This window comes from Arachis hypogaea, chromosome 14 (genome assembly GCF_003086295.3).
Source record: "Arachis hypogaea cultivar Tifrunner chromosome 14, arahy.Tifrunner.gnm2.J5K5, whole genome shotgun sequence".
Taxonomy (NCBI): Eukaryota; Viridiplantae; Streptophyta; class Magnoliopsida; order Fabales; family Fabaceae; genus Arachis; species Arachis hypogaea.
In genome coordinates, this window is record NC_092049.1 from 93446413 (window position 1) to 93590591 (window position 144179).

Sequence of the window (144179 nt, forward strand, 5' to 3'; positions counted from 1 at the left end):
ATCCATAACCCATGAAGCATCCGGTATCCCAATCACACGCCGAAGCGCCTCATAATCAAAAGTCATGGTATGGATGGCTATCTCAGCCTGATGATGGGCACACAGGTCATGCGGAATGTGTCGGCAATGTAATGCCTCCCCAATGGCGGTCTCGGTGACCATAATCTCTCTACCCCGCACCTGAACTGAATCCAAGGTCGGACGGAAGAAGTTGCAGTAGAATTCCTTTACCCAAGATATATTTATGTCACCCAAATCCCGGTCAACAAAGTCAATACCTAACTCAAGGATCCGACTGGTAATGCGCCGTCTCACATCATTAGGTAGGAGCAACTTCTTCTCAATATTTAGCTTCGTTGTTCGATATCTAGAGAACCAAAGCTCACAGTAGAGATTGGGGAATTTGTCCGGATTGGTAGAAGGCAATTGCTGATTCTCTTTATCCTCGTCATGCAATGGATTCTTAGCATAGTTCTTGTAGATGGAAGGAATGGAGGGGGTAGAGTGTTTTCTCTTCTTAGAGGCGGTGGCTATGGCTTTGCCTTTATCCGACATCCTGAAAAATATGATAGAATATATAAAATATTTAGCATGTAACAAAGAAGGCATGTTCAGGATACAATTATCAAAGAGCAATCATGATGTTGCGCTGAATATGTAAAAGTGAACAGGTAAGCATAAGTGAATGAACCAAGACTGTAATCTTCATTAAAGGCAACATCTCATATTCAAAAGGCAATAATATCATCATATTTTTGAAAGAATTGTTAAAGAGGGTTAAAGGTGAGTGGAAGTGAAACGGTTAAGGGATTAGTAAGTTAGAAAAGTGGATTAGTGATATGATGATATATAGGCTCAATTTGAACGAGAAGTTGCGGTTCATGTTCACAATGATTGTGCAAATCCGGGAAGTCAAAAAGGAAACGGAAATGTGCCCAAAACTGAAATAAAGATCAAGATGAAACTAATTTCCTTGAAAATCGGACAGCATTCCGGCTTAAAATTGGACGTTCCCGGATAGCAAAATAGCACAATTAGCACAAAAATTGACATCAATCACGCACAATTAGCACAGCAGCAAACCGATACTATTTGGCAACACATATTGCATGGAATATCAAACCAAAACCAACATACCGTACTCAAGGAAGCAAGCAGCAGATATGCACATACGGAGCAATTATCAGGCCTAGAATCCTCTATCCAGCCCTAGCTACCTAGCAGCAATTATATCTATCTAACCTAACATACAAAATTCGAATTTAGCTAACTAACATGCAATTCTAGGGACTAACATAAGAGATAACAGAAATGGAGCAGGAACCTGGGAGCCGGGAAAAACTGAGAATGGAACGGGAATTCGGGAGTAGGGCCACAGAATCAGAAATTGCGCCGCCGTCAACGGTGGCGGTTATGGCAGAGGAGCGGCGGCGGAGATGGAATGGGTGGGTGAGAAACTGAGGGGAAGAGGGAGAGGAGGTCAGAGGGAGAGAGGACGGGTGGGTGGTGGTGAGAAGGGAAAAGGGAGTGAATGGATGAGAGAGAGAGGATTTATGGTGAACGGTGGTGGTCGGCGTCCGTTACTGCTGCTGCGACGGTAGTTGGGGGAGAGAAGAAGAAGAAGATGGAGGTTGGGGAAATGGGGTGCGCGACTGCGCAGTGTGCATCGCGTGCTAGGGTTATCCCTATTTTTGAATCGGCGCGCGCGCGCACCTTGCGCGTCCGCGTCCATTGAAAAAAAACGTGGGCCCTACGCGTGCGCGTACAACGCGCTTAAACGGGGGTGAGCAAAATAGGGAAGGACGCGTGCGTGTACCGTGCGCGCACGCGTGCATGGAGTTGGGCTAGGGGCTTAGAGTTGGCCCAACTCAGGCCTAACTCTCTGGAGAATGGCCTGGGAGTCGCGCCACTAGATTTGCGCGCACGCAGCAAGTACGCGTCCGCGTGCATTGAGGGGAATGGAGATCCACGCGTGAGCGTGCAATGCGCGCTAACGTGGGGTGGCATATTAGGCAGGAGCGCGTGCGCGTATCTTGCGCGCACACGTACATGAGATTGGGCCTGAGGCTTAGAATGGGCTTGAGGCACGCCCAACTCTTTGGTCCGTGGCCCTGGGTGATGCTAATACGCATCGACGCGCACGCGCACTGGGCGCGTTCGCGTGAGCTGCTTGATCTTATTGGATGGGTGCGGAGGCGTGAAGTGCGCCAACGCGTGAACAGCGAGGGGTGCGGACGCGTACAGCGTGCGTTCGCGCGAGTGGAGTTGAGCTGGGGGCTTAAAAGAGGCCCAGATCCAGCGCAACTCGCTGGAAATTGGCCCAGAAGTTCTAGCAGCGAGTCGACGTGTACGCGGCAGATGCGCGTACGCATGCGTTTCCCTATAGCTTTATAGGCGCGCACGCGTGTGGTGCGCATCAGCGTGGAATGAATTGCGCTCGAGGCACAAGGCTGGCCTAAGAGAGGCCCAACTCTCTGGAAAATGGGTGATGATGTGTCCTCTCAGGGGCGCGTGCACGTACGCTGTGCGCGCGCGTCCCCCCTCCCCCTTTTTTTTTTTTTTAAGCAGAAAAATTATGCCCAGGAGCTCCCTAGACTACTTACAGCTCTTTATTCAATCAACCATCACACAATTTGCAAAAATGCAATTTGACATTATTCATCTACTACGAAACACAACATACATGTGACTAGGCTAACAATTGAGTTGTACAAACAAAGTATGTGAAACATCTACCTACAATGGTAACTCAATTCACTTATTAGGCAAATTTAAAAGAGAATGGAAAGAGTTTACCATGGTGGGGTGTCTCCCACCTAGCACTTTTAGTTTAAGTCCTTAAGTTGGACATTTTGAGATGCTTATTGTCATAGTGGCTTATGTTTGTACTCATCCTTGAATCTCCAAGGATCTTTGCTCCTCAATTGGTTGACAGAATTTCCAACCCTTTTCATCAAGCTCGGGCAAAGTTCTACCCAGGATATGAGTTCCCATAGTTGGTCTTCACGTAGCGAACCGGGATCCCATATCTTGTCTTCACACCCATCCGTTAGTTGAGTTTCATGGTTTTGTCGGATGAGCGGTTGACATAAAGGTGATTGACACAGAGAATTCTCTTTACTCCACCAATGCTTCCTCCTAGATCCATATAAAGCAATCCTTGTCCCAACATCATCCCTATACCTTGAGGCCTTGGCCTTGATAAGCTTAACACCTATTTTCCAACCACTACACAACTCGTTTTTACGTTTAATTCCACAAAGAGTTCTAAGTTGACCATCATTTTCAAGCAAACCATATTCAAGCGAGAAAGTAAAGCTTATGGATAAGAATTTTACCCACTTGAAAGTTGTATTGGATGGTAATTTGGGGAGAGAGGCTTCCCCACACTTAGACCATGCAAAGTCTACTTCCTTGTGCTCTTCTTTGTGTATTTCCACCTCTTTGCGAGCTTCCTTGATTCCAACCTTTTCCCTTTTATCACATAGCTTGGTGTTGTCTTCAAGAACTTTGATTTCTTGCCTAATGGGAGGTGATTCAATTTTGGATAGGAACTCATTGATGAATAAATCCATTTCTTGGTCAACCTCTTCATATTCTTCAATTTCGATATACACCATGCTAATGGTATCCTCTTGGTAGCTCTCTTTCTCATTGCTCACCAAGGGTATGGGAGGTTGTGCACACTCTTTTATACTTTCAACTCCATGTCCAATGGGAGAGGATTCCATTGTAGAGATCAATTCATCTATGATTGAATCCATTTCTTGATAAACCCCTTCCAAGTCTCCAACGATGATATGTCTTGGAGATTGTGCACCTTCTTCAACTTCAATATCAAGCTCCTTGGAAGAGTGCTCCATGAGACTACATTCCCTTGGACTTTCAACATCTCCTAAATCTTCAACCACCTCTTCCTTTTCTTCAATGATCATAGGCTCCTCCAATTGTTCCAACACAAAATTTGACTTCTCCTTTTTCACCGAATTTTCCAATCTCTCCTTCATGCTTTGCTCTTCTTTTGACTTTTCCCATGTGGTCGCGGAAGTACCTTGAGTACTCAAGCATTGGTGGGCTAAAGTGTGCACCACCTTGGTCAAATTGGTCACGAATTCAAGTGTATCCCGTTTCATGGCCTCTTGTCCTTGAAGTAACAAAGTGAGAGAATCGTCTATTGGGGCTTGTGGTGGGTAGGAAGGTTCGTTGTTTTGGAGAGAGAGTTCATAATAGGAAGGTGGTTCTTTTTGGTAAGGTTGTGGAGATTGTGTGTATTGAGGTGGTTCTTGGTAGTGATCTTGATATGGTTGTGGTGATTTTAGAGGTTCTTGCTCATAATGGCCATAAAAATATGGTATGGATGATTGGTTATATGATGGATATGGATCATAGGGTGGTGCTTGGTGATGAGAGGCTTGTGAGAATGGTTGAGGGTCATGTTGAGGATGAGATTCATAGGCATATGGTGGCGGTGCTTGGAAGTCACAAGATGATTCACCATAGCCATTGGATTGGTATGCATCATAGAATGGCTCTTCTTCATAGTGCATTGGTGGAGGTTGTTGCCATGAAGATTGATCATATGCATATGGCTCCTCCCACCTTTGGTCATCCCATTCTTGATACACATCTTCATTATAGTCCTCATTTCCTACAACATGTTGATAACCAAACTCATAGCCAAGGTGAGAATTCATGATAGCAAGAAGAAAATGATAACAAAATCAAATAAGAAACAAGAAAATTAAATCCTAAAACTAGCAAGAGCTAACACAAGCAAACATATTCACACTATTCACATATGTACAATAACCAATAACATAACACCATTGCAATCCCCGGCAACGGCGCCATTTTGACGAATGGATTTTTGATGGTATAGAATTTCACAAATGAATTCTCGTTGCAAGTATAGTTTCTAAACCAATCAAAAATCCTTTCATACAAAAGATTGTTTGTCACAAGTAACAAACCCCTAATTTTATAAACCGAAGTATTCAAACCTCGGGTCGTTCTCCCTAGGAATTACAATGAAGTGTCTTGTTATTGGTTATGGATTGTATTTTGGGGTTTTGGGAGAAGAGACATGAAATGTAAATGACAATGAAAATAAACTAACAACTAAAAAGCACTTGGCAAGGTTGTGAGAATTAGAAGTCCTATCCTAGTTATCCTCCTCGATTGTGACCACAATTGTCCATTGCTACCACTTATTTAACCTCTATTAATGGAGGAAAGTCAAGTGGATGAATCAACTTGATTCCACAAGTCCTAGCCAACTCCCAAGGGAAAGACTAGCTTTAGTGGTATCTAAATCAATTAGCAACTTCTAATTATCAATCAACAAAGACATTAGATAACTCAAGCGTCACTAATTACTCTACCATAGCCAAGAGGAACAAAATCTATACTAAAATCCAACCAAGCATTTCATCAAACACTTGGAAGGCATAAAAGAAAAGCAAAGTAAATTGATAACAAAAATAGAATCTAACAACAATTATGGCAATGAATTAACAACAACAATCAAAAGGAACACAATTATTATGAATTACCTCTAATTGAATTGAAAGAAAATAGAAGGAGCAAAAGTAGATCTACAACAAAACATAAGAACAACATAAAGAAAATTACAACGAAAGAGTAGAAGAAAATTGAATGTAGCAACAAAGAATTGAGAGATAGAAGTGGAAGTAAGCAAGGATTAAAACCTAGATCTAAGAACTAAACCTAATCCTAATCCTAATTCTAGAGAGAAGTGAGAGCTTCTCTCTCTAAAACTCTAAACTAGAAGTGATTGGTCAAAAATTGATGTTATGTCTTATGTGATGGTGTGTTGTGTTCCCCTTAATCCTTCATCCTTTTATTCCTTTCCCTTAGCAATTTGGCGCCAAAAATGGGTTCAAAAACCCTCTCAAATCGCCAGGCACGTGTTGCATTAATGAGGTCATGTGCCATCATCGGCGCGTGCGCGCATGGTACGCGTGCGCGTCCTTGGCTAGTTCTGCGATGTGTGCGCGAGCGCCTTGTGCGCGTGCGCGTGCATGGCTGACTTTGCTTCTTTGACTTTTTATGCTTCTCTCCACTTGTATGCTTCCTTCCTTGCTTCCTTTGATCCATGCCTAGCCTATTTCAATCCTGGAATTACTAGCAAACACATCAAGGCATCTTATGGAATCAAAGAAGAACTAGAATTCATCAAAATAAGGCTTAGAAAGCATGTTTTTACACTTAAGCACAAATATGGGAGAGATAACAAAATCATGCTAATTCCTAGGCTAAATGTGATAAAAGGTTATCAAAATACTCTAAATTCAATGCAAAATAAACCGTCAAATTGGGGTTTGTCATGATGCCATGAGGGGTATCATACAAAGCGGAATTGATCGTCGTGTTCCGATGAATCTTATTCTAGAGAGCTACCAGCCAGTTGATGAGGGCAATGATGACTTCCTAGTTGACCATCCACATGGGGATGAGGTTGCGGATGAGGATGAGGATGAGGACGACAATGAGAATGAGGCGGATGGTGAGGATGAGGATGATGCATCTGATGGTCCGGATGATGATTCAGCGCCTACTACAGGTAAAACAATTTGTTGGTCATTGATTATTTGACTTGATTATTGATTATTCGAGTTGATTATTGAATTATTGATTATTCGAACATGGTTATTGATTATTGATTATCTGAGTTGTTTGTTGAATTAGTTGGTTATTGATTATTTGAGTTGATTAGTTGATTTGATTAGTTGGTTATCGAATGTTTTCATAGGTACAACCACTAGCGAAAAAGGAAAATGATACAACCTTAGAGCTGACCCCCTCAGCGGAGCGCTAGTCGGTATACTCCATCCGCTTTTAAGAAGGTTGCAAAGAAATGCAAGAAATTAGTCAAAGATGTAAAATGGGCGATGAGAAAATGATGTTGGACTTACTTATGTATCTTGTCGTGGACTTATTTATATAGCATGTGTTGGACTTATTTATGTATCATGTCTTGGACTTATTTATCGAACTGGTTCAATTTAGTAGAATGTTTGAGATTTGGAAATGGTTGAGAACAAGTTTGAGAAATGTTTGGATGGGACCCGAATAGGGTGGCAAAGTCCGAGTTTTAGAGGAGATGCTGCCGAAATTTTATAAAATTGAAAGTTTTAGAGGAGATGCTGCCGATTTGGGTGCTCTACAATTTTTTTGAATGCAGCCCTCAAATCGGTAGGTCCGATTTCCTTGGGCAAAATATAAAAACCCTCTGCATGCTACAAATCGCATGGTCCGACTTCCATGCATGCAACATCACCACGCACAAATCGGACGGTCCGATTTGTGCCCCCTCACCCCTGCAAGAAATCGGACCGTCCGATTTTTCTCCGTCAGCTAACCGCCGTCACACACTTGTTAAACACCTCTGAGCTCCATAAACGGGCGTTACACCAAACCTTGGATCATATCCGAAAAAATTAGCCAGTAAACTACCGATTCCACTTTTAAATTATCAAAACAAATGATTAAAATGACTTCAATTTTTGTTAATGATAAAAATATTTCTCAAATATTACAAAAATATCCAACTATAAAAAAAAAGTCTATTATGTTAATGGAATTAGTTGAGTTGTTATTCTATTAAGGTAGTGTTTGATGGAGAGATAGAGACAGAAAGACTGAGACTGAGAGATAGAGACTAAGAGACAGAGATTGAAATAAATCTCAATATTCTGTTTGATGCAAAATGGGAGACAGAAATCAAAACAAGAATGAAACTCTAATTTAATTTGCACAAAGGGTAAAATTAGAATTAATTAATTGAAATGAGGGTATTTTAGGTATAAAATGTTATTAAAGTTTTAGTCTCCATCTCTAAAAATTTTAGTCCTATGTGTCCCTATTTTTTGGAGTTACTGAAATACTGAAACTTTGGAGACAAAGATAGAACTTTGAACCAACAAACATGATACTGAGTCTCAGTTTCTCAATCTCTGTCTCAGTACCATCTCCTCTTTTTTTTTCTCCCTTACTCGCCAAAGCAACTGCAATAAGAACAAATAACATTTTAGTCATTGCCTCCCTCTCTCAAGCCTCTCTCTCTTTATTTCCTTCTCCTCGATTCGGCAACGGTGACGGCAACAACAATGACCTTATTCGTCGCCAACGTTATCTTATTTAGCCACTTCTCCTTCTTCGATTCTTCTCTCTTGTGGCCTTTCTTTCTCCTTCTTATTCTGCTTCTTTCTCTCTTTATTCATCTTTTTTCGCAACAATGATACTGGAGGTGATGTTGTTCTCTTTTTCTATTTTATTTTTGTTGGATTTTTTGTTTTTTTTCTATTGTGTTCTTTTGTTCTCTTTCATGGAGTGTTATAACTGAATATAAGAGTAAAATAAAAAAATTAAAATTTTAAAATTGTCAATGAATTAAAAATTTGTTTGCCATCTCAATTAATTCTGTTAATGAAATATTTTTTTTATGGTTAGATATTTTTGTAGTGTTTTTTTATATTTAAGAGGTATTTTTATTGTTGATAAAAATGAAAGTATTTTTATCAGTGTTCTGAAATTCAAGAATCGAATTAATAATTTAGTCATTTGAATTTTATAGTATAAATAAGTTGATTTTAACTTTTATTATTATGTATCTAAATAGTGTAGTTGATGATTATATATACGTAGATATTTTTAGATGTTTAAAATTTAAATAAATCTGATCTAATTTAATAAAATTAAATATGATTTAAATTAGTTATTAATTTATTATATATTTAGATATCTAAAATTTAAATTAAATATAATATCATCTGCAAAATAAAATCTAAATTTAAATCATAGCTCGTCTAAATTTATTTTTTTTTAGTGGAGTGCAACATCCCAATAAAATAAAATAAAATACATTAAAGACAATCACGCATTGTAACTTTTCCTTCTTATTAGCACCATAAGATCAAAACCTCTTCTAAAAATTTTTTTAAATATCTTCGCATTTTTTAGATAAGACTATATTTAACCGTAAAGTTTGGAACAACTTATAAAATAAAAAGTAATATAATTTATTATGATTTGGATTGTATAGTTTTGATTTTGATTTTTTAATTTTATTCAAATATTATAATTTGTATGGTATCAATTTATTTTTTTAATATAATAATTCTACCCAAATGGTTGTGATTTAGATTAAATTATGAGTAAATAATTATTTTTTATCATGAAAGATTTAGTTGTTGATAAATTTATTTATAAAAAAATAAAATTGATATTGTACCCATAAAAAATAGATTTCGAATGACAAATCTATCCAAATTTTAAAAAATTATTCAAAATTTTTAAATTACCCCTTCTTGACCTAACCTAATCTCACTTAATCTAAACTCTTAATTATAATTCTAATCTTTAATCTTTATCACACCCCCTATCCTTAACCTTTCACTACTCCACCTCCTCCACCTGCAACCACCACGGCAAAGACAAAGAAAATATTCAGCTCCAATTAAATTTAAAAGAAAATTGTTCAGCCACAAATGGATTCGGTTTTAGAAAAATTTCAATTTTTAACTTCAATTTAAATTAACTATTTCTCTCAAAATCACAAATTTAACCCCAATTTTATTTAATCATCTTTATACAAGCACAATTTCAGGGTGGAGAATTCTTCAGGCACGACGCCTTCAAAAAGCGCCCTCACAACTGTTCCTTCACTAGCGAGAGTGATAAACACCCAAACATAAAGCTAAGTTATCCTTCAGCTTCTGGATTTTTCTTGTCAAGGCAGAAGTAGATCGTCCACTGATGCAAAAAGCGTCGCTCACGGTGTGTATATTTTTCAATTTCTAAACACTTTCGCTAAAGAGAAACTTTGGATAATGAACTTTTGCAAGCCATTCAGCAGCGTCTATGTTACTGGCTGCGAGTTTGTCGAAGATATTAATGTCATTGCCAACTTCTCTGACACCGTTGAAGTTTTATACATGGTGGTTGATTGTTTGTTCTCTATTATTAGAGTCGCAGCTTCATGCGATATAAAATGACATTGGAGAACAAATTTAGTTTAATCTAAAATTGAATTGAAATTGAAATGGAAATGAAAACAAAAGGCAGATAGATTTGGAGAATATGAGAAATTTGAAATTTAAATTCTAATTTTTACTTTTATTTAATTTAATTTTTTTATTAGATTACGAGAGATAATTTAAAAATTTTGAATAATTTTTTAAGATTTGGATTGATTTGTCAATCAGAGTATTTTTTTTATGAGTACAATATCATTTCATTTTTTATGAATAGATTTATCAGCGATTAAATCTTTCATGGTCAAAAATAATTATTTAGTCTTAATTATTTATGTTTTATCTGAATTTTAAAAGTTTTGTAATTCCAAAATTTTAAATTATTATTTTCCTTCTAAAAAATTTAATCTGAATCAATATGAATTGATACAATAGTCATCAATAAAATTTAAAATTTGGATTGAATTTTCACAATCAATCACAATTAAAAAGTTGAGAATCAACTTTTTCAGTAATAGTAGGCTGCAACTTCCTAAAAAAATAATAAATTATTATTTTAGTCCTTAATATTTAGGTTAAATTTTAATTTACCCTCTAATATTTTAAAATTCTATTTTAGTCCAAAAATTTTTTAAATTAATTTAATGTTGTTCTACCTTTAAGTTTGATAAGAATAATTAACGGAGTGAGTCTCAAAACCTTCTTGTAACACTTCCTCTTTTCATTCTCTTTTTCGTATAAAATCTCAAATCCCAGCAATCAATCATCAACGCTCTAAAATCTAAGAAAAATAATTTATGATGGATATCAATGGCTTAGAAAAAGGGGGTTGAATTTAGGCCTTTTTTTTTTAATTTTGCTTGAGTAATCTTAGAACTGGATAAAATTTTTGAATTTTGTATAGTTACCTCGGGTGAAAGATAGGAGATGTTTTTATTTTGTCTCTAGTTAAAGGATGAGTCAGAATAAAATTGAGTGCAAGGTGTATAGTTGTGAAGTCTAGCTAGATAGAATAAGTAGGAGATTATTTTATTTTGTCTCCTAAAGTATAAAACCAGAAAATGAGAAGAGAAAGAGAAGTGACACATCCATATATCTTGGTTCAGCTACTCATGTAATGTAGCCTACATCTAGTCTCTATCACAACAATGATGAAATTTCACTATCTTTAAACAAGATTACATTCACCAACTTCTACCCAAGCCAGATTTGAGTAGAAACTCACCCACTTGTAAGGAAATTCTCTTAAGATCATCAAAATAAAACAGAAATACATACAAAATATTTCTAAAATAAACATTGATTTTTTTCAAGTCTAACTCTCTCTCCCTTTTTTCACTCAATGGTTCTTTCTTACATTCTTCCCTGTAGTGTCTTTTACCAAAGTTTGAACCTTGACTTGAACATGTTTGACTTCTTCTTTCCCAATATCAGCAGCAGTAGCGGCGTCACAGAAGAGAGATGGGTAGTAGAAACAGTGATTTAACAGTACATGCATCTATACCTTCCATCTTCTCTTTCATTCTTTTTCATATTACTTCTTGAATCTGAGCCCTTTATTTGTGCTTTGACTCAAACTAACTTTTCTGATAATTGATTTCTTACAAAACTCCATAACCTCCAATTTTTTGAGCATTTCGATTCGGTGTATGTATAAAGAAGGTTTTTTCACAAGTTTCAATGTTGCACAAAGATAAAAAGATTTCTTCTGATGAGATTTCGGATGAGATCTTTACTTTTAGCCTTAACTTCTTTAACTTTCTACTTCTTTGATTGAAATTAGTAACCTACTTTTTGTACTTTGATTTAAACTTAATAAGAGCTTCTTCTGTTTTTTATTTTACTTCTATGATTTCACGTGAGTGATGAAAAAGAGAGAAGAGAGAGTTTGATTCGGTGATGTGATGGAATAGTTCAAATAAAAGTGGAGTTCTATTCTTTAGTCAGCAACTAACTGTAGTGTATAGAATTGGATCACCAAATAAGAGAATGGATTTGGAGGTCATGGGCTTAATTCATCAATTGTGGCCTGAAGCATTCTTTTGTTTCTGAAGAGAATTTAGGTTTAATTACTCTGTTGGTCCCTATAGTTTTGCGAAATTTTCAATTAGGTCCCTATACTTTTTTTCCTTTTAATTGGGTCCCTATACCTATTTTTTTTTCAATTAGGTCCCTATCGTGACCAAACAGTTAGATTTAACGGAATATTCCATTCCTAAATTAAAGATTCTCTAACTTTTTGTGAAATCCCTATTTCTCTTTCACTCAGATTTTCTGAAATACAAATTTACCCTCCCACACTTAGAAGAAAACTGTTCGTTCTCTTCTCCCAAACTTAGAGAAAAAACTCATTCACATTTGTTGGTTGTCCACTCCCTCAGCTGCTGAGATCAACTCCACTGGAATATTGTTGGAGGGTTTCGTGTCTCTGATGTCATTGCCGTCGTCGTAGGTGTTGGTGTTGCCTCTAGGTAAGACAACGCTTAACCTTTCAGTCGTTGAAGGGTTTTTCTTTTTTTCTCCTGGGAAAATTTGCCACATTGTTTATTAGAGCTTCCTTTTGTTTCTGAAAATGTTTGAAGAGGGATTTATGAAATTTTTTTTGTATGCAGTTATGGGTGATTCGGATTTCACTATCGAAATACACCATGGTGGCAAATTTGTTGACAATGGACAATGATTAGAGTATTTAGGAGGAATGGTTGTGGAGGATTTACATTTTGACGTTGATGAATGGTCATTGCAAGAGATTGTCAGTCAGCTAAAGCAACTAGGGTATAAGGGTTTCGCCAGGGTATGGTACAAGGAACCTGGGATAGATTTGAAGTTAGATCTTAGAGAGATGAAGTCCGATGGGGATGCGATGAGAATGGCTAGGTCACTGATGTCAAGTTCCTGCAAACATTGCGAGGTATATGTTGTCGATGGAGCCAGAGAAAGTAACGGAATTGAAATCACTTCAAGTGATGCTGATTATGTGCCAGAGGAAGGTGAAGACAGTGGCACTGGGTTGATAGAGGTTGAAGTGGATGCTGAGTCAGAGCCTTCTACTGAAGAAGAGGTATTTGACGATAATGCTGATGATGGTGACCATGAGGATCACTTTGGGTTTGAGGTGGAGGATAATGATCCAAAATCAAATGTATTTGGGGAATTTACTGGCCCACTAAATGATGAGGGAACTGCAGCAGCTAGAACAACTGGAGGTGATGAAGGTTTAAGGGAGGGTGATGAGCAAGTTGGGGGCATATCTGATGAATATGAGACTGATGATATAGACAGTTATGAGGGAGACTCTGATGATATGATAAAAAAGAGGAGGTTTTCTAAATACAATAAGGCAGAGATGAACAGAGAGTATGAATTTCAAGTGGGGCTGGAATTTAAATCACTTAGTCAATTCAAAGAGGCTGTTAAGGAGCATGCCCTATTGAATGGTAGGGACATTAGGTTTCGAAAAAATGATAAAGTGAGGTGTAGAGTTGTTTGCAAAGGAAGAAAGGGAAAGTGCAAGTGGATTTGTTTTGCAAGTAAGGTTGGGGGTTCTGACTGTTTCAGGATCAATACTTTGAATGGAAAGCATACATGTGGAAAGAACTATAGCGGAAGACTTGCATCAAGTAGTTGGATCTCAAAGAAGATTGCCAACAACATCAGTAGAGGCGAGGAGATGAAGCTTGCGAAAGTTATTCAGACTATCCAAGACAAATACATGGCCAATATCAGTGTTGGTAAGGTTTACTGGGCAAGGAGGAAGGCAAGAGAAGAGGTACATAGGCAGCCAATCCAACAGTATGCTAAGCTAAGGGATTACTGTGCAGAGATACTTAGGGCAAATCCAAGATTTAGTCTGAGCATATTGGTTGATAGGCCTTCTCTTACGCACCAGCCCCGATTTATGAGAATGTACATGTGCCTTGATGTAGTCAAGAAAGGCTTTTAGTATGTTTTTAGTAGGATCTAGTTACTTTTAGGGATGTTTTTATTAGTTTTTATGTTAAATTCACATTTCTAGACTTTACTATGAGTTTGTGTGTTTTTCTGTGATTTCAGGTATACGCTGCAGTCTGGAGTTAAACGCCAGAAACACGTCACGAACCAGAGTTGAACGCCAGAAACATGTTACAAACTGGCGTTCAACTCCAAGAATGACCTCTACACGTGTAAACTTCAAGCTCAGCCCAAGCACACACCAAGTGGGCCCCAGAAGTGGATTTATGCATCAATTACTTACTTCTGTAAACTCTAGTAACTAGTTTAGTATAAATAGGACTTTTTACTATTGTATTTACATCTTGGATCCTGGATTGTATTTTTGATCCTGTGATCACATTTTGGGGGCTGGCCTCTCGGCCATGCCTGAACCTTTCACTTATGTATTTTCAACGGTAGAGTTTCTGCACTCCATAGATTAAGGTATGGAGCTCTGCTGTTCCTCATGATTTAATGCAAAGTACTACTGTTTTTCTATTCAATTCAACTTATTCCGCTTCTAAGATATCCATTCGTTCCCAAGAACATGATGAATGTGATGATTATGTGATGCTCATCATCATTCTCACTCATGAACGCGTGCCTGACAAACACTTTCGTTCTACATGCAAACAAGCTAGAAGGAATATCTCTTAGATATCTAATACAGGGGACTGAGTCCGAGTTATTAGTATCTTCGTGGTATAAGTTAGAACCCATGGATGGCCATTCCTGAGATCCAGAAAGTCTAAACCTTGTCTGTGGTATTCCGAGTAGGATCTGGGAAGGGATGGCTGTGACGAACTTCAAACTCGCGAGTGCTGGACGTAGTGACAGACGCAAAAGGAGGGTGAATCCTATTCCAGTATGATCGAGAACCTCAGATGATTAGCCGTGCCGTGACAGAGCATTTAGACCTTTTTCACAAGAGGATGGGATGTAGCCATTGACAACGGTGATGCCCTTACATAAAGCTTGCCATGGAAAGGAGTAGGACTGATTGGATGAAGACAACAGGAAAGCAGAAGTTCAGAAGAATGAAAGCATCTCCATACGCTTATCTGAAATTCCCACCAATGAATTACATAAGTATTTCTATCTTTATTTTCTATTTATTTATTATTTATTTTCGAAAACTCCATAATCAATTACTATCCGCCTGACTGAGATTTACAAGATGACCATAGCTTGCTTCATACCAACAATCTCCGTGGGATCGACCCTTACTCACGTAAGGTTTTATTACTTGGACGACCCAGTGCACTTGCTGGTTAGTTGTGCGAAGTTGTGAAGTTATGTGTGGACCATGGTATTGTGCACCAGTTATTGGCGCCATTGCCAGGGAGAGAACGAATAACAAATTTTACAACCTCAGAGTAACAATTTCGCATACCAAGTTTTTGGTGCCGTTGTCGGGGATTGTTTGAGTTTGGACAACTGACGGTTCATCATGTTGCTCAGATTAGGTAACTTTCTTTTCGTTTTATTTTCAAAAACCAAAAAAAAAAATATAATATATTTTTTTTAAGTAATGTTCTTCAGAATTTTTAAGAATGAATTCTAGTGTTTCATGAAGCACGTTGAAGCCTGGCTGGCTATAAAGCCATGTCTAAATTTATTTGGACTGGGGCTTCCAACCCAACATTATCAAGAGCAAGCTAGTTGTTGCTAATCCACCTGATGCTGTTCCTGATCCACCTGATCTAGGGGTGCACAAGACCCGATCCGGCCCGAAGACCTGGACCGGACCCGATGACTTCGGGGCTAATTTGACCCGGCTTCGTTATGGCCCAGTCAGACCCGAAGTTTCAATAGATGGCCCGGTTATTTATTAAATCGGGTTCGGGCCAAGCCTCGGGTCACCCGGCCCCAGCCCGTTGGACCCGTGTAGTTGTTTGCTACTTAATATTTTGTTGTTATTGGTTGGTATGACGCTATAAATTATTATTATTATGTTAATCTTGTGTTGGTTGTTAACTTTGTTTTAATTATCTTTTGAACTTTGAATGTTTAATGTGTAATTGATATAATTATTATTATGAAACTTTAAATTATTATTATTAGATTCTAAATTATTATTATGCGAATATTGCATTGTTCTGGAATAATTATTTTTCAAAATTTAGAGGTTCAAAAGATTTAGAATCTAATTTTTGGTGATGTCGTGATAAAGTTGATCAAGACCCGGGCTTCACCCGGTCTAGACCCGGCTTAAGTGTGGCTCGAAAGTAACATGATTTCATCGGGTCTAGGGTCGGGTAAGGGTCTCATAAATAGACCCGGTCATTATTTAGGATCGGGTTCGGGTCACGGCGAACCCGGCTTCACCCGGCCCCGTGTGCACCCCTAACCTGATTTACATGCTGAAGCTTGGCTGGCCATTGGCCATGTCTAGTGTTTTGGACCGGAGCTTTCACAAAAGCTTGGCTGGCTAGTGAGCCATGTCTAATTCCTGGACTGAAGCTTTAGACTAAGAATGCAAGATTCCTGGAATTCATATTAAAAATTTTGGAATCCTTATTTTTCTTTTTCAAATTAATTTTCGAAAAATATAAAAAAATTTAGAAAATAAAAAAAATCAAAAATATTTCATGTTCTTGTTTGAGTCTTGAGTCAAATTGTAAGTTTGGTGTCAATTGCATACTCATTTTGCATTTTTCGAAAATACATGCATTCATAGTGTTCTTCATAATCTTCAAGTTGTTCTTGGTAAATCTTCTTGTTTGATCTTGATGTTTTCTTGTTTTGTGTCTATTCTTATTTTTCATGTGCATTTTTGCATTCATAGTGTCTGAATATGAAAGATTTCTAAGTTTGGTGTCTTGCATGTTTTCTTTGCATATAAAATTTTCAAAAATAATTTCTTGATGTTCATCATGATCTTCAACGTGTTCTTGGTGTTCATCTTGACATTCATAGCATTCTTGCATGCATTCATTGTTTTGATCCATAACTTTCATGCATTGAGTCCTTTCCATGTTTTTCTCTTTCATCATTAGAAATTCAAAAATAAAAAAAATATATTTCCCTTTTTCACTCATAAATTTCGAAAATTTGAGTTGACTTTTTCAAAACTTTTTAAAACTTAGTTGTTTCTTATGAGTCAAATCAAATTTTCAATTTAAAAAATCTTATCTTTTTCAAATCTTTTTCAAAAATCATATCTTTTCTATTTTTTATTAATTTTCGAAAATTTCAAAAATCTTTTTCAAAATATTTTCAAAATATTTTTCTTATTTTTATATCATATTTTCGAAAATCACATCATCAATTAATGTTTTGATTCAAAAATTTCGAGTTTGTTACTTACTGGTTAAGAAAGATTCAAACTTTAAATTCTAGAATCATATCTTGTGATTTCTTGTGAATCAAGTCATTAATTATGATTTTAAAAATCAAATCTTTTTCAAAATAATTCTAATCATATCTTCCTATCATATCTTTTTTTAAATCTTATCTTTTTCAAAAAATTGATTTTCAAATATCTTTTCTAACTTCTTATCTTCTTATCTTTTCAAAATTGATTTTCAAATCTTTTTCAACTAACTAATTGACTTTTTGTTTGTTTCTTATCTTTTTCAAAACTACCTAACTAACTCTCTCTCTCTAATTTTCGAAAATCTCTTTCCTCTTTTTCAAAAAATCTTTTTAATTAACTAATTGTTTCAATTTTTAATTTTAATTTGATTTCATTCCTAATTTTCGAAAATCACTAACCCCTTTTCAAAATTTTATTTTCGAAAATCCTCTTTCTCTCTCATCTCCTTCTATTTATTTATTCATCTACTAACACTTCATCTCACCCAAATTCGAACCCCCTCTTCCATCTGTGTTCGAATTTTCTCTTCTTCCCTTCTTTACATTACATTCTTTTCTTCTTCTACTCACACAGGGGAACCTCTATACCTGGATAAAAAGGATCTCTATTATTATTATTTTTCTGTTCCCTCTTTTTCATATGAGCAGGAGCAAGGACAAGAACATTCTTGTTGAAGCAGATCCTGAACCTGAAAGGACTCTGAAGAGGAAACTAAGAGAAGGTAAAATACAACAATCCAGAGATAACCTTACAGAAATTTTCGAACAGGAAGAGGAGATGGCAGCCGAAAATAATAATAATGCAAGGAGGATGCTTGGTGACTTTACTGAACCTAATTCCAATTTACATGGAAGAAGCATCTCCATCCCAGCCATTGGAGCAAACAATTTTGAGCTTAAACCTCAACTAGTTTCTCTGATGCAACAAAACTGCAAGTTTCATGGACTTCCATTTGAAGATCCTTTTCAGTTCTTAACTGAATTCTTGCAGATCTGTGATACTGTTAAGACTAATGGAGTAGATCCTGAAGTCTACAGGCTCATGCTTTTCCCGTTTGCTGTAAGAGACAGAGCTAGAATATGGTTGGATTCTCAACCTAAAGATAGCCTGAACTCTTGGGATAAGTTGGTCACGGCTTTCTTAGCCAAGTTCTTTCCTCCTCAAAAGCTGAGTAAGCTTAGAGTGGATGTTCAAACCTTCAGACAGAAAGAAGGTGAATCCCTCTATGAAGCTTGGGAGAGATACAAGCAACTGACCAAAAAGTGTCCTTCTAACATGCTTTCAGAATGGACCATCCTGGATATATTCTATGATGGTCTGTCTGAATTAGCTAAGATGTCATTGGATACTTCTGCAGGTGGATCCATTCACCTAAAGAAAACGCCTGCAGAAGCTCAAGAACTCATTGACATGGTTGCTAATAACCAGTTCATGTACACTTCTGAGAGGAATCCTATGAGTAATGGGACGCCTCAGAAGAAGGGAGTTCTTAAAATTGATACTCTGAATGCCATATTGGCCCAGAATAAAATATTGACTCAACAAGTCAATATGATTTCTCAGAGTCTGAATGGAATGCAAGCTGCATCCAACAGTACTCAAGAGGCATCTTCTGAAGAAGAAGCTTATGATCCTGAAAACCCTGCAATAGCAGAGGTGAATTACATGGGTGAACCATATGGAAACACCTATAATCCCTCATGGAGAAATCACCCAAATCTCTCATGGAAGGATCAACAAAAGCCTCAACAAGGCTTTAATAATGGTGGAAGAAACAGGTTTAACAATAGTAAACCTTTTCCATCATCCACTCAGCAACAGACAGAGAATTCTGAGCAGAATCCATCTAGCTTAGCAAATTTAGTCTCTGATCTATCTAAGGTCACTGTGAGTTTCATGAATGAAACAAGGTCATCCATTAGAAATTTGGAGGCACAAGTGGGCCAGCTGAGTAAGAAGATCACTGAAACCCCTCCTAGTACTCTCCCAAGTAATACAGAAGAAAATCCAAAAAGAGAGTGCAAGGCCATTGACATAGTCAACACGGCCGAACCTAGAGAGGAAGGGGAGGACGTGAATCCCAAGGAGGAAACCTCCTGGGACGTCCATTGATCAATAAGGAGTTTCCCTCTGAGGAACCAAAGAAATCCGAGACTCATCTAGAGACCATAGAGATTCCATTGAACCTCCTTATGCCATTCATGAGTTCTGATGAGTATTCTTCTTCTGAAGAGAATGAGGATGTCACTGAAGAAAAAGTTGCCAAGTTCCTTGGTGCAATCATGAAGCTGAATGGCAATTTATTTGGTAAAGAGACTTGGGGAGATGAACCTCCCCTGTTCACCAATGAACTAAATGCATTGGATCGACTGAGATTGCCTCAGAAGAAACAGGATCCTGGAAAGTTCCTAATACCTTGCACCATAGGCACCATGACCTTTGAGAAGGCTCTATGTGACCTTGGGTCAGGAATAAACCTCATGCCACTCTCTGTAATGGAGAAACTAGAAATCTTTGAGGTACAAGCTGCTAAAATCTCGATAGAGATGGCAGACAATTCCAGAAAACAGGCTTATGGACAAGTAGAGGACATATTAGTAAAGGTTGAAGGCCTTTACATCCCTGCTGATTTCATAATCCTAGATACTGGGAAGGATGAGGATGAATCCATCATCCTTGGAAGACCCTTCCTAGCCACAGCAAGAGCTGTGATTGATGTTAACAGAGGTGAACTAGTCCTTCAATTGAATGAGGACTCCCTTGAGTTTAAAACTCAAGGACATCCTTCTGTAAACATAGAAAAGAGGCACAGTAAGCTTCTCTCAAAACAGAGTCAACCAGAGCCCCCACAGTCAAACTCTAAGTTTGGTATTGGGAGGCCACAAATAAACTCTAAGTTTGGTGTTGAACTCCCATATCCAAACTCTAAGTTTGGTGTTGGGAAGTCTCAACAATGCTCTGAACATCTGTGAGGCTCCATGAGAGCCCACTGTCAAACTATTGACATTAAAGAAGCGCTTGTTGGGAGGCAACCCAATTTTTATTTATCTAATTTTAATTTATTTTTATTGTTATTTCATGTTTTATTAGGTTCATGATTATGTGGAGTCACAAAATAAATATAAAAATTGAAAACGGAATCAAAAACAGCAGAAGAAAAATCACACCTTGGAGGAGGATCTTACTGGCGTTTAAATGCCAGTAAAGAGCATCTGGCTGGCGTTCAACGCCAGAACAGAGCATGGATCTGGCGTTGAATGCCAGAAATAAGCAGCATCCTGGCGTTCAGACGCCAGAAATGCACACTAAGGAAGAGCTGGCGCTGAACGCCAGAAACAAGCATCTGGCTGGCGTTCAACGCCAGAAACATGCTACATCTGGGCGTTGAACGCCCAGAACAAGCATCAGTTCGGCATTTAAATGCCAGAATTGCATGCAAAGGCATTTTACATGCCTAATTTATGCAGGGATGTAAATCCTTGACACCTCAAGATCTGTGGACCTCACAAGATCATCTCAGGATCTGTGGACCCCACAGGATCCCTGGTGCACGAAATTGTGATCATCAATGGCGCCATCAACATGGTATGCACAATTGTAATCTCAACTTTTTATCACAACTTCGCACAACTAACCAGCAAGTGCACTGGGTCGTCCAAGTAATAAACTTTACGTGAGTAAGGGTCGATCCCACGGAGATTGTTGGTATGAAGCAAGCTATGGTCATCTTGTAAATCTCAGTTAGGCGGATTCAAATGATTATGGATGATGAATGATTAAAAGATAAATAAAACATAAAATAAAGATAGAGATACTTATGTAATTCATTGGTGAGAATTTCAGATAAGCGTATGAAGATGCTTTGTCCCTCCCGTCTCTCTGCTTTCCTACTGTCTTCATCCAATCCTTCTTACTCCTTTCCATGGCAAGCTGTATGTTGGGCATCACCGTTGTCAGTGGCTACAATCCCGTCCTCTCAGTGAAAATGTTCAACGCACTCTGTCACAGCACGGCTATTCATCTGTCGGTTCTCGATCATGTCGTAATAGAATCCAGTGATTCTTTTGCGTCTGTCACTAACGCCCCACAATCACGAGTTTGAAGCTCGTCACAGCCATTCAATCCTTAAATCCTACTCAGAATACCACAGATAAGGTTTAGACCTTCCAGATTCTCAAGAATGCCGCCATCAATTCTAGCTTATACCACGAAGATTCTGATTAAGGAATCCAAGAGATAAACACTCAATCGAAGGTAGAACGGAGGTGGTTGTCAGGCACACGTTCATAGGTGAGAATGATGATGAGTGTCACGGATCATCACATTCATCAAGTTGAAGAACAAGTAATATCTTAGAACAAGAACAAGCTGAGTTGAATAGAAGAACAATAGTAATTGCATTGATACTCGAGGTACAGCAGAGCTCCACACCTTAATCTATGGTGTGTAGAAACTCCACCGTTGAAAATACATAAGAACATGGTCTAGGCATGGCCATGAGGCCAGCCCCAAAACGTGATCTAAGGTAGCATAGAACTACTCAAAGATTAGACTCCAAATACAATAGCAAAAGGTCCTATTTATAGAGAACTAGTAGCTTAGGGTTTACAAAAATGAGTAAATGACGTAAATATCCACTTCCGGGTCCACTTGGTGTGTGCTTGGGCTGAGCATTGAAGCATTTTCGTGTAGAGACTTTTTCTGGAGTTAAACGCCAGCTTTTGTGCCAGTTTGGGCGTTTAACTCCCACTTTGGTGCTAGTTCCGGCGTTTAACGCTGGGAATTCTGATGCTGACTTTGAACACCAGTTTGGGCCATCAAATCTTGGGCAAAGTATGGACTATTATATATTGCTGGAAAGCTCTGGATGTCTACTTTCTAACGCAATTAAGAGCGCACCAATTGGGCTTCTGTAGCTCCAGAAATTCAACTTCGAGTGCAGGGAGGTCAGAATCCAACAGCATCTGCAGTCCTTTTCAGACTCTGAATCAGATTTTTGCTCAGGTCCCTCAATTTCAGCCAGAAAATACCTGAAATCACAGAAAAACACACAAACTCATAGTAAAGTCCAGAAAAGTGAATTTTAAATAAAAACTAATAAAAATATAATAAAAACTAACTAAAACATGCTAAAAACATACTAAAAATAATGCCAAAAAGCGTATAAATTATCCGCTCATCACAACACCAAACTTAAATTGTTGCTTGTCCCCAAGCAACTGGAAATAAAATAGGATAAAAAGAAGAGAATATACAATGAATTCCAAAAACATCTATGAAGATCAGTATTAATTAGATGAGCAGGGCTTTTAGCTTTTTGCTTCTGAACAGTTTTGGCATCTCACTTTATCCTTTGAAGTTCAGAATGATTGGCATCTATAGGAACTCAGAATCCAGATAGTGTTACTGACTCTCCTAGTTAAGTGTGTTGATTCTTGAACACAGCTACTTTATGAGTCTTGGCCGTGGCCCTAAGCACTTTGTTTTCCAGTATTACCACCGGATACATAAATGCCACAGACACATAACTGGGTGAACCTTTTTAGATTGTGACTCAGCTTTGCTAAAGTCCCTAATTAGAGGTGTCCAGGGTTCTTAAGCACACTCTTCTTTTTGCTTTGGACCTCGACTTTAACCGCTCAGTCTCAAGTTTTCACTTGACACCTTCACGCCACAAGCACATGGTTAGGGACAGCTTGTTTTAGCCGCTTAGGCCAGGATTTTATTCCTGTGGGCCCTCCTATCCACTGATGCTCAAAGCCTTGGATCCTTTTTATCACCCTTGCCTTTTGGTTTAAAGGGGTATTGGCTTTTTCTCTCTTTTTTTTTGCATATATCTTTTTTTTCTGCAAGCTTTTCACTGCTTTTTCTTGCTTCAAGAATCAATTTTATGATTTTTCAGATCATCAGATAACATTTCTCCTTTTCCTTTCATTCTTTCAAGAGCCAACAATTTTAACATTCATAAACAATCAAATTCAAAAATATGCACTGTTCAAGCATTCATTCAGAAAAATAATAGCATTGCCACCACATCAAGATAATTAAACTATTTTAAAATTTGAAATTCATGCACTTTTTTTTCTTTTTCAATTAAAAACATTTTTCATTTAAGAAAGGTGATGGATTCATAGGACACTCATAGCTTTAAGGCATAGATACTAAGACACTAATGATTATAAGACACAAACATAGATAAACATAAGCATAAAAAATTCGAAAAACAGGAAAGTAAAGAACAAGGAGATTAAAGAACGGGTCCACCTTAGTGATGGCGGCTTGTTCTTCCTCTTGAAGATCTTATGGAGTTCTTGAGCTCCTCAATGTCTCTTCCTTGCCTTTGTTGCTCCTCTCTCATGATTCTTTGATCTTCTCTAATTTCATGGAGGAGGATGGAATGTTCTTGGTGCTCCACCCTTAGTTGTCCCATGTTGGAACTCAATTCTCCTAGGGAGGTGTTGATTTGCTCCCAATAGTTTTGTGGGAGAAAGTGGTTTGAATTTGGATGGTGAGGTAGGTGGGGTTTTATGAAGGATGGATGTGAGTGATGAAGAGAATGGTGGGATTTGATAGGTGAGGGGTTTTTGGGGAAGAGGTATTGAGGTGATTGGTGAATGGGTGAAGAAGAGAGAGAGTGGTGGGGTAGGTGGGGATCCTGTGGGGTCCACAGATCCTGAGGTGTCAAGGATAGCTCATCTCTGCACCGAGTGGCGTGCAAAAATGCCCTTTCTGCCAATTCTGGCGTTAAACGCCGGGCTGCTGCCCATTCCTGGCATTAAACGCCAATCTGGTGCCCCTTTCTGGCGTTAAACGCCCAGAATGGTGCCAGACTGGGCGTTAAACGCCCATTTACTGCCCTTACTGGCGTTTAAATGCCAGCAAGCTTTTTCTATAGGGTGTGCTGTTTTTTTCTCTGTTTTTCATTCTGTTTTTGCTTTTTCAATTATTTTTGTGACTTCACATGATCATCAACCTACAGAAAACATAAAATAACAATGAAAAATAGATAGATATAACATTGGGTTGCCTCCCAACAAGCGCTTCTTTAATGTCAGTAGCTTGACAGTGGGCTCTTATGGAGCCTCACAGATGTTCAGAGCAATGTTGGAACCTCCCAACACCAAACTTAGAGTTTGAATGTGGGGGTTCAACACCAAACTTAGAGTTTGACTGTGGGGGCTCTGTTTGACTCTGTTTTGAGAGAAGCTCTTCATGCTTTCTCTCCATGGTTACAGAGGGATATCCTTGAGCCTTAAACACAAGGGATTCTTCATTCACTTGAATGATCAATTCTCCTCTGTCAACATCAATCACAGCCTTTGCTGTGGCTAGGAAGGGTCTGCCAAGGATGATGGATTCATCCATGCACTTCCCAGTCTCTAGGACTATGAAATCAGCAGGGATGTAGTGGTCTCCAACCTTTACCAAGACATCCTCTACAAGTCTATAAGCTTGTTTTCTTGAATTGTCTGCCATCTCTAGTGAGATTCTTGCAGCTTGTACCTCAAGGATCCCTAGCTTCTCCATTACAGAGAGAGGCATGAGGTTTACACTTGACCCTAGGTCACACAGAGCCTTCTCAAAGGTCATGGTGTCTATGGTACAAGGTATTGAGAACTTCCCCGGATCCTGTCTCTTTTGAGGTAATCTCTGCCTAGTCAAGTCATCCAGTTCTTTGGTGAGCAAAGGGGGTTCATCCTCCCAAGTCTCATTACCAAATAACTTGTCATTTAGCTTCATGATTGCTCCAAGGTACTTAGAAACTTGCTCTTCAGTGACATCTTCATCTTCTTCAGAGGAGGAATACTCATCAAAGCTCATGAATGGCAGAAGTAAATCCAATGGAATCTCTATGGTCTCAGTGTGAGCCTCAGATTCCCATGGTTCCTCATTAGGGAACTCATTGGAGGCCAGTGGACGTCCATTGAGGTCTTCCTCAGTGGCGATCACTGCCTCTTCCTCCTCTCTAAATTCGGCCATGTTGATTGTATTTATGGCCTTGCACTCTCCTTTTGGGTTCTCTTCTGTATTGCTTGGAAGAGTACTAGGAGGGAGTTCAGTAACTTTCTTGCTCAGCTGACCCACTTGTGCTTCCAAATTTTTAATGGAGGACCTTGTTTCAGTCATGAAACTCTGAGTGGTTTTAATTAGATCAGAGACCATGGTTGCTAAGTCAGCGTGGTTCTGCTTAGAATTCTCTGTCTGCTGTTGAGAAGATGATGGAAAAGGCTTGCCATTGCTAAACCTGTTTCTTCCACCATTGTTGTTGTTGAAGCCTTGTTGAGGCCTCTGTTGGTCCTTCCATGAGAGATTTGGATGGTTTCTCCATGAAGGATTGTAGGTGTTTCCATAGGGTTCACCCATGTAATTCACCTCTTCCATTGATGGGTTCTCAGGATCATAGGCTTCTTCTTCAGATGAAGCGTCCTTAGTACTGCCTGGTGCAGCTTGCATTCCAGACAGACTTTGAGAAATCATATTGACTTGCTGAATCAATATTTTGTTCTGAGCCAATATGGCATTCAGAGTATCAATCTAAAGAACTCCTTTCTTCTGACTTGTCCCATTATTCACAGGATTCCTCTCAGAAGTGTACATGAATTGGTTATTTGCAACCATTTCAATGAGTTCCTGAGCTTCTGCAGGCGTCTTCTTCAGATGAAGAGATCCTCCAGCAGAGCTGTCCAATGACATCTTGGACAGTTCAGACAGACCATCATAGAAGATACCTATGATGCTCCATTCAGAAAGCATGTCAGAAGGACACTATCTGATCAATTGTTTGTATCTTTCCCAAGCTTCATAGAGGGATTCACCTTCCTTCTGTCTGAAGGTTTGGACTTCCACTCTAAGCTTACTCAATTTTTAAGGTGGAAAGAACTTTGCCAAGAAGGCATTGACTAGCTTTTCCCAAGAGTTCAGGCTTTCCTTAGGTTGTGAATCCAACCATATCCTAGCTCTGTCTCTTACAGCAAAAGGGAATAGCATAAGTCTATAGACCTCAGGGTCAACCCCATTAGTCTTGACAGTGTCACAGATTTGCAAGAATTCAACTAAGAACTGATGAGGATCTTCCAATGGAAGTCCATGAAACTTGCAATTCTGTTGCATTAGAGAAACTAATTGAGGCTTAAGCTCAAAGTTGTTTGCTCCAATGGCAGGGATTGAGATGCTTCTCCCGTAGAAATCAGGAGTAGGTGCAGTAAAGTCACCAAGCACCTTTCTTGCATTGTTGGCATTGTTGTTTTCGGCTGCCATGGTTTCTTCTTCCTTGAAGAGCTCTGTTAGGCCCTCTAAAGAGAATTCTTCTTCAGCTTCTCTTAGCTTTCTCTTCAAGGTCCTTTCAGGTTCAGGATCAGCTTGAACAAGTATGCCTTTATCTTTGTTCCTGCTCATATGAAAGAGAAGAGAACAAGAAAGTAGGGAATCCTCTATGTCACAGTATAGAGATTCCTTGAGGTGTCAGAGGAAAAGAAGAATAGAAGGAGGAGGTGGAGAAGAGGGAATTCGAACTTATCAAGAGGGATAGAGTTCGAATTGCACCTTGATGAGGAGTCTTAGTCCTTTAAATAGAAGGATGTGAAAAGAGGGGAAGAATTTTCGAAAATTAATTAAAAGATTTTAAAAAGAAATTTGAAAATTTGATTCAGATTTTCGAAAACTAAGATTGGGAAAGAAATAAAGTGATTTTTGAAAAAGATTTTGAAATTAGAAAAAAATATGATTGAAAAAATTAATTTTGAAAAAGATGTGATTGAAAAGATATGTTTGAAAAGATATGATTGAAAATCAATTTAGAAAAAGAAATTTTTTAAAATTAAAGTTGATTACTTGACTATCAAGAAATTAAAAGATATGATTCTAAAATTTAAAATTTGATCCTTTCTTAATAGGCAAGTAACAACTTGAAAATTTTTGAAGTAAATCTTGAATTGAAGGAAGGATTTTTGAAAATGGTAAAAATAAATATAAAATGGAAAGAAATTAATTTTGAAAGAGATATGATTGAAAAGATATGATTTGAAAAAGATTTGATTTTGAAAAAAAATGAAAACTTGAAAAAAAATGTGAATTAAAAACAAAATCTTTCCTCTAGTGTCATCCTGGTGTTAAACGCCCAGAATGGTGCCCATTCTGGCGTTTAACGCCCAAATCTCTACCTTTTTGGGCGTTAAACACCCAGCTAGGTACCCTGGCTGGCGTTTAAACGCCAGTTTTCCTTCTTCACTGGGCGTTTTGAACGCCCAGCTTTTTCTGTTTGATTCCTCTACTGAATGTTCTGAATCTTCAATTCTCTGTATTATTGACTTGAAAAGACATAGTTTTGAAAAATATTTTTGAATTTTTTGATGATGAGAAACAATAAAAATGCAACTAAGATCAAATAAACAATGCATGCAGGACACCAAACTTAAAAATTTTCATATAGGAGACACTAACAAATTGAGAATGCATATGAGAAACAACAAAATACACTAAACAAGAGAATTTAAAGATCAGAGCAAGGAAATCATCAAGAACAACTTGAAGATAAATGAAGACACAAGCATGTAATTTTCGAAAAATGCAAGAAAAATAGAAACATGCAATTGACACCAAATTTAAAAATTAATACTAGACTCAAACAAGAAACATAAAATATTTTTGGTTTTTTTTTGGTTTTATAAATTTTTTGTGATTTTCGAGAATTATATAGAGAAGAAAATAAAGAGAATCAAAACTTTTAATAAGAATTCCAGGAATGATTGCAATGCTAGTCTAAGACTCCGGTCCAGGAATTAGACATGGCTTACTAGCCAGCCAAGCTTTCAATGAAAGCTCCGGTCCAAAACACTAGACATGGCCAATGGCCAGCCAAACTTTAGCAGATCATTGCTTTCAACAGCAAAATTGATAGAAATCAACAAGCTCTTGTGATGATAAGTTGAAACCTCGGTCCAAAAGATTAGACATGGCTTCTCAGCCAGCCAGACTTCAACAAATCATCATGAAACTCTAGAATTCATTCTTAAAAACTCTGAGGAACAAAATAGAAAATCTTTTTGTATTTTTGAAATTTTTTTTCGAAAAATAAAAAGGAAAAGTACCTAATCTAAGTAACAAGATGAACCGTCAGTTGTCCAAACTCGAACAATCCCCGGCAACGGCGCCAAAAACTTGGTGCACAAAATTGTGATCATCAATGGCGCCATCAACATGGTACGCACAATTGTAATCTCAACTCTTTATCACAACTTCGCACAACTAACCAGCAAGTGCACTGGGTCGTCCAAGTAATAAACCTTACGTGAGTAAGGGTCGATCCCACGGAGATTGTTGGTATGAAGCAAGCTATGGTCATCTTGTAAATCTCAGTCAGGCGGATTCAAATGATTATGGATGATGAATGATTAAAAGATAAATAAAACATAAAATAAAGATAGAGATACTTATGTAATTCATTGGTGAGAATTTCAGATAAGCGTATGAAGATGCTTTGTCCCTCCCGTCTCTCTGCTTTCCTACTGTCTTCATCCAATCCTTCATACTCCTTTCCATGGCAAGCTGTATGTTGGGCATCACCGTTGTCAGTGGCTACAATCCCGTCCTCTCAGTGAAAATGTTCAACGCACTCTGTCACAACACGGCTATTCATCTGTCGGTTCTTGATCATGTCGGAATAGAATCCAGTGATTCTTTTGCGTCTGTCACTAACGCCCCACAATCACAAGTTTGAAGCTCGTCACAGTCATTCAATCCTTGAATCCTACTCAGAATATCACAGACAAGGTTTAGACCTTCCAGATTCTCAAGAATGCCGCCATCAATTCTAGCTTATACCACGAAGATTCTGATTAAGGAATCCAAGAGATAAACACTCAATCGAAGGTAGAACGGAGGTGGTTGTCAGGCATACGTTCATAGGTGAGAATGATGATGAGTGTCACAGATCATCACATTCATCAAGTTGAAGAACAAGTGATATCTTAGAACAAGAACAAGCTGAATTGAATAGAAGAACAATAGTAATTGCATTGATACTCGAGGTACAACAGAGCTCCACACCTTAATCTATGGTGTGTAGAAACTCCACCGTTGAAAATACATAAGAACATGGTCTAGGCATGGCCATGAGGCCAGCCCCAAAACGTGATCTAAGGTAGCATAGAACTACTCAAAGATTAGACTCCAAATACAATAGCAAAAGGTCCTATTTATAGAGAACTAGTAGCTTAGGGTTTACAAAAATGAGTAAATGACGTAAATATCCACTTCTGGGTCCACTTGGTGTGTGCTTGGGCTGAGCATTGAAGCATTTTCGTGTAGAGACTTTTCCGGAGTTAAACGCCAGCTTTTGTGCCAGTTTGGGCGTTTAACTCCCACTTTGGTGCCAGTTCCGGCGTTTAACGCTGGGAATTCTGATGCTGACTTTGAATGCCGGTTTGGGCCATCAAATCTTAGGCAAAGTATGGACTATTATATATTTCTGGAAAGCCCTGGATGTCTACTTTCCAACGCAATTGAGAGCGCACCAATTGGGCTTCTGTAGCTTCAGAAAATCCACTTCGAGTGCAGGGAGGTCAGAATCCAACAGCATCTGCAGTCCTTTTCAGTCTCTGAATCAGATTTTTGCTCAGGTCCCTCAATTTCATCCAGAAAATACCTGAAATCACAAAAAAATACACAAAATCATAGTAAAGTCTAGAAAAGTGAATTTTAAATAAAAACTAATAAAAATATAATAAAAACTAACTAAAACATGCTAAAAACATACTAAAAACAATGCCAAAAAGCGTATAAATTATCCGCTCATCAATCCCCACCTTCCCTCCTCATAATCCTAGTTTTTTCCACATCTTCTTCTTCATCTATTCTTTCTTCTTTTGCTCGAGGGCGAGCAACATTCTAAGTTTGGTGTGGTAAAAGCATAGCTTTTTTTTAAGGGAAGACAAAAGCTTCCATCAAGGGTCTATAACTCAGTGGTATAACATTTGACTGCAAATCAAGAGATCCCTGAGATACCTCAGGGGATACATTTTCCCCCACACAATTATTGGGAGCAACTAAGGGTGGAACATCAAGAGCACTCCATCATCCTCCATGAAATTAGAGAAGATCAAAAAGCAATGAGGGAGGAGCAACAAAGACAAGGAAGAGACATAGAAGAGCTCAAGGACATCATTGGTTCCTCAAGAAGGAAACGCCACCATCACTAAGGTGGACTCATTCCTTGTTCTTAAATTTTCTGTTTTTCGTTTTCTTTATGTTAAGTGCTTATCTATGTTTGTGTCTTCATTACATGATCATTAGTATTTAGTAACCATGTCTTAAAGTTATGAATGTCCTATGAATCCATCACCTCTCTTAAATGAAAACTGTTTTAATTCAAAAGAACAAGAAGTACATAAGTTTCGAATTTATCCTTGAACTTAGTTTAAGTATATTGATGTGGTGACAATACTTTTTGTTTTCTGAATGAATGCTTGAACAGTGCATATGTCTTTTGAAGTTGTTGTTTTAGAATGTTAAATATGTTGGCTCTTGAAAGAATGATGACAATGAGACATGTTATTTGATAATCTGAAAAATCATAAAAATGATTCTTGAAGCAGGAAAAAGCAGTGAATACAAAAGCTTGCAGGAAAAAAAAAGAAAAAAAAAGTGAAAGCAAGCAGAAAAAGCCAAAAGCTCTTAAAACCAAAAGGCAAGAGCAAAAAGCCAATAACCCTTAAAACCAAAAGGCAAGGGTAATAAAAAGGATCCCAAGGCTTTGAGCATCAGTGGATAGGAGGGCCTAAAGGAATAAAATCCTGGCCTAAGCGGCTAAACCAAGCTGTCCCTAACCATGTGCTTGTGGCGTGAAGGTGTCAAGTGAAAACTTGAGACTGAGCGGTTAAAGTTAAGGTCCAAAGCAAAGACAGAGTGTGCTTAAGAACCCTGGACACCTCTAATTGGGGACTTTAGCAAAACTGAGTCACAATCTGAAAAGGTTCACCCAATTATGTGTCTGTGGCATTTATGTATCCGGTGGTAATACTGGGAAACAAAGTGCTTAGGGCCACGGCCAAGACTCATAAAGTAGCTGTGTTCAAGAATCAACATACTGAACTAGGAGAATCAATAACACTATCTGAACTCTAAGTTCCTATAGATGCCAATCATTCTGAACTTCAATGGATAAAGTGAGATGCCAAAACTATTCAAGAGGCAAAAAGCTACAAGTCCCGCTCATCTGATTGGAGCTATGTTTCATTGATAGTTTGGAATTTATAGTATATTCTCTTCTTTTTATCCTATTTGATTTTTATTTGCTTGGGAACAAGCAACAATTTAAGTTTGGTGTTGTGATGAGCGGATAATTTATACGCTTTTTGGCATTGTTTTTAGTAGGATCTTGTTACTTTTATGGATGTTTTTATTAGTTTTTATGTTAAATTCACATTTTTGGACTTTACTATGAGTTTGTGTGTTTTTGTGTGATTTCAGGTATTTTCTGGCTGAAATTGAGGGACTTGAGCAAAAATCAGATTCAGAGGTTGAAGAAGGACTGCTGATGCTGTTGGATTCTGACCTCCCTGCACTCAAAGTGGATTTTCTGGAGCTACAGAACTCAAAATGGCGCGCTTCCAATTGCGTTGAAAAGTAGACATCCAGGGCTTTCTAGCAATATATAATAGTCTATACTTTGGTCGAGTTTAGACAACGCAAAAGGACGTTGAATGCCAGTTCTACGCTGCAGTCTGGAGTTAAACGCCAGAAACACGTCACGAACCAGAGTTGAACGCCAGAAACACGTTACAAACTGGCGTTCAACTCCAAGAATGACCTCTACACGTGTAAACTTCAAGCTCAGCCCAAGCACACACCAAGTGGGCCCCGGAAGTGGATTTATGCATCAATTACTTACTTCTGTAAACCCTAGTAACTAGTTTAGTATAAATAGGACTTTTTACTATTGTATTTACATCTTGGATCCTGGATTGTATTTTTGATCCTGTGATCACGTTTTGGAGGCTGGCCTCTCAGCCATGCCTGGACCTTTCACTTATGTATTTTCAACGGTAGAGTTTCTGCACTCCATAGATTAAGGTGTAGAGCTCTGTTGTTCCTCATGATTTAATGCAAAGTACTACTGTTTTTCTATTCAATTCAACTTATTCCACTTCTAAGATATCCATTCGTTCCCAAGAACATGATGAATGTGATGATTATGTGACGCTCATCATCATTCTCACTCATGAACGCGTGCCTGACAAACACTTCCGTTCTACATGCAAACAAGCTAGAAGGAATATCTCTTAGATATCTAATACAGGGGACCGAGTCCGAGTTATTAGTATCTTCGTGGTATAAGTTAGAACCCATGGATGGCCATTCCTGAGATCCAGAAAGTCTAAACCTTGTCTGTGGTATTCCGAGTAGGATTTGGGAAGGGATGGCTGTGACGAACTTCAAACTCGCGAGTGCTGGGCATAGTGACAGACGCAAAAGGAGGGTGAATCCTATTCCAGTATGATCGAGAACTTTAGATGATTAGCCGTGCCGTGACAGAGCATTTGGACCTTTTTCACAAGAGGATGGGATGTAGCCATTGACAACGGTGATGCCCTTACATAAAGCTTGCCATGGAAAGGAGTAGGACTGATTGGATGAAGACAGCAGGAAAGCAGAAGTTCAGAAGAACGAAAGCATCTCCATACGCTTATCTGAAATTCCCACCAATGAATTACATAAGTATTTTTATCTTTATTTTCTATTTATTTATTATTTATTTTCGAAAACTCTATAATCAATTATTATCCTCCTGACTGAGATTTACAAGATGACCATTGCTTGCTTCATACCAACAATCTCCGTGGGATCGACCCTTACTCATGTAAGGTTTTATTACTTGGACGACCCAGTGCACTTGCTGGTTAGTTGTGCGAAGTTGTGAAGTTATGTGTGGACCATGGTATTGTGCACCAGTTATTGGCGTCATTGCCAGGGAGAGAACGAACAACAAATTTTACAACCTTAGAGTAACAATTTCGCATACCACAGACCTATTATTGGCGTGGATGGTTGTCACTTGAAGGGCAACCATGGACAGCAGCTGCTAGTTGCTATTGGCAGAGATCCGAATAACAATTACTTTCTGATTGTCGTAGCTGCAGTAGAGGCAGAGACTAAGGACAACTGGGGGTGGTTCCTGGAGATGCTGTTAAATGACATTGGAGAATCAAGAAAATGGGTTTTCATGAGTGACCAACAAAAGGTATCACAAATGGATTAATTAAGTTGTTTGCACTTAATTTTTTTCCAATTAATTTGATTTGAATATAAATCTACTATGTATATGATCATATATGCAACTGGAGGCTTGTGAATATTAATCTGATGTATATATGATCATATATGCAATTGCTTTGTTTGTGAATATAAATCTGATATGTATATGATCATATATGCATTGGAGGCTTGTGAATATTAATCTGATATATATATGATCGTATATGCAATTGAATTGTTTGTAAATATTAATCTGCTTCAAAATTTGCTATGTTTGTGAACATTAATCTGCTATGTTTAGATGCTACATTAATATGTTACATGGGTATATTGTCTTCTGCACTGAAACTATAAATCAGGGGCTGATGTAAGTGTTTCAAGAGGCATCACCAACACTAGAGCATAGGCTTTGTTTGAGGTATTTATATCCCAACTGTAAAAAAGTATATGGGGGTGGTACTGTACTAAGGGATCTCATTCTATCTATTGCCAAAGCTACCTATGTGGAAGAATGGGAAAGAAGGATGAATCACCTAAAGGAGATCAACAGAGACTGTTATGACAAGTTGTTTACTTTGGATCCAAAATTGTGGACAAAGAGTCACTTCACATTTCTGGCCAAGAGTGACATGCTGATGAATAACATCTCAGAGGCATTCAATGGAAGAATCCTAGAGGCAAGAAACAAGCCAATTCTGACTATATTTGAATGGATTAGGTGCTACTTGATGACAATGTTTGTAGAGAAAAAGAAGAAGGCAGAGAAGTATAAGGGCTCTGTTTTGTCAAAACCCAAGAAACGGCTAGATATCATTGCGGTTAGAGCCATGGAGTGGCAAGCTAAATGGGCAGGAGACCTCAAGTTTGAAGTCCACCATAAGAATAGGATGATCATGAAAAGGTTTGTGATCGATTTGATGGCTGGAAGGTGTAGTTGTAGGTTATGGGGCTTATGTGGTATGCCCTGTCCACATGCTTGCTGTGCTATCTTTGAGAAGGGTGACAACCCGGAAGATTATTGTAGTAACTATTACAGCAAGGCAGCATACCTTGCTACATATGGGCAGTCAATATCACTAATCAATGGAGAAAACATGTGGCCAAAGATACAATGTGATACCATCATCCCTCCAATTTTCAGAGTTAAACCAGGAAGGTGATGAGCGGATAATTTATACGCTTTTTGGCATTATTTTTAGTATGTTTTTAGTAGAATCTAGTTACTTTTAGGGATGTTTTCATTAGTTTTTATGTTAAATTCACATTTCTGGACTTTACTATGAGTTTGTGTGTTTTTCTGTGATTTCAGGTATTTTCTGGCTGAAATTGAGGGACTTGAGCAAAAATCAGATTCAGAGATTGAAGAAGGACTGCTGATGCTGTTGGATTCTGACCTCCCTGCACTCAAAGTGAATTTTCTGGAGCTACAGAACTCAAAATGGCGCGCTTCTAATTGTTTTGAAAAGTAGACATCCAGGGCTTTCCAGAAATATATAATAGTTCATACTTTGGCCGAGTTTAGATGACGCAAAAGGGCGTTGAACGCCAGTTCTACGCTGCAGTCTGGAGTTAAACGCCAGAAACACGTTACGAACCAGAGTTGAACGCCAAAAATACGTTACAACTTGGCATTCAACTCCAAAAGTAGCCTCTGCACGTGGAAAGCTAAAGCTCAGCCCAAGCACACACCAAGTGGGCCCCGGAAGTGGATTTATGCATCAATTACTTACTTCTGTAAACCCTAGTAGCTAGTTTAGTATAAATAGGACTTTTTACTATTGTATTAGACATCCTGGATTGTATTTTTGATCCTGTGATCACGTTTTGGGGGCTGGCCATTCGGCCATGCCTGAACCTTTCACTTATGTATTTTCAACGGTAGAGTTTCTACACTCCATAGATTAAGGTGTGGAGCTCTGCTGTTCCTCATGAATTAATGCAAAGTACTACTGTTTTCTATTCAATTCAACTTATTCTACTTCTAAGATATCCATTTGCACCCAAGAACATGATGAAGGTGATGATTATGTGACGCTCATCATCATTCTCACTTATGAACGCGTGCTTGAGAAACACTTCCGTTCTACATGCAACCAAGCTAGAATGAGTATCTCTTAGATATCTAATACAGGGGACCGAGTCCGAGTTATTAGTATCTTCGTGGTATAAGTTAGAACCCATGGATGGCCATTCCTGAGATCCGGAAAGTCTAAACCTTGTCTGTGGTATTCCGAGTAGGATCTGGGAAGGGATGGCTGTGACGAACTTCAAGCTCGCGAGTGCTGGGCGTAGTGACAGACGCAAAAGGATAGTAAATCCTATTCCTGTATGATCGAGAACCTCCAGATGATTAGCCATGCCGTGACAGAGCATTTGGACCATTTTCACAGAGAGAATGGGATGTAGCCATTGACAACGGTGATGCCCTTACAGAAAGCTTGCCATGGAAAGGAGTTGGACTGATTGGATGAAGACAGCAGGAAAGCAGAAGTTCAGAAGAACGAAGGCATCTCTATACGCTTATCTGAAATTCTCACCAATGAATTACATAAGTATTTCTATCTTTATTTTCTATTTATTTATTATAATTCGAAAACTCCATAACCATTTGATATCCGCCTGACTGAGATTTACAAGGTGACCATAGCTTGCTTCATACCAACAATCTCCGTGGGATCGACCCTTACTCACGTAAGGTTTTATTACTTGGACGACCCAGTGCACTTGCTGGTTAGTTGTGCGAAGTTGTGAAGTTATGCTTGGACCATGGTATTGTGCACCAGTTATTGGCGCCATTGCCAGGGAGAGAACGAACAACAAATTTTACAACCTCAGAGTAACAATTTCGCATTACCAAGTTTTTGGCGCCGTTGCCGGGATTGTTCGAGTTTGGACAACTGACGGTTCATCTTGTTGCTCAGATTGGGTAATTTTCTTCTTATTTTATTTTCAAAAAGTGTTCAAAATTTTTTCAAAAATACTTTCCTCTTTTTCGTTTTTCCCAAAAAAAATATTTTCAAATATATATATATATATATATATATATATATATATATATATATATTTTCTTCAGAATTTTTAAGAATGAATTCTAGAGTTTCATGAAGCATGTGAAGCCTAGCTGGCTGCAAAGCCATGTCTAATTCTTTTGGATAGGGGCTTCCAACCATCAGCATAGAGGCAAGTTAATTTGAATATCAGCTGTTGCATGCCTGATTTATATCCTAAAGCTGACTGGTTATTAAGCCATGTCCAACCCTTTGATTGGAGCTTTGGGCTAATATTGAAAGATTCCTGGAATTCTTCTTAAAATTTTTCGAATCCTTATTTTTCTTTTTCAAATTAATTTTTGAAAAATCCAAAAAAATTTATAAAATCATAAAAATAAAAAATATTTTGTGTTTCTTGTTTGAGTCTTGAGTCAATTTTTAAGTTTGGTGTCAATTGCATTTTTTTCTAAAAATTTTATGCATTTTTCGAAAAATTCATGCATTCATAGTGTTCTTCATGATCTTCAAGTTGTTCCTGACCAGTCTTCTTGTTTGATCTTGATGTTTTCTTGTTTTGTGTCTTTTCTTGTTTTTCATGTGCATTTTTGCATTCATAGTGTCTGAACATGAAAGATTTCTAAGTTTGGTGTCTTGCATGTTTTCTTTGCATTGAAAATTTTTCAAAAATATGTTCTTGATGTTCATCATGATCTTCAAAGTGTTCTTGGTATTCATCTTGACATTCATAGCATTCTTGCATGCATTCATTGTTTTGATCCATAACTTTCATGCATTGAGTCTTTTTCATGTTTTTCTCTTTCATCATTGAAAATTCAAAAATAAAAAAAATATCTTTCCCTTTTTCACTCATAAATTTTGAAAATTTGAAGCAAAGCAACCTAGAGCATATATTAACAAGAAACCCACCTCAAAAGGAGGAAATTCAGTTTCACCATTTAAGTTAAATGCTGAAATTTCAGTCAACAATCTCAACAGAGACGGAATATCACAATAATAAACCAACAATGCGAGAACATAATTATACCAATTAGAACGCAAGGAAAACCTTTGAGCCTTTGTGTTTTGTAGCAATAAGCCAAATTCTATAGAAGCAAAGTCCCATAAAAACGAAATTGGAGGTTGAAATTACTAGAGTATTGATTGCACATGACGTATAGAAACCAAAGGTGCTATCAACTGCTTTGGCCCAAACACTGTTTGGTTCAGGCTTGCAGTACCAAACGAATGGCCGTGCATTTTTTCTCTTTCTTTACGAGTTCTTCGACGACGGCAAGGTGTGCCGGCAAAGTTCGCGTCTCCTCTCTTTCTCGCGAGCTCTTTCTTCCTTTGGTTTTAATTTCCGATGGTGACAGTGGCTCCAAACCTCACTGGCGCCGTCCCCCCTTTCCCTGTCTTCCTTTTCTTCCTTTTTCTTCCCTTTCCCTCCTCCTTCTTCTTCCCTCCCCTCGCGATCCCCTTTCTCCTCTCCTTTCTCTTTTTTTTCTTTTTTCCATTTTTTTATTTATAATTTGTTTGGTTAGAGATAATTTGGTAATAAAAATTAAAATTTTGGTAAAATAGATGATTTTAAAACTAAGTTAAACCTTAGAAACGTTTAAAAAAAAAGTTGGAAACAAAAAAATTTCGGCCTATACCTTAGAGACCAAAATTGTACTTAACCTAAAATTTATTCTTGGCATAAAAATGATGTATTTTGAAAAATTAAGAGTACATTAAATTAGATAAATTATTATAGATAAATAAATGATAGGTACTAAGTACATTAAGTTAATCAGAGTACTTGACACAAAATGTTGATGATCGGCGTTCTGGGTATATTTGTGACATTTTCTAATGAGATTGTCATATTAGTTAGACCACTTGATGTATCAACTTACTTTTTTAGTCTAATACTCTCTCGGTAACTTGCACGTCTTGTGGCCAGGTTGCTGCCTCTATTCTTCGCTCATGTTTTGTCTTTGTCGCCTAGCATAGTCTTGCGAAATCAGTTGGCGACTTCTGTGTGAATCTTTCATTGATATACTTGTCACTGTAATTAACCAAAACATTCATATAAGCATAGTTTTATATTTTTGTTTAACAACGGAAAGCAAATAAAAATAGGTTTTACATTATATTTATGTGAAATGAGAAGAAGAGAAGATGAATAAAAGAATAAGAAAGTTTTTTTATGCTGTAGTAACAGTAATGTGAGATGAGAGATACTAAAGTAGAAAAGATATAATTATAGAAGTTTCATGAACGAGAATGTATGACGTAAGAGAGAAGATGAGGGAGTGGAAGTATAAAAGTTCGTTGAAAATGAATGTATGTGATAAAAAAGAAGATACAGTGAAAGTTTCTTAACGTAGAATAAGTGAGATATAGTGAAAAAAATTATTACGAAAGACAAAATTGGAAAAATTTTGGACATCAAAATTATTTTGCTATTCTATATTGTTATAGATAAAAAATCCTAAAATTCTTTCACGTTGAAATATTTTATTTGGTGCTGATGAAAAAATTAGGATGAATACCTATTCTGGTCCATGATCATTTTTTCGAATGATTTCGAAGCCTTCGACAAAAAAATATTCTTTTTCGCCCTTGATATTTAATTTCGTGGGATTGATTAATCCTTATGTTAATAATCTCTTTTTAAAACATATTTATGTGACACGTTAATTATTAATATATCCTCTATTTAATTTTTGTAGGTAAAAATAATTTAAAAATTACTAATATTTTTTAGTTTTACATCATAAATTTAGTTAATCTATTTAAAAAAAGTAAAAAAATATAAAAAATAAACGATATTGACAATTATCTTTTAAAAATAACGAGATATCCAACAAAAAAATTTTACCAATCTTAATTAATTTTTAGTAAATAAATTAATAATTTAACATATTATGTAGACTTATTTTATTAATATAAAAATATTAATAAAATAATTAATCAATTTCATAAAAATAAAATTAAGCCTTTAGGTTTTTTCTCAAAAAAAATTAAAGCGATTTAGCTTTCTCCTAAAAGAAAAGAAAGAGCTTGGTATAGTCAAGAACTGCTTTCTGGCTTTCTGGCTTTGATCATCGTTTTTGTTCTCCTTCTTCATATCTGCCTCTTCCCCTCTTTTTCAACATGCGTCACACTCGCCGCTTATTCTGTCACGTGCCTGCAGCGTAAAGGGAGGGAAGCGACCACTTGAGTGTAGGGCTTGTCGTTGTTGATGAAGGTATGTATTACAATTTTGAGGTTAGAGCTCAGTTCCATTACCAACTCTGATTTCAATTCCTTGACTTACATTGATTACAAATAGGGACTTAATTAGTTTAATAAGAATTACTGGGGTTCGCAAACGCCGTGTCCGGGCGAGTTTAGTAATGATAAAAAAATACACGAAGATTTGGCTTTTTTTTTTTTAAGTAATGACAAAAACATATTGAAAAAGAAAAATTCTTGGAGGCAGCAATTTTTAGAATTTTGGCTATCACTTGACCACCACAAACATTAAATTATTTTTAACAAATAAATTTTACTAATTCATGTGTTCAACCTCAGAAAAATGTGGGTGCAAACGGTATTAGTTCATGTAGGCAAACTCTGATAAATATAGTGCAAATTTTATGCTTTTTGTGTGCGAAACTCCTGTCAATATAGGTGCAAATTATTACTGGTTAAGTACTGGCAAAAAATGATAATATTTGCTGGCCATGTGGCATAGCTCATTAAATAATAATAATTGCTTTTTTCATTGCTAGAGAATGGAGCATGGATACATTCTTGCATTGCCTGCCCCGAAACAGAAAGAAGATGTGATTAGTGAGGTGAAGTCCAATTGGAAGAAGAGAGTAGTGGATTCCAAGGTGACGACACCAGTTGAAGATTACATCCAAAGGAGTGGCAATGAAATTGGAACTGGAGAGACCAAACCCAAAAGAGAGTTTGAATCAGCCACATGGATAAGTGCAATTCCAAAGTATGGAGAGGAAGTTGCAACAGGAAGCAGAAAAGCCAACCGGAAGAGATCCACTAAGAAGAATGCGTTGGTGGAAGATAGCATGGTTCTTCCTCTCTTTCAAAGCAATAATGAGAATGTTGATGCTGATTTAATAGATTATGACACTGAGGTTGGATCCATTGCATTGCCAGATTCGGGTATAAGCTTCCTTAAGGATAAGCCGCTACAGGAGATTGGAAGTGAATTTGAAGCTGGAAATGTTAAATTTGAGAAGAAAAAAAGGAAGAGAGCTGGTGACGGGAAGATGCAAGATAGTGGGAATGATGCTGAAGAGGCCGATGCTAAGAAAGCAAGACCACTTGCTACTTTTAGATACGTCTCCCCATACTTTCATAATGATGGTGGGAAGAAGATTAAACAACTGGGATTTGAAAGTTGTGATGATTCTGTTGCTCTGACTGCAACTTCTAGAGACTTCCCTGAAAATGAACAGCGAGAAAGTGGAAAAGATGTTGCAAACATTGCAGTTAGGCCCAAAGGGAGGAGAAAGCCCAAGTATGAAGAAATTTCCAAGGAGCATTCTGAGGTTCGAAGGGTTTCTCCATACTTTCAGAATAATAATATGAAGAAAACAGTTTATGAGGAAGTGGCTGACAAGAAACATGATTTTCAGCTTGTCCCTTCAGTGGGTACCCATGGAGACATCTTACAAGACAATTTGGGTGATAATGAAGATATACTTGTAAATAGCATGATCAAATCGAAGAAGCATGAGCCTGTGGAGGAGCATCAAATTCAAAGGGTGTCCCCTTTCTTTCAAATTAACAGTGAGAAGCTTGATTCCAAATCACATTGGCATGACTGTGAGACTAGATCTGTTTCTTTAATATACACCAATGGGTGCTTCCTTGAAGCTAATTTGACTCAGAATGGAAAGATTAAATCCAAAAAGAAGCAAACAGGCACCGCAGATAAGCTGCATGAGAACAGAAGCGCTGCTGAAACAAGTGGTGTTTCACCAAAGACGAAAATGTTTGATCAGGAAATTATAGCCCATGATGCTGTTATACCTGTTTTCCCTTGTTCAAATAAAGATGGGGTTGCAATTAAATCTAGGAAGAGGAGAAAGGCTGTGAATCAGCGAACTGATGTTGAACAGGATGAGATCCGGAAGGTTTCTCCTTACTTTCTTAAATACAATGAGAAGAAGACTGTTAGTGTAGAATCACTTGACCACGAAGGTAAATTTGATTCTGTTGCTTCAGGTGCTTGTGGAGTCATTATAGAAGACAATGAACATATTGCAAAAAGGATCAAACCCAAAGTGAAGAAACCTTCTAAGAAGCACACTATGTTTCAGCATGCTCATACTAGAAAGGTTTCCCCTTTCTTTCAAAGTGGCAATGAGTGGAAGGCTGATGATGAATCATGTTATAGTGGTGAGATTGGATTTATTGCTTTGTCAGGTTCTGGTGGAAGCTTCCCCAAAGATATGCTGCTGGAGGATCTAAATGGAAAGATTAAATCCAAAGAGAAGAAGAAAACCATTGCAGATAAGCTGCAAGAGAATGGAAATAAGATCGAAATTAGTAATATCAATTATAAGAAGAAAGTACCCAAGGTTAGGAAAATTTTAGTCAATGGTGCTGTTAGATATGTCTCCCCATATTTTCATAATGCTAGTGGGAAGAAGAATAATGTTAAAACCTTGAATGATGAAGGCAAGTCTGAAGTTATTGCTTTACATACCTCTCAAAACATAATGGATGATATATCGCAGGAAACTCATAACATGAGGAAGCATAAACAACGGGGCAAACATGAAAGCCATCTGGGTTCTGTTGCCTTAACTGCTGCTTCTGGAAACTTATTTGAGGCTGGACTACAAGAAAGTAAAAATGAAGTTGGAACAGTTAAAATTCTCCCCAAGAAGAGAAAAAGTAAAAGACCAAAAGCATTGCAAGATGCAGATATAAAGGTTTCCCCTTACTTTCAGAACCAGTGGTTAGTAGGATGTGAACAAGTTGACAAGGCTAAGAAAGGGCGGAAAAAGTGTAACATAATTAATAAGCAACTTTCAGCTGAAGAGAAGAAGGATGAGGCATACAAAAAAAGAACTCCTGATAATACATGGAAACCACCACGTTCGCCCTTCAATCTCCTTCAAGAACCTCATGCTTATGATCCTTGGAGGGTGTTGGTTATATGCATGCTTTTGAACCGTACTACTGGTGGACAGGTACATTCTTATAATTTTCTACTTATATAATACCAGGTGGAGGCTCTGATTCTTTGCATTATTACTTCCCTAATTAGTCCCTATTGTTTGTGAATGTATAAATATTTTCCTTGGCATATATTTGGTGTGAAGCTTATGATCTTCATAGGGGAACTTCCCTCTCAAACATGTTGAGATATTTTTTTGGTTGCTTTGCTTGGCTTTTGTATAGGGAAACTCTTATTCCCAATTTTGTATCATCCTTCTCCTCATCCTAATGAATATTCTTTACACAAAAAAAAAAAAAAAAAAAAGATTCCTTGGCATAAATCGAGCTATTGCGCTTTTTCATAATAGCAAGAATATATATGTAGGAAGAAGTCTGTTTTTCAATCACATACTCCTTGCAGTGGTTTTTAGCCATGCCATTTGTTGCTATGCTTTAAGGGCGGTATAAATTTGGGCCTAACTATTAGAGCTAAGAGAAGTAGATATTCTTTTGAGAGATACTAAAAAGTATGTTTATAAACATGTAAACAGTCTTAAGTGAAAACATTAAATACAGGAGCTTGAAAGTTGCAATATCTATACCCAGATGGGAAGAACATAAGGTGCGATTGTCTTGAGTTCTTGAGTAGAGGTGGATTTCAAAGTGGTTTCTCTCCCTCTCTCTTCTTTCAGACTGTAAGAACCTGATACCACAGCAAACAGACTAGATAGAAGTAGCAGAACATGAGAATCAGAGTGTATAAGATTTAAGTATTAGAGAAGAGAGTAGAAGAGAGAATGAAGGAACAGAGGAGCTGGAAGGTTTCATGGCGGTACCATTCCATTTTATGTGAGTGTATTAATGTAAGTAAGAAATGCAGACAAATAGAGAACAAGGTAGCATTAGAATGGCTTCCACTCTCTTAGAGTCCTCTCTTAAATACATTGTCGATTCTCTCCCCTATAACCAAATTCACCCCTCATCCATGCTCTTCCCATTAACTTTTACAGCTGTCCTATTTGTCGCAACAGCTGGTTCCTCTCTGTTTTCGCCCACAACTCTCTTTTCTTCCAAATTAACTCTGTCTTCATTTGGGTGTTTAATGCAGACATTCATCATGATGGAAGTTCTCTCTTTAGTCCGTAAAAGAGAAACTTAAATATGTCACTCAATTTGGAAAAGAGAGGACTATCTTTGTATGTGTCTATCACTCAATTTGGAAGGGAGAGGACTTTGTATGTGTCTATCTTTTAATCTGATGTGTCCACCAAAGTGTTGGCATCATGTTCGGACCCCAAATATTAGTATTGGTAGTAATTCCCATTTGCAAGTTGCAACTAATGTTCTCCCATTTGAGAGTATTTTACTGTTAGGAACCTGTTAGAAAGAGAAGTAAGTGGACTGGTGTCAAAGGGGCCTTAATTGTAATTAAGTGTAAGTTGGGATGGGTATTGTAACTAACTGGAGAGAGAATGTTTAGCTTTCAAGGGAAGGTGGATGACTGTATAGGTAAGGGGAGAGATATTGAGGGGGAATATCTTAGATTTCGAATTGGAACTCTTTAATACCTAGCAACTTTTTATTCTAGAGTAATACAAACACACAGATGCTTCCATTTTCTTCTTCATCTGATACTAGGTTCTTATCACACAGATGAGATTAAATCATAAACTAGTGAGCATAGATCACCAAAAGAAGTTTTTAAATAATAACTACGAACATTACTGGCATATTTATTCATTTGTCCTTTTTGTTCATGCACTCGGTTAATGTGTGGGTTCTAGAAAATAGATGGAATAGTTTTTGTTTTTGGCTTTCCAAACTGTTTATTTAGGTATATTACCCATTAATTCTTGGAAAAGAATGCTGTATTCAATATGAGATTGAAATGAGATATAACCAGTTGCTGTTTTATTCTCTCCAGTTCTTGTGCTAAGTGGTAGAATTGTCTCTTCCAATGGACATCTAAGGATGACTTAATGGTTTTAGTTCTTATTAATGCTGATGTAATTAATTGTACTCTTAGTTCTTTCTCCTTTTTTGTCAACATTAGTGATATGCTCCAGCTTTGGAATCTTATGCCTATTACAAGAGAAATACTTTGTCTCCATGATATATTATTGTAAATATATCAAATTTAGGGATATGTATTGTTTTGGTCCCTAAAGTTTGGGGTCAAAATCAAAATCGTCTTTAATCTTTTTTCTAATTCAAATTCTAATTCAAAATCGTCTTCAATGTTGCATTTCGAATTAAAATCATCCTTTTAACAATTTTCAGACAAAAATGCCCTCTTCTTTGTTCTAACTCCAATCTGATCATCTACTACCACCCTTACCATCACCAATACCAACGCCCCTTTACTCCACCACATACCAGCACTCAAATTCAAGAACACAGCAACAATATAGCATTCAAATTCAAACATCTATCTATTTCATCCATTATCAACAACAGCACAACATCCAAATTCAAGAACAACATAATCTATTGCAACCTAATCTTTTAAATTTAACAACAACAACAACAACACAGCAGTCATTTTTTTTTGAAAGAAAGAAAGAAAGAAAAAATTAGTAGAGAGAGAGACAAGAGAGAGAGAGTGACGGAGGACGAAGAAGAAGAAGAAGAAGGAGAAATGGAGAGTTGGGCAGTGGCGGTGATGGAATCCGCTGCCACTGCCACTGGTTGGGTCACTAGAAAGAGCTGCTGAAATCGCCGTTACCACTGCTGCTGAAATCGTCGTGGTCGTTGCTGGTTCTCCGAAATCGCTGTCGAAAAAGGGAAGAAGAGGAAACCACTGCTGCTGAAATCATCATGGTCGTTGCTCTGGTTCTCCAAAATTACTGTTGAAAAGGGAAGAAGAGGAAATCTAGAACCACAGCCGCCGCTGCTCTTGCTCTCTCTCTCTGATTGCTGCGTCAATGGCAACGGCGACAATCAATTCCACCGGCACCGTCCCTTCTCCTCCACTCTTCTTCTTCCTCCTCCTCCTCCTCATCCTCCTCCTCCTCCTCCTCCTCCTCTTCTCATTCACGCTCTCTTCTTCTCTCTTCTTTTCTTTTCTTCTGATTTCTGAATGTATGTGAGTGAGAAGAACATTAGAAGAAGAAAGAATGGGTGATGGAGATGGTGATAGGGTTAGTGAGGTAATGGTAAAATAGTCAAAAGGATGATTTTAAAAATAATTTTAACATTGAGGACGATTTTGAATTAAAAAAACAACAAACCCCAAACCTTAGGGACTAAAACGGTACTTATTCCTCAAATTTATTATATGGCTTCAGTTTGTTTCAAAGTTTGGCGAAATCTTCTTAGTAATAATGTGCTAAAGCTTTAAATACTCTGTTTAGCAAATATCCTTGATTTCCTGTACACCAGAGCTATAATTTATAATAAGTAATGCACTTTGTATCTTTGTCCAAACATTTCATTCATAAGGCCTGCTTAATCTTTAGCTGATGCGTATTAGATGTGGTTCTGGTGTCTTTGAAAATTGTTTTCCTAAATTATGTTTACTGCCATATAGAATTACATTTAATCATATTGGACCATGTAAAAAGTTGATGTAATCATGTATTATTTTGCACATTGCAGGCAGGACCGGTTATATTGGACCTGTTCAATTTATGTCCGGATGCAAAATCTTGCACTCAAGTTGAGCAAGAGAAAATAGAAGAAATAATAAAGAGCCTAGGTCTCCAAAAGAAAAGGTCAAGAATGTTACAGCGCTTTTCTGAGGAGTACTTGAATGGAAATTGGACTCATGTAACTCAATTGCATGGGGTTGGAAAGTAAGTGGGCACATCTTGTTTATTCAGGTAGTGCATCCCATTATTCTTCCCTTTTGTTGATATTGGTTCTCTTTCAATCAGGTACGCAGCTGATGCTTATGCTATATTTTGTACGGGAAAGTGGGATCGAGTAACGCCCACTGATCACATGTTAAACCATTATTGGGAGTTCCTTCATGAAACCCATGGGATGGGATATGATAAGGAGCTTGATGTAATGAAAATACCGGGAGAGAATGTAATTTCTAACATGTGAATCACTCGTGAAAATACCACATTAAGGTATACCTGCTCCAGTTGTGTTATTGTTAATAACAAAAGTCATTATCTTCTATTCCTGTTTTATCCCTTCCCCCCTGTTTTTTTTTTTAAGTAAATGTTTGGTTTTAGTATATCATCAATTGCAAATGCGTCCCCCGCCCTCTCTCCCCCAAGAACTTGGAAACGTAATAACTTATGATATAGTATGTGTTTGGATTGATACATAAAATTGATTTTGCAAATTTTATTTTGATTAAAAGTAAGTTGGTATTAACATAATTTATGTTTAAAAATTTTTATATTAAAATGAATTGTAGTAAACTAAATATTGTGCTTATTTGGATGAGTTTCTATGAAAAAAATTTTTTCAAGTGATTTTTTAAAGAGATCTTTTAGAAAAATAAAAGTAATTTTATGTTTGGATATCTCATAAAAAAATATTTTTTTATTTAATAATTATATTTGAATACAATAATATAAAAATATATTTTTTCTTATTTATTTGTTAAAAATATTTTTTAAATAAAAAATATAAATTGTAGCTTTAAAAACGTTTTTTTAATTTTTATTACTAAAATTTTGTTAAACATACTAAAAAATAAAAATAAAATATTTTTCTTTGAAAAAATATCTTTTTCTAGCCGTTAATAATACTCAAATAAGTTCGTTATTTGGATTATATTGTTCAAAATTATTTTTGAATAAATTACTGAAAATGATATGAATTTAAATAGTTATTTTATAGTATCGTATTATTTTAGAGTAATTCACCAAATTAGTTTCTTAAAATTTTTAAAATTGAACACTTTAGTCATTCAGGTTTTAAAATACATAAAACAGTCTTCAACATTTATTTTTATTGGATAATATTTGGATTGACTTTTTTGAGTAAAAAAGTACTTTTCTTAAAAAATAAATTATTTTTATTTAATTTAAAACATATTTGGATACGTTTTTTAAAAAAAAATACTTTTATTAAAAAAAGTGACTTATTTATTTTTTCTAAAAATTAACAATACCTTGCTTTTAAAAAAGCAGAAGTAAAAGACATTTTTGATACTTTAAATTTTTTTAAAAAGCCTATCTAAATGTAAAATAATTTTTGTCTATTAAATTTTTTTTAAAAGATAAAAAATTAAATACCATTTTTTAAAAGCCTATCTAAATATGAAATAATTTTTGTCTGATAATTTTTTTTAAAAGAAAAAAATTAAGTACTTTTTTTCAAAAGCTAATCCAAATTGACCCTAAGTCGTACACGTAGTCTTTAAGTATTTATGTGTACGAGTTGGACAAATCAATTTCCAAAATAATACAATAGATTTGAATATCAAACGTAAAAAAGAAAAAAAGACGGCAAAAATGAAAATTCAAACATTCCACTGTATAATAATACATTGTAACTCATCAAAAAATATAGCTGGAATGTATGATTAATTGATGATTTACATAAACAAATTGCAACAAATAATACATGAACACATACCTATTGTAATGAATACATGACTAAAATTATGAAACATTCAATGAGTGTTTGTCTACAATTATCATAAAGTGATTTTTTCAACATTTACTACATAAATATGCTAATATGCACATATATCAAATTCATAGTATTTTAATAAAAAGTTAATCTATTCATTCATTGCTTTCTGTAAAATCAAAACCAAGAATTAAATTTAAAGATTTAAGACTAACTTCTCTTATAACAGAAATAATTTAAAATATAAATAAGCGAATTTAAAATATCTCCAGAAGAGAGCTAATTCACAAATAGCGACTATCCTTATAATACAAGATCAATACTAATTATTCTCTCTAAATTACTAAGCAAAATAGTAACCCAAACCTCATCCAAAGAGCTGAAGATGTCAGCTATAAATAGTAACTTTGGACATTAAGCACAGTCTCCTTTTTACTTCCTTCGGAATCCTTTTCTCAAGATCCTGAAAAATTATGAATAGCATAATTGATCAGAAATTCGAAATTCAAAAAATCAATAATAATAGTTCACTGATCTGATCAAATTTAGCCAAAATTATTTAAAAATAAAATATATTAAAAAGATATAGCTGAAGAAGAAAGTTTGTAAAATGATAAAGCCAACAAACTTTTTTATTGTTATGCTTGGAAAAGACACTCTCATCCACCCACCTATTTTCCTTCTCAAAAACAATTTAATGACATATTTGAGAACTTAAAAACTCAACTTTTCTTCAAAATTATAAACATGAATTCATATAACATGAGACAAAAACAAAAACAAAATAAACAAAAAAGAGTTCTAAATATGAAATAAATCCAATTACAAAAATAGAAAAAAAATCATGAATTTGAGAGAGAAGAATGTACTCAGAAATTTATAGGAGTATAAGGGAAACTTTTCGAATATACCAAACACTAATATAGCTGAGAATCCATTGCGTGCTCTCTCCCTGTGAGCTACACCGTGTTACTCCAATACTTTCTAAGAGTTGGGGTAATCAAATACTCCAAAGTCCAAATTAAACAATCGACACTAAATTGCATAATCACAAAGTAAATTTTAATTGTAGGGTGCGCCACAATGCCCTGCACCACCATCACGACGACGGATTGAAAAAATTAAGAAACGGGATGAACAACTAAAAAGCTTCGGTGAACAATAAAATTAAGTAATTATAAATAAGTAAGAGTAATACATATGATGCATGATAGTTAAATTTAAAATTTGAAAATTAATAAAAAAAATTGAAAAATAAATAAAAAGGACATTAATTAAAATAAGGAAGAGAATACAACACATTATTGGTAATGAAAGAGAATAAGTGGAGGAGTTGTGCGAAGACATTACAAACATTGAAACTAATATTACTTCCTCATAATCCAATATTGATGCAGAAGAGAGCACCATAATCCATATATGATACAATTCTGCACAGAGAGCACCATAATCAATGTAACTCTCAAGCTTTCTCTTTTAAGACACGTGAGATTTTCATTATTAATAATTTCGTATTAGATTTAACTATTTATTATTATTATTAGACTAATTATCATCTATACTCATGAAAGTTGAAAACATTGACATATCTATCTGTAAAAGATGGAAATTATCATTTATACGCATAAAAAATTAGATTTTGCAAGTAAAATTATTCAAACTCTAAATAATTAAATAAAATTTCTAAACTACCATTGGTGAGTCTCATCCTCTTCAATTCTTCATCTATAGCTCTTTTCCTGTGTCACAACTTACTCGTAGCTAAAACATTTTACCCCAATTTGTTTTTCAATCATTCACTCGGATGAAAGAGAAAAATGGAAAGAGGAGAGGGAAGGAAGAGGCGAAGCGGAAAGCCACTACTGCCATTGTAAGACCCATAAAAATTATAAAAGGATTAATTGGATAATTAATCATTAAATTAAAATAGTTAAACGCGCTCGGATGGGTCAAAAATTAAAACTTAGAAATTTAAAATTGTAACGATGATATTTGAATTTGGAGAATTTTTTCAAGTGAAAAAATATAATTTTCTGTGAAAAAATGCGTAAAAATGCATACTGGTATTTTAGTCGGCAGTATTGGCTTAAGTTTGTATATTTAGAATAAAAATCCAAACTATTATTTTAATGATTTTGACCCGAGATAGGGCCAATGGTAAAAACCACAACGGGCGCACAAAATAAACCATTCTCCCCCATTTCTTTGAGAGATACACGGTTAAAGAAGAGAGAAGAAAACACAAAGCCCTAACTCCACAAACTTCAATCTTCCATAAATTTTGATCCAGGGTTTCGATTGCCGTACCGTTTGTGACCAAAATTTTGGTAAGCATCTCCCTCACCAAACTGTAGTTTCATTTTTCCATGAGAATCATATTTTTGGCTTGTGTGTTCATGAAACTTGGTAATTCTTGTATTTAAGGGAGCTCTAGTTTGAGTTCTAGTTAGGTTTCATTACCAATTTTAGTGGGTAAAGATTCGCTACTATTTCCATGTGTTCATAAAGTTTTATGAAGTCCTAGAGATTGAGTATTGTGTTATATGAAAATAGTGTAGATTGGTATAGAGGCATTAAGTTGATCATTGGTGGTGCTTGAGTTTGGTGAAGGTGAATTTAGAGCTTTAATTTGGTGAAATTCAAGAATTGAGAATTTGATCTTAGCTTTCTAGAGGAACGGTTTAAGTTTCATTAAACTACCATGTAATGTGATATGAAATCCTAGGTTAGATGCCTCTAGAAATAAGCTTGAATTGTGTAATTGGACGTAATTGATATGTTGAAATTGATACATTGTTAGATTTGATTTTGGTTGGTGATTGTGTGTTTATGAATTATGAGTTGAGTTGATAAATTTTAGGTTAGAGGCCGTGAAAGGTAAGTTTAGTAAGATGATGAAATGCATTGAATGTTTATGCATGATATTGAGGTATGAAAATGATGATTTAGAGTAGTAACATGTAAATTAAGTAGGCTTGAACTTGGTTGATAATAAATGAGTGAATTGGAATAGTTGGGAGGTATTATATTGATGTAGAAAACTGATGTGAAATTAACCAAGACCTCTGATAAAAAATAAAAAGTTGAATAAGAAATCTATAAAGTTATAAAGCTAGATTAATTAACACCAAAAAATACTTCTAATTAACATTCACATAAGAAATTAACTTAAATAAAAATATTTACTTAATAAATTAACTTAAAAAATATTTAATTAATTAATTAATAACTTTATTAGTACACATGTACTTAATAAATAATTTAAATTAAATAAAAAATTATAATAAATAATTAATAACCAAGATACTACACAACTAATTAATTAATAACTAAATCAATAAATAAGTAGAAATAAATTTGACAAATGAGTAGAAATATTTATTTAATAAATTAACTTAAATAAAAATATTTACTTAATTAATTAATAACTTTATTAGTAAACATGTATACTTAATTTAAATAAAAAAATCATACTAAATAATTAATAACCAAAATACTACACATCTATTGAATTAATAAAAAAATTAATAAATAAGTAAAAACAAATTCGACAAACGAGTAGAAACATTTACTTAGTAAATTAATAAACATCAAATTAATAAATAAATTTAAATTACCAAAAGCAAACTCTATCAATCCTTCCTAATAATACATTCATTCAACTAACATGTCATATGTCATGTACACTAGTTCTATAAAAGTACCATAACTATGGCTTCACTCATACATGCTCTAACATAAACACAAAGACAACAACACTAACCTCGAAGTCGGCTGTCCCTGCGATGTGTCATGTCGCGTTCAGACGGTTGATGTCTGGATTATGTGCATCTGCGTGCGCCATGTACGCTTAGTGAGTCGATAATACGGTCAGAAGAGGATAGAAGTTGGAGAAAATTTGAAGAAATAGATGAAAACCAACTCCAAATGGCACTGTAAATGAATTGTATATATAGGCCGCATTTACTTTTATCTCGTTTATAATATAAACGAGATAAGGCCCTTACACAACACATATATAAATGTGATATGGCCACACTCTTTCGTGCCTTATCTTATTTACAGTGTAATCGTGATACGTGCAATCTTATTTTGTTTACACTGTAAACGAAAAAATGTGCATTTTCATAAAATTGCTACAAATTACATATTTTAGTAAATAAAATATTTATTTTATTTATTTAAAAAAATCCCAACAGGAGATGGTTTAACAAAGTATATGTTCCAATTTTGTGAGTATGGTCTGAGCAATTCTAAAATGGACTTGCCTAATTGTGATAACCAGCTGGATGTTGCCGTTAGGAAGACATCTCTGAGAGATCTATAGAGTGATGATAAAATGACAAAGCCCACCTTTGTAAGCTCTTCATTGTTGAAGGATAAAGGTGTTGGCCCTAATTCTAATAATGTTTCTGGCTCCAAGAGACTCTTGCCTGATTTCCCAGTGAATCACCTTATTCAACAATCTACCGGAAATAATGCTGCAAATGGACATCTTGTGTATGTCCGCAGAAAATCAGAGGCAGAATTGGGCAAGAGCACTGCTTGTGAAAATCCAAGTATTAATGCTTATTGTCAGCATTTGAGCCAGCTTTGTTGTGAACAGGAGACTGCTCAACTAAAGCCTCTGATAAAGGCGCCAAAGGTTTCATGTTTTCCAGCATTTGCACCTTTTCCATTGACTTCCTCAATGAGCTCATCCAGAAAGCCTTTGGTTCCTATTTCTCTTGGGAAATCTCCCCTGAGGCTACCCCCGGTTGAGTCGAATTATATGACAACTTCTTCTGGCCTTGCCAGTGGTAATCTAAAGGGATTGAAAAGTGTGCATTGGGAGGAGCGATACCAACAATTGCAGATGTTTTTAAGGAAACTAGACCACTCTGACCAAGAAGAATATATCCTAAGTATGTCCATAAACCATGAAATAATCCCTTAACTCCTTTGTTATTAAATTAATGAATTTGTAGATGGCTGACAATGTCCTTTGAGAGTTCTTCGGTCACTTTCTTCTGTGGAACTTAGCAGACATGCGATAGAGCTGGAGAAGAGATCAATTCAGCTATCACTAGAGGAAGGTAATGAAATCTTTTTGCTTAATTTTTTCTGTTTTCATTGGGGGTTTGGTTGATGCAAAACAACGTTATCTACATGTGATGTGGAGTTGGACATTAGCTCTAATGATGCTAATCATCGGAAAAAAGCTAAAAGCAGATATGCTGAAACAAAATGCATTGTCATTGCTATTATGCTTGGGAACTTATCTGCTCATGCTGTATTGTATTATGCTATTTTTAGAATTTTGTCAACTTTTTACTTGTAGATGTATTATTCTTCCTCCTCCCTTTAGTTTGAATTATAGTTGATGCTCTTCAAAGTCAACCGCATCCATTTTGCTTTTGTTTTTCTTCTTTACTTTATTTTCTTTTAAATCTATGTCATTCCTATGATGAGTAATTTTAGAATGTGGGTGGTAGTATGTGGTCACAAGGACAAGATTTACATATAGTTTTGCATTTATTCATAGTTGCTGCTGTCAGTTAGCATCCCTATCCTGCTTACATGCATTCATGTCCATAATTTAAATTTCAGCATCTACTGTTTCCGTTTTATTTACCAAGCATCATATATTTTCAGATATTAGAAAGCTGATGATCTATTTTTTCTCATGTTTTTGCATTATTATGGTGACATCGAATAGTGTGCTGCTGTTTTAGATGTCTTGGAAAAATCAATGAAGAAATTCAAAGAACCTGAAGACACTGTTGAGTGATCAAATAAGTTGAAGATATCCTCATGATCATCCTAGCAGTTAAGCTCTTATTAACTTAATGAAGCTATAGAAATTTTATGACTGATGCCTTTTGTGCTTGTATGTTTCATGGATTTCTCTAGTAGACTACGAATTTCTCTATTTTTACCGGAAAATTACATAAACATATAACAAAAGGAATTTTGATAACTCTTTTTTTTTTTCCGGAAGCTACATGACATTCAAATAAGCATTAATCACTATTGGTATAGTAGATTTACTAGATTGAATCATGATCAACATTTTTTTTTTTTTGTAGTATTACTCCCTATTCTTTGGGAATAGTTAAAAGTTAAAAGCCTGTTGTCTCTTTGAAAGACTTGATATTGACAACTGGATACTATTTTCTTGATAGCCAAAACATTAAACTTGAAAGTATAATATCTAGTTTACGTGAGGATTTTTTTTTTTTTTTTAGAGTTCATCCTTAAAATGGTATCCCAAAGATTCATTGAATCAAAATAATCTTAAAGATACAAACAATAAATTTATGTGTGATAAAGGATGAGGTAGTAAATTCTAAAAGTTACATAATTGCGTGACATTGTTATTTATGTGTAAAACTTCAAATCCAAAATCCCAAAATAAAAAGCCGTTTGCGACCACCTTGAGAATGTTGGTTGCGCATCCAGAGCAGGAGTTCACGGTGAGTTTGCAACGGGTTTAGAAGTTAAGACGTGTATAGTATATGATTTTTTTAAATAAATAAAAAAAAATTATTTAATGAAATAAATAATTTGTAAAATAATTACAAAAGTACGTCGCATCAGTGTAAACGAGATAAGATAGATCAAATGACATGTGTATATCTCATTTACAGTATAAACGAGATATGTGTAAACTTATCTTGTTTACACTGTAAATGAGATAAGAGTGGGTGCGGCCTATATATACATATCGTTCACAGTGATGTTTCCGGCCCATTTTCAACCTCTCAACCACTTTTTTCTCTCTTCTATTCTTTTCCGACCATATTATTGAGTAACTCTAAGATAGCGTGCGCAGATGCACGTGATCCGGACGTCAATCGACTGAACGCGACATAGCACGTCATCGGGGCAGCCGACTTCGCGGTTAATTTTGTTATCTTCACGTTTATGTTATCGCATATATGTATAGCCATGGTTAGGATACTTGCCAATCATTAGTATACAATTTATGGTTTAGGTGGCTGAATGTATCATTAGCAACAGTTCACTGATAAGGTACGATTTTAGGTATTACTGAAACTCCATTTGTTACGTACGTGTTAATGAATGTGGTTCTGATTTTTTTTGTAATTAAGTTATTAAGCACATAATTATTAATTTAGATATTAAATGTTGTGGTAGATATTTTCTTGAAGTTAATTTATTAATTTAGTTATTAACTATCCAAATAAAAGTTATTTTTTAACTTAATTTACTATGAGACTAAGCAAATATATGTATTTAGATGTAACATTAAGTTAGTCGTTAATGAAGTTAATTTGTTAAGTAAACAATTATGTAATTTTATTTTTATCTAAATTAAATTATTGAGTGAAAGTTTGTTAATTAGATTATCAATTGCTTTAGTAAATATTTTTATTTTAATTAACGTATTGAGAAGATGTTTATTAATTAACTTAGTAATTATTAACGTACAAAGTTTTATTTAAATAAATTTAGTTAGTACATATTTGTAAACTTTTGCTAAATAAATGTACATAATAGTTAAATCAGTTTGTTATGTTAATGCTTATTGGGATTTTATTTTTCTAATTTTTCTAATTTATTTTTTGTCAGAGGCCTCACCTACTTCTTTCTCGGCGAGTGAGTCACACACTTGCACCACCGAACGCCATCGTCCCTTATTTGAGGGAGGTTGGCTTCGATGACACGGTGCCACTTAGGGACTTCGTCTTTGACAACTCCTTGATCATGACATTTATGGAGTGCTGGCGTCTGGAGACTCACATGTTCCACCTGCCATTGGGTGAGTGGACTATCACCCTGCAGGACGTTGTGTACTACCTCGGGCTACTGATGCATCTCTATTTCGTGGTACATTTTATGCTTAATTAAGTGGATTTTATCAACTTTTTCCACATTTATTCAATGAAATAGCATGGTTTCATGATTTTCTCCTAATTTGTGCTTAAGTGTGAAAACATGCTTTTTAGGCCTTTAATTTACTAATTTTAATTCACATTTGATTCCACTAGATGCCTTGATGCGTTTGTTAGTGAATTCAGGTTGAAAAGGATAGGAATGGATTAAATGAATGAAGAGAAAAGCATGCAAAGTGGAGAAATTATGAAAAATCAAAGATTTGGGATGCATTCATCGACGCACATGCGTGGAACGACGCGCACGTGTGAATTTGAAGTCGCATTGCGACGCATATGCGTGACCCATGCTTGGAAGGATGTTAGAGTAGATTTTTGTGTTCTTGGCTTGGGATGGTAACTTAGGTGAACTTGAGTTGCTAATGTCCAAGTCTTGACAATTGGTGTCCATTGACTCTAGCTTTCACAAAGTTAATTAGTGAGTGGTTAGGACTTATGGATTAAGATTGGTGTAGCTCATTTGACTTTCCTTCACTTGTTAGAGGATGACTTAATGAGATTGATCCTTACAATTATCATGTTGTGGTTAGTAATAAGGATAAAGATCCTTAACCATCAACCCTTGCCAAGACCTTTTTATCATTTGAGTTTCATTTACTTTCTTGCAAATTATCTTTCATGTCCCTTATTCAAAATCCCAAAATACTTGTCCCATAACCAATAACAAGAACACTTCCCTGCAATTCCTTTGAGAGATGACTCGAGATTTGAATACTTCGATTATTATTTTTATTGGGGTTTGTACTTGTGACAAACAAATTTTTGTATGAGAGGATTATTTGTTGGTTTAGAACTATACTTGCAATGAGATTTCATTTATGAAATTCTATACCATCAAAAATCCCTTCATCAAAATGGCGCCGTTGCTGGGGAATTGCAAATGTGCGCTTGTTATTGGTTATTGTATATATGTGTATATGTGAGTATGTTTGCCTTTTGTCTCTTTGTTAGTTTTTGCTAGTTTTAGGATTTAGTTTTCTTGTTTCTTATTTGATTTTGTTTTCACTTGCTCTTGCTATCATGAATTCTCATCCTTTTGGCTATGAGTTTGGTTACAACTATGTTGTAGGAAGTGGAGATTACAATGAGAATATGCACCAAGGATGGAACAATCAAAGGTGGGAGGAGCCTCAAGCTTATGGACAATCTTCTTGGCAACAACCTCCTCCGATTTCGTATAGGTATACTTCCACTCCTTATGCATATCAATCTAGTGGATGTGGTAATCTTCATTGTACTTGTCAACAACCATCACCACATGCCTATGAGCCTCATCCTCAACATAGTCCTCAACCATACTCACAAGCCCCTTTCTACCAAATGCCTTCCTATGACCCTCATCCATCATATAACCAATCACCCTTACCTCATTCTTGTGACCATTATGTAAGAAAATCCCTAGAGCCACCACAATTCCAACATCAATACTCCCAAGGACCACAAATTTCATATACACCACCTCCATACCTTTACCAAGAAGAACCACCTTCCTATTATGAACCCTTTATCCAAAAAAATGAACCCTCCTATCCACCCCAATCTCCAATAGATGAAACCCTTAGTCTTATCCTTTAAGGGCAAGAAGAGATGCAAATGGAGGTACTAGAGTTCACGACCGCCTTAAATGAGGTAGCAAGTCGATTGGCCTCCCAATGCTTGAGCATTCAAGGAACTCCCATGGCCACATGTGGAGAATCATTTGAAGAGCATAGTATGAAGGAGAGATTAGAAACTCCGGTGGAGAATAAGGAGTGAGATTTTGTATTGGAACAATTGGAGGAAGTTATGATTGTTGAAGAAGAGGAAGAAGTGGTAGAAGATTTAGGAGATGTTAAAAATCCATGGGAATGCAGCATCATGGAGCCCTCTTCCACGAAACTTGAAATTGATGTTAAGGAGGGTGTACAACCTCCAAAACATATCATGGTTGAAGATTTTGAAGAGGTTAATCAAGAGATGGATTCAATCATTGGTGAATTCTTATCTACAATTGAATCCTCCCCCATTGGACTTGACATAGAGATTAAAGAAGAATTGGTACGACCTCCCATGTCCTTGGTAAGCAATGAAGAAGAGATTGAGTTGAAAGGAAGCTATCAAGAGGAAGAGGTTGGAATTGAAGAAGCTTGCTTAGAGGTGGAAGTAATCAAGGAAGAACACAAGGGAGTGGAGCTTGTAAGGGCATTGGAAACACCTCTTCCCAAACCATCACCATCCATTCTTTCATTCAAGTGGGTAAATCTCTCATCTTTAAGCTTAATTAGCCCACTTGAATATAATTTACTTGAGACAGATGGACAACTTAGAGCTCTTTGTGGCTTTAAGAGCAAAAGAAAGATGGTTAGTGGTTGGCATTGTGAATCAAAGTTCATGATAGTTGCATGCTCAAGGCTTAAAAAAGCAAGGGTTGCTTCATTGAGAATTCATCTTGCTTAGCACCCGGATGGACTAATGATGATCAATTTAAAGACGAGTGTCAAAACAAAGTGTGAGATCCCGGATCGCATAAGGAGAATCAATTTTGGGAGCTCATGGTTTGTGAAGAACTCCATCAAAGCTTAGAGCTATTGATTTTGAAGAATGGAGCTTATTGGAGACTCAAGCATTGGTGGATGTTCACAGATGGCTTCAAGCACAAGCCACCTTGATGAGGAGCTCCCCATAAGTCTAACTTAAGGACAATAAATAAAAATGTTAGGTGGGAGACACCCTACCATGGTAACATCTTTTCATTTTTCTCTTTTGTAAATATTGGTAGAATTGGTTTAATTTCTTGTTTTGATTGGTTTGTTGAGTTTATTTGGTAGTTTGGTATGTTAAATAAGGTTTTATGGTGTTTTAGTAGCTGTTTGGAGGTTTGGAATGCTTGGTTTGGTGCAAGAACTTGGAAATTTTTTGAAAAAACAGAGCACCATCCACGCGTACGCGTCACCCACGCGTACGCGTGCCCCCAAGCTTTTCGACCATCCATGCGCACGCATCATTCACGTGTATGTGTGGATCCAAAATTCTCACCTTCATATAAAATCCAGAGATTTATGCCTACTTTGTGCACGTTTTGTGCGCGAGGCACAAGCCTACCCACGCGTACGCGTCGTCTCTCTGAATAAGCCGTACGCGTGACACACGTGTACGTGTGATACACACGTACGCGTCGCTCCCATTTCACCATCCCACGCGCACGCGTCGCTGCACGCACACGCGTGGATTGCACTTCTTCATCACCTTCTTTTCTCATCTTCTCTCCATTTCTTTCCTTCTTCTCTCTTCTTCTCTTCTCTTACCCATCATCCAACACTACCAAACACCATTTACAACCATTCCTTTTAGATAGTTTGTTGTTTAGTTAGTTTAATTTTCATCAATTTTTTGTTTTTCATAATAAGTGTTGGATTATTAATATTGTTTGCTGTTTATTGCTACTTATTACTAACTGAATGCTATTTTAGCATTAATGATTTTGGATATTCATTGTTGGATTTTATTGTTGAGGTTATATTTTGATACTTGGTTTTGAGTCTCTTTGTTGCACAACTGTGAATACCAAGTGAATGACATTGCCTTCAAGCTTTTTTAGTCTTTTGAATTACATGATTTGGCCAACATGTGATTTGAATTCTTTTATTTGAGCAGGCAATTTCTTGATGGATGTTGTGCATTTATTTTAATGCATTGTTTTTCTTGATCATATGCATCCACATGTTTTTGGCTTGAATGCTTTCATGCTTCTTTATTGCTTGTGTGGTTGTTTTGATCTACGAGTTTAGAGCATCTCAAGCACACTAGAATGATTGAAGTGCATGTTCTTTTTTGTGTAATTGTGACATAGCTTCCATGCTAGTGGGTGTTCTAGACCGCATGCATCTTAGAATTCACACACTTACTTTTATCCATGTCACACTTTGGGTCACTCACTTCATTCTAGTGATCATTACCTCATTCCAACAATTTATGCTTCCTTACTTTTGCATTTACTTTTCTTACTATCCTATCTTCTATTTTCAGGATGAGTCATTATAAGCTAAAACGGAAGCGGGACAAAGAACATGCAGCAACTGGTTGATCCACCAGCTGAAGGTGGCAACTCGGCAAGTCGCCGTACCCCCTTGCTCATCTTTGAATGCACCGAGGACGGTGTAAACTTTTAAGTGTGGAGAGGTCGTCCGACCAGTCGGCGCTTTTGGGTGACAAATTTCTAATCCCAACACTTTTGCATTTCATTTTTAGTCTTTTAAGATTTTTTGTTGCATTTTCTTATTTCGCATATATATATATATATACATAATAAGCTTAGTCAAAATAATGAAATTTTTCAAAAATTTTATCTATTGAGCACCCTAATTGATTTGAGTAAAAATTTTTCATCGAACTTGCTTGAACTATACATTGTGGAACATGTTTCGAGCTAAGAACACAAGCTTGTGAGATTTGAGCCTAATTGTGTGGTTACATCTTATAACCACTATTTTTCCTTCTTGTGTGATTATTCTCTTTCTTTGATTGTAATCTTTGATTTGTTTGATTCTTTATGTCCATTATTTTGTGTAGACATGTATTTATATGATTGATGCCATTGTTTCAATTAGCTCACTTACCCAAACAGCCTTACTTTTTATCTTCCATTGTTAACCAACTTTGAGCCTACGATTAACCCACTTGTTCTTAATATTAGCACATTACAAGCCTTGAAGCGAAAAATCATAAATATCCGTTATTTGGATCTTTGATAGCTTAGGTTAGTGAGTGTGTATCATTCAAGTGTGGGGAAACTTGGGACATTGGTTGAAAAAAAGGTGTGTTTGGTATTTTCATTAAAGATCTTGGAAAATGGGTACATACTCATGTGCTAATTAAATGTAAAACCATATGCATTGATACTTTTGTATATACTTTATTGCGAAACGAAAAAAAATGAGAAAAAAAAAAGAAAAAAAAAATATATATATATAAAAAGAAAAAATAGAAAATAAAAGAAAAAGAAAAGTAATAAAAAGGGGACAAAATGCCCCAAAGTAAAGTTCAATAATATCAATGCATATGAGTTGTGATCAAGAAAAGAATGCATGAGTGTGTGAAAAAAGTGAAGAATGGGTAGTTAGGTTTGTTCAGAATTGTATAGGTTATTATATAGGTTAGGTGGAAAGTTTAAGTTAATCAAAGATTCAAATTTCAAGCTCACTTGATCATATGCACCCTACCTTGACCCTAGCCCCATTACAACCTTGTGGAAAGACCTCATGATATTTGTATGCATGCATGAAATAATTGTTGATTGTTAGATGAAAAACAAGTCTTGGAAAGCATGATTAGGGGAGAATTGAGTGGATCAACACCATACACTTGAGTGATTAGAGCGGATACACATCCGGTGAGGGTTCGATCGCTCAATTACATGTTTTCACCTAGAATCATCACTTTTCTTGTAAGTTTGTAAAATCTTTAATAACTCAATTCAATTGTGGGTTTAGCTTGGTTGTTAATACCTTTAGCCCATATGCTTATATATGCTTTCTTGGAAGCTGATTTATTTTGACTAAGTAATTGCATCCATTTAGGTAGTTGCATATAGGAAGATTGCATATAGTTTATTTGTATTGAATAAATGATGATATCCTTTGTCTCTTTCTTGGTTTAGCATGAGGACATGTTTGGTTTAAGTGTGGGGAGATTTGATGCACCACTATTTCGTGGTACATTTTATGCTTAATTGAGTGGATTTTATCAACTTTTCCCATATTTATTCAATGAAATAGCATGGTTTCATGATTTTCTCCTAATTTGTACTTAAGTGTGAAAACATACTTTTTAGGCCCTTAATTGGTTAATTTTAATTCATCTTTGATTCCACTAGATGCCTTGATGTGTTTGTTAGTGAATTCAGGTTCAAAAGGCTAGGAATGGATCAAAGGAATGAAGAGAAAAGCATGCAAAGTGGAGAAATCATGGAAAATCAAGGATTGGGAGTGCATTCACCGATGCGCACGCGTGGGTTACGCGCACGCGTGAATATGGAGTCGCATGGCGACGCGTACGCGTGGGAAGTAAAAATGCCAATCGACGCATACGCGTGACCCATGCGTACGCATCGATGCTCGCACGTGACTTCATTAAAGTAAAAACGTTTGGGGCGATTTCGGAGCTTCCCCAGGCCCAGATCCAACTCATTTTCTGAGCCTATTACATGCAGAAATCAAGAGGAGTCAAGGGGGGAGGGGGAGCACATAGTTTAGTTTTTCATCATGCTTTAGTTAGTTTCTAGAGAGAGAAGCTCTCTCTTCTCTCTAGAATTAGGTTAGATGTAGATTAGGATTTCTTAGATCTAGGTTTAATTCATGCTTTGATTTACTTTTCCTTTCTAATTTCTTGTTCCCTTACTTTTACTCTCCTTGTTTAGTATTTTGCTTCTTGTAATTGTTTACTTTGTTGTTAATGCACTTTGTTCCTTTTATTTTTCTTTAATGCAATTTATGTTTCATGTTCCTTTATTGTTGATTTGAGTTGTTGTTGTTAATTTCTTGCAATTGGTAGTTGTAGATTTAAATTTCTTGCAACCTTATCTTGCTTTCCTTTTATGCCTTCCAAGTGTTTGATTAAATGCTTGAAAGGATGTTAGAGTGGATTTTTGTGTTCTTGGCTTGGGATGGTAACTTAAGTGAACTTGAGTTGCTAATGTCTAAGTCGTGACAATTGGTGTCCATTGACTCTAGCTTTCACTAAGTTAATTAGTGAGTGGCTAGGACTTATGGATTAGGATTTGTGTAACTCATTTGAATTTCCTTCACTTGTTAGAGGATGACTTAATGAGATTGATCCTTACAAGTATCATGTTGTGGTTAGTAACAAGGATAAAGATCCTTAACCATCAATCCTTGCCAAGACCTTTTTATCATTTGAGTTTCATTTACTTTCTTGCAGTTTATCTTTCATGTCCCTTATTCAAAACCCTAAAATACTTGTCCCATAACCAATAACAAGAACACTTTCCTGCAATTTCTTTGAGAGACGACCCGAGATTTGAATATTTCGGTTATTATTTTTATTGGGGTCTATACTTGTGACAAACAAATTTTTGCATGAGAGGATTGTTTGTTGGTTTAGAACTATACTTGCAACGAGATTTCATTTGTGAAATTCTATACCATCAAAAATTCCCTTATCAGCTACGCGCGCATGGAGAGCCAGTGGGGTGCTTCCATGATTTCTACAGATGGTACGGCACTGAGACCTGGGAGTTGGTGGAGAAACTATTTGGTGGCAGGCCTCCAGTGATTCAGCAGCAGGAAGCGCAGAGGAAGGAGTCTTTCTCCTTGAAGCTGACATGACTTCAGGAGCGAGTCTGACATATGCCCGATACCGTTAATCCAGACACCCTCTGAGAGTATGCGAGGTGTTACATCATGTTAGGTGTTACATCATGTTACTGATGGGGGTTACCTGATGACTAACAAGTCGAACAATTTGGTCCATCTCTGGTGGCTGCAACTACTTGCCGACTTTCAGACGTGCTGTGGTCTGTCTTGGGGTTCGGCAGTGCTTGCATAGACCAACCATTTTCTGTGCTCTACAGCACATCGAGGCACGATAGAATAGCTGGCTACACTCCGCTATTAATGTCTTGGATATATACCAGGGATTTTCATCGACAGAAACAAACGGTTTGCAATGCATGAAAGCCCAATACAAAATGAGAAGGCCCAGAATACTTTGTCAAATATGCTACAGTCATGGACCATAAGGTGCCCATCATAGTAAGGTAAGACCCTGAACTCACATATTGTTCCAGAACAAAAACTCTGCGGTACGTGTAGCAGCTTCGGCACTTTGTTGTATGACTCCTCCCAGTCCCTGTATATTTGTGCAGTTGCCTTTTGCTTCGCCATCCAGACCTTTCTATATGAGGGTTTGAAGTGATAGCTTTGCCGAACTACATCCTGTAGGACAGGAATGCTGATGGATGGGTTGGACTATATCAACGATAAGATGACATTGCAGATGAGGGTGTTGTCCAACTGTCGGTGGTCTTGGGACATATTGGGTGCTAAACACGTATGCGATCCACCAATCCTCCGGACCTCCCTAACGAAATAAAACATTTATGGTTGGAAACTACACCAGATATAACAATCATAAATGAGTAAATATGCCACAATTAAACTTGACCTCACCAATATTCGAGATTCTGTTAGAGGGCTACATGGAGACTCCAAGGACATCCAGCTACAGATTGGTGGCAATGCACATGGTACTTTAATAGATCCGATTCGACAACTTGGTACTTAGGACTTCTGCAAATGCTGTAGTTTTTTACACCCTACATTACTGCATCTCTACTTTTGAATCTGTAGCCGGCCCAAAACTCCACCCCACTGTTTAGGTTGTAATAATCTTCTCCAGTGTTAGAAAACAAAGATTTCTCATGCATTGCGTCAATATGCAATGCATGATAATGACTTGGTACATTTGATAACGTCGAAATCGGGTGGGAGGGGGAGGGCGAAACATAGCGGACTGCTGCCTCGGCTGACGTCTTTTGCACAAACTCCTCCTCCTCCTCATCTTCAGAAAAACCACTATCGTTGCTATCCGCAAAATACTCCTTGCCAGAGTCTTCATAATCCACATTCATGTCTTTCACTGGACTAGCAACATGAATTAATGGTGGTGCAAGAGGTGGGTCATCCATCACAAAGGTCGAGTGGACAGATCCACTGCCACCAACATCACTAACCTCCGCAGAAAGCTCCATTACTTGTTCCGCCATGATTCTCCCATGGATGTCAAACATGAGGCGCACATACTCGTCGTCATGGAGGCGACATAGACGAAACCGAAAAACTCTATTTTTGAACGGTGCTAGCAACCTATACCCTACCTCTTCCGATCTCTTTTCTCTCTAAACCACCAAAGTTACTCAATATTAGACTATTCAACTCAGACAAGGAACTTACTCACCGAGTGTGTAACAGCAATGGATTATCACACTCAAATATCACCCCATTGTCACTGTTTCTTATACAATAATTGGGATACACACAGACAACCACATATCCACTACTACTGGACATTTTTGTCTATTTTTTGGAAAAAAAAAACGGAAGAGAAGAAGATATGAAATATATGTGGAGAATATCAAGGGTTGCACATTCTTTTATAGCTGTTAAAAATATCTTACTGTATTTCATTTACACTGTAAACATTATAATTTATCACGTATCAATTTACACTGTAAACGAGATAAGAGATGCGACCTATTTTCGTAATTATTTTATAAATTATTTATTTCAGTAAATAAAATATTTTTTTATTTATTTAAAATGAAAATCCTATAGTATACACTTATCCCGCTGGTCTCATACATTAGAGGTTTCGGGTTCGAATCCGGGCTCAAACATCTATGAAATCAATTTTTCTGATACATTTTTAAAAATCTTAAAAATATGAACAAAGAATACAAGTCAAGCAACACAAAATAGAATAGAAAACAATCTCGCTTTGTTTTTTGGCCCCCCCTTCATTTCCCTTGTTTTCTTCACTCTTCAGTTTTCTTATTAACTTTGAACACTTCCTTCTTCCCCTTCCTTCGATTTCTTGTATTCAATTTGATTCTCGCATAGCTAGGGTTTTTTTTCTCTCGCATCAATCATACAGAGAGAGAGAGAGAGAGGCAGTCATGGATTGGGGAAATGTTACAGCGGAGGATCTGGTGGACGCTCTCCGGGAGGTGGACTGGTCGTCGCCGCCGCGTCCCTTGTCGGAGTTCTTCTCGCGGTTCACGGTGCCGAGATCCTCCTCCAAATGGGATAGCCGCTTCAAATGCAATCTCTACTAGTACCTTACTTCTTGTTCCCTTACAAACAATCTTGTTTATAATTCAGTTGTCATCTTAACAATCATTACAATTTCGAAAATTTGAAACTGGAATTTTATTGTATGATTCACCCAAAGGAACTAAATTTTGTTATTGAAATCACTGAAAAAGCTTCAGATTTTAATAGCTTAACTAAAATTATTAGGATGCGAAATGTAATTTATTTTATCTATTTGTTATTTTAATCATATCTTGTTATTTTAATCATATCTTGTGTCCTTAACCTTTTTCCACATCTTGATGAGTTTCTTTATATGATATGATAGGATATCTTTTTCTTTTCTTTTTTTTTTTCCAGCAATAATAATTTCTTGATGTGTTTGTGTTTGTGGCAAATAGCTTACTATCACTAAGGGAAGGTATTTTGGATTGGACAATAATGTTGTTATGCTTGTGTTTGCAGCTATCGGACCAACTACTTCCTTTTGATTGTTTCTGTTCTCAGTAAGTAGTTATAATGAAATATCATTTGTTCATTTTCAAGGTTTTGATGAAATCCTTCCTGTCTCACATCTGAGGTTCAAATTGCAGTATTGGGTTTTCTTCGGAGGCCACTGGCTATAGTAGCTGCGCTTCTTACCGCCCTTAGCATCGCTTTCCTAAATGACAGGTTAGCTGTGTTACTCTTCATAAATAAAACAACAAAATACGATTGTTTTCAGAGTTCACTTGTTTTAACAAACATTAGGTAAGTCCAATGGTGCTGGACTAGTTAGGGGGCAAAACTTTTGTATCTGTTGAACATTTTGCATTTTGGTTTCTTTTGCCTACTTTAGGCTTGGTATCCAGACACTGGATTTTATAGTTGTGCAAAAATAGTAACACATGCCTCAATTTTAGATCAAATAGCCCAAGATCATACTTTAGCGATACAGTTCAATCAAGAATCCACCAATTTATATTTTATGTTTATGCAATGCAGATGCCATATTTTGCTGGGTATAGCTATGATGATATAATTAATGTGTTTATGCATCTTTTATTTACAATATTATTGTGTAATCTTCATAGTGTAACTTCATACAGAAACATGCTTCTTAGAAACCTTAAGGAAAAAAGTTTAATATGGACTGGTTTTTTGTAGCTGGCCAGCTGGTCCTACCTAGTGAGATAAAGCTATGTTATTTGTTGTTGTTACATAACTTACAACAGGATCAGTACCCATCATGCATCATAATGAATATAATGTTAAATCCATTTTTTGACTTCTTCGTCCTTGCATTTGTTTTGAGGATAATAAGAAAATTATGGTTATAGTACCTTTATACTGACAAATTATGGTTAGGTCGCTATAGTGGGTAAATCTTAAACGTAAATCTCATGGTACAACCATTAGAGCAGTAATGTTGCATAGGGAAATGGGGATGCTTAGATGGATGAGTGGGAAGCAAATAGAAAAGATTAGAAAAGACTGCATTAGAGTTGAGGTGGTCTTATGGTTAGATGTAGAGGGTGGTCCAAGAAAATTAGTAACGGGCTAATGATTTGTTTAGTTTTGACTATTGAGAACTTCAACATGGCATTTTTCATTTGATCTTTTTGGAAAATAGATCAGGGATTTGTATCCATGGAAAGAGAGTTCTATAAATTCATGGAAAAATAAAATAGTTTATCTTTGGCTGCGATATTGATAAGAAGGAAAGGAGAGATGGATAAAAACGAGATATATTAATATTTGGTTATTCTCAAATGGCAAGGGCTTAAAAGAGTAAAGTTCCTGATAAGATTTACCTCTGTACAATTTCTAAAATATTTTAACTGATGTTATACATAAATCAGTGGATCTATCAGTTTGCGAAAGTTTAAACTATGAAGTCTTCAACTTATCTGTCACATTTTTACTTTGTAAAAGTGCTTAACTGATTGCTACTTTTTTCCCCCCTCCTTTTATATATATATATATATATATATATATATATATATATATATATATATATATATATATATATATATACTAGTGTATTAATAAGTATTAATGATTAAATGTAAACAATAATAAAAAATTTGAGTTTAGCCAGGATAGTATGTTATACTAAAATCAAAAGGTCATGGGTTCAACTCTTGGATTTAACAAAACTTCTTTTATAAATTGTATATGATGAAGGGTATTTAGGAAAGAATGTGTAACCAAATCCTTTCCAATTCCTGTTATATATATACACACATTATTCTTTTCATATCTGATTTGTAGTTTTTCGCAGCTTTGCAGGTACCTTTAGTGAGAGAGTGACAAGAACAGTTAGGCAGTTTTCACCACATTTAGCTGCCAAGATGAGACCTCCCCTTACGTAAGTATCTCTGATTTATATTGTCATTGGAGATCTTTGGACTCTAGTGCACCCTTGGTAACGATTGAAACTTCAGGCCTGTTATACGGGGACGTCCATCATCTAAGAGAGCGATTTATATATGTGGTCGGCCACGTTGGGTGTTTGTCTTGATATTTTCTTCTGGTAAATGATTACTTTCTTTCTAATATAATAGCTCGTGTTATTGTTTCAAATGTCATTCTTTAGACCTTTGTTGTTTAGATAACTTTGCTAATAGTCCTTCCCCTTTTCATGCAGCAAGTTTCATCCTTTGGTTTGTCTCTGCTGGTCTTCTAACTGTTTTGTGGGCACTTGCATTTGGTCTTCTTGGTAAATTTCATGCTCAGAAATTTTAATATTTTTCATTGCTAGCATTTAACTTCTTATTTAACTTCTTACTTTTTTGTTGATTATTGTCCTCACTCTTTTCAGCTACCATCCTGCATGCAAGCTTTAGAACCCCTAACTTGAAAGCACGTCTAAACACATTCCGAGAAGAATTTCGTGCAGTATGGCGCAATTATAGTGAGCTATAGGCTGTAGCTTACATAATCTTTTTGGTTTTGGATGTGAGTGCTTTCTACCTTCGTGTTTTCACAGGTTAAATTATTTTGTAAATTGTGTTCTACAACATTTGTGAAATGCTACTTGTTGAAATGTGCCTCTCAAGTCCTAGTTGCATTTTTGTTTTCAACTCTTATAGCAGATTTGATACATCAATCTCTGTATTCTGTGGAACCTCTGGGATATAGACATAGAATGCACTTTCATTGTCAAATGGGGGTTAGTTTCACAGTTGTTCAAATAGGTTGAACTTGAGGAGCTACCTGCATGGTATATTGGTATAACCAAAAAAATAGTTAAATCTCATCTTTAGCAATATACAGTATCACTCTTTAGGTTTTGAATTTGTGCAGTTATTGGGGGTTTTCTATTATTGTATTGGGGAAAGAGAGTTTCATGAGTATGACTTTGTGCTTATCTATGTCTTGATCCTTGCACTGTTAGAAGTTTTGACTTGTTAGGATTGCACGTAAGGGGTGGATTGAGGGAAAATGTAACTGTCCCCATGGGATAACATGAATCTAATGCTAGGAAAGTAAGTCGAGTAGGAAGCTTGCATAGCTTTTGCATTAATCCAATTTTCCAATCAAATGAACCAAAGTTACAGTGACGCAATATAGTTTTACAAAAGATAAGATTTCTTTAGGCTTTAGTTTAGCCTTCTTTAGGGTAGAGTCAGAGATTCTTGGAAGTTTATTTACTATAATTTAGGACATGAGTGACATGGACTGCAACAAGGCAAAATTATTTGCCCAAATTGTGAACTCTGCTTCATTCGTGTTATTGTTAGAAATAACTAATGGCATCAAATTTCCATGTTTTTGGCATCTGTCTTTGTATTTGGTCGTTTTAATTTTTATCAATAATTAGGCTAGCCACCCTTAAACCATGTTTTTGGCATCAGTCTTTGTATTTGGTCGTTTTAATTTTTATCAAAAATTAGGCTAGCCACCCTTAAATACGCTGTATTTGGATTGTCTCATGATTAGAGGTTGAATTAAAATACAAAATTTCTTCAACCTACGTGGTGTTTTCTTTTCAGCTTTACACTAATCTGTAGGTCTATCAACATTAGAGATTTAGAGGTTGTTGTATGGCTAGTGTCATGTGGGAGCAATGGTTCTCATGGATTGATTTGTTAACTGGAACATGAAGATACCACATGGAGCAGATCAGCAGAGAAGAGAAGAGGAAAGACAAGAGACAACAATAAAAGAGGGGGAAAAGGGAGGGGGTGGTGGGGATTCAATTGTTTAAAGTCTTTGGTATTACTGTATCTTAAGTTTGCATTTGGGGTGATGCTTTGATGGATTTCTTGTTCAAAACATTGTTCTGACCCTGAACGCAAAGAGGCCTAGATGATGATTGGGCGTGTGCTTTAAGATGAGATGATGTAGAATGCAAACACCGTTATGATTCTTATCTTGTACTGTATGAGTTATGCATTGACAAGTTAGAAGTGGATTTTGGTGTAGAGCCTATCACATGTTCAGTTAAGTGTGGAATTAGCTCCGAAGTTCAATGAAATTTTAATCAATAGATTTAAGAGAGAAACTAGGAAAATGAGCTTGAGATTTTGTGTTGACCCACAATTTTAAGATAATGAACATGAGTCTTGTAGTTTTCAATTATAAGATAACATCAGAATCCTTCCTATAAATGTGGGGAACATTTTCAAATTTTCATCCTAGCCAACCACCATTTTCAAAAACATTAGCACAGGCAAGGCGGTGAAGAGAACCTAAAGTTGTGTCAGTCTCGACCAAGAGGCTTAAGAGAGAAAATTTGATAGTATTCCTATGTCCTAATTATGCATTATTCCGTTTTTGTCCAATGCAGGACTGATTAGTGATGATCCTTGGGATTCCAACAGATCGTTTTTCGATTTGGTGGCTGTTTAAGTATTTAAGAGTCTCTGAATTTCGTTGTCAAGGATGGCAGGTTCTGAGTTTATGGACATTCTAGAAGAGGTGATACTTAATGCAGGCCAAAAGGTTGGGCTTGTTATTGGAGATAAAGACTCCAGTATAGAATGTGTTGTGAAGAGGCCTAGGAATCCTGATTGTGGCAGTGACTAGATGTTAGAGCTGGTGGTGATAAGAAATGGTCCCTGTTGACAGTAGTGCCTGATAAATATGCCAATGGTCAAGGTGAGCTGGAAGACAAAACCAATGAGGGGTCTTCCAGATAATATTTTTTGATAGGTTTTGTGGTACTAAGGATTTTCCAAAAATGAATGAAGCTGACCTCCAATTATCTGATTATTCTGTATTAAAATTATAGGAGTTCTTGATAGGGTTAACATATACATCATTTGTGGGAAGTGCTGACAGTTATGTAGAAGAATAAGTCGTATGGCTCTCTGAAGAAGTATGGAAGGATCAAGGTCGATAGGGATAAGGTTCAAATAATTGAAGAATGAGCTACTCTGAAAACTTTAGTCAAACTTCGGAGTTTTCATGGTTGGTTCATTGAGGGAGGAGGTGATCAGATTTACAAGGGGTGGAGCCGGGCACATAGGTCTTTTCAGGATTGTTGTCGGAGAGAGATTCTAGTAGTGACATTTGGGGACAGATTTTTTGGTTGCCCACGGTATCCCCCAGCCCGACAGGCCAAGGACTAATCCGTCGCGGATCGGAGCTCCATTTAAGGGTTTGCCGCTGGCCATTTGGGGACAGATTTTGGTATATGTTTAAAACTTTAATTTTCATTCCGTGGAAGTCTAGTGAACCCTTACTCCAAGATATCTTGGGCAACTTGAGGTTGAGGCGTTGCCCAAACTTTTGGCCTAATTTATGTCAATTCTCTTCTTGTTAGATTGATTTTTGCATTAATTCCCATAATTTAGGTTACCCATAGAAAATTGAATTCAGAACATTCTTAATATTCCAGGCTGAATTAAAATGACCATGTGGCACGTTGACATATCTTGCTCCTTTCAGGGTATCAAAATTTTCAGTATAATTGTGGCGTTGGGTATCTTGTGCGAATTTCAGGTTTCTAACCTTTTTTTTTTGCTTGAGTTGACTATTGTAGTGCCAAGTTTATTGCAAAACTGATGTAGTTTCTGTTTGAACAAGATTGAAAACACATTGATATTTTGATAGCCCTAAAAACAGAAACAAAAATGATAGTTTTGATGGTAATCTTGTTTTAGGTGCTGCTGCTGTTCAGTTAATGTAATGTTCAATTGGAATGGACACTTGTGAAGAATGCATATCATTGGAAGTTATCAGCAGACAGTAAATTTCCAAGGTTCTTGCGTTTGTAAAGTACACTGTTTTCATTGCTTATTATATGAATAGGAGGCATTTGGAGGTTATTTATAATATCATTGACAAATGCTGTAAGCTAGACTGTCACCACAGGAGCACCCCTAATTGAAAATTTAATTGCAAAATGTAAGAGATCGGTGATGCAAACTTGCAAGATTCTCAGTTTCTTTTTTATTATTGATTTTCCTTCATTTTGAGCTATGATTGCTGTTTTGGTAGACTACAAAATGATCGCTTGCCATGTATGGTGGTGTTTCATATATACGGTGTACCTGTGCTGCTGTGCGAGTTCATATTAAAGGAAAGAAGATAAATTGGTTCATTAATTGCTCCAACGATAAACTTGAAATTAATATATTTTAATGAAATCTAGTGGTGTCAATATGTTTGGCCTTATAGGGCTGTGGTCTTGTGGTCTTACTTTAGAATTAGTCCACGGGCCACCAAATCTTTCTTCTTTTATGTTACTTTCAATAAACCTATTAAAGTCATTGGCTTCTTTTATCTCTTTATCATTTTTTTTATATAAAAAATAACGAAATTGAAAAATAGATATCAAACTAAATACAAACTAAAAAATACTTTCATCATTTTTGCTCTTTAATAATGTTTCTATTAGAAAATCAAAATACCTACAGAATTTAAATTATGAATTAAAAGTACAAATTTATCACTCAATAAAGTTTACATAAAAACAAATCTAAAATCAGGAATGTAAAGGGGAATGCATCGACTCCTTTAATACTTCTTTCTCGTAAATTTTACCAATGTCTTCATTTAAAAGCAATCAATTAAAAAACAATTAGAATTGGATAAGAATATTATACCGAGGAACACAAACTTCCATCAGAAAATACATTTACAGGCACCATTAAGATTAATCAAGTTAAAAATAACATAATTAAATATTCTATCTTTCCCCATTTAGTTCCAGAAAGAAAGTGCCAAAAGCAGGAAAAATTTCATGCAACAGGAAAACTGGAAGAACTTAAAGTCAACGAAACGAGCTTCAGGCAAAAAATATAACGCCATAAGGTTTTACAACTAGAAGATGTTTTGCTAGATTTCGGTTTTTCAACTATTAGTTTTATTTTGACGAGTCGGTTATGGATTTCGAAAATAAAATAAATAATAATGTAATATTATTATTATTATGTTATTATTTTATTTTACATGCTATAATTAAAATAGAGTTTTGACAATAATATTATTATCAGGTTTGATATCCGCGATATAAGTGAATATTGGTATTCTTGATGAATTTAGAGTTGCTAATGCTTCATCATATATTTTTATTTCTTATAATTATTATGTTACTAATGTTATTTATAGTAGTAACTTATATATATTTATCTCCATATGTATTATTACTTGTGTTCTAATAAATTTACTTTTATAATTATCCATTTAACATATTTATGACTTGAATCTTTGATTCAGCAGCTTCCAAAACATGACACATGCCCCACTTACTTGACAACTCACCATTCACTTAATTAAAACTCATCTAACCATCATCATTCATTCATTTAACGGAACTAGATGAGGCGTATGTTCCCGCACTTCAGCTTGATGGGATCTTCCTTCCGAGCCAATTACATCACTTTTGCGAGGGCGTAGTTAGGAGATCAGCTGAGTCCTTCAGTAGAGGGACTAGAGCAGATGCCAGTGGACAGACCTGTGTTCGCTAGTGGACCTGTACACGTAGATCAGTGTAGTGACAACGGTACCCGAGATTCATGTGAGATCATGCAGATATATGATGATGACGAGGAGGATCCTGAGGAGTATCTGGAGGTAGTGGAGATTTTGTCTTCTGATAGCGATGTTTGACTGCAGAAAATTAAGATTTGGTAGCTCGTTTTGATGGCACTTCAGCTTAGCACTGGCATTTGGGTTTAAACTCTTACTTTTGGTTAGACTCACAGAGAGACTAGTATTTTATTAGACTTGCTTGGCTAGTTCGGGTGCTAGACTAGGGGCTTCCTATATAGGCCATGTCCCAGAGTCTCAAGTGTTTATATATGTATGTTTTGGATAAAGAGTGTATAAAGATGTAATAACTGACTTCTTTTTTATGATGTTTTTGTGTATATATACATGATGTATATTATTATGACTACCTTGCTTATTCCTGTATTTTAATTTCTGTACCATTATTCATGTATGTTGATTTTGTTTTCCGTATCCTTTTGTATAAAGAAAGAAAAAAAATGTTTTCGAAAAATTGATTATGCGCTAACAAGGTTACAAGCTTACTATTAAATAATAATTATATCTAGGAAGCAAATTGTTAGCACTCGATTTTCGGTATGATCATGACGTACTGGAAATTGGGTAATTACAATTTGGTATCACAGTAGTTTGTTTCTGTTAGAGCCTGAGGAATGGACTGAATCATGCTTTATTGTATACTCTATGTTGTGTCTCATGCATTTAAGATATCATTGTGATATGCATTGCATGATAGTTGCTGTGTATCCATCTTAGAATCTATTCACACTTTACCTGAAATATTAAGACTGATTACCTTAATATTGAATGTTAGGTGTAAACAGGATCTTGATTGCTGCACGGAGACGAGGATGCAGTAGGCAAGGTGGGAATTTGGAGAATATTCTGATGAGAGATACGAATGCGTTTATAGCTACGGTAAACACCATGGCTGATGTTGTGCATGAAACGGCAACTACTATGACGCGAGCAATTGACCCTTTTGGGGAACGTAACAGTGACCGTAATGAAAATCGTAATGGCGAGCATAACGATGAGGAAGATGCTGTGAATCACGATAAACCGATGACGTTGGCCATTTTTCTGAAGATGAATCCGTCTAAGTTTAAGGGAACGCTTGTTGAGATTGATGGTAACAATTGGTTTCGAGGTATCGAGAAGTCGTTGCGAGCGCAACATGTAGAGTTTGCAACTTATATGCTGGAAGGAGAAGCTGAGCACTGGTGTCATGGAGTGCAACATTTGCTACGGCAAGAAGTGAGAGAGATTCTTTGGGATGCTTCTAAAGAAGAGTTCTACAAGAAGTATTTCTGTAGATCAGTTCGTGATGACAAGGAGATGGAACTGATGCAATGGAAGCAGGGGGTATGACGGTGGCTGAGTATACCTGAAGATTCGAAGATCTGTGTTGTTTCTCTAAAATCTGTTAAGGAATCCATAAGGTTTCGAAGAATGGAAGTGTTTGAAGTTCGAAGGAGGGCTCCATGATGAGTTGATGCATTCATTGGTACCATTAGAGATACGAAATTTCGCAGAACTTTTCAGTAAGAGTTAGCTGATGGAGGATTGCGAGAAGCAGATGGCTGTATTGGGGGCGACTCGTCAGAATTTACCACTGAGAGACTTTAATAGTTTTAATTGGTATGTGGCTCACCAGAGGGTGAATTTCAAGGCATCTAGGATACCTTTTCATGGGAAAGAGCAAGCTAAGAATGATCCTGCACGCTCTACTATTGGGAATGGAAATAGGCTAAGGCAGAATGCTGGCAAACAACCTCAGCGGATCCAACTAGACCCGACATGTAAGTGATGTGAAAAATGTAAAACCCCGATAAATGCTGAATAATTAATTAATAAATTAATTATAAGCAAAGATTATTAGAAAATTAGAAATTTATAATTTGGAGAAATGCCAGTGAAAATTTAATTCAGAAAATAAAATTGAGTGCAAAAATATAACTAATTGCGGAAAAAATGTGTACTGGCATTAAAAATATTTAAAACAAAAGTCTGATCACTTATCTTAAAGGTTTTGGCCCAAGATAGGGCCAACGGATCAAAAATCACAAAACAGGTCCATGTTAGGCCCAAGGCCACACATATACAAACTCATAACTTAACATTTCAGCACCCAAAATCCCTCATTTTGAGAGAGAGCTTGTGGAGAAGAGAAGAGACAAAGGGGAGGAACAAACCCTAACTTCATCACCTTCAAATCACCATAACTTTTGTTACGGAGCTCCGATTGCCGCACTATTTGTGGCCACGTGAAGTTTATCTCTTCCTTTTTAATTATTGATTAGTTTGTAAAGTAACTCAAAATTCCAGCTCCAGTTTCTCATTCAAATCTTATTTCGTATTTTGAGTTTGGGTATTGAGGATTTTTTGTGATTTTGATGTTATATGAGTTCTCTAGCTTGTATTCTTGGTGATTTCTATCACCAAATTCAGTGGGCTATGGTAAGAAAGCCTAATCCCTTTATTTCCCTAATTATGTATGAAGTCCTAGCTTGAAAAATATGTAACATTGGTTTAATTAGATTTGGATAGAGTTGCTCGATGATTTTGGTGCAAGTTGGATTGCCTGATTTGAGTTGTTACAGAATTTGGAGTTAGGATTGCTTTTAGAGCACTCGATTGAGGCTCGGCAGTGTCGATTGTGGCTTGGGTCCATCCGGAGCAAAAATCCAAGTGTCAGAAAACCACCGTCATTAAGGTATGTGTCTTAATTTCGGATAAGCACTGTGTAACACTATGTGAAAATCTAGGTTAATTGCCCTAGGTTAGTGTTGAATCTTGTGTGTTAATGATGAGATGTGATTTAGCATGATTATGTAAATTGTGTGCTTAGTGAGTAGTTTATGAATGTATGAGTGGAATTGGAAATGAATGTTGTGATATTATTGTTATTATATTGATTAGTGTGGAATTGGACTGAAGGCCGTGATAGGGTGAGGTATCCCTTATGAGGTAAGCTATGGTAAGTTGCACAACTGTCATGTTGTGATTTTTTGTGAAATTGGTGAGATTTGATTGAATAAGTGTATTGTTGGTATTGATTTGGATTAAAAATTTAGGAAATGATAAATTGAATCGAAGTGAGGCCATTGATGGATTCAGTTGGTTGATTAGATTTTAAATGGCTAGGGAATAAATTGAAATCGGTAGTTTTGTATTAGGATGGAATAAATTGAGAAAATTGGTAAATGAGCATTATGCAGAGAATTAGTAAATTGTGGTTTTCAATCAACTTCGATAGGCCATAACTTGGTGCTCAGAGTTCGGAATTGAGTGATATTTACCTTAAATTAAAGGTAATAAAAAGACCTTTAAAACCATCTAAAATTTAGGAAAAATGAATAAATTCACAAAGAGTTATAGAGGTTTAAATTTAGAGGTTAAAAAAAAAATTGAATTTTGCAAAAGTTACATAAAGTTGGGGTCATGTGTACGCACAACCCATGCGTAAACATGAGGGGTGTTACAGAAGTGAAATGGTGTGTGCGCATACCACGTGTATGCACAAAAGAAAAATCATGTGTACGCATGACCCATGCGTACGCACAACTTGCATGACAGAATTGAATGACATTTGTGTGCGTTTTGCACGTATGCGCCAAAAAGGGACTTGTGCATACGCATGACTGTCATGTTTTTCAAGAAAATATTGATTCTAACTTTTTTTCCTATCCAATTTGCTTTTTCACCTCTATAACCCCTATTTAAGGTCTGAAAACTAGTTTTTAGGCTCTGGAATGAGTAAGAGTATTGATGGAGATAGAAATCGGCCAATTAAGAAATCAATATAAGGAATACATTGCGAGTATAGTTCTTAACCAGAAAAAATCCGCTTATCAATTTAGAAAGGTTATCACAGAATTAGAATAAAAATACTGGGAGTATGAATCCCAAGTCGTCTCCCAACGAGTTGACAAAAGGGTGCTATCTTATTAATCAGGAGTTTTTCGAGAAATTTTGAGAGTTGAATAACAGAAAATAAATAATTATAAATTAACGCAATGAAAATTAGAAGAGATTTATATATTCAAAATAAAAAGCCTTGACTGGGGGAATGATTAATTGGAAGTTCTGTCCTTGTTGGAATTCTCTCAAGTGTAGTATTGAGAGGGTGTTGTTTTCACTTAGTTAACACTTACTAAATAAAGGAAAGTCAAGTGATTGAGCTAACTCTTATTTGCAAATCCTAGTCCTCTCCTTTGGGAAGGTCTATCGTTAGTAAATAGAGAATTAGCCAACAACTTCCAATTTAACTAATCACTTGAGCATTCCAACTCTAGGGTCTCCATTTAATCAACCCCCAGATTAAGTTGGGAGTCTACTCTATTGACATAAAAATTACTTGCACAGAATTAAAAAGGGAATAAAAGGAAGACATGATAAATAATAACTGAAAATTAATTAAAAGTAAAAGTAATCCTTTGCATTAATAAATTCTAAAAATAATCCAATTGTAACTCTGAAAAAAGATTAAGGATATAGAAGAGTAAGGGAATAAGAAAACAAACTAGAATAATAGCAACTTCAACGGAGGTAATGACTCTTCTCAATATCCAAAGCAAAAGCATAAACTATAAAATTATGAATGTGTAGAAAACCTAGAGGAAGAGTAATTTTTCTCTAAGATCTAAATCTAAAACTAAAACTATGCTAATGAGAATGTGTGTTGAGTCTCTGCATGTCCCCTGGCTCTAGTATGTGTTTCTGGACCGAAAACTGGGTCCAAACTCGGCCCAAAATCACCCCAGCATTTTCTGTGATTTCTGCAGATCGCGCATGTCACGCGTACGCGTCAGTCACATGTACGCGTCGCTGATCATCTTCGCGTTTCACGCGTGCGCATCAGGCACGTGCAAGCGTCGTCGTGCAAAACTCCAATCCACGCACACGTGTCAGGTACGCGCGCGTGTCACTGTGCAGATTTTCAAATCATGCGCACGCGTGATCCATGCGTGCACGTCGATGCTCACTGGTTATCTCCTTTATTTCTTGTGCTCCTTCCATTTTTGCGAGCTCCTTCTCCATCCTCTAAGCCATTCCTGCCCTATAAGGCCTGAAAACACTGAACACACAGATCACGACATCGAATGGTATAAAGAAGGATTAAAATACACAAATTAAAGGCTTAGGAAGCAAGTTTTTCGACCATAAAACAAAACTAGGAAGGAATTGTTAAACCATGTAATTCGTATGAATAAGTGTGCAAAGACTTGATGAAACCACTCAATTGAGTACACGATAAACCATAAAATAGTGGTTTATCAAACTTCCCACACTTAAACATTAGCATGTCCTCATGCTAAGCTCAAGGAGATATAAAGAATAAATGGGGAAAAGTAAGACTCATGAAATGCAATCTATGAATGCAACTATATGCTAAGATGATTCTGTCTACTTGGTTAAAAGTAAATAAGTTCTTCAAGACAAACATAAATCAGATATCACTAATTAAAATCATACAGTAAGGAAAAATAGACTTGTAAGTAGACAGCTCATGAAAGCAGGGAACATAGAATTAAGCATTGAACTCTCACTGGTAGTGTATGTACACTCTAATATCTCAAGTGTATAGGGTAGTCCACTCTAGTCTTCTCTAGTCATGCTTTCTAAACTTTGTTCTTCACCTAACTAATCAACAAGTATTTAATGTACCAATTCAAACATCATGAGGTCTTTTCAAGGTTGTAATGGGGCTAAGGTAAAGGTGAGGGTATATATATGGCTAAGTGAGCTATAAATTGAATCCTTGACTAACCTAAGCTCTCACCTATACATACACTCTATATACTTTTTTAAATCATGCCTAGCTACCCAAAATTTCTATTTTTGCATCTCATACTCATGCATCAACTTTTTTTTTTAATTTTATCACATATGCATTGATCTTTCATTAACTTAACATTGGGGTAATTTTTTCCCCTTATTTATTTATTGAATATTTTTGGGGTTTTTTTTAATAGACATAACATATTTTTTTTTTATTTTTCTGGTCTCACATGAGTAGGTACCCAAATTTCTAATATTTTATCATAACACATTCTCTATTAACCCATGTTCCTACAGTTTTCCCACACTTAGTTGATACGCAATCTCTATCTTAAGCTAACCAAAGATTCAATTGGGGTGATTACTTGTTTTTATGCTTAAGGCTAGTGATGTGGTAAAATATAGAACAAATGGGGATTAAAAAGCTCAAGGTGGCTAACAAAGGTAATTGAAAGGGTAGGCTATTTGGGATAAGTGAGTTAATGACAAGTGATGGCCTCAATCATATGCATGCATATAAATACATTAAACATTGGACATATAGAATGGAACAAAATATAGATTGCAGTCATAGAGAAGAAAACACACAAGAATAAAATACCATGGTTAGATTATGTAACCATACAGTTAGGCTAAAAAATCTCACTGGGTTGTGTGTTCTTAGCTATAATTCATTTTCCAGTTTACAATCTTCAAACAAGGTTAACAAAAACGTTTTAATTTAAATTAGTGAAATATTATAAAATAAAGTCTTGAAAAGAATTTTATAACTTTAACCAAGCAAACATACATGCAAACAATTATTATCATGGAATCTATTCTATCTAACAAAAGAAAAACTAAAATGTTTGTGTTAAGAGAGAGAGAGAGAGATTACCTCCGGAAGTCAGGTATTAACCGACCTCCCCACACTTAAAGCTTGGCACCGTCCTTGGTGCCATCAGTTAGGAACAAAGGGGGGCTTGTAACAGCATCTCCAGCGTTGGGGTCGTCATGGCTCCCGGTGATGGTAGATGAGGTGGAGTCCGGGGTGTCTGGTTCTTCATCAGGTGGGTGGTTGCCAACAATCAGCTCCTTGAGGTTTGTAAATCAGTGCTTGTTATGGTGCTCCATTCGCTTTGCCTGCTGGTCTAACCGGTCCAACTTCTGAAGTATCTGTAGGAGAAGCTGATTTGTTGAAGGTGCTTGTGATGCGGAAGGAGAAGGAGTATCTCCGGCCGGGTCTACGGTCCGACTGATAGTGGCTGCTGGAGGTTTGATGTAATTCCCGTTGGGGACAATCTGATCATCCCGCGGAAGTGTGGTCTTGGTGTCCCCAGCTCTATAGGAGACTCCGGCTACCGAGACTAGATCTGAAACTAAGGCGGGAAAGGGTAGGTTGCCCGCAATCTAGACGTGTCCCATGGCGTGCCGGAGGTGTCTTGGTAAGTTGAGAGGCTAGTCTATAAGGATACACCAGAGGAGCACAACCATATCTGCAGTGAAGGAGGACTCGTGAGTGCTCGAAAAGACGTAGTGGGACATAATCTGTGCCCACACTCGAGCCTCCAGGGTAAGTACTGAAACCAATATGCCCTTAGGTCGGGATCGATGGTATCTATAGATCCATCTGCTGCCAGGTTGTGCTATAACTCTGAGGACGGCGTCCCAGTCAAATTGGTATGTCTGGCATTTGAAAGAGGCTTCTTGGTATGCGTCCAATCCTTTTGGGGCAGGGGGGAGATCTAAGGCTCGCTGAATAGCCTCTTCGAAAATAGGGACTTGGTTCTGACAGACATAGACAAACTGCAGGGTTGGCATGTGAAAATTGGAGTAGAATTTAACTACTCATGAAAGGTTAACCTGCCATGGCTGTCTCCGTAAGAATCCCTATTGTCTGCGCTCAATGCGGGGCTCAACAAACTCAACAATGTGTGTAGGGAGGATGAGTAGGTGCTCATTGTTGCAGCTCCGCTTAGCCAGGATGGGGAACATCTACTCACAGTAGCGGTTAGTGAACCGCGCAGTGTCCCTTGCTGGAAAGGCTTTCTCTGTTTCATCGACCTTGATGATCCTCTTGACTCGCTTTGTGGATGACTTGACTGATGTTGAGGATGGTTCCGCAGCTGGTGCTCTTTTTGTTCCTCTTCTTGCCTGTAGTTTGGGAGCAGCTTTTTCTTTACCCTTCTTTGTGGCCATCCTGAAAAGGGAAAAGGAAAGTAACATGTAAAGCCAAGGGTTAAAGCAAGGAGGAGGACATTACAAGTGATAATTAATGCCAAGGTAAAGAAGGATGTCGTTAACACATGGTCTCGACTACATGTGATCAGTTCATCAATGGAAATATAGCAAGTGCATATTATGGCAAGTAGATGCAAGATGTTTATTAGCATGCCGGCAAAGGCATGAGTAGCATAGATCAAGCATCAATAGCTAAAATATATTATCACTCGTAACAAACTAACAATCACGTTTGTATTGACAATTACATTCAATTAATAATATATTGAAAGGATTTTGTGAAAAACAGGCATTAGAGTAGAAGGATAGAATAACTAAAATGCACAATGTCATACGGGCTTTTCCACAAACACTTAGTATGCATAGTAAATATGTTATTGAAAGTATTAAATTTGAACATGAAAGCAACCCAAATATAATTAGTGATAATTGTCAAATAACTCCTTAATAATCCACAAGAAATTATGAAAGAAAATAATCACCCAATTAGATTTCTAACACCAAGTAAAATAATGCAAAAATAAATAAATAACAAGAAGAGAAGAAAGAAAATAGAAAGAAAAAACCTTGAGAAGAAGGTGACAAAGAGATGTAATGGAGGAGGTGAGGTGAAGAAAATATGATGGAAGGGGAAAGAAGAAGAAAAGTGTAAAGAAAGAAGAAGGAGAAAAAGGATGTAGAATAAAGAAGAAAGAAGAGAAAGAAAGAAGAAGGAAGAAAGAAGAAAGAAATTAGGATTGGAAAAGAAAAGATAAGAAAAGTGGCGGCGCAGGGATCTGATGGTGTTGCGCGAGTGACGCGCACGCGTACTCCACGCGTACGCGTGGGTCGTGCAAATGGGGAGGCGACGCATAGGCGTCGGTCACGCGTACGTGTGACCGTGTTTGTGCTACTTGCGTGAAGGCAGCCTTGCGTGCGCACAACTCTCTGTTCGTCTTGGGGTGTGTGCCAAAATGGTATACGACGCATGCGCATCATTGACGCGTACGCGTGAGTGTGCAGAATTTGAAAATGACGCGCATGCGTCAGGGACGCGTACGCATGAGTGACTTAGTGCCTTGGGCACAGTTCCCGCCCCAGGCCATCACATCTTTCGGCCTGACACCTTTTTATGTCGATTTTCCAAGGTCACGCGTGCGTGTCATTGACGCGTACGCGTGAGGTGCCAAATATTCAAATGACGCGCACGCGTGCGCGTGGTGATACTTGTGCGATTGGCACACTTGCTGCATGGCTTCCACGCAACTTTCTGCCACATTCTCCCCCCCTTTTTTTTGCAGAATACAGATGTAGATGCAGACTATATGTAGAAATCATGAAAAGAGTCACTAACTGAAATTAAGAAGAGAGAAAAGAATGATCATACCATGGTGGATTGTCTCCCACCCAACACTTTGCTTTAACGTCCTTAAGTTGGACGGTTCACAAGCTCAATCTGCTTCTGTTGGTGGATCTTCCAAGAGTAAGACCTCTAGCTCTTTGTGTTCCTTTATCTTCTCATCATGATAAAGCTTTAAGAGATGTCCATTGACCTTGATGCAATTGAAACTTGAAGGATGATGCAGGTGGAAGACTCCATATGGCTCTGCTTTCTCCACTCTGTAGGGATCTTCCCATCTGGATCTCAGCTTTCCTGGCATGAGTCTCAGCCTGGAGTTGTAAAGGAGAACCAGATCTCCAGGTATGAACTCTCTTCTCTTGATATGCTTGTCATGCACATCCTTCACTTTCTCTTTGTATAATCTGGAGTTGTCATATGCTTCGAGTCGAAGGGTCTCTAGTTTTGCTAGTTGCAGCTTCCTTTCAGCGCCAGCTTTCTCAAATCCCATGTTGCACTCCCTTACAGCCCAGAAAGCCTTGTGTTCCACCTCTACTGGAAGGTAGCAAGCCTTTCCATACACTAAGCGGAAGGGACTCATCCCAATGGGTGTCTTGTACGCTGTCCGATACGCCCAGAGCGCATCAACAAGTCTGGTGCTCCAGTCCTTCCTATGAGGCTTTACTATCTTCTTCAGAATGTACTTTATTTCTCTGTTAGACACCTCTGCTTGCCCATTGGTCTGGGAATGGTAAGCTGTTGCCACTTTGTGAACAATCCCATGTTTCTTCAGTAAACCTGCTAATCTTCTGTTACAAAAGTGAGTGCCTTGATCACTCACGATTGCTCGTGGTGATCCAAAATGACATATAATATGATTTCTAACAAAAAAGACAACAGTGTTAGCATCATCAGTGCGGGTAGGAATTGCTTCCACACATTTAGAAACATAATCTACAGCTAACAGTATATATAAGAAACCACCAGAGTTTGAGAATGGACCCATGAAGTCAATGCCCCAAACATAAAAAATTTTACAGAATAGCATAATCTGTTGGGGCATCTCATCCCTCTTGGATATATTATCAAACCTCTGGCATGGAGGACAAAATTTACAGAAGGCAACAGTATCCTTAAAAAGAGTGGGCCACCAGAATCCACAGTCTAAAATTTTTCTAGCTGTTATTTGAGGGCCAAAATGTCCACCACTCTCAGAGGAGTGGTAGGCCTCTAAAATGGACTGGAATTCTGATTGGGACACATACCTTCTAATTACCTGGTCAGCACCACACCTCCATAAATATGGGTTATCTCATATATAATATTTAGACTCGCTTTTCAGCTTGTCTCTTTGATGCTTAGTAAAATTAGGAGGGAAAGTATGTCTAACTAGATAATTAGCTACATGTGCATTCCAAGGAACTACTTCAGATACTATGTGCAAGCTATCAAATGTTAAAGCATCATTGATAGGAGTGGAGTCAGTCTTAATGTGCTCAAGGCGACTCAAGTGGTCTGCCACTAAATTCTGGTTACCACTCCTATCCTTAATTTCTAAATTAAATTCTTGTAGCAACAGTATCCAACGTATTAACCTTGGTTTGGACTCTTTTTTAGCTAATAAATATTTTAGAGCTGCATGATCCAAGTACACTACCATTTTAGTACCAATTAAATAGGCTCGGAATTTATCCAGAGCAAAAAAATAGCCAGAAGCTCTTTTTCAGTGGTAGTGTAATTTGACTGAGCAGCGTCTAAGGTTTTGGAGGCATAAGCAATTACGAAAGGATCCTTAACTTCGCGCTGAGCCAGCGCCGCTCCTACTGCATGGTTGGAAGCATCACACATAATCTCAAATAGCAAGGGGTAATGATCCTTGCGAGTAGCTTGGTTGAGACGCCTGTAATCAATGCAAACTCTCCAAGAGTTCTGCACTCTAGTTGTTAGGAGCTCTCCATGCTCATTCTTTACTGTTGTGACTCCAGAATTCTTGGGCACCACTTGTACTGGACTGACCCATTCACTATCTGAGATGAGATAGATGATGTCTGCTTCAAGTAGCCTGGTCACTTCTTTCTTGACAACTTCTAAGATGGTAGGATTCAGTCTTCTTTGGGGTTGGCGAACAGGCCTTGCTCCCTCTTCTAAAATATTCTGTGCTTGCAAACTTGAGGGCTGATGCCTACTATATCCACCAAGCTCTACCCAATTGCTTTCTTGTGTCTTCTCAGCACAGTAAGCAACTGCTCTTCTTGTTGGGATGTGAGTTCCTTTGCAATGATAACTGGGAGCTTCTGATTATCCTCAAGGTAAGCATACTTGAGGTGGGGTGGAAGGGACTTTAATTCTAATTTCTGCTCATGGCTAGGCACTTGATCATCTAGAGTCAGTGATGGTTGTAACTTGTCTTCATCTTGTCCAGGGGGGTGTCCCCACACTTGCATCATGCTCCATGTGCCTCTCTTTTACTTTCTCCCGGTGAACTGCAGCTACCATCTCATCAATGATGTCGCACTGGAAGATGGAATGATCTTCAGGAGGATGCTTCATAGCTTCATCCAGATTGAAGCTCACTGCTCTGCCATCTATCTCAAAAGAGTAAGTTCGTGAGAAGGCATCCAGCTTGAATTTTGAAGTCTTCAGGAATGGCCTTCCAAGCAGGATGGATGATGGTCTTCCTGAGTCATTAGGGGGAATTTCCAAAATATAGAAGTCAATAGAAAATGTGAGCCCCTTAATGCTCACCAGCACGTCCTCAGCAATTCCAACCACAGAGATAATGCTTTTATCTGCTAAAACAAAACGAGCTGCCGACCTTTTTAAGGGAGGGAGCCTCAAAGCATCATATACAGACAATGGGATTATACTAACACACGCTCCTAAATCACAAATACAGTCAGGAAATTTCACACCATCTATAGTAATAGTAACCATGCATGGACCTAGGTCACTACATTTTTCTGGTATATCACCCACCAATGCAGAAATGGAACTACCTAGAGGAATAGTTTCTAAATTCTGTAATTTATCTTTATGCATGTACAAATCCTTTAGAAATTTAGCATATTTAGGTACCTGCTAAATGGCATAAAAAAGTGGAATGGTTACCTCAACCTTTTTGAACATTTCTATCATTCTAGGGTCTAGTTCCATCTGCTTTCTGGACTTCCTAGCAAGGTGTAGAAATGGGATAGGAATGGTGCCACTTGCAGCTCCTGTGTCTCTTGGTGCTCCATTCCTTGGTTGAGCTGTTTCTTCTTCAACCAAGTCTTGTACTACATCCTCTTCTTCAGCATCTTCTGCCTCCACAACGCCTTCAACTTGTATGTTTTCCTTTGAGCTTAGCTCCTTATGATTCCTCTCTTGCAGTGTGGTTCCGGACCTCAAAGTAATGGCATTGATGCCACCTTTGGGGTTGGATATAGGTTGAGAAGGAATTGTACTGGAGCTTGAAGGTTGAGTGTTGGAGGTGCTTGACGATCCCATATGAGAGACGAGAGCTTGTATAGCAGAAGTCAGACCAGTAAGTGGGTTTTCCATGGTCGTTTGTCTTTGTGCAAGAGAGTGAAGCAACTCATCATTGGGAGAGGAAGATGGGTAAGTGATTTGAGGGACCTGCTGTTGGTTGTTCTGAGGCGCTTGGGACTGCCTTTGGTAAGGTGCTCTGTAAGGCTGGTTTTGGTTTTGCTGTCTGTTGTTGTTGTTCCACCTCTGATTTTCATTGTTGTCTCTGCCTCCTCTGTTGTAGTTGTCCCTCCATCCTTAGTTGGAATTATCTCTCCACCCCTGGTTGGAGTTGTCTTGCCAACCTTGATTGTGATTTCCACCTTGGTTGTAATTGCTGCCTTGTTGATTGTATCCTTGATTCGGGTGGTCATAGAAATTATGAGTAGCTGCCAAGGTGTTGTCTTCTTGTTGGAGCTGTGGACAATCATCAGTGTAATGAGTGTAATCAGCACATATTCTGCATACTCTTTGAGGAACCAACTGTTGACTTTGTTGTGGTGAGGGAGGCTGAGGTTGTTGTTGATTTAGCTGTATCTGCTTCAGTAGGTTGGTCATCTCACATATAGCCTGTGTGAAGGCAGTAGTCTCACTACTAGAGGAAACCTCTGCAACAGCCTTGGGGTGGTTGTTCCTATGCCTGTGATTCCGAGTGGACTCAACTAGGTCGCTGATCAGTTGCCACGCTTCATCTGCGGTCTTGTACTTTTTCAGGGAACCATTACTTGCACCATCCAATGTGGTTTTATCCCGAGGCTTCATGCCTTGAGTGAAGTAGCTGATCAATACCAACTTGTCAATCATGTGATGGGGGCATGCGTCCATAAGATTCTTAAAGCGCTCCCAATACTCATAAAGAGTCTCTGATTCGCCTTGAATAATGCAAGGGATCTCCTTCCTTAGTCTATCCGTAACTTCAGCTGGAAAGTATTTTTCCAAGAATTCTCCCCTGAGCGTGTCCCAGTTAGTAACAATCGCTTCAGGTTGGGAGTAGTACCACTCCCTCGCCTTTCCCTCAAGAGAAAACGGGAAGGCGGTTAGTAGAATAGAAGTTTCATCTGCACCATGACGCCTAACAGTAGAATAGGCTGTCTGAAAATCCATGAGGTGTTTGATAGGCTCCTGAGCAGGTAAGTGGTGCGCAGAAATTGTGATCACACTTTAATTATGTAAATTTCATCGCTCTTTCTTTCCCTGGTAATGGCGCAAAAAAAAAACATGATGCCAATACCATGGTTCACAACTTCGCACAACTAACCAGCAAGTGCACTGGGTCGTCCAAGTAATACCTTACGTGATGAAGGGTCGAATCCCACGGAGATTGTTGGTATGAAGTAAGCTATGGTCACCTTGTAAATCTCAGTCAGGCAGATATAAAATAGTAATGGGGTTTTCGAAAATAATTAATAAAATAGGGATAGAAATACTTATGTAAATCATTGGTGAGAATTTCAGATAAGCGAATAGAGATGCTTTCGTTCCTCTGAACCTCTGCTTTTCTGCTATCTTCATCCAATCAGTCTTACTCCTTTCCATGGCTGGCTTTATGTGATACATCACCATTGTCAATGGCTACTTTCGGTCTTCTCTCGGGAAAATGATCCAAATGCCCTGTCACGGCACGGCTAATCATCTGGAGGCATCACCCTTGTCAATGGCTTCACCTTATCCTCTCAGTGAAAATGGTCAACGCACCCTGTCACGGCACGGCTATTCATCTGTCGGTTCTCGATTATGCTGGAATAGGATTTACTATCCTTTTGCGTCTGTCACTACGCCCGGCAATCGCGAGTTTGAAGCTCGTCACAGTCATTCAATCATTGAATCCTACTCGGAATACCACAGACAAGGTTTAGACTTTCCGGATTCTCTTGAATGCCACCATCATTCTAGCTTACACCACGAAGATTCTGGTTAAGAGATCTAAGAGATACTCATTCAATCTAATGTAGAACGGAAGTGGTTGTCAGGCACGCGTTCATAGGGAATGATGATGATTGTCACGTTCATCAGATTCAGGTTGGAGTGCGAATGAATATCTTAGAAGCGAAATAAGATGAATTGAATAGAAAACAGTAGTACTTTGCATTAATCTTTGAGGAACAGCAGAGCTCTACACCTTAATCTATGGAGTGTAGAAACTCTACCGTTAAAATTACATAAGTGAAAAGTCCAGGCATGGCCGAGATGGCCAGCCCCTCTGATCTAAGAACTAGGCGTCCAAAGATGTCTAATACAATAGTAAAAGGTCCTATTTATAATAAACTAGTCACTAGGGTTTACAGAAATAAGTAATTGATGCATAAATCCACTTCCGGGGCCCACTTGGTGTGTGCTTGGGCTGAGCTTGAGTGATGCACGTGTAGAGGTCCTTCTTGGAGTTGAACGCCAGTATTTGTGCCAGTTTGGGCGTTCAACTCTGGTTTTGGATCCTTTTCTGGCGCTGGACGCCAGAATTGGGCAGAGAGCTGGAGTTGAACGCCAGTTTGCGTCATTTATTTTTGGCCAAAGTATGGACTATTATATATTTCTGGAAAGCCCTGGATGTCTACTTTCCAACGCAATTAGAAGCGCGCCATTTTGAGTTCTGTAGCTCCAGAAAATCTACTTTGAGTGCAGGGAGGTCAGAATCCAACAGCATCAGCAGTCCTTCTTCAACCTCTGAATCTGATTTTTGCTCAAGTCCCTCAATTTCAGCCAGAAAATATCTGAAATCACAGAAAAACACACAAACTAATAGTAAAGTCCAGAAATGTGAATTTAACATAAAAACTAATGAAAACATACCTAAAAGTAACTAGATTCTACTAAAAACATACTAAAAACAATGCCAAAAAGTGTATAAATTATCCGCTCATCACAACACCAAACTTAAATTGTTGCTTGTCCCCAAGCAACTGAAAATCAAATAGGATAAAAAGAAGAGAATATACTATAAATTCCAAACTATCAATGAAACATAGCTCCAATCAAATGAGCGGGACTTATAGCTTTTTGCCTCTTGAATAGTTTTGGCATCTCACTTTATCCATTGAGGTTCAGAATGATTGGCATCTATAGGAACTCAGAGTTTAGATAGTGTTATTGATTCTCCTAGTTCAGTATGATGATTCTTGAACACAGCTGTTTTATGATTCTTGGCCGTGGCTCTAAGCACTTTGTTTTCCAGTATTACCACCGGATACATAAATGCCACAGACACATAATTGGGTGAACCTTTTCAGATTGTGACTCAGCTTTGCTAAAGTCCCCAATTAGAGGTGTCTAGGTTTCTTAAGCACACTCTTTTATCTTTTTGCTTTGGACCTTGACTTTAATCGCTCAGTCTCAAGTTTTCACTTGACACCTACACGCCACAAGTACATGGTTAGGGACAGCTTGGTTTAGCCGCTTAGACCAAGATTTTCTTCCTTTAGGCCCTCCTATCCACTGATGCTCAAAGCCTTGGGATCCTTTTTATTTGCCATTGCCTTTTGGTTTTAAGGGTTATTGGCTTTTTGCTCTTGCCTCTTGGTTTTAAGAGCTTTGGCTTTTTATGCTTGCTTTTTCTTTTTTTTCTATTTTTTTTCGCCTTTTCTTTTCTGCAAGCTTTGTTCTTTGCTGCTTTTTCTTGCTTCAAGAATCATTTTTATGATTTTTCAGATTATCAAATAACATGTCTCCTAGTCATCATTCTTTCAAGAGCCAACATATTTAACATTCTTAAACAACAACTTCAAAAGATATATGCACTGTTCAAGCATTCATTCAGAAAACAAGAAGCATTGTCACCACATCAATATAATTAAGCTAAGTTCAAGGATGAATTCGAAACTCATGTACTTCTTGTTCTTTTGAATTAAAACAGTTTTTCATTTAAGAGAGGTGATGGATTCATAGGACATTCATAACTTTAAGACAAAGTTACTAACTACTAATGATCATGTAGTGAAGACACAAACATAGATAAGCACATAACATAGAAAACAAAAAACAGAAGAAATAAGAACAAGGAATGAATCCACCTTAGTGATGGTGGCGTTTCCTTCTTGAGGAACCAATGATGTCCTTGAGCTCTTCTATGTCTCTTCCTTGTCTTTGTTGCTCCTCCCTCATTGCTTTTTGATCTTCTCTTATTTCATGGAGCATGATGGAGTGCTCTTGATGTTTCACCCTTAATTGTCCCATGTTGGCACTTAATTCTCCTAGGGAGGTGTTGATTTGCTCCCAATAGTTTTGTGGAGGAAATTGCATTTGAGGCATCTCCGGGATCTCATGGTGATGAGCTTCTTGCGCCTCTTGAGCTCCATGAATGGGCTCTCTTGCTTGCTCCATTTTTTTCTTAGTAATGGGCTTCTCTTCCTTGATAGGAATGTCTCCTTCTATGAAAGCTCCAGCTGAGTAACATAGATGGCAGATAAGATGAGGAAAAGTTAGCCTTGCCATGGGGGATGACTTTTCGGCTATTTTGTAGAGTTCATTAGAGATGACTTCATGAACTTCTATTTCCTCTCCAATCATGATGCTATGAATCATGATGGCCCGATCCACAGTAACTTCAGATCGGTTGCTAGTGGGAATGATTGAGCATTGAATGAACTCCAACCATCCTCTAGCCACAAGCTTGAGGTCCAATCTTCTTAGTTGAACCGGCTTGCCTTTGGTGTCATTCTTCCATTGAGCTCCTTCCACACATATGTCCATAAGGACTTGGTCCAACCTTTGATTAAATTTGACCCTTCTAGTGTAGGGGCGTTCATCTCCTTGCATCATAGGCAAGTTAAACGCCAACCTCACATTTTCCGGACTAAAATCTAAGTATTTCCCCCGAACCATTGTAACATAGTTCTTTGGATCCGGGTTCTTACTTTGATCATGGTTCTTGGTGATCCATGCATTGGCATAGAACTCTTGAACCATTTGGATGCCGACTTGTTGGATGGGGTTTGTTAGAACTTCCCAGCCTCTTCTTTGAATTTCATGTCGGATCTCCGGATACTCATTTCTTTTGAGTTTGAAAGGGACCTCGGGGATCACCTTTTTCTTGGCTACAACATCATAGATGTGGTCTTGATGGGCTTTGGAGATGAACCTTTCCATCTCCCATGACTCGGAGGTGGAAGCTTTTGTCTTCCCTTTTCCTTTCTTAGAGGATTCTCCGGTCTTAGGTGCCATCAATGGTAATGGAAAAACAAAAAGCTTATGCTTTTACCACACCAAACTTAGAATATTGCTCGCCCTCGAGCAATAAAAGAAAGAATAGAGGAAGAAGAAGAAGATATAGAGGAAAGAGGGAAGGTGTTGTGTTTCGGCCAAGAAGGGTATAGGGGGTTGTGTTATGTGAATTTGAAGAAGAATGGAGGGCTTTATATAGGGAAGGGAGTGGGGGTTAAGGTTCGGCCATTTAGGGTGGGTTTGGGTGGGAAATTGGTTTTGAATTTTGAAGGTAGGTGGAGTTTATGAGGTAGGTTTATGGGGAAGAGTGGATGGATTTGAGTGGTGAAGAGGTGATGGGGAAGAGAGATTGAGGTGATTGGTGAAGAGTTTTGGGGAAGAGTGTTTATGAGATTGTGTGAAAGAGGGGTGAGAAGAAGTGAGTGGAGGTAGGTGGGGATCCTGTGGGGTCCACAGATCCTGAGATGATCCTGTGGGGTCCACAGATCCTGAGATGATCCTGTCGAGTCCACAGATCCTGAGGTGTTCAAGGATTTACAACCTTGCACAACATTAGGCATGTAAAATGCCCTTGCACACAACTCTGGGCGTTCAGCGCCAGGTTGGTGCCCATTTTGGGCGTTCAACGCCCATTTGTTGGCCATTTCTGGTGTTGAACGCTAGAACCATGCTTGTTCTGGCGTTCAGCGCCCAGATGCTGCCCATTTTGGGCGTTCAGCGCCAGAACCATGCTTTGTTCTGGCGTTGAACGCCAGACAGATGCTCCTCCAGGGTGTGATTTTTCTTCTGCTATTTTTGATTCCGTTTTTAATTTTTTTGTTTATTTTGTGACTCCACATGATCATGAACCTATAAAGACATATAACTAAGAAAAATATAGTTAGATAAATAAAAATTGGGTTGCCTCCCAACAAGCGCTTCTTTAATATCAATAGCTTGACAGTGGGCTCTCATGGAGCCTCACAGATGTTCAGAGCATTGTTGAAACTCCCCAACACCAAACTTAGAGTTTGGATATGGGAGTTCAACACCAAACTTAGATTTTGGTTGTGGCCTCCCAACACCAAACTTAGAGTTTGACTGTGGGGGCTTTGTTTGACTCTGCTTTGAGAGAAGCTTCTTCTGCTTCCTCTCCATGGATGCAGAGAGAGATCCTTGAGTTGTAAACACAAGGTTGTCCTCATTCAATTGAAGGATCAATTCTCCTCTGTCCACATCAATCACAGCTCTTGCTGTGGTTAGGAAAGGTCTTCCTAGGTTGATGGATTCATCCTCTTCCTTTCTAGTATCCAGGACTATGAAGTCAGCAGGGATGTAAAGGCCTTCAACCTTTACTAACACGTCCTCTACTTGTCCATAAGCCTGTTTTCTCGAATTGTCTGCCATCTCTAATGAGATTTTAGCAGCTTGCACCCCATAGATTCCCAGGTTCTCTATTACAGAGAGGAGCATGAGGTTTATTCCTGAACCAAGATCACACAGAGCCTTAAAGATCATGGTGCCTATGGTACAAGGTATTATGAACTTTCCAGAATCCTGTCTCTTCTGAGGCAATGTCAGTTGATCCAGATCACTTAGTTCATTGATGAACAAGGGAGGTTCAACTTCCCAAGTATCAATGCCAAATAATTTGGCATTTAGCTTCATGATTGCACCAAGAAACTTGGCAGTTTGCTCTTCAGTAACATCCTCATTCTCTTCAGAAGAGGAATACTCATCAGAGCTCATGAATGGCATAAGGAGGTTTAATGGGATCTCTATGGTCTCTAGATGAGCCTCAGAGTCCTTTGGTTCCTCAGAGGGATGCTCCTTATTGATCACTGGGCGTCCCAGGAGGTCTTCCTCATTGGGATTCACGTCCTCCTCTCCCTCATTGGGTTCGGCCATTTTGGTTATGTCAATGGCCTTGCACTCTCCTTTTGGATTTTCTTCTGTATTGCTTGGGAGAGTGCTAGGAGGGATTTCAGTGATCCTTTTACTCAGCTGGCCCACTTGTGCTTCCAGATTTCTAATGGAAGACATTGTTTCATTCATGAAACTTACAGTGGCCTTAGATAGATCAGAGACTAAGTTTGCTAAATTAGAAGTATTTTGTTCAGAGTTCTCTGTCTGTTGCTGAGTGGATGATGGAAAGGGTTTATTATTGTTAAACCTGTTTCTTCCACCATTATTAAAGCCTTGTTAATGCTTTTGATCCTTCCATGAGAAATTTGGATGATTTCTCCATGATGAGTTATAGGTGTTTCCATATGGTTCACCTAAGTAATTCACCTCTGCTATTGCAGGGCTCTCAGGATCATAAGCTTCTTCTTCAGGAGAAGCCTCTTGAGTACTGTTGGATGCAGCTTGCATTCCATTCAGACTCTGAGAAATCATATTGACTTGCTGAGTCAATATTTTATTCTGAGCCAATATGGCATTCAGAGTATCAACTTCAAGAACTCCCTTCTTCATAGGCGTCCCATTACTCACAGGATTCCTCTCAGAAATGTACATGAACTAGTTATTAGCAACCATGTCAATGAGTTCTTGAGCTTCTGTAGGCGTTTTCTTTAGGTGAATGGATCCACTTGCAGAAGTATCCAATGACATCTTTGATAGCTCAGATAAACCATCATAGAATATATCCAGGATGGTCCATTCTGAAAGCATGTCAGAAGGACACTTTTTGGTCAGCTGCTTGTATCTTTTCCAAGCTTCATAGAGGGATTCACCTTCTTTCTGTCTGAAGGTATGAACATCCACTCTAAGCTTGCTCAGCTTTTGAGGAGGAAAGAACTTGGCTAAGAAAGCCGTGACCAGCTTATCCCAAGAGTTCAGGCTATCTCTGGGTTGAGAGTCCAACCACACTCTAGCTCTGTCTCTTACAGCAAAAAGGAAAAGCATGAGCCTGTAGACTTCAGGATCTACTCCATTAGTCTTAACAGTATCACAGATCTGCAAGAATTCAGTTAAGAACTGAAAAGGATCTTCAGATGGAAGTCCATGAAACTTGCAGTTCTGCTGCATCAGAGAAACTAATTGAGGTTTCAGCTCAAAATTGTTTGCTCCAATGGCAGGGATGGAGATGCTTCTTCCATGTAAATTGGAATTTGGTGCAGTAAAGTCACCAAGCATTCTCCTTGCATTATTATTATTTTCGGCTGCCATCTCCTCTTCTTGTTCAAAAATTTCTGAAAGGTTATCTTTGGATTGTTGTATTTTAACTTCTCTTAGTTTTCTCTTCAGGGTCCTTTCAGGTTCTGGATCTGCTTTAACAAGAATATTCTTGTCTTTGCTCCTGCTCATATGAAAAAGAGAGAACAGAAAAATAATAATAATAGGGGTCCTTTTTACCACAGTATAGAGGTCCCAGTGTGAGTAGAAGAAAATAAGAAGAAGAAATTCGAACACAGATGGAAGAGGGGGTTTGAATTTGGGTGGGATGGAGTGTTAGTAGATGAATAAATAAATAGAAGGAGATGAGAGAAAAGAAAAATTGTCGAAAATAATTTTTGAAAAAGAGTTAGTGATTTTCGAAAATAGTTTTTGAAAAATGTTAGTAATTTTCGAAAATTAAGATTTAAAATTAAAATAATTAGTAAATTAAAAAGAAATTTTGAAAAAGGGGGGAGATATTTTCGAAAATTAGAGAGAGAGAGTTAGTTAGGTAGTTTTGAAAAAGATAAGAAACAAACAAAAAGTTAGTTAGTTGGTTGAAACAAATTTTTGAAAAGATAAGATTTTCAAATTGAAAATTTGATTTGACTCATAAGAAACAACTTGATTTTAAAAATTTTTGAAAAAGTCAATCCAAATTTTCGAATTTGATGAGAGAAAAAGGGAAAGATATTTTTTTTTTGATTTTTGGATTTTTATGATGAGAGAGAAAAACAAGTAAAATGATGCAATGCATGAAATTTTTAGATCAAAACATGTGATGCATGCAAGAATGCTATGAATGTCAAGATGAACACCAAGAACACTATGAAGATCATGATGAACACCAAGAACAAATTTTTGAAAAAAAATTTAATGCAAGGAAAACATGCAAGACACCAAACTTAGAATTCTTTAATGCTTAGACATTAAGAATTCAAGAATGCATATGAAAAACACCATACAACACAAAAAAAATCATCAAGATCAAACAAGAAGACTTACCAAGAACAACTTGAAGATCATGAAGAACACTATGAATGCATGAATTTTTGAAAAAAAATGCAAGATGCATATGCAATTGACACCAAACTTATAACATGACACATGACTCAAACAAGAAACAGAAAAATATTTTTGAGTTTTATGATTTTCTAAATTTTTTTTTTGGATTTTTCGAAAAATTAATTGAAAAAGAAAAATAAGGATTCCAAAATTTTTAATATGAATTCCAGGGATCTTGCATTCTTAGTCTAAAGCTTCAGTCCAGGAATTAGACATGGCTCACTAGCCAGCCAAGCTTTCAATGAAAGCTCCGGTCCAAAACACTAGACATGGCCAATGGCCAGCCAAGCTTCAGCAAACATAGATACCTCTCATGTATACAACAACTGATATTTCATCCAATTTCATATACTTATAAATGGAAGCCTCGGTCCAAAAGAATAAGACATGGCTTTACAGCCAGCCAGGCTTCACATGCTTCATGAAACACTAGAATTCATTCTTAAAAATTCTGAAGGAAAATATATTTTTGAAAACATTTTTTTTTTTCGAAAACAAAGGAGAAATTTTTGAAAAGAAAACGAAAAGAAGGTTACCCAATCTGAGCAACAAGATGAACCGTCAGTTGTCCAAACTCGAACAATCCCCGGCAACGGCGCCAAAAACTTGGTGCGCAGAAATTGTGATCACACTTTAATTATGTAAATTTCATCGCTCTTTCTTTCCCTGGTAATGGCGCCAAAAAAAAAACATGATGCCAATACCATGGTTCACAACTTCGCACAACTAACCAGCAAGTGCACTGGGTCGTCCAAGTAATACCTTACGTGAGTAAGGGTCGAATCCCACGGAGATTGTTGGTATGAAGCAAGCTATGATCACCTTGTAAATCTCAGTCAGGCAGATATAAAATAGTAATGGGGTTTTCGAAAATAATTAATAAAATAGGGATAGAAATACTTATGTAAATCATTGGTGAGAATTTCAGATAAGCGAATAGAGATGCTTTCGTTCCTCTGAACCTCTGCTTTTCTGCTATCTTCATCCAATCAGTCTTACTCCTTTCCATGGCTGGCTTTATGTGATACATCACCATTGTCAATGGCTACTTTCGGTCTTCTCTCGGGAAAATGATCCAAATGCCCTGTCACGGCACGGCTAATCGTCTGGAGGCATCACCCTTGTCAATGGCTTCACCTTATCCTCTCAGTGAAAATGGTCAACGCACCCTGTCACGGCACGGCTATTCATCTGTCGGTTCTCGATAATGCTGGAATAGGATTTACTATCCTTTTGCGTCTGTCACTACGCCCGACAATCGCGAGTTTGAAGCTCGTCACAGTCATTCAATCATTGAATCCTACTCGGAATACCATAGACAAGGTTTAGACTTTCCGGATTCTCTTGAATGCCGCCATCATTCTAGCTTACACCACGAAGATTCTGGTTAAGAGATCTAAGAGATACTCATTCAATCTAATGTAGAATGGAAGTGGTTGTCAGGCACGCGTTCATAGGGAATGATGATGATTGTCACGTTCATCAGATTCAGGTTGGAGTGCGAATGAATATCTTAGAAGCGAAATAAGATGAATTGAATAGAAAACAGTAGTACTTTGCATTAATCTTTGAGGAACAGCAGAGCTCTACACCTTAATCTATGGAGTGTAGAAACTCTACCGTTAAAATTACATAAGTGAAAAGTCCAGGCATGGCCGAGATGGCCAGCCCCTCTGATCTAAGAACTAGGCATCCAAAGATGTCTAATACAATAGTAAAAGGTCCTATTTATAATAAACTAGTCACTAGGGTTTACAGAAATAAGTAATTGATGCATAAATCTACTTCCGGGGCCCACTTGGTGTGTGCTTGGGCTGAGCTTGAGTGCTGCACGTGTAGAGGTCCTTCTTGGAGTTGAACGCCAGTATTTGTGCCAGTTTGGGCGTTCAACTCTGGTTTTGGATCCTTTTCTGGCGCTGGACGCCAGAATTGGGCAGAGAGCTGGCGTTGAACGCCAGTTTGCGTCGTCTATTCTTGGCCAAAGTATGGACTATTATATATTTCTGGAAAGCCCTGGATGTCTAATTTCCAACGCAATTAGAAGCGCGCCATTTTGAGTTCTGTAGCTCCAGAAAATCCACTTTGAGTGCAGGGACGTCAGAATCCAACAGCATCAGCAGTCCTTCTTCAACCTCTGAATCTGATTTTTGCTCAAGTCCCTCAATTTCAGCCAGAAAATACCTGAAATCACAGAAAAACACACAAACTAATAGTAAAGTCCAGAAATGTGAATTTAACATAAAAACTAATGAAAACATCCCTAAAAGTAACTAGATTCTACTAAAAACATACTAAAAACAATGCCAAAAAGCGTATAAATTATCCGCTCATCACAACACCAAACTTAAATTGTTGCTTGTCCCCAAGTAACTGAAAATCAAATAGGATAAAAAGAAGAGAATATACTATAAATTCCAAACTATCAATGAAACATAGCTCCAATCAAATGAGCGGGACTTATAGCTTTTTGCCTCTTGAATAGTTTTGGCATCTCACTTTATCCATTGAGGTTCAGAATGATTGGCATCTATAGGAACTCAGAGTTTAGATAGTGTTATTGATTCTCCTAGTTCAGTATGATGATTCTTGAACACACCTGTTTTATGAGTCTTGGCCGTGGCCCTAAGCACTTTGTTTTCCAGTATTACCACCGGATACATAAATGCCACAGACACATAATTGGGTGAACCTTTTCAGATTGTGACTCAGCTTTGCTAAAGTCCCCAATTAGAGGTGTCTAGGGTTCTTAAGCACACTCTTTTTTTTTGCTTTGGACCTTGACTTTAACCACTCAGTCTCAAGTTTTCACTTGACACCTACACGCCACAAGCACATGGTTAGGGACAGCTTGGTTTAGCCGCTTAGACCAGGATTTTCTTCCTTTAGGCCTTCCTATCCACTGATGCTCAAAGCCTTGGGATCCTTTTTATTTGCCCTTGCCTTTTGGTTTTAAGGGTTATTGGCTTTTTGCTCTTGCCTCTTGGTTTTAAGAGCTTTGGCTTTTTATGCTTGCTTTTTCTTTTTCTTTCTATTTTTTTTTGCCTTTTTTTTTCTGCAAGCTTTGTTCTTTGATGCTTTTTCTTGCTTCAATAATCATTTTTATGATTTTTCAGATTATCAAATAACGTGTCTCCTAGTCATCATTCTTTCAAGAGCCAACATATTTAACATTCTTAAACAACAACTTCAAAAGATATATGCACTGTTCAAGCATTCATTCAGAAAACAAGAAGGATTGTCACCACATCAATATAATTAAGCTAAGTTCAAGGATAAATTCGAAACTCATGTACTTCTTGTTCTTTTGAATTAAAACAGTTTTTCATTTAAGAGAGGTGATGGATTCATAGGGCATTCATAACTTTAAGACAAAGTTACTAACTACTAATGATCATGTAGTGAAGACACAAACATAGATAAGCACATAACATAGAAAACGAAAAACAGAAGAAATAAGAACAAGGAATGAATCTACCTTAGTGATGGTGGCGTTTCCTTTTTGAGGAACCAATGATGTCCTTGAGCTCTTCTATGTCTCTTCCTTGTCTTTGTTGCTCCTCCCTCATTGCTTTTTGATCTTCTCTTATTTCATGGAGCATGATGGAGTGCTCTTGATGTTCCACCCTTAATTGTCCCATGTTGGCACTTAATTCTCCTAGGGAGGTGTTGATTTGCTCCTAATAGTTTTGTGGAGGAAATTGCATTTGAGGCATCTCCGGGATCTCATGGTGATGAGCTTCTTGCACCTCTTGAGCTCCATGAATGGGCTCTCTTGCTTGCTCCATTTTTTTCTTAGTAATGGGCTTCTCTTCCTTGATAGGAATGTCTTCTTCTATGAAAGCTCCAGCTGAGTAACATAGATGGCAGATAAGATGAGGAAAAGCTAGCCTTGCCATGGGGGATGACTTTTCGGCTATTTTGTAGAGTTCATTAGAGATGACTTCATGAACTTCTATTTCCTCTCCAATTATGATGCTACGAATCATGATGGCCCGATCCACAGTAACTTCAGATCGGTTGCTAGTGGGAATGATTGAACATTGAATGAACTCCAACCATCCTCTAGCCACAGGCTTGAGGTCCAATCTTCTTAGTTGAACCGGCTTGCCTTTGGAGTCAATCTTCCATTGAGCTCCTTCCACACATATGTCCATAAGGACTTGGTCCAACCTTTGATTAAATTTGACCCTTCTAGTGTAGGGGCGTTCATCTCCTTGCATCATAGGCAAGTTAAACGCCAACCTCACATTTTTCGGACTAAAATCTAAGTATTTCCCCCGAACCATTTTAACATAGTTCTTTGGATCCGGGTTCTTACTTTGATCATGGTTCTTGGTGATCCATGCATTGGCATAGAACTCTTGAACCATTAGGATGCCGACTTGTTGGATGAGGTTTGTTAGAACTTCCCAGCCTCTTCTTTGAATTTCATGTCGGATCTCCGGATACTCATTTCTTTTGAGTTTGAAAGGGACCTCGGGGATCACCTTTTTCTTGGCCACAACATCATAGAAGTGGTCTTGATGGGCTTTGGAGATGAACCTTTCCATCTCCCATGACTCGGAGGTGGAAGCTTTTGTCTTCCCTTTTCCTTTCTTAGAGGATTCTCCGGTCTTAGGTGCCATCAATGGTAATGGAAAAACAAAAAGCTTATGCTTTTACCACACCAAACTTAGAATATTGCTCGCCCTCGAGCAATAAAAGAAAGAATAGAGGAAGAAGAAGAAGATATGGAGGAAAGGGGGAAGGTGTTGTGTTTCGGCCAAGAAGGGTATAGGGGGGTTGTGTTGTGTGAATTTGAAGAAGAATGGAGGGCTTTATATAGGGAAGGGAGGGGGTTAAGGTTCGGCCATTTAGGGTGGGTTTGGGTGGGAAATTGGTTTTGAATTTTGAAGGTAGGTGGAGTTTATGAGGTAGGTTTATGGGGAAGAGTGGATGGATTTGAGTGGTGAAGAGGTGATGGGGAAGAGAGATTGAGGTGATTGGTGAAGAGTTTTGGGGAAGAGTGTTTATGGGATTGTGTGAAAGAGGGGTGAGAAGAAGTGAGTGGAGGTAGGTGGGGATCCTGTGGGGTCCACAGATCCTGAGATGATCCTGTGGGGTCCACAGATCCTGAGGTGTTCAAGGATTTACAACCTTGCACCACATTAGGCATGTTAAATGCCCTTGCACACAACTCTGGACGTTCAGCGCCAGGTTGGTGCCCATTTTGGGCGTTCAACGCCCATTTGTTGGCCATTTCTGGTGTTGAACGCCAGAACCATGCTTGTTCTAGCGTTCAGTGCCCAGATGCTGCCCATTTTGGGCGTTCAGCGCCAGAACCATGCTCTGTTCTGGCGTTGAACGCCAGACAGATGCTCCTCCAGGGTGTGATTTTTCTTCTGCTGTTTTTGATTCTGTTTTTAATTTTTTTGTTTATTTTGTGACTCCACATGATCATGAACCTATAAAGACATATAACTAAGAAAAATATAGTTAGATAAATAAAAATTGGGTTGCCTCCCAACAAGCGCTTCTTTAACGGAAGTGGTTGTCAGGCACGCGTTCATAGGGAATGATGATGATTGTCACGTTCATCACATTCAGGTTGGAGTGCGAATGAATATCTTAGAAGCGAAATAAGATGAGTTGAATAGAAAACAGTAGTACTTTGCATTAATCTTTGAGGAACAGCAGAGCTCTACACCTTAATCTATGGAGTGTAGAAACTCTACCGTTAAAATTACATAAGTGAAAAGTCCAGGCGTGGCCGAGATGGCCAGCCCCTCTGATCTAAGAACTAGGCGTCCAAAGATGTCTAATACAATAGTAAAAGGTCTTATTTATAATAAACTAGTCACTAGGGTTTACAGAAATAAGTAATTGATGCATAAATCAACTTCCGGGGCCCACTTGGTGTGTGCTTGGGCTGAGCTTGAGTGCTGCACGTGTAGAGGTCCTTCTTGGAGTTGAACGCCAGTATTTGTGCCAGTTTGGGCGTTCAACTCTGGTTTTGGATCCTTTTCTGGCGTTGGACGCCAGAATTAGGCAGAGAGCTGGCGTTGAATGCCAGTTTGCATTATTTATTCTTGGCCAAAGTATGGACTATTATATATTTCTGGAAAGACCTGGATGTCTACTTTCCAACGCAATTAGAAGCACACCATTTTGAGTTCTGTAGCTCCAGAAAATCCACTTTGAGTGTAGGGAGGTCAGAATCCAACAGCATCAGCAGTCCTTCTTCAACCTCTGAATCTGATTTTTGCTCAAGTCCCTCAATTTCAGCCAGAAAATACCTGAAATCACAGAAAAACACACAAACTAATAGTAAAGTCCAGAAATGTGAATTTAACATAAAAACTAATGAAAACATCCCTAAAAGTAACTAGATTCTACTAAAAACATACTAAAAACAATGCCAAAAAGCGTATAAATTATCCGATCATCAGTAAGCCATGAAACTTGGGCATCAAGTTGATTACTGTAATCTTCAGTTCAAAATTTGCAGCCAGATTTGGATGAGGCACTTGATACGGTTGCAGAGTAAAGTCTGGGGCTCCTGCCTCCTGGAGAGTAGTCCTCCTGGGCTCCGCCATATTACCTGCACACAAATCAACCGAATTAGTAGAAAAGGAGCTTGTTTCTTCCTCAGATGGCACTTCAGATTCGGCTTCAGATAAGATTGGTGAATTGATAACAACCACTTCAGCACCCTTAGAGGCTAACCTACGCCGAGCTCGCTTAATACTTGAAAGAGTCCTTTCAATTTCAGGATCAAATGTGGCTAAGCTCGGATCAGGTAACGAACGCGTCATTCAATGAAAGAAACATACAGCTCATGGTAATAAAATAAAATAAAATACACAAAAATTAAAAATATGTACACTAACTAATAATTTTGCACACAATTGCAACTCCCCGGCAATGGCACCAAAAATTGATGGAGGCAGAAATCGGCCAATTAAGAAATCAATGTAAGGAATACGTTGCGAGTATAGTTCTTAACTAGCAAAAATTTGCTTATCAATTTATAAAGATTGTCACAGAATTAGAATAAAAATACTGGGAGTATGAATTCCAAGTCGTCTCCCAACGAGTTCACAAAAGGGTGCTATCTTATTAATCAGGAGTTTTCCTAGAAAATTTGAGAGTTAAATAACAGAAAATAAATAATTGTAAATTAACACAATGAAAATTAGAAGAGATTTATATATTCAAAATAAAAAGCCTTGACTGGGGGAATGATTAATTGGAAGTTCTGTCCTTGTTGGAATTCTCTCAAGTGTAGTATTGAGAGGTTGTTGTTTTCACTTAGTTAACCCTTACTAAATAAAGAAAAGTCAAGTGATTGAGCTAACTCTTATTCGCAAATCCTAGTCCTCTCCCTTGGGAAGGTCTAGCGTTAGTAAATAGAGAATTAGCCAACAACTTCCAATTTAACTAATCACTTGAGCATTCCAACTCTAGGGTCTCCATTTAATCAACTCCTAGATCAAGTTGGGAGTCTACTCCATTGACATAAAAATTACTTGCACAGAATTAAAAAAGGAATAAAAGGAAGACATGATAAACAATAAATGAAAATTAATTAAAAGTAAAAGTAATCCTTTGCATTAATAAATTCTAAAAATAATCCAATTATAACTCTGAACAAAGATTAAGGATATAGAAGAGTAAGGAAATAAGAAAACAAACTAGAATAATAGCAACTTCAACGGAGGTAATGACTCTTCTCAATATCCAAAGTAAAAGCATAAACTATAAAATTATGAATGTGTAGAAAACATAGAGGAAGAGTAATTTTTCTCTAAGATCTAAATCTAAAACTAAAACTATGCTAATGAGAATGTGTGTTGAGTCTCTGCATGTCCCCTGGCTCTAGTATCTGTTTCTGGGCCAGAAATTGGGTCCAAACTCGGCCCAAAATCATCCCCAGCATTTTCTGTGATTTCTGCAGATCGCGCATGTCACGCGTACGTGTCAGTCACGCGTACGCGTCAGTCACGCGTACACGTCAGTCACGCGTACGCGTCACTGATCATCTTCGCGTTTCACGCGTGCGCATCAGGCACGTGCAAGCGTCGTCATACAAAACTCCAATCCACGCGCACGCGTCAGGTATGCGCACGCGTCGCTATGCAGATCTTCAAATCACGCGCACGCGTGATCCATGCGTGTGCGTCGATGCTCGCTAATTATCTCCTTTATTTCTTGTGCTCCTTCTATTTTTGCAAGCTTCCTCTCCATCCTCTAAGCCATTCCTGCCCTATAAGGCCTGAAAATACTAAACACACAGATCACGGCATCGAATGGTATAAAGAAGGATTAAAATACACAAATTAAAGGCTTAGGAAGTAAGTTTTTCAACCATAAAACAAAACTAGGAAGGAATTGTTAAACCATACAATTCGTATGAATAAGTGTACAAAGACCTGATGAAACCACTCAATTGAGCACAAGATAAACCATAAAATAGTGGTTTATCAAGTATATGGAAGGTATTAAGTTGAATTATTCTCAGATAAACACTTAGTTGACTGGAGAAAACATTGCGGGGATGGTGGGTTTATCCCGCCTGCGGTGAGGAAGGTGGTGTTATTCCGCTCAAGAGAAAACAAAATTAATTACTTAATGATGAATTGAGATTAATGAATCTAAGTTTGATAATGGATAAAGGATTGTGGTTAATAAATATTATAACTTGTGAAATTGGTTAAAGACACTGATGTTGACGGAGTATGGCCTGAATGGCTGGATTGGCAAGGATGGTCACTTGCGTATTGATTTGGCACCTGCACCAGGCAAGGACTGTGATTCCATCCCCCTTGTTTCGTGGTTGCGGTGTGACTTGGGGAAGGTGACATGGCACTCTCCCTCTGAGACTAGCTTGTGATAAGCTGAGAATATTCCTTTTTGGGGATGTGGTGGGTTATTTTATCCACGTTCTCTCTGATTGTAAGGTGACAGTTGGTGCGGTATTTCAAAACTACAAACTAACTGGCAAGTGCACCGGATCTTACCAAGTATATCTGTCAGTGCATCATAGCTTGATAACTCCATTAATTTTGCAACAGGATCTCCAAAAGACACTTGGCATCTCCTAGGATTAAAGCTGATACAACAACCCTAAGTTATTGGCTAAGTTGGATGGTGTATCTTTGTAGCATATGCCTCTTACTCCTAGCAATCTTATCAAGATTGCTTATATGGAAATATCAAAGTTTTCGAAAGCTGACAAGATATGGTAGCATGGAAAGCCAAAAAGAAGAAGAAGAAGAAGAAGAGTGGAAGGTACATAATAATGCAGATCAAAAAGAGATATTGTATTAATGATTCAGAAGAGTAATTACAAGGAAATTAGAACTATATGAGTTTGAAGTATTACTTGAAGAAAATTAAATCAATGAAACAGTGGTATGAACTAAGAAAAGAAAGTGAAGCAGAAATGCAATGATGCTCGTCATGCATGATGTAACACCCTAATTAGCCTAAGATTTACCTCGCATCGTAAAGCAAAGGTTAATCAGTGATTACGACAGTTCTATGCTCATACATAGTATATATATGGAAAGAATAGTATAATCTAGAAGCCCGATGAAGGATATAGCTCAAAAACCAGATTTCAAAAGCGCAAAACATACTAACGAAGCTACTAGCTTAAGGCACAAGAAACAGATAAGATACAACAAAATATAAGAATATAGTATCATAGGAAACTAGCTATAGCTCGCGGAGTTTAAGCCGGCTAGCCATATACAAGTATACAGAACCATACAGTGAAAACAGCTTATACAAGTTTTGTTCTCTCAAATGTAAGCCTCTAGGCAAAACAAAATACAAAAGGAGAGATGTATAAATAAATTAAACCAAAAAGACTCCAAAAGAATCCACAATTCTCCGCTTCTGTCACCATCCAAAGCAACTCACCGAGGTGGGTTGCGACCTACATCTGAAAAACACACCAAAGATATGGTATAAGAACCGGGGGTTTTCGATATGGTAACAGTGCCCAGTGATGTAGGATATAAGACCCCGTGGGTTCTACTCTAACCAAACACCGCTGTCCCACAGCCTTCACCAACCTATCCTCCATGCGATCCCATCGCCACCGCCTTCCGAACCTCCTCAATCCTAGTAGAAAACACATATAATATACAATGCAAGTAAAACACAAGTATAAGCGTATAAGGCAAATAATTCAGATAGCAATTAGGCATGTTATTTAATTAGGCAAGCCATTATAAATAATCAAAGCATACAAACAGATAGAAAATGCATATGATGAATGCCTACCCTACTGGCTGTGATATCACATTGTCGGTTCAACTGCCAACCCGACACATTTCCATGGAGACGTCACCCTTCGGCTTTTTCATATGGGAACCCCCGAGATATAGTGCCCGGATCACTGTCCAGGTACCGGCGCCTGCACGCCTATAGATCCGAAGGGATGCGAGCGGGATACTCTTGCCTCAGACCTCACATCTCAACGTAAGCAGGATTAACCACCGTCCTTACGCTGCCGCTGCTACCTCGACAGGCGGGATTAACCACCGTCCCTGCCGGGCGCATAGCGTTTCATAATCTCAGTAAAAACATTATTTCAGTGGTTAAAAAAAAAACATTTTTCAGCATACAGAGATCCATCATCTCAATCCGAGTCCTTGACTCATGTCAACCATTGTCCACTCATAACTCAGTTTCCAAATATGAAAAGTTCATCATTCCTCATCTCATATATCCATCATCCTTCACCTAACGTCAAACCCTTCTCAGCACGCCAGAAACCTAGGCCTCCGTTTTTTAATTTATCAAAAAATCATGTACTAGAACCCTTAAATTATATCCCATGTTCTAATACTCGAAACTAGGCCCAAAAGTCTTAAAATGGTGTTATAGAAGCTTACAACCTTGTTGGAAAGGTAGAATAGTTGAAAAACAAGTAAAATTTGAGAAACAGGACGTGTGCGGCCGCACAAGAGTATGCGTGCGCACGCCCAGGAAATTTTAAGATGTGTGCGTACGTACAGGGGTGTGTGTATGCACACATGGCAAAACTTACAGAATCTGTTCACTTGCACAACCTGTGCCAACGCCCTAACAGACTGGCCTTCCCAACGTGTGCGTCTGCACAGGTTGACATTCTTCCTTAGATATGCGCGCGCACAAGCTGTGCTAGCGCTGCAAACAGAATGCACTTTCCTGCCTGTGCGTGCATACAGATTTGTGCATCCGTACAGGTCAAAATTTTTACAGGGTTTGTGTCTGCACGAGGGTGTGCGCTCGCACATATCAGAAAACATGAAATTCTGCAACTTTGCAGAATTTCAGATTTTTAACACCAACTTTGAATGATCATAACTCCCTCCACAAAATTCCAAATTTCACAAACTTTATATCGATTTAAAGGATTTTCAAAGAACTTTAATTCCAGATAAGTTTCATCAATTTTTAAAAATTGAGGCAAAAATTATGATCGAACAAAATTTACCAAAAATTTCATTTTACCAAACTTCACAATTTACACAATTTCTTACCATACACATTCCAACTCATACCAAACCATTCAAAAACTCCATCTTTCATCAAAATTGACCTATTGTGCCCTAATACATCAACATTACTACATTTTTCTTCACATTTCATCATCTCCAATATCAACACCAATATATCACAATTTTTCAACCATAATGCCAATTCATCAAATCCAACATCACTTATATCATCATTATGCCCTTTCAATTTACACAATCAATCATCATTATCATATTATTATCACTCATCATACTCAAACCCAACAATCATTAATTCATCATAATTCACCACATATCATCATTTAACAAATCAACAACCATTTAAATTCAAACCTATCCTATGGGTCACTAGCCTAAGTGTCCATGAATATTATATACTACATAGAGGAAACCGAAACCATACCTTGGCCGATCCCCTATATGTCCAAAACTCGAAAATTGATCACCAAGAGCTTTCAACCAAACTCGAAGCTTTCACTTCCACTCGACTAAGCACAATTAAGTTGCAAAAGTTCCCAAAGCCACAATAATCAAACTATATACATATAAATCATCTCAAATCAACCTAGGGTTCCAGTTAAACATAAATTCACTAGAGTTTAATGGCTCTTACCTCTTCCAACAGATTTGGATGTCAAAACCCAAGGCTAAGCAAGGCTTAGAGCAAACCTAAATATCCAAAATTACAAAAACTCACTTAATCACAAACCCTAAGAACCGAAATTTTGGAGAGAAGAATAGAAAGAATTTCGTGGTTACCTCCCTGGTTTCTTGTATGTATTTTATAGAGCTCTTCACGAGGAATGGGTAGCCGCAAACGGTGCGACGATCAGAGCTCCGTAGATCAAGATATGAGCTAGAGAAGAAGAGGGTAAATAGTGTTTCTTCTTCCCCTTCTCCCCTTTCTATTTTCTGCTGTGTGTTGTGTTTTATGAGTGAAAAAGGGTTCACTAAAGTTCTTATATATGTTGGGCTTGGGCCCAGTCCAACCAGTTAGCATTTTTAGCCCGTTTGGCCCAACTTCGGGCCAAACCTTTAAAATTAACGTCCGGTTTTAACTTCTAATATTTTTCTATGGTTTTTTCTGGTTTTCACTTTTTCTCATGCGGTACCGGGCAGACTTGAACCGGTTTAACCGGTTCAACTGCCGGTTCGCAGTTTTTTGCATAAAGCATATTTTCTGACTCAGAAAGACTTACTGAGTCCAAAAATCACCTTTAAATCCTCCAATTCTCACTATAACTTTTCGGAATCTAATTTGGGAAATTAATCACTTAATTAACCGGTTGATTAGTTACGATTATTACATTCTCCCCATCAAATAAGAAATTTTACCCTCAAAATTTGAATTACCTGATAAAAGCTCGGGATAATCTTTTCGCATTTCAGACTCCAATTCCCACGTCTGCTCTTCTACTCCTGCTCGCTCCCAAGCAACTTTAACCAATGAAACGTCCTTTCCTCGCAGCTTCTTCACACTAGTGTCGTTGATCTTCACTGGCATTACTTGGAAAGTTAAGTTCTCCTTCAACTCAACCGACTCAGGCTCCAACACATGAGTCGCATCCGATGTGTACTTACAGAGTTGTGACACATGGAATACGTCATGCAAGTTAGACAGATGGGGTGGCAAGGCAACTTGATACTTCACTGGCCCGAATCTCTTCAAAACCTCAAACGGTCCTATGTATCTTGGGTTCAACTTCTTGGTCTTGATTGCTCTTCCAATCCCAGTTGTCGGTGTAACCCTAAGAAATACATGCTCTCCCACTTCAAACTCTCACGGCTTCCTTTTCTGATCCGCATAACTCTTTCGTCGACTTTAAGCAGTTAGAATCCTTGCACGAATCTTCTTAATGTTCTCAGTAGTCTCTGCTATCACCTCAGGACCTAAAACACTTGCTTCACCAGATTCATACCAACAAAGTGAAGATTGGCACTTCCGTCCATACAAGGCTTCATACGGAGCCATCCCAATGCTCGCATGAAAGCCGTTGTTGTACGCAAACTCCACTAGTGGCATGTAGTGATCCCAACTTCCAGGTTGATCCAATACACATGCTCTTAGCATATCTTCCAATGTCTGAATAGTCCTTTCTAACTGTCCATCAGTTTGCGGATGATATGCGATACTGAGACATAGCTTCGTTTCGAAAGCTCTTTGGAAAGCTCCCCAAAACCTTGAAGTGAATCAGGGATCACGGTCTGACACTATGTTCGACGGCACACCATGCAACCTTACTATCTCCTTGATGTACAATCTTGCTAACTCCTCCATAGAACAGTTTACTCGGATAGGCAGAAAGTGAGCAGATTTGGTTAAGCGATCTATAATTACCCAAATTGCATCAAATCCTGACCTAGTCCTTGGTAAACCGGTCACAAAATCCATCGCGATTCCTTCCCACTTCCACTGAGGAATCTCAAGTGGCTATAACATTCTCGATGGTTTCTGATGCTCTATCTTCACTTTCTGACAAGTCAAACACTTGGATAGCACAATTGCTACATCACGCTTCATCCCAGGCCACCAGAACATCTTCTTTAAGTCATAATACATCTTCATGCTTCCGGAATGAATAGAAAACCCACTGTTGTGAGCATCCGACAGCAAGTCTCGCCTCAAACTCCCAACATCTGGTACGTAAATTCTTCCCTTGTATCTCCATAACCCTCCATCATCCTTAGTGAATTCTTCGCGCCTCTTATCACCAACTGGTTAAAACTATTGCTAAAGCTTCTGCTCATCTTGCTGAGCCCTTTGTATTTCTAATTTAAACGTGCTTGAGATTTGCAACTAATTTAAACAAGCCCTTTCTGTAACTTCACCAATATCCAGCTTAAGATCCACAAACTTATCTACTAACTCCTCTTCCTTAATCCTCATCCAAGCTATTGTCAAGGACTTCCGACTCAAAGCGTCTGCTACCATATTCGCCTTTCCAGGGTGATAAATCAACTCAAAATTGTAATCTTTAAGCAACTCCATCCACCTCCTCTGGCGCATATTAAGCTCTTTCTGATCAAAGATGTACTTGAGACTCTTATGATCAGAAAAGACTCTAAACCTTACTCCGTACAAGTGGTGCCTCCAAATCTTCAATGCAAACACAATCGCTGCTAATCCCAAGTCATGAGTGGGGTAATTCACCTCATGCGGTCTCAGCTGACGCGATGCGTAAGCCACCACATTCTGGTGTTGCATCAACATGCAACCCAAACCTTTCAGTGATGCATCACAATATACTTTGAATGGTTCATGCGGTTCTGGCAAAATCAAAACTGGCGCTGAAGTTAACTTCTGCTTCAAAGTTTGAAAAATCTCTTCACACAAATGACACCTCTTTCCTTGTTAATTTCGTCATTGGTAGTGCAATCCGAGAAAATCCTTCGATAAATCTTCGGTAATATTCGGCTAAACCCAAAAAGCTTCTGACTTCCATCACTGTTGTCGGTCTTTCCCATTCCATCACTGCCTCTACCTTAGAAGGATTTCAGCTATTCCTCCTTTGCTCACCACGTGGCCTAAGAACTTCACCTCTTCCTTCCAGAACTCGCACTTTGACAACTTAGCGTACAACTTTCGCTCCTTTAAGATTTGCAACACAGTCCTCAAGTGTTCCTCATGCTCCTTTGCTGTTTTATAGTAAACCAAGATGTCATCTATGAAAACCACCATGAATTTTTCCAAAAAGGGACGAAACACTCTGTTCATGTAATTCATGAAAACAGCAGGTGCATTCGTTAACTCAAAGGACATTACCGCAAACTCGTAGTATCCATAGCGTGTCCTAAACGCAGTCTTAGGGATATCATCCTCATTCACCCTTATCTGATGGTAACCGGATCTCAAATAGATCTTGGAAAACACTCCAGCTCCTTGCAATTGATCCATCAAGTCATCTATCCTTGGTAGCGGCTACTTGTTCTTCACGGTCACCTTGTTCAACTGTCAGTAATCCACGCACAAGCGCATTCCTCCATCCTTCTTCTTTACCAATAAAACTGGTGCTCCCTACGGTGATACACTCAGTCGAATGAACCTCTTATTCAGAAGCTCTTCAAACTGAGTTTTTAACTCTGGCATCTCTATCGGAGCCATTCTATAAGGCGCAATCGACACTGGTCCGGCTCCCGGCACCAGTTCAATCGCAAATTCAATTTCCCATTGAGGTGGGAACTCAGGGATATCTTCCGTAAACACTTCTGGAAAATCTTTAACCACCGGCATCTGATCTAAGTTCTGGGCATCCCCCAACGCATTAGCAGCCAAAAGAATATAACCCTGACACTCCTCCCCACTACAGTGCACCATTACAGAGTTAAGGTAATATCCCGTAGCTACTACTGCTCCATTTTCTCCTTCTAGCATAAACCAAATGGTCCGCTCAAAGCAGTCCAACAAAACCCGATTCTTCGACAACCAATCAAACCCCAAAATCATCTCTAGCCCCACCATTGGTAAACAGATCAAATCATGCACAAAGTCTCTACCCTCAAGTTTGAAACCTACTTGTCTACAACCTGATCTAGTCAAAACTATCTGATGCGGAGTATGTACATGCAGATCAAAAGGTAACTCTGACACTTTTAAACCTAATTCCTCAACTTTAGTAAACGAAATAAACGAATGCGAAGCTCTAGTATCATATAATGCAACTAAGGACTTATCACCAATTAGACATATACCTCTCATCAACGGATCCACCTTAGAAGCATCGTTGGCATTCACAGCAAAGACTCGACCTTGATGCTGACTCTGGCCAGCATTCTGGTTCCTCCCACGAGTACAATTCCTCGCAATGTGGCTAGGCAACCCACAACTGAAGCAACCACCTAAACCAATTTTGCATGAGTCATAAGGATGGAAACGCCCACAACGTACACAAGTGAAATCCGGAGAATTCTTACTTTGATTTTCTCTCCCCTTAGCATACTGAAACTGAGTCTGAGTGTTCTTCCTGAAACCTCCTTGACCTTGAGGCGTATATCCTCCTCTTTTGAAGCTTTGACCTCTAGGATGGAAATACTTGCCATGCCCCCGACTAGAGCTCCCTCCATGAGTGTCCTTGGATGAAGTTACCGTCTTGGCATATTCTTCCATCACTCTCGCCTTGTTCACCAAGTCAGAGAAGACAAGGATCTCTATAGGAGCCACAGCAGTCATAATACTATCCTTTAAACCCCTCTGATACTTAATTCACTTTCAGCTCTCGCAAGTCTCCGGGGCACCTTGACATACCCTAGAAAACCTACAGAGTTCCTCAAACTTGTTGGTATAATCTGCCATAGATAGGAAACCTTGCTTCAGCTGCATTAGTTCCATCTCCTTTGCTTCCCTTGCAGACTCAGGAAAATACTTCTTATAGAAGGCCGTTTGGAACACCTCCCACGGAATGTCGGCTTCTGAAGTTGTAGTAAGCAACACTCAGCTTGCCACCAGGGCTGAGCCTCTCCCGCTAGCTGATAAGCGGCAAACTCGACATACTGATTGAGGGGAACATGCTGCACCTGTAAAGCACGCTCCATAACCTGTCCGTTTCAGTAGGATTTGTGGATCCTCAGAAAGTTGGCGGGTGAACCTTGAGGAACGTCGCCAAGGTCATCAGAACTCCTCCCGTGTTATCGCCGTTTCCCTTAGCATTATCATTGGCATTCCCTTCACCATTCCCATTGCCATTTGCCTCCGGTTGGCCTAACCTCTGCATAGCTTGCAGAGTCGCAGCAGCATTAGCTTCCATGGTGTTCGCTAAGTTAGCCATGGCCGCCATGAATTCAGCATGGTTATCAGCCGGTTGCTCATTCTTACTTTCTCGTGTACATGTCCAACCTCACTTGCCAGTGGCCATTAGGGTTCATGTCTACACCAAACAATCGATATCAAGGTGATCAGTCTCAATATCAAAAGGCTAGTGCTTCAATTATCCCAAATAGGCACTCACAAACAAGCATGCTATGCAATATCAAACAGATAACCTAATAGCATCAAAGAAAAGACACATAGAGTATGCAATGAAGCACAATCGGTCCATCCCTCAGGCTCACGAGGATGAATTGCTCTGATACCACTAAATGTAACACCATAATTAGCCTAAGCTTTACCTCGCGTCGTAAAGCAAAGGTTAATCAGAGATTACGACAGTTCTAAGCTCATACATAGTATATATATGGAAAGAATAGTATAATCTAGAAGCCCGATGAAGGATATAGCATAAAAATTGGATTTTAAAAGCACAAAACGTACTAACGAAGCTACTATCTTAAGGCACAAGAAACAGATAAGATACAACAAAATATAAGTATATAATATCATAGGAAACTAGCCACAGCTTGCAGAGTTTAAGCCGGCTAGCCATATACAAGTATACAGAACCATACAGTGAAAAACAGCTTATACAAGTTTTGTTCTCTCAAATGTAAGCCTCTAGGTAAAACAAAATACAAAAGGAGAGATTTATAAACAAATTAAACCAAAAAGACTCCAAAAGAATCCATGATCCTCTGCTTCTGTCACCATCCAAAGCAATTCACCGAGGTGGGTTGCGACCTGCATCTGAAAAACACAACAAAGATATGGTATGAGAACATGGGGTTCTCAGTATGGTAACAGTTCCCATTGATGTAGGATATAAGACCCCGGGACGCCAAAGGCAATCCTAAGCTCCATATCCATCACAAGATTCAAACTTAAAGCATTCTAAAACAAATAGGCATAATTATAACAACATTAACTTAAATAAACCGGGTAATCTATCTTAGAGATTTCTACTCTAACCAAACACCGCTGTCCCACAGCCTTCAATCCCAGTAGAAAACACAGATAATATACAATGCAAGTAAAACACAAGTATAAGCATATAAGGAAAATAATTCAGATAGCAATTAGGCATGTTATTCAATTAGGCAAGCCATTACAAATAATCAAAGGATACAAACAGATAGAAAATGCATATGATGAATGCCTGCCCTACTAGCTGTGATATCACATTGTCAGTTCAACTGCCAACCCGACACATCTCCATGGAGACGTCGCCCTTCGGATTTCTCATATGGGAACCCCCGAGATATAGTTCCCGGATCACTGTTCAGGTACCGGCGCCTACACGCCTATAGATCCGAAGGGATGTGAGCGGGATACTCTTGCCTCAGACCTCACATCTCAACGTAAGCGGGATTAACCACCGTCCTTACGCTGACGCCGCTACCTCGACAGTCGGGATTAGCCACCGTCCCTGCTGGACGCATAGTTTCTCATAATCTCAGTAAAACATTATTTCAGTGGTTTTCAAAAAAAAAAAAAAACATTTTTCAGCATACAGAGATCCATCATCTCAGTCCAAGTCCTCGACTCATCTCAACCACTGTCCACTCATAACTCAGTTTCCAAATATCAAAAGTTCATCATTCCTCATCTCATATATCCATCATCCTTCACCTAACGTCAAACCCTTCTCAGCACGCCAGAAACCTAGGCCTCCATTTTCTAATTTATCACAAAATCATGAACTAGAAACCTTAAGTTATATCCCATTTTCTAATACTCGAAACTAGGCCCAAAAGTCTTAAAATGGTGTTATAGAAGCTTAAAACCTTGTTGGGAAGGTAGAATAGTTGAAAAACAAGTAAAATTTGAGAAACAGGACGTGTGCGACCGCACAAGAGTGTGCGTGCGCACGCCCAGAAAATTTTAAGATGTGTGCGTACGCACAGGGGCGTGCGTACGCACAGGTGGCAAAATTTACAGAATCTGTTCACTCGCACAACCTGTGCCAGCGCCCCTAACAGACTGGCCTTCCCAACATGTGCGTTCGCCCAGGCCCGTGCGTCCGCCCAGGCCCGTGCGTCCGCATAGGCCCGTGTGTCCGTACAGGTTGACATTCTTCCTTAGATATGCGCGCGTACAAGCTGTGCTAGCGCTGCAAATAGAACGCACTTTCCTGCCTGTGCGTGTGCACAGGTGTGTGTGTCCGCACAGGTCAAAATTTTTACAGGGTGTGCGTCCGCACGAGGGTGTGCGCTCGCACATATCAAAAATCATGAAATTCTGCAACTTTGCGGAATTTCAGATTTTTAACACCAACTTTGAATGATCATAACTCCCTCCACAAAATTCTAAATTTCACAAACTTTATATCGATTTAAAGGATTTTTAAAGATCTTTAATTCTAGACAAGTTTCATCAATTTTTGAAAATCGAGACAAAAGTTATGATCGAACAAAGTTCACAAAAAACCCCAGTTTACAAAACTTAACAATTTACACAATTTCTTACCATACACATTCCAACTCATACCAAACTATTCAAAAACTCCATCTTTCATCAAAATTGACCTGTTGTGCCGTAAGACACCAACATTACCATACTTCCCTTCACATTTCATCATCTCCAACATCAACACCAATATATCACAATTTTACAACCATAATGCCAATTCATCAAATCCAACATCACTTATATCATGATTATGCCTTTTCAATTTACACAATCAATCATCATTATCATATTACCATCACTCATCATACTCAAACCCAACAATCATTAATTCATCATAATTCACCACATATCATCATTTAACAACTCAACAACCATTTAAATTCAAACCTATCCTATGGGTCACTAGCCTAAGTGTCCATGAATATTATATACTACATAGAAGAAACCGAAACCATACCTTGGCCAATCCCCTATATGTCCAAAACTCAAAAATTGATCACCAAAGAGCTTTCAACCAAACTCCAAGCATTCACTTCCACTCTACTAAGCACAATTAAGTTCCAAAAGCTCCCAAAGCCACAATAATCAAACTATATACATATAATCTCAAATAAACCTAGGGTTCCAATTAAACATTAATTCAATAGGGTTTAATGGCTCTTACCTCTTCCAACAGATTTAGATGTCAAAATCCAAGGCTAAGCAAGGCTTAGAGCAAACCTAAATATCCAAAATTATAAAAACTCACTTAATCACAAACCCTAAGAACCAAAATTTTGGAGAGAAGAATAGAAAGGATTTCGTGGTTACCTCCCCAGTTTCTTGTATGGGTTTTGTAGATCTCTTCACGAGGAATGCGTAGCCACAAACAGTGCGGCGATCGGAGCTCCGTAGCTCAAGATATAAGCTAGAGAAGAAGAGGGTGAATAGTGTTTCTTCTTCCCCTTCTCCCCTTTCTATTTTTTGCTGTGTGTTATGTTTTGTGAGTGAAAAGGATTCACTTAAGTGCTTATATATGTTGGACTTGGGCCCAACTTGGGCCCGGTCCAATCCGTTAGCATTTTTAGCCTGTTTGGCCCAACTTCGGGCCAAACCTTTAAAATTAACGTCCGCTTTTTAACTTCTAATATTTTTTTAAGGTTTTTGCCGGTTTTCACTTTTTCTCATGCTGTACCAGGCAGACTTGAACCGGTTCAACCGATTTAACTGCCGGTTCGTAGTTTTTCACAGAAAGCACATTTTCTGACTCAGAAAGACCTACTGAGTCCAAAAATAACCTTTAAATCCTCCAATTCTCACTCTAACTTTTTGGAATCTGATTTGCACAATTAATCACTTAATTAATTGGTTGATTAGTTGCGGTTATTACACATGAGGACCTAAACGAAGAGAAGAATTAATTAGAACATATACAATGAATTCGACGTAACTAGAAAGGGGAGGACCAGAATGATAGAATGACACCATACCAGGCTCAAACTGTCGTGCATAATTGGTGCACGAAATTGTGATCATCAACAATGGCGCCAAAGACTTGGAGCTCTCAAACGTGAATCACACTTTGTCACAATTTCGGACAACTAACCAGCAAGTGCACTGGGTCGTCCAAGTAATAAACCTTACGTGAGTAAGGGTCGATCCCACGGAGACTGTCGGCTTGAAGCAAGCTATGGTCATCTTGTAAATCTCAGTCAGGCGGATTCAAAAGGTTATGGAGTTTAAGGTGATGAAAATAAACATAAAATAAAGATAGAGATACTTATGTAATTCATTGGTGGATTTCAGATAAGCGTGTGAAGATGCTTTGTTCCCCTTGAACCTTTGCTTTCCTATTGCCTTCTTCCAATCATTCATACTCCTTTCCATGGCAAGCTTTATGTTGGGCATCACCGTTGTCAATGGCTACATCCCGTCCTCTCTATGAAAATGGTCCTGATGCTCTGTCACAACATCGGCTAATCAGCTGTCGGTTCTCGATCATGTCGGAATAGGATCCATTGATCCTTTTGTGTCTGTCAAACGCCCCACAATCGTGAGTTTGAAGTTTGTCACAGTCATCCCTTCCCAGATCTTACTCGGAATACCACAGACAAGGTTTAGACTTTCCGGATCTCAGGAATGGCTGCCATTAATTCTAGCCTATACCACGAAGATTCCAATCTTAGATTAGAAACCCAAGAGATACGCATTCAAGCCATTGCTAGTAGAACAGAGGTGGTTGTCAGGCACATGTTCATAGGTGAGAATGATGATGAGTGTCACAGATCATCACATTCATCAAGTTGAAGAACAAATGAATATCTTGGAGAAGAAATAGACTTGAGTTGAATATAAAAACAATAGTACTTGTATTAATTCATGAAGAACAGCAGAGCTCCACACCTTAATCTATGGTGTGTAGAAACTCCACCGTTGAAAATACATAAGAACAAGGTTCAGGCATGGCCATGAGGCCAGCCTCCCAAAACGTGATCAAGTGTATCAAAAAGTATGAGTAAAGATGAAAATACAATAGCAAAAGGTCCAATTTATAGAAAACTAGTAGCCTAGGGTTACAGAAATCAGTAATTAATGCAGAAATCTTCTTCCGGGCCCACTTGGTATGTGCTTGGGCTGAGCATTGACACTTCCATGTGTAGAGACTTTTCTTGGAGTTAAACGCCAGCTTTTGTGCCAGTTTGGGCGTTTAACTCCAGCTTTTGTGCCAGTTTTGGAGTTAAACGCAAGAATTCTTGTGCTGACTTGGAACGCCAGTTTGGGCCATCAAATCTCGGACAAAGTATAGACTATTATATATTGCTGAAAAGCCCAGGATGTCTACTTTCGAACGCAATTGAGAGCGTGCCAATTGGGCTTCTGTAGCTCCAGAAAAGTTACTTTAAGTGCAGGGAGGTCAGAATCCAACAGCATCTGCAGTTCTTTTTCAGCCTTTGAATAAGATTTTTGCTCAGGTCCCCCAATTTCAGCCAGAAAATACCTGAAATCACAGAAAAATACACAAAATCATAGTAAAGTCCAGAAGAGTGATTTTTATTTAAAAACTAATAAAAATATAATAAAAACTAATTAAAATATACTAAAAACATACTAAAATTAATGCCAAAAAGCGTATAAATTATCCGCTCATCACAACACCAAACTTAAATTGTTGCTTGTCCCCAAGCAACTGAAAATTAAGTAGGATAAAAAGAAGAGAATATACAATGAATTCCAAAAACATCTATGAAGATCAATATTAATTAGATGAGCGGGGCTTTGAGCTTTTTGCTTCTGAACAGTTTTGGCATCTCACTTTATCCCTTGAAGTTCAGAATGATTGGCATCTATAGGAACTCAGAATCCAGATAGTGTTATTGATTCTCCTAGTTAAGTATGTTGATTTTTGAACACAGCTACTTTATGAGTCTTGGCCGTGACCCTAAGCACTTTGTTTTCCAGTATTACCACCGGATACATAAATACCACAGACACATAACTGGATGAACCTTTTTAGATTGTGACTCAGCTTTGCTAGAGTCCCCAATTAGAGGTGTCCAGGGTTCTTAAGCACACTCTTCTTTTTGCTTTGGACCTCGACTTTAACCGCTCAGTCTCAAGTTTTCACTTGACACCTTCACGCCACAAGCACATGGTTAGGGACAGCTTGGTTTAGCCGCTTAGGCCAGGATTTTATTCCTGTGGGCCCTCCTATCCACTGATGCTCAAAGCCTTGGATCCTTTTTATCACCCTTGCCTTTTGGTTTAAAGGGGTATTAGCTTTTTCTGCTTGCTTTTCTTTTTCTCTTTTTTTTTTGCCTCTTTTTTTTCGCATATATCCTTTTTTTTTCCAAGCTTTTCACTGCTTTTTCTTGCTTTAAGAATCAATTTTTTTTAAATTTTTAGATCATCAGATAACATTTCTCCTTTTCCTTTCATTCTTTCAAGAGCTAACAATTTTAACATTCATAAACAATCAAATTCAAAAATATGCACTGTTCAAGCATTCATTCAAAAAGACAATAGTATTGCCACCACATCAAAATAATTAAACTGTTTTAAAATTTAAAATTCATGCACTTCTTTTTCTTTTTCAATTAAAAACATTTTTCATTTAAGAAAGGTGATGGATTCATTTTCATAGCTTTAAGGCATAGACACTAATGATCTTGTAATAAAGACACAAACATAGATAAACATAAAGCATAAATTTCGAAAAACAGGAAAATAAGGAACAAGGAAGTTAAAGAACGGGTCCACCTTAGTGATGGCGGCTTGTTCTTCCTCTTGAAGATCTTATGGAGTGCTTGAGCTCCTCAATGTCTCTTCCTTGCCTTTGTTGCTCCTCTCTCATGGTTCTTTGGTCTTCTCTAATTTCATGGAGGAGGATGGAATGCTCTTGGTGCTCCTCCCTTAGTTATCCCATGTTGGAACTTAATTCTCCTAGGGAGGTGTTAATTTGCTCCCAATAGTTTTGTGGAGGAAAATGCATCCCTTGAGGTATCTCAGGGATTTCATGATGAGGAATTTCCTCATGCTCTTGATGAGGTTCTCTTGTTTTCTCCATCCTTTTCTTGGTGATGGGTTTGTCCTCATCAATGAAAATGTCTCCCTCTATGTCAATTCCAACCGAATTGCAAAGGTGACAAATGAGATGAGGGAAGGCTAACCTTGCCAAAGGAGAGGACTTGTCCGCCACCTTGTAGAGTTCTTGGGATATAACCTCATGAACTTCTACTTCCTCTCCAATCATGATGCTATGTATCATGATAGCCCGGTCTATAGTAGCTTTGGACCGGTTACTAGTGGGAATGATTGAGCGTTGGATGAACTCCAACCATCCCCTAGCCACGGGCTTGAGGTCATGCCTTCTTAGTTGAACCGGCTTCCCTCTTGAATCTCTCTTCCATTGAGCGCCCTCTTCACATATGTCCATGAGGACTTGGTCCAACCTTTGATCAAAGTTGACCCTTCTAGTGTAGGGGTGTGCATCTCCTTGCATCATGGGCAAGTTGAATGCCAATCTTACATTTTTTGGACTAAAATCTAAGTAATTCTCCCGAACCATTGTAAGCCAATTCTTAGGGTCCGGGTTCACACTTTGATCATGGTTCTTGGTGATCCATGCATTGGCATAGAACTCTTGAACCATTAAGATCCTGACTTGTTGAATGGGGTTAGTGAGAACTTCCCAACCTCTTCTTCGGATCTCATGTCGGATCTCCGGATATTTGCCCTTTTTGAGCTTAAAAGGGACCTCGGGGATCACCTTCTTCTTGGCCACAACTTCATAGAAGTGGTCTTGATGCACCCATGAGAGGAATCTCTCCATCTCCCATGACTCGGAGGTGGAAGCTTTTGCCTTCCCTTTCCTCTTTCTAGAGGTTTCTCCGGCCTTTGGTGCCATAAATGGTTATGAAAAAATAAAAAGCTTTAGCTTTACCACACCAAACTTAGAAGGTTACTCGTCTTCGAGCAAAAGAAGAAAGAAGAGAGTAGAAGAACAAGAAATAGAGGAGATGGGGCTTTGTGTTTTGGCCAAGGGGGAGAAGTGGTGTTTAGGTTGTGTGAAAATGAAGGAGTGAAGATGGGTTTATATAGGAGTGAGAGGGGTGTGTATGGTGCGGCCATAGAGGGTGGGTTTGGGAGGGAAAGTGGTTTGAATTTGAATGGTGAGGTAGGTGGGGTTTTATGAAGGATGGATGTGAGTGGTGAAGAGAATGGTGGGATTTGATAGGTGAGGGGTTTTTGGGGAAGAGGTATTGAGGTGATTGGTGAATGGGTGAAGAAGAGAGAGTGGTGGGGTAGGTGGGGATCCTGTGGGTCCACAGATCCTGAGGTGTCAAAGATATCTCATCCCTGCACCAAGTGGCGTGCGAAACGCCCCTTTCTGCCAATCCTGGCGTTACACGCCAGGCTGCTGTCCATTTCTGGCGTTTAACGCCAGCTTCTTGCCCATTCCTGGCGTTAAACGCCAGTCTGGTGCCCTTTTCTGCCGTTAAACGCCCAGAATGGTGCCAGACTGGGCGTTTAACGCCCATTCTGCTACCTTTACTGGCGTTTAAACGCCAGTAACTGTCTCCTCCAGGGTGTTCTATTTTTCATTCTATTTTTCCTTCTGTTTTTTTGCTTTTTCAATTGTTTTTGTGACTTCACATGATCATCAACCTACAGAAAACATAAAATAACAATAGAAAATAGAAATTTAACATAGATAAGTAAAGATTGGGTTTCCTCCCAACAAGCGCTTCTTTAATGTCAATAGCTTGACAGTGGGCTCTCATGGAGCCTCACAGATGTTCAGAGCATTGTTGGAACCTCCCAATATCAAACTTAGAGTTTGGTTGTGGCCTCCCAACACCAAACTTAGAGTTTGACTGTGGGGGCTCTGTTTGACTCTGTATTGAGAGAAGCTCTTCGTGCTTCCTCTCCATGGTGACAGAGGGATATCCTTGAACTTTAAACACAAGGGAGTCTTCATTCACTTGAATGATCAATTCTCCTCTGTCAACATCAATCACAGCTTTTGCTGTGGCTAGGAAGGGTCTGCCAAGGATGATGGATTCATTCATACACTTCCCAGTCTCTAGGACTATGAAATCAGTAGGGATGTAATGGTCTTCAACTTTCACCAAGACATCCTCTACAAGTCCATAAGCCTGTTTCTTTGAATTGTCTACCATCTCTAGTGAGATTCTTGCAGCTTGTACCTTAATGATCCCTAGCTTCTCCATTACAGAGAGAGGCATAAGGTTTATGCTTGACCCTAGGTCACACAGAGCCTTCTCAAAGGTCATGGTGCCTATGGTACAAGGGATTGAGAACTTTCCAGGGTCCTGTCTCTTTTGAGGTAATCTCTGCCTAGTCAAGTCATCCAGTTCTTTGATGATCAATAGAGGTTCATCCTCCCAAGTCTCATTACCAAACAACTTGGCATTTAGCTTCATGATTGCTCCAAGGTACTTAGCAACTTGCTCTTCAGTGACATCTTCATCCTCTTCAGAGGAAGAATACTCATTAGAGCTCATGAATGGCAAAAGTAAATTTAATGAAATCTCTATGGTCTCAGTCTGAGTCTCAGATTCCCATGGTTCCTCATTAGGGAACTCCATGGAGGTCAGTGGACGTCCATTGAGGTCTTCCTTAGTGGGAATCACTGCCTCTTCCTCCTCTCCAAGTTCGGCCATGTGAGATGTGGTTATGGCCTTGCACTCTCTTTTTGGATTTTCTTCTGTATTACTAGGGAGAGTGCTAGGAGGGAGTTTAGTAATTTTCTTACTCAGCTGATCCAATTGTGCCTCCAAGTTTCTAATGGAGGCTCTTGTTTCAGTCATGAAACTTTGAGTGGTTTTGATTAGATCAGAGACAATGGTTGCTAAGTCAGAGGGGCTCTGCTTAGAATTCTCTGTCTGTTGCTGAGAAGATGATGGAAAAGGCTTGCTATTGCTAAACCTGTTTCTTCCACCATTATTGTTGTTAAAACCTTGTTGAGGTCTCTGTTGATCCTTCCATGAGAGATTTGGATGATTTCTCCATGAAGGATTATAGGTGTTTCCATAGGATTCTCCCATGTAATTCACCTCTTCCATTGCTGGGTTCTCAGGATCATAAGCTTTTTCTTCAGAGGAAGTTTCCTTAGTACTGCCTATTGCTGCTTGCATTTCAGACAGACTCTGAGAAATCATATTGACTTGTTGGGTCAATATTTTATTCTAAGCCAATATGGCATTCAGAGTATCAATCTCAAGAACTCCCTTCTTCTGAGTTGTCCTATTATTCACAGGATTCCTTTCAGAAGTGTACATGAATTGGTTATTTGCAACCATTTCAATGAGTTCTTGAGCTTCTGCAGGCGTCTTCTTCAGATGAAGAGATCATCCAGCAGAGCTATCCAATGACATCTTGGATAGTTCAAACAGACCATCATAGAAGATTCCTATGATGCTCCATTCTGAAAGCATGTCAGAAGGGCACCTTCTAATCAATTGCTTGTATCTCTCCCAAGCTTCATAAAGGGACTCACCATCCTTCTGTCTAAAGGTTTGGACTTCCACTCTAAGCTTACTCAATTTTTGAGGTGGAAAGAACTTTGCCAAGAAGGCATTGACTAGCTTTTCCCAAGAGTTCAGGCTTTCCTTAGGTTGTGAATCCAACCATGTTCTAGCTCTGTCTCTTACATCAAAAGGAAAGAGCATAAGTCTGTAGACTTCAGGGTCAACCCCATTGGTCTTGACAGTGTCACAGATTTGCAAGAACTCAGCTAAGAACTGATGAGGATCTTCTAATGGAAGTCCATGAAACTTGCAATTCTGTTGCATTAGAGAAACTAATTGAGGCTTAAGCTCAAAGTTGTTTGCTCCAATGGCAGGGATAGAGATGCTTCTCCCATAGAAATCAGGAGTAGGTGCAGTAAAGTCACCAAGCACCTTCCTTGCATTGTTGGCATTGTTGTTTTCGGCTGCCATGGTTTCTTCTTCTTTGAAGAGCTCTGTTAGGCCCTCTAAAGATAATTGTTCTTTAACTTCTCTTAGCTTTCTCTTCAAGGTCCTTTCAGGTTCAGGATCAGCTTGAACAAGTATGCCTTTATCTTTGTTCCTGCTCATATGAAAGAGATGAGAACAAGAAAGTAGGGAATCCTCTATGTCACAATATAGAGATTCCTTGAGGTGTCAGAGGAAAAGAAGAATAGAAGGAGGAGGTGGAGAAGAGGGGAAGAAATTTTCGAAATTAAAGTAAGAGATTTTGAAAATTTGGTAATTGGTTTTCGAAAACTAAGATTGAGAAAGAAATCAAGTGATTTTTGAAAAAGATTTTGAAATTAGAAAAAGATATGATTGAAAAAATTAATTTTGAAAAAGATGTGATTGAAAAGATATGTTTGAAAAGATATGATTGAAAATCAATTTAGAAAAAGAAAATTTTTAAAATTAAAGTTGATTACTTGACTAACAAGAAATTAAAAGATATGATTTTAAAATTTAAAGTTTGATCCTTTCTTAATAGGCAAGTAACAACTTGAAAATTTTGAAGTAAATCTTTAATTGAAGCAAGGATTTTTGAAAATAGTAAAAATAAATATAAAATGGAAAGAAATTGATTTTGAAAGAGATATGATTGAAAAGATATGATCTGAAAAAGATTTGATTTTGAAAAATTATGAAAACTTGAAAAAAATGTGAATTAAAAACAAAATCTTCCCTCTAGTGTCATCCTGGCGTTAAACGCCCAGAATGGTGCCCATTCTGGCATTTAACACCCAAAACTCTACCTTTTTGGGCATTAAACGCCCAGCCAGGTGCCCTGGCTGGCGTTTAAACGCCAGTTTTCCTTCTTCACTGGGCGTTTTGAACGCCCAGCTTTTTCTGTTTGATTCCTCTGCTGAATGTTCTGAATCTTCAATTCTCTGTATTATTGACTTGAAAAGACATAGTTTTAAAAATATTTTTGAATTTTTGATGATGGAAATCAATAAAAAAATGCAACTAAGACCAAATAAACAATGCATGCAAGACACCACACTTAAAAAATTTGTATACTAAGGACTATAACAATGTAAAAATGCATGTAAGAAACAACAAAACATACAAAACAAGAGAATTTGAAGATCAAAGCAATGAAATCATCAAGAACAACTTGAAGATCAATGAAGAACAATATGCATGTATTCAAAAAATGCAAGAATAAAAACATGCAATTGACACCAAAATTAAAAATTGATGCTAGACTCAAACAAGAAACATAAAATATTTTTGGTTTTATGATTTTAAAATTTTTGTGTATTTTTTTCGAAAACTATATAGAAAAGAAAATAAAGAGAATCAAAAATTTTAATAAGAATTCCAGGAATCATGCAATGTTAGTCCAAAGCTTCAGTCTAAAAGATTAGACATGTTTGGCCAAGCTTCAGCAGGACATTACATTCAATAGCTAAATTGATGAGAATCAATCAGCTTTTGTGATGGTGGGAACATCACCTTGAAACTCTAGAATTCATTCTTAAAAATTCTGAAGAAAAGATACCTAATCTAAGCAACAAGATGAACCATCAGTTGTCCAAACTCGAACAATCCCCGGCAACGGCGCCAAAAACTTGGTGCACGAAATTGTGATCATCAACAATGGCACCAAAGACTTGGAGCTCTCAAACGTGAATCACACTTTGTCACAATTCTGCACAACTAGCCAGCAAGTGCAATGGGTCGTCCAAGTAATAAACCTTACGTGAGTAAGGGTCGATCCCACAGAGACTGTCGGCTTGAAGCAAGCTATGGTCATCTTGTAAATCTCAGTCAGGCGGATTCAAATGGTTATGGAGTTTAAGGTGATGAAAATAAACATAAAATAAAGATAGAGATACTTATGTAATTCATTGGTAGATTTCAGATAAGCGTATGAAGATGCTTTGTTCCCCTTGAACCTCTGCTTTCCTATTGCCTTCTTCCAATCATTCATACTCCTTTCCATGGCAAGCTTTATGTTGGGCATCACCATTGTCAATGGCTACATCCCGTCCTCTCTATGAAAATGGTCCTGATGCTCTGTCACAACATCGGCTAATCAGCTGTCGGTTCTCGATCATGTCGGAATAGGATCCATTGATCCTTTTGCGTCTGTCACACACTCCACAATCGCGAGTTTGAAGCTCGTCACAGTCATCCCTTCCTAGATCCTACTCGGAATACCACAGACAAGGTTTAGACTTTTTGGATCTCAGGAATGGATGCCATTAATTCTAGCCTATAGCACGAAGGTTCCAATCTTAGATTGGAAACCCAAGAGATACGCATTCAAGCCATTGCTAGTAGAACAGAGGTGGTTGTTAGGCACATGTTCATAGGTGAGAATGATGATGAGTGTCACAGATCATCACATTCATCAAGTTGAAGAACGAATGTATATCTTGGAGAAGAAATAGACTTGAGTTGAATAGAAAAACAATTGTACTTGTATTAATTCATGAAGAACAGCAGAGCTCCACACCTTAATCTATGTTGTGTAGAAACTCCACCGTTGAAAATACATAAGAACAAGGTTCAGGCATGGCCGTGAGACCAGCCTCCCAAAACGTGATCAAGTGTATCAAAAAGTATGAGTAAAGATGAAAATACAATAGCAAAAGATCCTATTTATAGAAAACTAGTAGCCTAGGGTTACAGAAATCAGTAATTAATGCAGAAATCTTCTTCCGGGCCCACTTGGTGTGTGCTTGGGCTGAGCATTGACACTTCCATGTGTAGAGACTTTTCTTGGAGTTAAACGCTAGTTTTTGTGCCAGTTTGGGCGTTTAACTCCAGCTTTTGTGCCAGTTTTGGAGTTAAACGCCAGAATTCTTGAGCTGACTTGGAACGCCAGTTTGGGCCATCAAATCTCGGGCAAAGTATGGACTATTATATATTGCTGGAAAGCCCAGGATGTCTATTTTCCAATGCAATTGAGAGCGCGTCAAGTGGACTTCGGTAGCTCCAGAAAATCCACTTTGAGTGCAGGGAGGTCAGAATCCAACAACATCTGCAGTCCTTTTTCAGCCTCTGAATTAGATTTTTGCTTAGGTCCCTCAATTTCAGCCAGAAAATATCTGAAATCACAGAAAAATACACAAACTCATAGTAAAGTCTAGAAGAGTGATTTTTATTTAAAAACTAATAAAAATATAATAAAAACTAATTAAAATATACTAAAAACATACTAAAAACAATGCCAAAAAGCGTATAAATTATCCGCTCATCAATAATCCTTCCATTTGGTATTTATGATGCATTTTCTGATGCTTCTACGCACGTTCGAAGGAGGTGGTTCATCAGCCACGTGTCTCTGCTCTTTAACTAACTCCCCCTTAGTAGAATTGCTTGCATTAGAGTGCTCACTCCCTTCCAATTTCTTTATTCTCTTTCTTACATTTCCCTCTCCATTTAGATCAACCATGTCCTCAAGGTTGATAGTAGGGTATAGTCTAGTTATGTCTGTAACTGGTTTCCCTGATGTTTTTGTAGTGTCTCCAATTTCCCATTGCACATGGACCTAATGTTCTGGTTTTCCATGTTTGAGAATGGTGCAAAATGCCAGAACTCGAAAAGGCTCAAGTATAGGACTCTTGGCACTAGTTTGTAGAGGCAATGGCATGTAATGAACAATGTTATCTCTGCAGAATCTCTTTAACACTAAAATGTGGAACACATTATGAATCTTAGCCTCTGGAGGAAGTTTAATTCTATAGGCCACCGGGTTAAGTTTCTTGACAATGCAAAATAGTCCAAAGTATCTCATTTGCAACTTCTGATTTTTCTTCAAAGCCACTGAGTGTTGGTAGTAAGGTTGTAAATGAACCAGTACCATATCATTCTTTTCAAATTCAGCATCTCGATGATTTTTATCAGCAAACGTCTTCTATATTGTTGGGTACGACTGAGGTTGGCCTTAAGCTGTTCAATCAATGTGTCTCGATTGGTTATCAGCTCTGGCAATAACGATTTTTCAGCATGAGAGAACTCATATCTAATGAGATTTGGGGGGCACGACCATATAGATCCATGTAAGGAGACATTTTGATGCTTCTACGATGAGAAGTGTTATACCAATACTGGGCCTAAGGTAGCATATCGAATGATAACCTGGGATTCTCGAAATAATAAAAACGAAGATACATCTCCAATGTCTTATTCACAACTTCACTTTGCCCGTCTGTTTGTGGGTGGTATGTTGAGCTCATGGATATAGTAGTGTCTTGCAACTTAAATAATCTCCACCAAAAGTGACTCATAAAGATTCGGTCCTTATCTGAGACAATGGAGCTAGGAAAGCCATGGAGTTTGACAATATTCCTGATGAATGCCTTTGCCACTGAACGACTGTCAAAGTCATGTTTCAAGGGTATAAAATGAGAAAATTTTGTCAATCTATCAATGACCACCATGATGATCGTATACCCATGAGACTGTGGAAGAGCTGTGATGAAATCCATGCAGATAGCCTCCCACACTTGTGATGGTATTGGGAGAGGTTGGAGCAACCCTGCAGGTAGTCGGGCCTCTGTTTTGGCGCATTAGCAAGTGGAGCAGGAAAGAACAGAAGCTTTTATATCTCTTTGCATATTCGGCCAGTAGCAGGTAGAGCAAATCCGTTCCACAATCTTGGCAATGCCAAAATGACCTCCAATCATGCCATCATAGTATTCGTGCAAAATTGATTGCATCAATGAACTTCCTTTTGGAACCACCAACCTATTCCTCCATAGTAGGACTCCATTCTGAACAGAATAGTTGGGGTTCTTATGTGAGTGATGGAAGGCCAAATGTCGGTTTATAATTTTTCAAAAAAATTTGCTTCATCAATAGTATAGTCCCAAACCAACAATTGAACCTAATCAAAGTTTAAATAAAGACTGTCACAAAATAAATCAAATAACCAGGAGTTTTAAGTCCCGAGTCATTCTCTCACGGAATTACAGTGAGGTGTGCGTATCATTGGCTATGAGAAAATGAGAGTTTTGATTGCAATAAACGAAAATATAAATAGCAAGAAATTAAATGAGCAAGTAATAACTAAATGGCAAAGGAAACTAAACTAAGACAATTAAGGAACTAACTAAGAAAGATCTTGGTAAGGGTTGATGGTTAAGGATCACTATCCTTGTCACTAACCATAACATGATAATCACAAGGAGGAAACCCAATTCATCAACCTCTAAACGGTGAGGAAAGTCAACCGGGCTTACTTAATCCTAATCCATAAGTTGAATTAGCAAAAGATTAGCGTTAATAGAAACAAGAATAATTAAAATCTCTAAATTATCTCAACTTGGACATTAGTAACTCAAAGTCACCCAAATTACCAACCCAAGCCAAGAAGCAAAATTCTACTAAAAAACTAAAAAAGATATTTTATCAAACACTTGGAATGAAGAAAAGAAAAACATCATAAATTGCATGAGTTATAAAAGCTATAACTATCAAATTCAAGAAAGAAATAACAACAATTCAATTAAGCATCAATAACATGAAAAAGATCAAAATTGCATTAATAGAAAACCAAAATTCAACATGGGTTCATAAACTAAAATAATATAAAACAAGAAACTAACAATAAAATCTAAGTGAACTAAGAGGATAGAATAAGAAAATATAAAGAAAACTACATTAAAACAAGATTAAAATCTAAAATTAGAGAGAAAACTAAGCTAAAACCCTAAAATTCTAGAGAGAAGTTGGAGCTTCTCTTTCTAGAATCACCTAAAACATGATAAAAACCTCAACTATGACTACTTGGTTCATCCCCTTCAATTCTTGGTTCAATATCATAAAAAATGAGTTAGATTGGGTCCAAAATGGGCAAGAAATTGTGGGTCATATGCTTCATTAAATGAGGCATGCATTCAGATGCATGCGTACGTACATAATGGTGTGTGTGCATGCACAACTCAATGTCCACTATAGACATATGCATATTATTTTGAAGCCTCAAATGTTAGCTTTCTAATCCCACTAAAACCGCCTCATTTGGACCTCTATATCTCAGGTTATGATCAATTTAGTACGAAAAGGTTAGGATTGACAGCTTTGCAAATCCTTCATTTCTTGAATTCTTCCACTTTGCATGCTTTTCTTCTACTTATTCAAGCTATTCTTGCCTTCAAAAATCTTAAATCACCCAAACAAACATATCAAGGCACCGAATGAGAGAAAAGTGAATTAAAATTGATAATTTAGAGCATAAAAAGCATGTTTTTAACAATTAAGCACAATTAAGAGAGAATTCATAAAAGCATGATATTTCAATGAATAAGTACAAGTTTATGTGATAAAATCCACTCACTTCAAGCAAAAAATTATCATCAAATATGGATTCATCAATTCTGCTACATTTAAACAATAACATGTCCTCATGCTATGCATCAAGAAGGATAAGACTAAGGGATGCCCCACTTATTACAAGTAAGCTATCTATATCTATTCTATCTATGTCTAACTATTTATTTGCTTGTATCTATTTATGCCTACTTGGTCAAAATAAATCAATTTCCAAGAAAACATATAAACATAGTGGGTAAAATGATATGACAATTAAAGCAGTCCCATAAATCAATTTGAGTTCTTAAAATAATGAACAACTTGCAAGATAAGAGGTCATAATAGGTGAAAAAATAGAATTGAGCAATCGAACCCGGTAAGTTACCCCTCACCGGATGTATATGATCTTTAATTGCTTAAGTGTATAGGGTTGATTCACTCAATTCTCTTCTAGTCTTGCTTTTTAAGATTTGTTCTTCTTCTAACAATCACTCCAGGGACCTTTGTGATCTCACGTTCAACGTGAAATAAGCCACGTCCCACGTGAAGTTCTAAGGGACTACCTCCAGGGCATTAGATCATTCACGTACCACATGAATTTGATCATGTTGCACGCCATAACACCCACCTCCCATTTCACGTTCCACATGAAAGCCCTAGCGTTCCACGCTAGGCTTTATACTACACTCCAGGGCAAAGACTTCTTGGGCGTGCAACGTGCTCACCCTAAAGTACCACGCCACCCTTAGGACACCACTCTAAACTTCACTCTCCTTGCATTATTATTCTTAATTTCGGTTTATTCACACCACAACCAAACTAAGTTTGGTGTGGTGGCCTTCATGCATGCACTTTGGAGGCACACATAACCCCCCTACATCTTGCACCTCGTGCATGATTCTTTTCTTTTCTTTTTCCTTTGTTTTATATTTGTTTTTCCTCTGTGGTTATCACTTGAATTTGTCTTTTTATGTATTGCTTGTGACTATTCAGGAAATCTCTGCAAGCTCCATACCATTGTTCTTATCAAGGCACATGCATTTGTTCTTTTGTATGCTTACCCTTAGTGACGGATCCAAAAAATTTTGATTGTGGGAGCAAAATATATATAGCATGATAATTTTTATAATAAAAATATTTTGTTTACATAGAAAATTAGCTAGCAAATTATCTACTATAAATTTGTGTGTGTATATATATATATATATTATTTAACTTATTTTCAATATATATTTTGTATTTCAAAATTTATTTTGTACAAATAATTACTTTTTATGTATACGTAACATAATTGTTGGTATAATTATATTTTGTTATTATAAAATATGATTAGTCTTCAGAATATCCAATTATAAATTAAAAAACTAAAATAATAATTTAAATAATAACATATAATTTAAAATTTTATTTTTTTATATTTTATATTTTAAAAAGATTGAATAATTTTTCATTAACAATATAATCAAAATGTCTCTTTTTTATATATATGTTGTTAAACAATTATTTAAAAATATTTAAACCCTACCTTTCATACAATTAGCTTTGATCTTAATGATATTCATAGTTAAAAAAGTTCATTCAATTAGTGTAATCGTTATGAAAAAAATTAAAACTAATTTCAAAAGAAAAAAACACTAATGGATAAATAATATTCTTTCAAGTCGATTTTTAAGAAAGAACACCAATCTCATTTAAATTTGAAAATTTATCATTATAATGCACATCTAATATGAAGTTTTTAAATTGACTATCAAGTGTCAAAAATTGAATAAAAATTTATTGTGCGGTCAAATTTAATAATTTAATGGAGGCAAATAAATATTATTATCATGTACTATTCAAAAAAATTCTGCCCCCACTACAATATAAGTAGATCCGTCCCTGCTTACCCTAAAGGATTCCCCCTACAACTCAATTCATAAAGAAAGCTACGCATGTTCTCACCTTCCAAGCCACATATTAAGTACACATGTATTGGTTTGCTCTCTCTTACATGCATTGGCTTTCTTTTTCCTAGGCTATGATTCACCACACACTATCACCGTCACAAAGCTTGTCCTTATCTCTTCAAGCCTCGGACACACCATCTTAGAACATGCATCCCTTGGATTTCATCTTCTAATCCTCACCATTCATTTCCCAACCCTAAATCACTATAAATACCACCATCTCTCATCTATTCATGCATCAAGTCTCAACATCTTCTATCATTACCACCGTAGCCTTCTATACTTCTCTTCATAGTTACCACCATTCATTTACCTCTCAACCTTCCTCCCTTCACTTCACATTCTGTCTTTCTTTTCTTTGTTTGAGGATAAGCAATTTCTCTAAGTTTGGGATTGGTTTTGATCTAGCAAGCCATATCAAAGAAAATGGCCCCTAAGAAAGCCTCTGCTTCAAGCAAAAGAAAGGGAAAGAAACCAGTGGAAGCTTCATATGATTCCACAAGGTTCCTCTTCAGCTTTCATGAAAACTTATTCTACACTGTTATGTGCGGCGAGAAATTCATCTATGAAGGACCATTTCATCTAAGAAGAGGAGAGTATCTTAAAATCATGGACCAAACAGGAATCAAAACGTGGAAAGTACTCTATGTCCCTATTTGAAAGGTATGACAATTGATGATTCAAGAATTCTATGTCAATGCATGCCTCACCAATGCACAGACACATGATGAAAGACCTTTGAATTACAAGAGCCTTGGAAGAGGCAAAGAAATTGACTTTAGTCCGGAAAGCATCTGGAGGGTCCTAGGGTTGAGAATCTCAACCTCATCATCTTCAGAGGTTACATATGCTGAGAGGAAAAAGCATGACCCGAGGCTTGATGAAGTGATTCGAGATCTTGCCTTGCCGGGTGCAAAATGGATCATGGGAGCTTCGAGAAAGGCACTCTATTTGAGAAGGCAGGACCTCAAGCCCAAGGCAAGAGGTTGGATGGAATTCGTCTATCGTTCAATCTCACCCACAAGTAACTGATCTGAACTTAGTATTGCTAGAGCAATCATGATTCACTGCATAACGATCGGTTAAGAAGTGATATTTGATAAAATAATTCCAAATGAGATATACCATTTTCTTCCAATCTAAGTTCAAGATCTCCACTAGGGTTCCCTAGCATTATTTATCATCTCTGTGAAGCGGCTGGTGCTTTAATAGAGAATGGCATTCCAATTTTACTAGGACACCCAATCACTAAGAAAATAATGGAAAGAGTCAAAGCACAACCTCCTCAGGAAGCTCATGAGGAAGAGGTCTAGGGAGTTGAAGAGTAAGAACAAGAGGCTCAAAAGGAGGAGCAAGAGGATCAAAAAGCTCAAAATCAAGGTGGACCACATCAACATGCTCCAATCCCTCAACAACAAGGAGTAGAGTGGCAACAAATGTACACTATAATACAGGAGCTCTCATCACAACAAGACCACTTTATGAGGGAGTTCCAAGAATATAAAACCCTGCAAGAAGTTCATCACAAAGAGTTTCAAGATTTCAGGGCCTTGCAGAGGGCAAACCACCAAGAGTTCCAGGAATACCGAGTCCTCTATGAAGCCCAGCATGATACTGAAGAATCGTAGCGACTGCACTTGCACGCCGGGATGAATTACAATATTTGGGCTCAAAACAAAGCACATTCGGACATCACGCCATTTGAAAAATTAGCTGGCATTTTTGGGAAAGAAGCTACAATAATAAGCAAGCAGTGCGTTGAGTGGAGGGAGAATGAATTAAAAAAAATGGTCTGTGGAACCAAAAAGATAAAGCTAGTTAATCTGAAGCCAGAATTTGGAAGCCAAGAGGAGCACAGGAAGAAGAAGATTATGAAGAAGGGAACAATAATAATGAATGAGGTTGTCAAGTTCCCTTCTCTTTTATCATCATTCTCTGTTAAGCTATTATAATCTATTTGTTTTGCTTTATGTTATTATATCTGCTTTAATTATGTGTGAACATCCTTTGTTGTACCTACTTAACTTAATCTTCATAATTCAATGTCCCCTTGAATATGGACAATGAATCATGTGCTAAGAAAGAAACAAAAAGAACAAGGACTGATCATAAAGAGCATGACAAATTGAGTTTAGAAAGCCAAACTAACTAAGAATGTTTAACACAATTTGAGCCAAATTGCTTGAGGTTTTAGTCTAGAGGACTATTATGGGATCTTTACACTTGACAAAACCTTAGAGAAACAAGGATATAAGAAACAATAAGTAAGAAAAATGGGTTATAAGAGAAACCAAAGGCTCTGAGGACCACTGACTAAGGAAATTGAAAGAAAAATAAGCTAAAAGAGCATCCTAGTCAAGTGCTTGTGGTGCTTATGTATCAAGCCAAAAGCTTGAAAACAAGGCATTCAGAGTCATGGTTAAACTCAAGGTGCAAAGCACCCCCCTAAAATGAGAAAGCCAAAGGCTCTGAGCACCAATAGTGGGAAAGAATGAAAAGACAAAATAAGCTCAAAGAGCTCCCCAATTATGTGCTTGTGGTATTTCTATATCGAGCAAAGCTTGAGACAAAACATTTAGAGTCACGGCTAGGCTCAAGGTGCAAAGCACCCAATGAACTTAAATGATGGAAACAAAGTAAATAAGCTTGCTTTTCTTCAAGGTGATGATTCAAGGAATGATTCTATAATCTAATCTGGGCAGAAGCCTTGAAAGATTATGATCAATTGTGTTGAATGGCGCATGAGTGAAACGGCTTACCAAACTCATTGAGATTTCAATCATTCACCCCTGTATCATGAGGTTAAGACTAAGTCATGGTTCTTTTCTTACTTGAGGACAAGCAAGATCTTAAGTTTGGTGTTGTGATGCATGACGAACAGAACTCTCGCGTGGTCTAGAATTTTCACAATTAAGTTCTCGTTGCAAGTATAGCTTCTAGACCGACAAGAAATCCTTTCGTGCAAAAGTTTTGGTTGTCACAAGTAACAAACCCCTAATAAAATTGATAACCGAAGTATTGGAACCTCGGGTCGTCTCTTAAGGAATTGCAGGGAAGTATGATTTATTATTGGTTATGGAAAAGTATTTTTTTGGGTTTTTGAATAATGAACAGGAAAAGTAAATCGCAGGAATTAAAGTAATAACTAATAAAGCTCTTAGCAAGGTATGAGAACTGGAAATCCTATCCTAGTTATCCTTATCAATTGTGATGAGAATTGTTCATTACTCCCACTTAGTTAACCCTTACTAAATAAAGGAAAGTCAAGTTGACTAATCAATTTGATTCCTCAAGTCCTAGTCAACTCCTAAGGAAAGACTAGCTTTAGAGGGATCCAAATCAACTAGCAAATTCCAATTATCAATAAAGAAAGGAGTTTGATAACTCAAGTGTCACCAATTACTCAACCAAAGGTTAGAATTTAAAAACCTAAATTAAAATCATAAATATGAAATACCTCAAATTGCATTAAATATAAAATCAAATCTAACATTGAAATGTTCAAAAACTAAATTGGAAAAATAAGTAATTAACAAGTGAAATAGATAAACCAAAGTTCTAAAATAAATAAAAGTAGAAGAGAAACTAAATTAAAGGAACATTGAACCTGGAATTGAGAAGAAGAAGAAATCCTAATGCTAAAACCTAAGAGAGAGGAGAGAGCCTTTCTCTCTAGAAAACTACATCTAAAACCTAAAATTGTGAATAATGAATGTTCCTTGTGAATGAATGGATTGCCCCACTTTATAGCCTCTAATCTGTATTTTCTGGGCCAAAAACTGGATTAGAAACAGCCCAAAAATCGCCCCAGCGATTTCTGATACATCCAGCACGCGGCACTGTCACGCGTACGCGTCGTCCACGCGTACGCATGGCTTGCATTTTCTCCAGGTCACACGTACGCGTCATTCATGCGTACGTGTCACCTATCTTTAGAGCAGCTATGGAAAATTATATATTGTTGCGAAGCCCCGGATGTTAGCTTTCCAACGCAACTAAAACCGCCTCATTTGGACCTCTATAGCTCAAGTTATTGTCGAATTAGTACCAAGAGGTCACACTGGACAGCTTAGCAATTCTTTTAGTTTCTTGTATTTCTTCCACTTTTGCATGCTTCCTTTCCATCCTCTAAGCCATTCTTGCCCTATAAACTCTGAAATCACTTAACACACATATCAAGGCATCGAATGGTAATAAGATGGGATTAAACATAGCAAAATTAAGGTCAAAGAAGCATGTTTTCAATCAAAGCATAGAATTAGGAAGGAAAATGTAAAACATGCAATTTACATGAACAAGTGTGAGAATAGTGGATAAAATCCACTAAATAAGCACAAGATGTACCACGGAATAGTGGTGCATCAAATCTCCCCACACTTAAACATTAGCATGTCCTCATGCTAAGCTCAAGGGAAACTATAAGAGTGAAGAGGAATGGTAAAACTTATGAAATAAAACCTATCTATATGAATGCAACTAAATATAAAAATACTCCCACCTACTTGGTTAAAAGTAAATAAATTCTCCAAGACAAACATAAATCAGATTTCACTAATTCAAATCATACAGTAAAAGACAAGTAAACTTGTAAGAAGACAGCTCATGAAAGCAGGGAACATAGAATCAAGTATTGAACCCTCACTGGTAGTGTATATGCACTCAAATCTCTCAAGTGTCTAGGGTTAATTCACTCTACTCTTCTCTAGTCATTGATGAGCGGATAATTTATACGCTTTTTGGCATTATTTTTAGGTAGTTGTTAGTATAATTTAGTTAGTTTTTACTATGTTTTTATGCAAAAATCACATTTCTGGACTTTACTATGAGTTTGTGTGTTTTTCTGTGATTTCAGGTATTTTCTGGCTGAAATTGAGGGACCTGAGCAATAATCTGATTCAGAGGCTGAAAAAGAACTACAGATGCTGTTGGATTCTGACCTCCCTGCACTCGAAATGGATTTTCTGGAGCTACAAAAACCCAATTGGTGAGCTCTCAATTGCGTTGGAAAGTAGACATCTAGGGCTTTCCATCAATATATAATAGTCTATACTTTGCCCGAGTTTTGACGACGCAAACTGGCGTTCAAATGCCTACTTCCTGTCCTATTCTGAAGTTAAACGCTAGAAACAGGATACAAACCAGAGTTAAACGTCACAAACAGGCTGCAACCTGGCGTTTAACTCCAAGAGAAGTCTCTACACGTGTAAAGCTCAATGCTTCGCCTAAGCACACACCAAGTGGGCCCGGAAGTGAATTTCTGCATCATTTACTCATTTCTGTAAACCCTAGGTTACTATTTTAGTATAAAAACTACTTTTAGAGATTTATTTTACATCTTTGGACGTTTAGTCCTTAGACCCTAGGTCTTGGTCATTCTAGTTCCCTCTCTGGGGCCGAAGCCAATGAACACCATTATCACTTATGTATTTTCAATGGTGGAGTTTCTACACCCCATAGATTAAGGTGTGGAGCTCTGCTGTTCTTCATGAATTAATGCAAACTTGATGAGCGGATATTTTATACGCTTTTTGGGGTTAATTCCATGTAGTTTTTAGGATGTTTTAGTTAAGTTTTTAGTATATTTTCATTAGTTTCTTGGAAAAATTCATATTTCTGGACTTTACTATGAGTTTGTGTGCTTTTCTATAATTTCAGGTATTTTCTGGCTGAAATTGAGGGAGTTGAGCAAAAATCTTATTCGGGCTGAAAAAGGATTGCTGATGCTGTTGAATTCTGACCTCTCTGTACTCGGAATGGATTTTTTGGAGCTACAAGAGTCCAATTGGCGCGCTTCCAATTGCATTGGAAAGTAGACATCCAGGGCTTTCCAGCAATATATAATAGTTCATACTTTATTCAAGGATAGATGACGTAAACTGGCATTCAACGCCAGTTCTATGTTGCAGTCTGGCGTCCAGCGCCAGAAACAGGTTACAAGTTAGAGTTCAACGCCAGAAACAGGTTACAACCTGGCGTTGAACGCCCAAAACAGTCCAGGCACGTGAGAAGCTTTGGTCTCAGCCCCAGCACACACCAAGTGGGCCCCAAAAGTGGATTTCTGCACTATCTATCATAGTTTACTCATTTTCTGTAAACCTAGGTTACTAGTTTAGTATTTAAACAACTTTTAGAGATTTATTTTGAATCTCATGACATTTTAGATCTGAAATTTGTACCTTTTGGCAGCATGAGCATCTAAACCCCATTGTTGGGGGTGAGGAGCTCTGCAGCGTCTCGATGAATTAATGCAAGTACTTCTATTTTCCATTCAAACATGCGTGTTCCTATATAAGATATTTATTTGCGCTTAATTATGGAGAAGGTGATGATCCATGACACTCATCACCTTCTTCAACCCATGAATGTGTGCATGACAACCACCTCCGTTCTATATTAGATTGAATGAGTATATCTTAGATTCCATAATCAGAATCTTCGTGGTATAAGCTAGAATTGATGGCGTCATTCAGGAGAATTCGGAAAGTCTAAACCTTGTCTGTGGTATTCCGAGTAGGATTCTGGGATTGGATGACTGTGACGGGCTTCAAACTCGCGAGTGCTGGGCGTAGTGACAGACGCAAAAGGATAGTAAATCCTATTCTAGTATGATCGAGAACCTCTAGATGATTAGCCGTGCTGTGACAGAGCATTTGGACCATTTTCACTGAGGAGATGGGAAGTAGCCACTGACAACGGTGACACCTTACTTAGAGCTTGCCATGGAAGGAACTTTGCACTTTTGCATGCATGAGGGAAGAGGAATACAAGAGAAAAGCTGAAATTCAGAAGACAAAGCATCTCCAAAACCCCAACATATTCTCCATTACTGCATAATAAGTATTTATTTCATACTCTCTTATTTTTCGTGATTCAATTTGATAAGTGAATTGTTTTCCTGACTAAGAGTTACAAGATAACCATAGATTGCTTCAAGCCAACAATCTCCGTGGGATTCGACTCTTACTCACGTAAGGTATTATTTGGACGACCCAGTGCACTTGCTGGTTAGTTGTGCGGAATTACATAGTGTGAAGTAATTTTCGTGCACCAAAACTACTATTGTTTTTCTATTCAACTCAAGCTTATTCTTATTTTAAGATATTCACTCGCACTTCAACCTGTTGAATGTGATGATCCGTGACACTCATCATCATTCTCGCCTATGAATGCGTGCCTGACAACCACTTCCGTTCTATCTGCAATAGCTTGAGTGTGTATCTCTTAGCCTCCTGGTTCACAATCAGAGTCTTCGTGGTATAGGCTAGAATCAATTGGCGGCCATTCCTGAGATCCAGAAAGTCTAAACCCTGTATGTGGTATTCCGAGTAGGATCTGGGAAGGGATGACTGTGACAAGCTTCAAACTCGCGAGTGTTGGGCATAGTGACAAACGCAAAAGGATCAATGGATCCTATTCCAACATGAGTGAGAACCGACAGATGATTAGCTGTGCGGTGACAGCGCACTTGGACCATTTTCACTGAGAGAACGGACGGTAGCCATTAACAACGGTGATCCCCCAACATACAGCTTGCCATGGAAAGGAGTATGAACGATTGGATAAAGACAATAGGAAAGCAGAGGTTCAGAAGGAATAAAGCATCTCCATACGCTTATCTGAAATCCCACCAATGAATTACATAAGTATTCCTATCTTATTTTATATATTTTAGTTATATTTTAATTATCAAAACCTCATAACCGTTTGAATCTGCCTGACTGAGATTTACAAGATGACCATAGCTTGCTTCAAGCCGACAATCTCCGTGGGATCGACCCTTACTCACGTAAGGTTTATTACTTGGACGACCCAGTACACTTGCTGGTTAGTTGTGCGGAGTTGTGAAAAGGAGTTGAGATTACAATCGTGCGTGCCAAGCTTTTGGCGCCGTTGAGATCACAATTTCGTGCACCAGTTATGCTTTCTAAAACTTTGTTCTTCATTTAACCAATCAACATAAATTTAGTATACCAATGCAAATATCATGAGGTCTTTTCAAGGTTGTAATGGGGCTAAGTTAAGGGTAAGGATATATGTATGGCCAAGTGAGCTATAGTATGAATCTTTGACTAACCTAAGCTTTCACCTAACATACACACACTCTATGTAATTCCAAAATTCATGCCTAGCTACCCATAATTCCCACTTTTGTATCACATACTCATGTCTCAAATATTTCTTTAGTTTCACCACATATGCAATGATATTTTATTAAACTGAACATTGGGGTAATTTTGTCCCCTTATTTATTTATTTATTTATATGGATATTTTTGGTTTTGATTTTTTTTCTTTTTTTTTTTCTCTTTTTTTTTGAAATATAAAAGTAAACATAACATATTAATGCACATAGATTCTTAATTTTTCTGGTCTCACATGAGTAGGTACCCAAATTCTTAATATTTTATCATAACACATTCCCTATTAACCCATGTTCCCACAGTTTCCCCACACTTAGTTGATATACAATCTCTATCTTAAGCTAACCAAAGATTCAATTGGGGTAATTAATTTGTTTTTCTGCTTAAGGCTAGTGATGTGATAAAATATAGAACAATTGGGGATTAAAAGGCTCAAAGTGGCTAACAAAGGTAATTGAAAGGGTAGGCTATTTGGGATAAGTGGCTAATAACAAATGATGGCCTCAATCAAATGCAAGCATGTAAACACACTAAATAATGGACATATAGAATGCAACAAAGTAAAGTCTACAATCATAGTGAAGAAAACACACAAGAATAAAATATTATGGTTAAATAATGTAACCATGTAATTAAGATCAAGTCTCACAGGTTGTCTGTTCTTAGCTATAAACTATGTTCCAAATACAATCTTCAAACAAGTTTAACAAAAATGTTTTAATTTAAATTGGTGAAATACTATAAAATAGGATCTTGAAAAAGAAAATATTACTTTAACCAAGTAGTGGTGAAACATGCACAAAATCAAACAAACATGCAATCAAACATGCAAATACAACAATGAACTAACACAGAAAATAAAACATTGGTGTTGAGAATAAAATAACTAAACCATGGAAGTCGGTATTGACCTCCCTACATTTAAAGATTGCACCGTCCTCGGTGCATGCTAAGATGTGCAAGTGGATGGGGTGGCTCCAACTGATGCCTTTCTCTAAAGATTGTGCAGATGGACTTGTTTGTCTCCCCATATAGAAATTCTTTTCCTTTCCTTTCCTGGTGGTCATCCTGAAAGAAGAGGAAAAGAAGAAAAGTAACCCAGAAACAAAGATAGAAAACAAATAAAATATGGGTGTTAATGCCAAATAATAAGGGTCACAATTACATGGTAGCTACAACATGCATGTGAGAAAATAGTAGAAGCAAATGACATATGAATAGTGCAAAATTTGCAATAATGGGAAAAAGATAGTATAAATTCATGTCAATACAAAAGGAACACAGGTATAAAAAAAATTTGCATTTGACAAATAAATAATATCACCCAACAATGTTAAACAAGTCACTAAGTACCAAAGTAATACAAAAAAAGACACAACAGTTGAATAAGAGCATGTGACACCAAAAAAGAATAACTTTAGAAAAGAAAATAAAAATATGCACACAATTAAAATACAAGGAATGAAAGTATGCAAATAAATTAAGTAAAATAGAATGACAGAGAATAAGGATGAGAAGTTAAAGAATTTAAAGAAGAAAGTGAGAAAGGAGGAAGAAAGAAGTAAGAATTTAGAAACGAGGCGTGAAGCGTACGCGTGCATCATGCGTACGCGTGAAAACTGAGTTGGCCGTTCGATGAGTCAGCATTGCCCACGCGTACGCGTGGGATGTCTGAAAGCGAACTGACGCGCACACGTCAGGGATGCGTACGCGTGGGTAATTTTGTGCCTCTAGCACAGTTCCATCGCAAGGGCAGCACAACTCTCGGGTCAGCACGCTTTTATGCCGATTTTCATGCCCACGCGTACGCGTCGCTGACGCTTACGCGTGGGTTGAAATTTCTACAAGGGACGCGTACGCGTGCGGTATGCGTACGCGTGGTGTGGCTTGTGCGCCACGCACCCCTCCCGCGCGTCTCTTGCGCAACTCTCTGTTTGGTTGTTAATACACAAACGACGCATGCGCATCGTAGACGCTTGCACGTCGATCCCCCCTTCTTTTTTTAATGCAGTATGTAGAATGCAAAATACAGATGCGGATGTAGACATTATGAATGAACACTAAGAAAAATAGAATAAAATAAAACTAGGAATAAAACAAAATAAAACTAAGACTGAAAAGGAACGATCATACCATGGTGGGTTGTCTCCCACCTAGCACTTTTAGTTAAAGTCCTTAAGTTGGGCATTTGGTGAGCTCCTTGTCATGGAGGCTTGTGCTTGAATTCATCCAGGAATCCCCACCAATTTTTGTACTTCCAATAGCCTCCAGGGTCCCAAACTAGGCACATAAAGCCTTCAAAAAAGTTAAAGCAAGTGACAAGGCCCCAAGAGTGTGGATTGTTGGAATGAATTCTGGGGTCCCAAACCTTGCTTTTGCACCTGTCTTCTTGTTGGTCATCATTTTTTCACTTGGGTGGTGAGCAATCAGAATTCTCACTGAGATATCCAAACAACTTCCTAGACCCATTCAATTGAGAATTGTACCAACCTTTGTACTTCAATTTGGAGCATGCAACCATATTGAACCTTGCATGACAATTCCTACCACTAACCATCTCTCGCTTGCTCTTATAGCCACAAAGAGCTCTAAGTTGCCCATCCGTCTCAAGCAAAGCATATTCAAGTGGGCTAATTAAGCTTAGAGATGAAAGATTTACCCACTTGAATGAAGGAATGGATGTTGATGGCTTTGGGGGAGAGGTCTCCAATAACCTTGGCAAGGTGATCTCCAGCTCCATTCCCTTGGACTCCTCTTTGACAACTTCCACCTCTTTGCAAGCTTCTTCAATATCAACCTCTTCCTCTTGGTAGCTTTCTTCCAATTCGATCTCTTCTTCATTGTTCACCAAGGGCATGGAAGGTTGTGCTTCTTCTTCTTTAATCTCCATGTCAAGTCCAATGGGAGAGGATTCAAATGTAGATAAGAATTCATCAATGATTGAATCCATCTCTTGATCATCCCCTTCAAAGTCTTCAACCATGATATGCCTTGGAGGTTGTACACCCTCCTCAACATCAAATTCAAACTCCTTAGAAGGGGGCTCTATGACTGGGCTTTCCCATGGACGTTCTGCATCTCCTAAGTCTTCGACCACTTTTTCCTCTTCAATAATTCTGGCTTTCTCCACTTGTGATAAAATATAGAACAATTGGGGATTAAAAGGCTCAAAGTGGATAACAAAGGTAATTGAAAGGGTAGGCTATTTGGGATAAGTGGCTAATAACAAATGATGGCCTCAGTCATATGCAAGCATGTAAACACACTAAATAATGGACATTTAGAATGCAACAAAGTAAAGTCTGCAATCATAGTGAAGAAAACACACAAGAATAAAATATTATGGTTAAATAATGTAACCATGTAATTAAGCTCAAGTCTCACAGGTTGTGTGTTCTTACCCCACTACTGCTTCATATGGGAGTAGTATCTGTATACCCTCCATTGGAGTCAGTAGCTTTGAGTTGAATCCTCAGCTCATTATCATGGTGCAGCAAAGTTGCCAATATTCTGGTCTTCCACAGGAAGAACCTACAGAG

The 144179-nt window shown here is 37.7% G+C and overlaps 3 protein-coding genes, 3 non-coding genes and 1 pseudogene across 11 annotated transcripts; 6 read left to right on the top strand and 1 right to left on the bottom strand.

Annotated features, from left to right (window-relative positions):
• Positions 1 to 18459: 18459 nt before the first annotated feature.
• Positions 18460 to 18567, bottom strand: LOC112745160 (small nucleolar RNA R71). The gene has a single exon (XR_003173102.1). It is a non-coding gene; the product is annotated as a small nucleolar RNA R71 (small nucleolar RNA).
• A 7467-nt stretch (positions 18568 to 26034) lies between these two features.
• On the top strand, positions 26035 to 26142 carry LOC112745780 (small nucleolar RNA R71). The gene has a single exon (XR_003173691.1). It is a non-coding gene; the product is annotated as a small nucleolar RNA R71 (small nucleolar RNA).
• A 7919-nt stretch (positions 26143 to 34061) lies between these two features.
• LOC114925205 (uncharacterized) lies at positions 34062 to 34697 on the top strand. The gene has a single exon (XM_029292472.1). The coding sequence runs from the start codon at positions 34062 to 34064 to the stop codon at positions 34695 to 34697; it is 636 nt and encodes a 211-aa protein (XP_029148305.1).
• A 4798-nt stretch (positions 34698 to 39495) lies between these two features.
• LOC112743511 (uncharacterized) lies at positions 39496 to 46821 on the top strand. Of its 4 annotated transcripts, none has more exons than XM_072214304.1 (5): positions 39508 to 39762; positions 40289 to 42109; positions 42269 to 42727; positions 46293 to 46489; positions 46571 to 46821. In XM_072214304.1, exons 1-5 carry the CDS (start codon positions 39757 to 39759, stop codon positions 46743 to 46745), a joined length of 2658 nt encoding a protein of 885 aa, XP_072070405.1. In that variant the 5' UTR covers positions 39508 to 39756; the 3' UTR covers positions 46746 to 46821. The 4 variants fall into 4 exon arrangements, with proteins under 4 accessions (XP_025648530.1, XP_072070405.1, XP_025648531.2 ...); XM_025792746.3 differs by having other exon boundaries at positions 39525 to 39782; XM_025792745.3 differs by having other exon boundaries at positions 39496 to 39762; positions 40289 to 42727.
• A 5631-nt stretch (positions 46822 to 52452) lies between these two features.
• LOC112742764 (uncharacterized) lies at positions 52453 to 63453 on the top strand (annotated as a pseudogene).
• Positions 63454 to 65491: 2038 nt separating this feature from the next.
• On the top strand, positions 65492 to 72348 carry LOC112743512 (PRA1 family protein A1). Of its 3 annotated transcripts, none has more exons than XR_003171994.3 (9): positions 65575 to 65959; positions 66403 to 66443; positions 66531 to 66609; positions 68201 to 68287; positions 68364 to 68452; positions 68567 to 68638; positions 68741 to 68877; positions 71765 to 71868; positions 72030 to 72348. XR_003171994.3 is itself a non-coding variant. In XM_025792747.2 (8 exons), the coding sequence occupies exons 1-7, from the start codon at positions 65802 to 65804 to the stop codon at positions 68842 to 68844; spliced, it is 630 nt and encodes a 209-aa protein (XP_025648532.1). In that variant the 5' UTR covers positions 65492 to 65801; the 3' UTR covers positions 68845 to 68877; positions 72030 to 72348. The 3 variants fall into 3 exon arrangements, 1 of the variants encoding a protein (XP_025648532.1); XR_003171993.3 differs by having other exon boundaries at positions 71815 to 71868; XM_025792747.2 differs by lacking the exon at positions 71765 to 71868 and having other exon boundaries at positions 65492 to 65959.
• A 51375-nt stretch (positions 72349 to 123723) lies between these two features.
• On the top strand, positions 123724 to 123831 carry LOC112746705 (small nucleolar RNA R71). Its single transcript, XR_003174574.1, has one exon. It is a non-coding gene; the product is annotated as a small nucleolar RNA R71 (small nucleolar RNA).
• The last annotated feature ends 20348 nt before the right edge of the window (positions 123832 to 144179 follow it).

What these genes read in the sequence shown, in the direction of transcription:
- LOC112743512 (XM_025792747.2), top strand. Translation starts at nt 65,802, where the DNA reads ATGGATTGGGGAAATGTTACAGCGGAGGATCTGGTGGACGCTCTCCGG. An exon ending in TTTGATTGTTTCTGTTCTCA is followed by an intron (nt 66,444 to 66,530) that starts GTAAGTAGTTAT and finishes TTCAAATTGCAG; the next exon opens with TATTGGGTTTTCTTCGGAGG. An exon ending in ATCGCTTTCCTAAATGACAG is followed by an intron (nt 66,610 to 68,200) that starts GTTAGCTGTGTT and finishes AGTTTTTCGCAG; the next exon opens with CTTTGCAGGTACCTTTAGTG.
- LOC112743511 (XM_029292136.2), top strand. An exon ending in ACCGTACTACTGGTGGACAG is followed by an intron (nt 42,728 to 46,292) that starts GTACATTCTTAT and finishes TGCACATTGCAG; the next exon opens with GCAGGACCGGTTATATTGGA. An exon ending in CAATTGCATGGGGTTGGAAA is followed by an intron (nt 46,490 to 46,570) that starts GTAAGTGGGCAC and finishes TCTTTCAATCAG; the next exon opens with GTACGCAGCTGATGCTTATG.
- LOC114925205 (XM_029292472.1), top strand. Translation starts at nt 34,062, where the DNA reads ATGAATCACCTAAAGGAGATCAACAGAGACTGTTATGACAAGTTGTTT.